Raw genomic sequence first — 142,216 nt, forward strand, 5'->3', positions numbered from 1 at the left:
AAGAAAAGTTTCTACTGCTTCTGCATATTAAGGCCCAGCTATTTTCTGGGAGTGTGGCATGTCTTTATTCAATATCTGGGGCTCCACAGAGACGCACACAGCTTTAGGCTGGCAGAAGCGCAGTGAGAGTGTGAGTTGCTATCTGACTGACTGATCGTTTTTAATAATGCTCAAACCCATCCATCCCCCCCTCCCATATTTAACCAGGGAGATGTTAAACTAGACCCGTGTTGATCTGTTTTTCTATTAACCTGAAATAAAGACGATGGTCATTATTTGTAGCAACAAGCAGGAGGCTTTCTTCTTTTACTACCTAAATAAACTCAGATACCAGATACCAAGCCTGGGTCATTCATGCTCCCCTGTGCAGGAGGGAGAACCAAACAGAGGATGCACTATTTCCTCTACCAAATACTTACTGTCTCACCATCTATAATATTCATAAACACACACTTTTTGACGTGTATCTAGAATAAGTGGCACTACAAACAATCTGCCTCATGTCAATCTGCATTGTGTACTCCCGTATGCTTTACTACCGCTGACGTTGCTAGGTGCTGGGTTTAAAACTAGGACAGGTAATGTTACCTCTACTTGACTCACCATTGGGATTCGGGTTCCTTGCCTTACAAGCAAGCCTCCCGTGGTGTCAAAAGGTGATCAATCAGCAATCCATGAGTTAACGCACCACCTCCCCACCTCTGGCAACCCATCTGCGCAGGGTAAACCCAGAGGCATGTGTGGTCAAACAATTTGTTATTTAGGGCTGCTGAACTTCATCTAAGGGTAAAGGCATTCATACTGTGTATGGACCACCACACCAGAGTGAAGACTCCATGGTTAGGTTTGTCTCCCTCCCCGGAGATCTCACTTGGCTTTACTGGTTTTAAAGCATGTGAAGTATTTGCACAGATTTTAGGTCCATCTGCCTCCTCAAAAGAATGAGAAAAGCTCGCCTTATTCTTTATGGAAAAAAAAATGACCTTTATCCATTTCTGTGAGCCGTGCATTAACATGCCCTACTCTCGTCCAGATTCAGCCACCTGTCTCCTGCTTCTTTTTGACATGGTTAAACATATGAAAATCTCCTCTAGCCCTGTGGATGTTTGGCCCTCGTTTTTTTTAAAACCAGCAGTGGCTCAAATCCTCCATCTTATTATTGATAGCTCTCTATCCTCTGGTTCAGTGTATAAGCATTTTAAGCACGCATGTTTTCATCTATTTTTAAAGACACCAAAACCTCAACCAACAGCTTCACAACAATTTTAGACCCAACTCCTTACTTGTCTTTTTTTAGGTACAAGAAAAAGATGTTTCAAAGCAGCTTCTGGAAGTCCTATGTTAAAACAAAAATTCAATCAGGCACTGTGCATTTAAAACTATATCGTAAAGGCTACATTTGACATTGTTGACCACTAACTATGGACTCCAGCAGTAGATCAGTGTCAGCGCTTCAACCCTTTGATACATAATTTTGTTCACAACATATCCTCATTCCAGAACAACACATCAAGTCGATTTCTACTGACACCCAAAACGACATGTGAGCGGTTAGGCGCCCTCTATAGGACCAACATGACCTCACACCTGGACAACAGAGCAGGTAATTTGTCCAGAAGAGTCTATGTATCTACAGTCTTACAGACTACACAACACATTCTCTTTACTTATAGGTTTATAGCTGCCGGAGCGCACAGAGTGAACAAAAATGAAATGTTCCTAGTTCTCTTGATGCGGTTGTAATTCATTAAAAAAAAAAAAAAAGTAAGTGTTTAAAGCGTATGTCATGCAAGAGAAACAATAAAATAAATTGAAGGGTCAAAGTTGTTGCATATTGATATTTAAGGTGTATCGAATGCTTTGCAAAACTTAAAGCCTCGTTTTGATCCACTCCCGTTTGCCCTTTTAAAGTTACTGTATTGCTCATTAATACCACAGACTGCATATAAAAATGGACGTACCAGGTCTGAAAAATGAGACCAATGCAGTAATTACCATATTTGGATGAGCTGGGGAGGATCTGACTCGATCTGACTAAGAACCCAAGGACACTTGATTTTGATATAGTCTGTGGTTTTAATCCAAATGATCACGGCCAATTTAATGAATTTTTGCATGACAGCGTTGGGTTGATGACCCAAAACCTTAAAGAGATGGATGTGAACAGAAAAGACATTATTATTACAAGTCCCATAGTTGACAGATGATGTCCTTTTTAAATAATAAGGCATATAAGTTTTGATCCAGATTTAGTTATTAAAGTTGTGGTTTTGCATCACTTTTCATCCAGTAAATCCTGCCGAGCTTAAAAAAAAAAAAAAAAACATCTTAAAATTGACCCAGTCATTATTCATTAATCTCACGAAATTTGTTTAAATTAGATGTACTGAGACAGGTCATGACACTTCTGACTTCATTGGTGCCTTCGCGAGAACCTGGTGAGATTATTGTGATAAACTCTTCATTTAAATTCAGTGTGTCAGTTTTCAATAAATCACCTCCAGCTTGTTCAAAACTCTGCTGCCAGACTTCTTGCGAAGACCAAACACTCTGCTTGCTTCGGTAGAGATTCAGCCTCATTACACAGCGTCTGGGTTCTTGTTTGAATTTGTTTTTATATTTCAAATACCTTGAAGGTATATGATGCATTCATGGAGAAAAAACATTAAACTTTTAAAAGTATACTTTTCACTGTGTATTTAACCATCTCACTAACATCTTCCTACTGTCCGCCCAAATACGTTCTTCTCAATTTTTTTCATTCTCTTAATTTTTCATACCAATCTGGGATTTTTTGCTTATTTTTTAAGCAGTATGTAAACTCTCATTTTGGAAAATGCCATACAAATATTGGTTTATTATAATAGAGCGCAAGTCCACTACTGTGTAGGAGTTTATCTAAGGTTAGGTGGATGCTAAACAACACATTTTAACAACATCCTTTCTGTTGGAAATGTAAGAATCTTGCATAATATGTTAGAGGACAAGGGGAATTGAACACAGAAATGCTCACATGTTAGTTGTGTAAAGCTCCTTTGTACATAAAGGGCACCTGTCCCACAGCGGGTCAAGGTTGAGGTTAACTCAACATACTGATGAAAAACAAGGACAAAGTATCATTTAGTGTTTTTGAAAGCTGTCATAGGGCTGAGCACGAATGCTGCAACTTAAATATTATTTTAAATATAGGTAGATAAATGATCATTTTCTGTACCAGTTTCTCAGTCCTTACATACATGGAGGTCAGGTGAAACTAAACCAGAGTGCAGATGAAACAAAACTTAAACTGCAATCGCAGGTCCACTGATGTAGTTCACTGACTTGAGTGTATGCCATGACACAAACTTGAGGACAACTCCTGAGGCAAAGGAGGCTGATGTTGAACACAACATAATACAAGGTTTTAGTGATGGCCATTATCGTTCTTCTTTTTTTTATTTCATTCTAACAAATGCTGATTTACCGCTTATCTCATGTACAAATGCTGTTTGGGTGCTGAAAAGAGCCACAGCATTAGCTGTATCACTATGCAGCCTTTCCGGGAAAGAGATACATTTATCCAAGAAGCAGATTCAGGGCTAAACAGTACATCCACAAGTCGGAGGCGTGCTTCATTCACTGGAATGTTTGTTCTAGATAGTCTTATATTGCTGTTTAGAAGATTAGCAGCTGATGTTCCTTTAAAGTGAATCTGTACACAGGCAACAAATGAGTCTGCTTTGACTAAACACTTCCGATATTAGACAAGGTCGGGACAGTCATCATCCCCAGGCGGCATCACACGAAAAGGACATTCCAGTAATTTGGACGTGAGTTTAGAAAAGTGAGCGAGGACAATGAGGGGGAGGAAGGAGTAAGGAGTGCAAGAGGAATGAGGGAGGAGAGGAGAGGAGAGGTGTAACAGGTTTCCAGGAAGGAACAGGCAGGATGTCAGGAGAGCAAGAGTGATGGGACCGAGTGGAACCAAGAAGAATCTGAAGGGAGTGAAGGATGATATGAGGACAATGAGGAAGAGAGGAAGGAGTTCAGCACAATGAGAAGCTCAGTGAGCTCGGGACTGGCAGGGTTGAGGTGAGAGCTTGCCAACAAAAGTAAACTTCACCATTAAAAAGTATGGTTTCAACTGCTTACCACAACTGAAGGGCCCTTGAGCAAGGCCTTGATCCCTACGCTGCTGAGCGGCCAGCAACAGATCAGACTGTGGTTGCACTTGACCGCATCCAGGTGTGAAAGTGTGAGAGTGATCTGCTGCAAAAGAAACAACTGGTCTTAGTGAAACTTCCTCAGAAATAGCCGTTAAAACCTGCGTTAGTTGATCTTTGGTCACTCCCTAAAGGACATTTACGTAAGTGTTTCAAGAGCAATCTATTAGACCAACATGTTCTCACACCTAAACAACAAAATACTGTTAAAGAGTTCCAGACCTTCGTCATCATATAACATTAAACATGTGGTTACCGTAGTGAAATGGTTGCAGTTAGATTTGGTTAAGGCACCAAAACCTTCGCCGTTTCGGAAAAGGTCATGTTTTGAGTTGAAATAACTACGTTTATTACCTAACGTCCTTCACATATGTCACATAAGTTAGGAGATGTCAATGTTAACTTTTGGCCACGAAGGGAACCCGAACAGCAGCGTCCTGAGTGAAAGTCCTGTGTTGGATCCGTCCCACCATCCCCGTTTCTTTCAATGTTCCGGTCATAGTTATTACAAACAAAGGTCGCCGTAATCGTAGATGTTATTTTAACGCTCTTCAACAATCAACTAGCGTTGTCGTTTTTGGCATGAGGACGAGCTGCAACACTCACATTATAAAGCTGATATGGAGGGCAAACATTTCTCTTTTATTGGGAGTCATGTTCCTGACTTCTGACAAATGTAAGCCCAATATCCATGATCCGATTATCTGGTTGATTAGGAAGACAGCGGACTCATTACCCAGATAAATGGAGAAGCTGCTCTGTGTTCACTAGCTAGTTCCTTATCTTGTCAACTATTTGATGCTTGGCAAATAGCTTCGGATAAAAAAAGAAGCATAGTGAGAGCAATCAATACAGTAAAGTTGAGGGTTGTAAAAGAGCTACAGGTTATTAAACCAGGAAGGGGATTCCTTCTTCCATGTGAAACTTACTATCACCTCTGTAGAGATCTCTTCTTCTGTTTACCTTTCAAAACTGTGTATTAGAGAAGGACCTGTCTGGAAATAGTGTTTACCTGCTGTTTGAATCAGCCGCCCACACTGAAGGAACACAAACGTCCCGTAGAGGGAGGAGTGATAAGATAACAATGAAGCCTCAATGGGAATGTGGCAACATTTAATTGTGGATTGTAGAAGAGTGGACGTTGCTTTTTATGTGTCTTTGTGTGTATTATTTCCTTGTGTTGTTGTGGACTCACTGACCCTTGCTGCTTCCTAAACCTACTCATTTGCTCTGTTTTGAAACCTGACATTTCCACTGCCTGTCCCAGCAGCCACCTCTCCCTCTGTGTCCATCTGTTTCCCTGTCTGTCTGCAAGTCGCCCAGAATACAGAGGGAGACAGTCACAGAGGCCTTCAAAGACATCCGAGTAATTTCACCTCCAGAAAACCCACCAGTGTTGTGATCCTCTCTCCTCCGACTGTATTTTCTCTCTCATTCTTTCTCTCTCTGTGGCGCTCTCCTATGTCTCCATCTGTCTCTTCATCTCCTCTGACTTTGTATTTCTGCTGTCTTTCATGGCGTCTCTCTTTCCCTCTATATTTTTGTCTCACTCCCTTTGCTCCCCTTTCCTCGCTCGCCCTCTCTCTTCTGTACCTCAGGTACACCTGGCTGGCTGCTGAGGGCTGACACTTTAAAGACATTGGCTTCAGCTTCTGCTGCGTGTGGAATATCAATATCGGCTGCACGCACACACATTCGCAACCCTCCCTCCCACACGTATGTAGCGACATATAGCCCACATGAAGACACACACAAATCCACAAAGAGCCCTCCACCCACTTAAACACACCATGCAGCCGACTCTGTCAGAGCAGACATGGAGAGAGCTTGTGTTTGTCATGTTGCACGGTGGCAACGACTGAGTGACCGCCACACCAACAAGAGAGGAACCTTGGGAGAGCCACGGTGGAGGGCACAATGAGTAAACACGAAGCGTTTGCCCCTCCACCTTCCATCTTTTGTTGTTGTTGTTGTTGTTGTTGTTGTTGTTGTTGTTGTTGTTGTTGTTGCTACAATGCACTTTCTTCCCAAATAACATGTCCTGCATGTGTTGGTTACATCAGAAGAATTTTAAGCAGCTAACTGCTGCTCCAGCATGTGTGTATGTACAAAGACACTCACTTTTACCCCCCTCCTCCCCCCGCCCCCCCCCCCCCCCCCCCTCCTCTCTCTCTTTGTCTCTGTAGGCTCAAAACCTCCCTCTCGTTCTCCGTTGATTTATGTGTGGACGTCTCTCCATCAAAGCTAGATTACTGCTGTCAGTGTTGCTCGGCGTGGATCTCCTTGCACAGGGAGTTATACCCCACGGCAGATTGACTCAAGAGGTTATCGCGTGATTCTCACTGTCGGCTTCAATTGTTTTGGCAATCTGTGTCGGAGTGAATGGGCATTTTAAATTTCACGCTGTAAATGCATGCTAGCGACTGTAAAAACCTGTTACAAGATATCTCAGAGGATTAATAGCCTCATTTCTTTCTTTGTATTTATAGAAAATTGTCTGTCCCGCTGGTCTATAAACAGCAAAAATAACAATACAAATGATTATATGGAAATCACTTGTAGCGTGCACTGTATGCAGCTGTTATGTTGACTTACTGACTGTTATTTTACCCTCTTAGAAGTCACAGGGGGCAAAGTCAGCTTTTTACCACTGAAATTAGCATAATGTTGGCCTGACACCTAGTGGATGCAATCATGGTGTAATAAGTCTGAACGAGGTATCAGCCATCAGTCCACTGAAGCTCTTGAAACAACGATCCTATTCAGCTACAACATGAATATCAGAGTTTACATTTCACAGTGGCTGTCGTCCACTCTGCGCCTACAAACAAGTCATTAGCTGAATTTAAGTGTGCAAACTGGAAATAAATTATAATTTTCCCTGAGATGGTGGGAGATTTGGGAACACGTTGTCAGTGGGAGGTTTGAGGGTTCGACTTCATGAACATTTTTTAAATAAAAATATTTAATTATCACCTTATTTCTGACCATTATAGTCTGACCATAATATTATTATTATTATAAATGTAATAAGTTACATTGGAAAACTAATCAAAATACTTACGTTACTTTTTATAGTTTTAAGACATGACCAGTAGTTACCCTACTATCTGTAACCTATTACATTTCAAAAGTAACCTTTCCAACACTGATTATTCATGCATCTACGAGACGAAGTTTGTAAGATGAGAGACAAAAATAGACTGTATCTGAACCCGTAGCCTAACCGGACAATGGTAACCTCGTTACGAAGGCTTCGTATTAGGTAGTGTATCATTTGGGTGTATGAGCAGAGCATTCACAGGGTCAGCATAGCACTCTGTGACTTAGTGACGCGTTCGGTAGGTAAAGGGAAGGTAGTAATATTGAGTCAGTCACTATTATGGTGTTATTATTATGGCACTTTGTGTGTATTATGTCACCCATAAGAGCCAACACATTTGCACGTTGCACAATGTTTCTTTTGTTTAACATGTGTATACTCTATTGTTGCAAACTTTCCCAACATGCATCACCTGCCAAAATATCTGCTGGCTGTGTTTGGTTATTTTACAAAAAAAAAAAACAACAACTAAACTTTCAAACACACAATAAAGTGTCAGGCTACTTACTTTTGTGTACAACACGTGCACAGTGCGGTCTTTGGAGCCACACCTGCCGCCAATTAGCAGTTTGAAAGAAGGCTGTTGGCCCCGCCCATCCCCTACGTCACCAAGATGGCGACCGTCGAGGCTGAAAGGTGTCCTTTAACCAGGTGTGAACAATCTTATGCTCTCTGTATAGCAAGTACAAATGTTCGCAAACTGTTGCACGTCTTCTTCTGTCAATGTCTGACAGAGTAGCTGTTTAAAACATGGATCACAGTCCCAGTTATTATTACATTGAAGTGAACATTTGTATGATTATGAAGTTCTTAACATGGCCACCAGGTGTCGCCTCATCAGGCAGAACTGAAAATGTTAGGACAGCAATATCAAGTGGCGTATAAAACAAGACCCAAATGGCAATTTATGGTTCATAATTAAGTGTTATTGAAGCTTTCAGCATTGTACATCTCTCACACTCCGGGCAATATAACAGCCATGAATCACGTCACTTAAAAGAGAGTGGCACAAATCACAGCTCGCCGACTGAGCTAGTTTTCTTTGACTCTGCAGCGTGAGCAGAGCTTGTTTGGACCGTACGTGTCAGCGTGCTCAGTGCAGAATCGGTGTCCCAGCACCAGGGCGAGCTACCTAAACAGACATGACAGTGTGACAATCCCGCGTACTTCAGACCAAACCTGAAATTCATAACAGAGCAATAACAGTGATTTTGGGTCAGGCTAAACAGACAGCTGCTTTTGTGTGGTTTTTGTGCTTGAAAGTGCTGGTGAGCACTGTAATCTCAAAAGAACATGATTTTTCTACAGGATACCTTCTGTTTTTTGGTTTTTTTTTTACTGCAAAGACTAGCACTCCTGCAAAGGACCTCATTCACATTGATTTAATAAAAAAGGCGTTAACTGAGCAAACAGACGTGAAAGAGAATCATTTTGTGGGCTTGTATAAGGATGAGTGCTCCCCTTTTCCCTCATTTATAGCCAATGGTCTGTGTTTTCTTTAGCTCATGAAGCACAGGAACCTTTTACATAATTTCAATGCTCCTCACATTTTAGGGTCAAGAATGATAAAGTAAAATAAATAGGGGATTTCTTATGCAAAGCAAAATATTACATTCCTGCACTGAATAGAGTACTGTCAAATGAAGTCAAGTGGAGAACAGAAAACAGGCTGAACTCACCGTCCATGTTCAAATAGGCTTTTATTTCACCAAGGAGAGCTGTCTGCCCTTCACTCTCTCTCTCACACACACACACACACACACACACACACACACACACACACACACACACACACTCACACACACACACACACACACACACACACACACACACACACACACACACACACACACACACACACACACACGGCCGCACACACTCACACCACCTCAAACACAATCAGTGAGATCTAAATCCCCTGGGTATGGGCTCTATTAGACCATGTGTTTATGAGAAGATAATCATTTGGTGATATGAAGACACAGCGGCAGGCGGTGGGTGGCGACAATTACGCTGCTGCATGGAAATGCTCTGCTGCAAAGTGTGTGCAGGAGAGCCTTAACTTTTAATATAACTTGTTGCCTACAGGCAGACATTAATGAATCCTTTTTGTCAAGGTGAAGGAACAGAGATAGTAGACAATGTGCTTAACTTTAAAGGATGCAATCACCGTGCTGAATATGAGAGTGTGTGTGTGTGTGTGTGTGTGTGTGTGTGTGTGTGTGTGTGTGTGTGTGTGTGTGTGTGTGTGTGTGGAGGTGGGAGAGAGGAGGGGGGTAATAAAATGACACTGCAGACTTCTGGGCAAACAAGTTAAGCCTCTGCCCTTGATTATACAGATCGATGAGACAATTTTAATGTCAGCGCCACGCAAAAATGGGCAGATATTCATGGCTGACATTTTGTTGTATGACTTTGTCCTGCAGGTATGAATTTACATCACAATATAGCTGATATCTTTAATTGTGTACTTTGGAATAAAGCCCTGGCCACACACAAAAAGACAGATAGAGGAGGATGTAATTAGAAGGTAGAACTATTTTCCATATAATTCGATTTTCCATATAATAACTTTTATTGGCCTAACCACTAGATGGTGCTATTTAATTGTGACTGCTTGCAATGTGAAAGGTTGTGGTGTCACACGTGGAATTATTGTGTACTTAGTTTTTAATATCACACTTGTGATTTCAGTCTACCTTCAGGTTCTTTTTTTGCACCTGATGCATGTTATTCATTGATGTCAGAGCTGTCTCTCCTTGTGTTCGATTGCAGTGCAGCGCACAAACAACAAAAATGACAAACTGTTCACATAGATGACCAGTAAGCACAACTGCTTTACAGTCTAAGATGGTGACTTTTGTTGTGCTTACTTACTTACACTTAAGATAGATTTGTGCCTCTTTTCTTTATTTCTTTTTGCCTGAGCACAAGAAAAACCTACCAGATCTGTATCCGTGGCGACTGAAAACGCATTTTTATTTTAGTTGTTTTATATGTGCCCACATTTAAGAAACAACCCAGCAAGCTTTGGTTCTTCTCCAGCTTTAACAATCCTATTGCCACCTTGTGGGCAGCTCTCCACCAAAGCTGGTACCGCAGGGAATATATGCTTTTTCTGTGTCGGGGAGCATGAAACAAAGGAGATGGAAATGAGCTTAATCTATACAAAGATAGGCAGTGCAAGCATCTGTTGTTGATGTACAGTTAAATTAGGCTCTTCCTTTATGCTTAAAGGATGAATACCATCTGTAAAAGTGAACCAAACAGTGCAACCAGCAGCGCGTCACATGGCCTCTCTCATTTTTCTTCATTAAGACTCTTGCTGATGTGAAACCTAAATCTAAATCTGAAATATTATCACTGAACTTGTTGTGACTTGCTTGTAATGTTAATATTATTTGTGGCCCGGACCATTTTACATGTGGCTGTTCCTATTCCTTGACTGCCGACCTCCTCATATCTCTGTTTGTGTGGCTTCTGAAGAAACATAATCCTGTTTTTATATCTGTGTTCCACCAGCCAGCCGGCAGTGTGAGCAGCCAACAAAATGAGTGGTATCAAGTATCAGTGCTGTTTTTACGGCTACAATCGTGTGCTAGACAGCGATAGAGATGATGGAGAGCACAGGAATGCAAGAAAAGAGAAGTCTTGTGTGGGTTGTAAGAAAGGGAGGAAGAATATGATATCAGAGGAAAAGGGAAAGAAAGAAAAACACAGCAGGAGAGATAGAGATTAAGTGATGGAGTCAGACCAATACTGAGAAAGCTTTCCTACACGTCACATGTGAGTGTGCAGCAGTGTTGCCAAAGAGAGGCTCTATTTTTAGGGGTGGAATGTACACATGGGCCTCGTGGGGCGAGACCATAACAACAAACAGCGCTAAGCTCCCCTACAAAGAGAGAGGTACAGTCACACGACACCAACACCAGAGCAAAGAGGAAGAAAGAACACGAAAATGTCAAGACGTCACAATTTCTGCTGAAAACTTGCTTTTGGATACAGCAGGAGCCCCAGACTTTCAGCAAATAAATAGTAAAGGAACAGGTAAGAGCTGCATTTCCATGAAGCCTCCTGCTGCAAGGAGCATTGAATTTATCTGATGTTAGCAATTTCTAAATTAATTTAATGCGAATATTAATCCATAATGAGCTGTGCCTTGTTTTATACTTAGCTTGCATAATGTGTACAATCATCTGTTAAGTAGGCGTTTTTTATTACGTTGCTTTAAATGTACAGTCATACATTTTTTGCACTCAAATCTAATGCATTAAATGGAGGGAGAAAAGGATGCAGCCACGTCCATTGAATTTAAAAGCCAATAATATATACATTGAAGCTGCACATAAATTACATTTTGGAGCAGCTCATAAAACATTGATTCACAACAAAATAACAAAACCATCACTGGTCCCCCAACGATGGCACACCAGCAATACAAATATTTACAGAAATCTGTAAATCTGCAGACTGTTAGTCTTCAAAATGATCAGACAGGCTTACTGGAGGCCCCATTCATGAAATATCAGCGTGCTGCTATGCTGAATGTGGCCCATTTGTTAAAGGCAATGACCTAAATCTATATAAAAACAAAGTTAATGTTACAGTTATGAGTTGAACAGTTTGTAAATCTATTAATTAGACATTTGCACTGTGATTGTAGGAGAGGTTTACCGTTAATATTTAGAGGATAAATTTCAGACACGCCACAGGACTGTGTTGAGTGTATGGTGATATGTTTGAATTTCAACTTGCGTAGCTTATGCCCCTTGATAGTTTACTGTATTGGTAATTATTCATTCTAAAATGACAATGGCCTTGTATTAACATCAAAGTCAATTTGCTAAAAAAGAGTTTCTCTTTCTTTACTATTTTTATTCACTCGTGTAAGAACGTCTAAAATCAAATCCAGTTTTGGTAAACTGGATTCCTCATTAAAATAGAGCTACTATTTTCTCGGCTGATAGGTGATTTCACAGCAAGCCCAGAAATCATATCATTAAATGGTTTTAAATAAAAAATTGTGTAAAATATGCAACCATTTATATAAATTGAGAATACATTAAAACAAAGCCTGAAAATCTAATGATTTGACTGTAACCACTTGGTCTCCTCTCAGCATGGATCGACCAGCAGTTGAGGTCGTCCACTACAAAGACAAAGAGCAGTCGTCCCACCTGCTCCTGCAGCTCAACAGACTGAGACACGAGAATGTCCTGACCGATGTGATGCTGTGTTCAGGTAACACAGAGATCCCCTGCCACCGCAACGTCCTGGTCTCCAGCAGCCCATACTTCAGAGCCATGTTCTGCAACAACTTCATGGAGAAACAGCAGACTAAGATCAGCTTAAAGGGCGTCACGTCAGCCATCCTGAGCAGTATCATTGACTATGTTTACACCGGACTCATTAGTATGAGCATGGATGTTGTGCTCCCTCTCATGCAGGCGGCATCCATGTTCCAATTTGACCGCCTTTTTGATGCCTGCTCGAGTTTCCTTCAGGGGCAGCTGAGGCCAGATAACTGTTTGAGCATGATACGACTTTCTGACATCATGAACTGTAACAGTTTAAGAGACAAATCTAAAGAGATGGCCATGAGGAGCTTCTCCGATGTGTCAGCGTCTGAGGATCTGTGTGAGCTCTCTTTACCGGAGCTCATGGGATACCTGGAGGATGATAGTCTTTGTGCAGAGGAGGAGCAGGTTTTTGAGACACTTGTTGCTTGGATTCATCATGATCCTTTATCCAGGCGTGGTGCCATCAGTGACCTTTTCAAGAAAGTTCGCCTTCGACATATCCACCCCACCTACCTCTTCCAGTTCATAGCCAACGACCCCCTGATCCAGTCCTCCAACCTCTGCACCGAGCTCATTGAATCTGTCAGACGCCTCATGTTTTCTGCCAGCTCTAAATGCATCACAGATACTGTCGTAGACTTCAAACCTCTCTGGGTTGCACCAAGGCGCTACACCTGTCGTGACATGCTGGTGGTAGTAGGAGGGAGGAAGGACAATGAGCAGACCTCGAGGGAGGCCCTAGTCTTTGATGAGAAGAACCAGAAATGGCAGTTGCTAGCCAAGCTGCCCGTTAGACTTTACAAAGCCTCCTATGTCGCCCTTCACAGCATCCTCTATGTTATCGGAGGCCTGACCACAACAACAAAGTACGACGACGTCAGTGCGACCGTCTACACTCTCTCCCTCAAGACCAACCAGTGGAGGACGACAGAGCCCATGCTGGAGCCGCGCTTCGCCCATCAGAGTGTCTCCTACCTCCACTTCATCTTCGTCCTGGGAGGCCTCGGACCTGATAGACGACTGACAGACAGTGTGGAGAGGTGAGAAGGTCCACCCTGAATCCAGAAATGCTCTTGGTAATGACAGCGTGCCACAGACAAAATTAAACACATCTCTCAATGTTGTTATCAGGTACAACAGTATGTTCAACCAGTGGGAGTCGATGGCGCCCATGCCTGAGGCTGTGCTGCACCCTGCAGTGGCTGCTACTAACCAGAGGATCTATATGATTGGAGGAGAGGACACCATGCAGAACGCTGTCAGAATAATACAGGTAAAACACAGTGTTATCCCTGTATTACACAGATCATGTATATTTATCTGTTTATTCTAACCCATTCATCCATTGACTCCGTTCATTTCCCTTCACTTATGCACCTCTGCTGTAGGTGTATCACATTGCCAGGAACATGTGGTCTAAGATGGAGAACAGAACAGTGAAGAATGTGTCTGCCCCTGCTGTCGTTATGGATGAAAAAATCTACGTCATTGGAGGTAGGCGGCAGCACTTTTAAGGGCGAACAATGCAATGTACAAGCAACATTAATAACTGCATTATTGTACTGGGGATTAAGTGATTTAAAGGTAGCACATATTTTTTTAGACTATGATAAATTATTTTTTTAAGTCAATTTAGAAAAGAAAAGGAGATATTAATATAGAGCAAAGATTCCCAAATTGTGGCACGTGTACCACTGGTGGTACAAAAGAGCCTTGCTGTAGGGCCTTGCAATTGAACCTCAACTGGCACAGATCCAATGAAAATTTAATTTATTTTATTTTATTACAGACAATTGTTGTTACATGACAGTGATGTTAATATTAGTTGTTAATCATTTATATATAAATATGACATATAATAAATACTTTAGAAATAAAGTTTGCCTATTCTGAGCAATGTCAGATGACGTTATGTCACATAACGCTAGCCTGACGCAGTCGGATATGAACTTTTGAAATGGCTACAAGGTCCTAAAAAACATTAAGCGACTGTGTTGGACCTCACAGGTCAGAAGAACATTTGAAAGCTCAAGAGGAGTCGGAGTCTGCAGTTAAACCACCAAGTGGTGTCTTTTTTAACAAGAGATGCAAATGTAGTATTTGAATTTTTAAACAATAGCCTTATTTTATTGTTTTTTTTTGTTGCCATTTTGGTGCTATTGCATGGTTAAATCAGTGAAGTTTATTTGCTGGTATCTGGGAGGTGGTCCTCGTGAAATTTGGTTTTAATACATAGAGGCAAGTAGTCTTAAAAGCTCGGCATTATTTTTGCCTAAATTCATCAGTATCGATTTATTTCAGGATGAATCACATTATAGCTCTACATCACCACATTGTGCTGGAGCCCCACATGCTGCCTCTCTCATATTAATGTTCTCTGTGTCACAGGATACACCCGGAGGATGATTGCATACGACATTAAAGCCAACCGGTTCATCAAGTGTGCCAACCTGAAGGAAAGGAGGATGCACCATTCGGCCACCGTCCTCAACGGCAAACTCTATGTCACCGGCGGACGTTACATCAGTGGCCATGACGTCATCGAGGACTTGGACACTTTTGAGTGCTTTGACCCAAAGACAGATGCATGGACATCTAAAGGGAGTCTGCCATATAAACTGTTTGACCACGGTTCCCTGACTATGACATGTGTCTCACAGACGTGGGCAAAATCCTGAGGCAGAGAGAGCAGGATTTAATGCTGTGATTTATTTTTAATTCAGTCTTTTATCAATTAAAGGTCTGATTCAAATTTTTATGATATTAATTTGAGATTAGTTTATTTCAGTGGACTGTCAATAGTAAATAGCCCAAAGTTTGATTTGGTTTTCTACTTTCTTAAGTGATTTAAAAAGTACTTGATTCATAAAGTCAACATACCATGTGTGTACATACCCGAAAGTGTATTTTTTTGCGTATTCCATGGCTTTCACATGTTTTTATTCAACACCCAAACCTATGAAACCAACCTGCACTGTTTCTTAGCCTGTTCTTAACCCGTCTGACTTCACAAAGGGTGAAAGTGCTATTTTCAGCCTGCTCTAAATCACAAGATTTCACTTGTCATGTTTAAATCCCGGGGGCTGTGTACTATTTGGTCAAAGTCGAAGATGTGTTCAGCTCTCAGGTCTGAGCCTACTGAAGTGTCTAGTTAACTTCAGGATCAATGTCTGTCGCTTCAATGGAAAATGATTATGAAATTATTGTGATAAGATATGAGGTTTACGTCAAAATAAAAGCACGATAATTCAATATTTGGATTTAGGTTAAAATTAGATAATCATTGGCAATGGTTCTATTTTTGCCTGTTTTCCCACTGTTTTGGACCTTCTGTATTACCCAATTGTGATATAATGCTCAGCATATTTCCGCATCATATTCAAGAATAACTTCCAAATAATTGTTTACGAATGTTTTTGTACTGCTGTTTCTGGTTTTAACAACTGTCTTTTTTTTTTTAACATCGATATTAAAATGAAATCCATACATGTGGCCTGTCTCCATGTCTCTGACTTTTGGTACAGTCATGTCGTCGCACTGCTTTGTCAGTAACAGCGAATGTAATCTGAGCAGCACGTGTCCTGCATGTCTCACTCCTGTCCACGCAGGACCCCAACATGTCCAGACAGGTTCCTGTACTCTGCACACAGAAGGACACAGAAGATATTAGAGAAATGGTATCATTTAACAAAGAACAGCATAAAATATTATCCAGTAGGAACATGTTCAAAATAATTTGCTCCAGCTGTGACAGGTGAAATTAAAAGCTCCCAAGAAGTCTCTGCTGGTTTTTAGTTGCAGAAATCACACAGGGATGGACAGGAAAATGTGAGACACCAAGAACATCAAATCCAATATTCAGATATTTTATTTTTCAAAAATAACATTTGATGTAAATATGAAAAGCTGCATGTTCAGATTTCTGTGAATAATTATACCAACTCCTTCAAAACAATCCCACAGAGTCAGAATCAGCACCAGCTGTAATTATTGTATAATTTCATTCATCAATGACTTCTACAGACAAATGTCAGGCTTTCATATGAGGTAAACATAATGTGACCATGGTGTTGCATGGGAAGACATTTCTTTGAAACCAGAAGTCACTGGGTCAGATGTTTCAGTCGTGTGATGCCAGCGAATAGAGTCCAGGGGACAGAGGGTGGAGCGGGAGAAAAAGATGGTGGGGGGTGGGCTGGAAAAACTACAGGTGATCTGATGTTATTTTGAGAAACAAACAAGAGGGCAAATGCTACACCACGTGAGGTATGTGGCTGTCGGTTGCCGTGAGAGGAGACCAGAGAGAGAGAGAGAGAGAGAGAGAGAGAGAGAGCGAGAGGGGGAAACTGATGAGTGGGATTTCACAACAGAAAATCTGAGCGAGTGATGAAACACATCCAGGAGGAGCAGCAACTGGTGTGTATTTCTGTAACTGTGTGTGTGTGTGTGTGTGTGTGTGTGTGTGTGTGTGTGTGTGTGTGTGTGTGTGTGTGTGTGTGTGTGTGTGTGTGTGTGTGTGAGTGTTTGTGATTGAGGTTTCTGGAGGGTAGAGCAGGACTGACCAGCTGTCACGTCTGGTTGCAACATCACAACAAAAACAGGGAGGATGGACAGAAGAGAGAGAGGAAGAGAGATCATTCACTGATAACCTTTCAAAACTTTTTATGATTTCAAGTCTCGTGTCCACGAGTCTCAAAAATATTGACATACATATGGGAGGGAAGTAAGTGAGTAAGAGTGCATTTCTGATGGACAAAAGGTTAAACATACAAACATATTACATACTGAACAATCTAAACAAGACTCGGAACCTTGAGCCATGCAAGGTTGTGCCAAAATCATTAATACATGTACTGTATATGCAAGATTTTTATATTTTAAAAGATAAGGAAAACATTGAGCTGCTGGTGGTGCAGAGTATAAAGTCACGGAATCACCAGAGTCGGCAGGACCATGAAGGTCTGTGCACAATTTTTGGGCAATCCATCCAGTAGTTGTGGAGATATTTCAGGTTGATGGTGGTGGTATCAACACAGCCATCCACAGCCACCAGGAAGTCTAAAAGTTATGATTTCTTATCCCTTCTTGTCAGCGTAGCAGCAGTGTCAACTACCTTACCTTACTAATGATTGGTTTAACAGTAAACAGAGCAGATCTCTGATTCAACATTGTTAATCATTTGCTGAATAAACTAAACCCAAACTCTCTGGAGTCATAGGTCAGAGCTGCCTTCTCGGTCAGTCAGTCATCAACTGATCGGGCACTTGTTGGGACTTTCCGTGTCATCCTGCAGTTTAGTCTACTCTAGAAATAGACTTAATTAGACTGCAGGGACTCAAAAGATCACAAACACAACTGCATACCCCTGCAGTTCACACAGTAATAATTTTTTTAAAGTATGGAAGTTCCACTTTTTACACACAAAGCTTGCATACACTGCATGGTTACCCATATGGGGAACTGTTGACTAGTATTATTAGGACACTTCTGTGGTAACTGAAACTATATGTCCTGATCATTTCACCCAACCGGACACTATCTGCCCAATGTGCTTTTAAATATTCTCATGTGATGTTGCATTGACAGATTTTCACAGGTAACAGAGCTCTTTGACCTTTTGCATATATTTTACACTGAAGCCTCATGAAGCCGCAGATACACCTGTTTCAAAAGCTTCTGCAATGAAGCTGTAACAAGCAGTGCAGTAATGTGTGAGTGGATTCAATAATACAGATGAATCTGAGACTGAAATGAGGTTCTTGCTGAATGAGAGCTACTTTTCCTACTTGTTCATTCATCATTAGTGTTACAAAAAAGCAACTAAATGCACAGAGGAAGAGTATTAACGCAACTTTCTAGCACTGCAGGGTAGTTTGTGACCATCATTGATGAGTCTGCTGCACAAAAGCCATATCTGCATGACTGGTCCTGCTTCACAGGACTGGATATGTCCCAACCCAAACACTTCGATGAGCTGAAAAGTTGTCTTGTTGCTTTCTTGGAAGACGGGCACACTTGTTGTGCACCATGTGCCGCTGCTGACCTGTTTTGCATTGTATAGTGTGTCATGAATTATGACTACAGAGAAATTCCCCCCTCGCTCTTTCTCGCTGCCTCAGTGCCGACAGACGTCTAAACACTCATCCACATGGATACAGATACACATGCTGCCTTTTACTGAGATTGAACACAGAGAAAAAGTGTTTGTTGTGTGGGAGGATTTTTAGGAAGTAGCCCTTTACATGCATGACATCAATGATCAGTGTCCACTGCTTTAGGTGAGATACTAAAAGCACTTCCTTGATGATCACTTTTATTATTTTCACTGAATGATGATGACAAATCTTTCAGTCTGCCAGTAAAATAGAGATTCACTTTTTCAGTGAGCTTCCTGGTCCTTGCCTATGAAAGCAACAGGCTAAATGGCATGAGAAAGGCTATTAAAGCAATGAACAAACATATACAATCTTTAAATTTGCTTCCCAGAAGCCTCCCTGCTGAGTGTGTAAATATGTCATGTGTTGAATTAAGCTGATAGGATCTGATCCACTGGCCTGGACAGGATTTGTTACACTTTATCTCCAATGGCTCAGTCCAAAATCAACAAACACCCTCATCCATTCTTCATGGATCAATTGGTGCTGTTTTGGGAAAGCTGAAATATGGTGGTAAACCCCCCTCCACACAGACACACAGTCACCCTGCAGACACACACATACACACACTCCTACACAATCCACAGTGCAACCTGATACTCTGGAGGAATCTAAAGGACAACTCAATCTATTTATAATAGCAGGAGTGACTAAGAATCAGGGGACTTTATAGACATATTGCCAGGAGGCCTGAATGTTTTTCCCCCCTGTGTATTTACAATTCCATAAAGTCAGTACTGATAATCCTGGTCAAAACACTTCCAGAACAGTCATTGTTTTTCCTCAACTTCAATGCATTAGGCATTCATAATTGTAGTGACTGCAGGCTATTGTTATAGAGATCCTGAATTGCATAAGGCAAAGTCAGAAGTAAAATGCAGGATTTCACCATTACCTCACAAGGGATCTTAATCTATAATAATGCACCAAATTTTTCAAAGTTTGTCGAATGTTTTCGACCATTTGTTTGTGGGAAGTCGATGAAACAACCAGAAAGATACACAAAAGGAGTGAGAGATGCCAAAGTACTCGAGTAAATGTACTTTCCACTCCTGGTGACAGTTATGTAATCGTCTTCTAAGCCGTTTCAAGTTTTTAGAAATGCCTGTATATCCTGTTAAAATAGTTCAATATGAGTTTCCTTTGTGTCCTCTGTCTATCTTTCCATGTCATGTATAGTTGTGGTTCCTCTGCTGGTCTTCCAAGAGATTTTGCAACGCTCAAGTTGATAAACAAAGCCACGTGTTGCAGGAAAGTTTCCAAAGGGGGCGGGGCTAAAGTGTTTCCGGGTTCTGACTTGGAGGGTATAAGAAGAGCTGCGCAATGACAACAGTAGACCAGAAACACATTGAGGAAACAGAAGAAGGGACACATACTTAACTCAAGCAGGGACTATTTCCTGACATTATTATTATTATTTTTTTTAAGTTTTATAAAAGTCATCGAGTGAGGATGCCTTTTCTCGGACAGGACTGGAGGTCACCGGGTCAGAGTTGGGTTAAAACCGAAGAAGGATGGAAAAGGACAACAGCAGACGAGAAAAACAACAATATCTCCGTGGAGAGGTTGGTCCTCAAACGACTCCCGAGAGGTTTAGCCGTCTCACAACACTTTGGCAAATGCGCAACCCTTAATTGTTGCTTTTAAAATGAGAGGAAAATAGAAGGACAGATGGGGAAATTTGGTTTTGAAGAAAGCACAAACAGCATAATGAACAAAGGCAAGGGTGACGACGAGCTGGCCCACACCTTTGTGTTGTTTCCTTCTCGTGAACCTGCGTGTCTTTGTTTTTTTTGTTGTTTTCTAGCTGCCATGTTTCTTTTCCAGGCTAATCACTGAGCTATTAATAACCTCAAAACAAGTGAGGGGATTAACAAACTGTCTGTCGACTCTGATTACACTCACTCTTAACAGGAAATGCTTGCATTAAAACATGAGGGTAGAGAAAGGCAGTCAGAAATATACTTCATTCCAAACAGTCCACTCAGCTGAAAAAGCATCAACAACTTTGCATATAAGCATAAACAAGTGGCGAAACGCCTGTAAATAAATGTGTCCTTTTTTTTTTTTCTTTCTCCAGCTTCTGCAAATTGGAGGAGGAAGAGGAGTGTTTCAACAAGGAGAACCTGCTGCTCTCTCTCAGCTATGACATGGCTGCCAAGAAGAGGAAAAAAGACCTCATGAATAACAACACCAAGGCTCCCTGTGAGTCACAAGGAAAAGAGGCACACACTCTTGACTTATTACACAGACATGCAAAGGCTAACATTTAGCTATTTTCTGTGTGGGTTTAGAAATCGAGTAATAATATACCAAAGTTAAGTACGACATCAAGAGCAGGAGGAACTTGCAAGGATGTTATGTAACATTCAGGAGAAAAAAACCCCTCCCAGTAATATTCCCCACCTTTTCATAAACTCCATTTCAATAACAATACAGACTGTGAAAGTGTATCTTATTTGTGATTGTGCACTCTGTGATTCTAAGCTGCTTAATGAGGTTAGGCCACTAACATGAACACTGTGCTTTCTTGCAGATTTCCACAGGGAAAAGTGGATTTATGTTCATAAAGGAAGCACCAAGGAGGTAACGAAGCAACTCATTTAACATCAACTTTTCATATCATCATTGCTAATGTAAACATGCAGAGAAAACCCTATACTCCTGCCGAGGATTGCAATCTAATACCCTGATAATTAAATTCCCCCAGCGACACGGATATTGTACACTGGGAGAGGCCTTCAACCGCTTAGATTTCTGCAGCGCCATCAAGGACACAAGGAGATTTAATTACGTTGTCAGAGTGAGTTTCATCTCTTTCTTTCCTCCTAGTTTCTACTGTCCCTTTTTGTTTGTCTTCCTCTTTGTGTTTTTAATAATGTTCTTTTAGTGGAAGATAAGGGGTTAAAGTTAGGAGGGTGTGTAAGGCCTCCACTTTACTCTTATCAATGTTCTGCAGGCAAGGGTCTATCAATGGCGATGACACTGACCCAGGGAGGGTGTGTGTTTGTGGTATTATGATTGTTAAACCACTCTTAGTATCCCTAAATTCAATTTATTCCTTTATTATTTGATATCTATTGCAATTATAATGTCTGACTTTGAAGTATAAAACCAGTGCATTATGTAGTGACCATGAAATTCCCTCAATGCTCATAGAACATGCATTAGGGATACCAAATGACCGGGCGATTTACTGCCCTCATTGATTGCATCATTATCAGTATTGTAATTGCGTTATGTGATGTCAATTGAAAATCATCGAGCTGAATTTCGAGTGCTCCCCCTCCACATGAAAGTGTCACTGCAGTGGAGTGAACACCAGCTCTCCCACATGTGCTCCCATGTGAGCAGCTGCAGGATGTTGTGTTCTCCTGTGCTGGTCAGGCAGGGGAGTTTTTGAGGAGGGGGGAGGAGGGGGTGACAGCTGTTCGGTGAGGTGCGACCACGCGACAGGGGTTTATGAAACCAGACCCGGTGGTTGTCAGGTGATTCAGACCCCCAAACACGCATACACACTTGCCTCTGCCAGATTAAACCTCCTCCTTTTGTGCCGTCTCCTCCTCTCTCTCGTTTCTGTCTCTCTTTATTCTTCCAGTGGCAAAAAAAAAAATTGTTGAATGTATCTTTCTTTGCTAAAGTAGCATCCTAATGAGTTTTCAGCTTCGTTAGGAGGATGCAAACCAATTTTCCATTTTGGCAGGACAGTGAGATTTGTTTTATATATGCTGTCATCATCTAATAAACGCACTATAGACTATCAGAATATAGAAGAATCTGGTAACACAGGAGATCTGAGTTATCTGACTTTTTACAGAGATCTAGTTACAGATATTTGTTCCCATCTCCGTTGGACTTTGGGATTGGCCTTTTATTGCAGGCTCCAGCTAACGAGTGCAGTGTAGTGTGGTAAGCCCAAAAAACAAAATGGCTTTGTAATACTAGCGTCTGGTCTGCACACGGTGTCCTAGGTCACTGCTCTTCACCGGTTGTGTCTGATGGCATTTGCGGGTTCATTTAACTCTGTCTCAGTTACAGTTACACAGATCGGATTCTCCCACAGAGAGACAACAAGTGCTCCTCTCTTGTCTCAGAGCAGATGAATGGAGGTTATTTCAAGGAGAAGCCACGAGTAACCTTAAAATGAACTTTTGATTATTTTTTTTAAAGCAGGGTTATCATATAATAACAAGAAGAAGTAGTGCTTTTAATTCTGTTGGTGCATTTGTGGAAAAGCATGAGCCTCCCGCCAAGCTATGAAGTGCAGGTTTAGTGAATAGTGGGGGCTAAAAGTAGATACGGAAACGCGCATTGTTCTGCCCGGTTGCTCTACAAAGAGGGGCACACTTGATGAGCTACTAAAAGAAGAAGGGCTTGGGATTAGGTTTTAGGAATGGAGCTGGAGAGAATGGAAAAAAAAGCAGCCAGGAGGGAGTGAAGAAGATTAAAATTGGCAAAGCTGACAGAGAGGTTGAGGATGAAGGAGTTCAAGACTGGGTATTATTAAGACCCCAAACTCGTCACCTTTTTATGGTGGATTTGTGTGGATTCATACCTACATTGGCGGCCTTTCACAGTAAATTTAAGCCTAAAACATGAAACAGTTTTATTATGTTAATAATATAGAATAAGGAAAGTTTACTTCAAATTTTTAAGCTGCTTATAATGAGTGCATCCGCCCCACAATGTGATGATATGATGACAAGGGTCACATGAGTCCATGTCGGGGTCAGAATTGAGCAAGGGGCAACCTGAGTTTCTTCATGATGTTACAGCATCATTTACATGCCACACATGCCACCCTGGAGCCCACTGTTTGTCCGCCAGCCAACAATGACAACAACAACAACACACACACACTCTCCGTCAAATGATTCAGCTAATTTACATGACGGGAACATCAGAAGTCACATGATTAAAAGCTTGTTTGTTGAGGCTGTTGACAAGCCGGGCCGTCGTCCAGCACCTTTCCAGTAGCTTCTTCCCCCAAAAGAGACTCCGATCAGGAGCAATCAGAGCCAAGAATGCTGTTACACACTCGCTGGATCCGGCTTGAGCCGAGAGTAAATGACCAGGTGGGGCGTCTCCAAATTTGTTCTAGACAGCATTTAATGTCAGTAGTGCCTTTTTTGTAAGAATGCAGGATAACAAGCATTAAGTAATGAGGCAGTGGAACAGAGAGTCTCTGCAGCTGACAGGATGAAATTTATGTTGTTTCTTTCTTTCCTTCTTTCTCTGCTGCAGCTCCTGGAGCTTATCGCCAAGTCCCAGCTCCCCTCGCTCAGCGGCGTGGCGCAGAAAAACTACATGAATATTCTGGAGCGAGTGGTACAGAAAGGTGAGCCCTGTCGCTCTTGTCTTGTTCTTTTTTTTTACACTCACTCAGCTGCTCTGCCTCTCGGTTTCTGTCCTTTGTGTTTTAAGGTTTTTGGTTTTCTAAGTACACAGTGTAGTTGAGACTTCTAATCTTTCTAAAAGGTATAAACACAAATAATGTGAGCGTAGCAAAGGTGAAGCCTCCCTGCTCTGTTGTTTGGACCAGTGGGTGAGGAAATGAGCCTCGATGACATCTGAAGAAGGCCTTCAGTGCTTTAAAGGCTCAGTGAAAACCACTGACAGTCACCAGACCTCTCTGCTAGCCACAGTGTAAACTAAATGTTCCTGCTGATAAACAGATTCAGGTTGTTTAGGTGGCGTTACGAAGCCTTTTTGCCAAATAGTATGAACATAACCGGGAGGAAAGAACAGCCACTCCACAACATTTAATGTGATAGTGTGCTTTTTGATGATTCATAATAAATCTTTTACTGGCTTCTTGGCCGTTTGCCTGGTAGCTGCTCATCTCTCCGGATTTAAAACTTGTCTTTGGATTATCTCTGTATTGATTAATGGAAGTTACTGACTTGACTTTCCACAGTTCTGGACGACCAGCAGAACGTGCGTCCCATCAAAGAGCTGCTGCAGACTCTATACGTCTCGCTGTGTGGTCTCGTTCAGGACATGGGCAAGTCGGTCTTGGTGGGAAACATCAACATATGGGTGCACCGCATGGAGAACATCCTGCAGTGGCAGCAGCAGCTGGATAACATCCAAATCAACAGGGTAAACATCTGCTCCTGCAACACACAATTCAAGAGGGGCTCAGAAGTTCACATTTCTGTTATAGTCCTGACTATTTTTTTTCCCTTCAGCCCACATCTATAGGCATGACGCTGATCGACCTGCCCACCAGCCTGCAGCTAAACATCATGCAGTGTGTGTCCGACGGCAGGGACCTGGTCAGCCTGGGCCAAGTGTGTCCTGAACTGGGGGCCCTCGCCGAAGACCGGCTGCTGTGGAAGAAACTCTGCCAGTACCACTTCACAGACAGACAGGCATGTAGACATTTCTGCATCAATGAATGGAAGATAATAACGCAACAGAAAGCTATCATTAAAGTGGATGTTTCCCTCTCCTTGGGTTATATCTTTTAAAGTCTGTTTTTTCCTCTTCTTCAGATCCGTAAGCGCCTGATGGTGTCAGATAAAGGTCAGCTGGAGTGGAAAAAAATGTACTTTAAGCTGAGCCGCTGCTATCCTCGCCGAGAGGAGTACAGTGACACGCTGCACTTCTGCTCACACTGCCACATCCTTTTCTGGAAGGTATGGTGCTATATATTTTTTTTTCACTTCATCAAAGAGGATGTGAAACTAAAATGTGGGTGCTGGTAAAGCAGCGCTTAAATGTTGAGACGGTAACATTTTAAAACGGATTATTGTGCGTCTTCCTTTCAGGACACGAATCATCCCTGCACAGCCAACAACCCAGACGGCTGCACCATGGCCCTCTCCCCTCAGGACTTTATCAGCCTTTTTAACTTCTGATCCCTGCCTCCCCCACATACAAGACTGTACATACTGTTACTGTACATAGAAATGTATGAAAGAGTTTTTGTTTAATATCACAATCAATTCCTGGATGTATAATGAATGGAAGATAATAATGCAAGAAACTGGAGGGGGGCTCAGGCAGCGGGACAATTATGCAATCGAGTTTTCTTTTGAGCGAACGCTGAGGCTCCGAGGAGGTTTCGCTGTCGAGAGCGCACGAATGTGACGGAGAGCCAAAGTGACGTAGAAGCAGTCATCCCGTAGATGGAGGAGGGGAGCGGAGTTTAGTCTTAGTTTAATGTGTGTTTTGAAAATGCACCTCCAAAGTAAACACACCTCTTGACCTTCAATTTGTGCACTCATTTGGAGGAATTTGGTTTGATTTAAATTTTGCTTTTTAACACAAGAAGTGGGATAATTAATTTTGCTCGCATGGGGAGATGCAATGTGTTCAAAGTTCAGATGGCGTCTGCAATAATGTTCTACAGTATTTGGTACTGGGAGGGAAAAAAGCACTTCCGAGGAAATTAATGTGAGTAAGAGTTGTTAGTTAATCGTTGGACTGAGTGATGTTTGTGACATGTTGACACACCACAGTATCTTTTGTATTTTCCTTTTGTTCTTTTTCACTTTTATATGAACTTGATATTTTTTTTTTATTGTGTGTTTGTTTTTCCTGCTGTGGCTCTTATCGTAGCACCTGAGTGCAGTATTACCAAAGATTGTAATCAAAGTCAGTAAAACAATGACGTGTGCCTTATCATGAAACTTGAAACGGGACAGGTACAACTTATGCATTGTTTGCAATGCTTTCAGATCCTAATGTTGTTGTTGTTTTTATTGTCATAAAGATAATAGAAGAGTTCAGATCTGAGGCTCTGATACCAAAGTTGACTGTTCAAAACATCTTATTTTTCTAGAGCCTCCTGCATGACTTTTTTTTTTTTTTAAACACCCAGCTGATTGTGTTTACTTATTTATTATTGAGACTCGGGCAGGTGGTTCAGCTCGCACACTAAATACCAGTGTAGAGGTGCACTCTGACCCAGGCTTGCCCTACCACTGCTCAGAAAGTGAGGGACGATGTACATGCTATGCAATGGCTTCTGTTAAGGTTCTGTTGAATGAATAAAGGAAGATAACTATACCTCCGCTGTCACTTATATGTTCTCACTATGCCATGATTTTGCACATATGACTGTGTTAACCCCATTTCAAGCACAAACTGACAAACATTATATTGCACATTTCCTTCAGAGTTGAAGTGCACGTGGGCTTTTTGCCTGAGGTGAACAGTAAGCTGCATCAGAGGTTTGTGTTGCAGAAGTGTGCCCTCTATTGGACAAATGACCAACTGCAATGTAGCAGTTTAAAAAGAACAATCTTGGTGGGTACTGCAGGTGCTTGGCACTGAGTGCACCTGCACCGTTGACAACTTTGCTTTGCCCCAGAGTTTTCGCTGCAGTTTCCACTCGACTGTTTCTCACTGACATAAACTTCAAGCAGTAAACTAAAAGTACAAATAAATCATTTAAGTATCTTTAAAACAAATGAACTCGGGGCGAAGTAGGCAGGATAGTGTATAAAAACTCCGACTGAGACAATGAGCTCTGACAACAAACACTGGGTTCACTTCACTTTCTGAATGTCATTTTTTTTTTTTTTTTTAATTGTTGCAGTGAAACAAATTTGTTAAAACAACATTTTAAAAAAGCAAATTAAAAATCTTTTTACACAACACACAACATGAGCAATGTACTTCTTTTAAGACAATGTTTTAAAATAAATATTTATACAAATGTTATGTAATTTTCCTCAGAAATATGATATAGCACATACAGTAAGTCGCAGTGTGTGTCTCCCATCGCAGCATTGCACGTACAGTACAGACCTGCTCTTCAATGGAGCAGCTCAACATCTGGGAGCATGATGTGTGTGACTGGCAAAGGCTGCGGTCAAAGCAGCAATACACAAGCATCATTTCAAGGCCACAGACTATAAAAGAGTAATTTTTCCTATCTTGAAAGCCAGTGTTTGTTTTTCCTATCAGTCATCCTCATCTTCCTCATTCACCCATTCACAAACCTGCTGGTTTAAGGAAAAACTGCCCATCAGTGTTGCATTAAAAAGGTGCTGGAGTATTGATGCCTTGTGAATGGAAAAAGAAGGCAATGTTAATGTTATATACATCTTTTTTGAGATGCAATATAATATCTTTTAATTTATATCTACATATTATTTTTTCTTTACTAGTCCTCCTCCTCCCTTTTTTTTTTTTTTACTGCTACCATGCAAACATATCATCTACAGTGTGTGCCTGTTGTAACACATAATAAGCACCAGTAACATGTTTCAGATTTTACTCCCTCCTACTATAAGAGTCTGCAGTGTTTGACATTACAGAAGAATTAAATTAGTTAAAAAAAAAAAAAAAAAAGTTATGCGGTTTGTTGCATATTAATAACATTGTAGTTTCAAAAAAGTCCGTGCATCCTTACTCTTGTATCTGCATCAAGTATTTTTCGAAACGGAAGCTTTGAATGACATCAAAGTAAATGTGGGGTAGTAACGTAACATTCAAAGCGGTGAGGTCTGGTGCAACTCTCTGTTTTGCACAGACTCGCACCGTATTTAAGGAGTTAATATGGGTTAATGAGAACCGAATGAGCTGAGTCACGTCTACCAGACTTGGCCTCACACCCTTTAAAACCTACTTTGACAACCATTCAGCTTTGGCAGAATTTTAGTGTCTGTCTGTTCTTCTCACTCCGGAGGTGAGAGTGAGGTGAAAATCCACAAAAATCTCCCAGACGGTGCGTCTGCAGAGGATGCGGAGATGCTGAGGATCCTCAGCCAAGGAAAGCAGTCCCCACTGTGGACCTGGAAGTCCTGTGTATGCAAACACATAAGCACTGAGCATTGTGTGAGCCGTGCACACTGATGAAACACAGGGAGAAAGTGGCATTCTTATGGTCGGTTGGTACGACTGAAGGATGAAGTTGTACAGGAAAGCAAAGAGAAGAGTTACCAGCGTTAGTAAATGTCACAGTGGTACGTTCTCTCTTTCAGAGTTCTGAATAATCCACTCAATAGCATCCCAACCCTACAGATTCACACAGAGAAAGAGAAGATTAAAGCGAGGACACCCAGAGACCGACAGGTGAACATCACTGGAAATATGAACTTTTAGCACAGACATGCAAAGAAATCATCAGCAATGTTTTCATCGTTTGAATCCGAGCTCGTCATCAGACCTACACGTCTTTACTTTGCGTTACCTTCCTGGCGTTAGCTGACATCCTCATGGCCATCATCCCCTCCAGGTAACTGCTTAGACTGACTCCCTTCACTGTAATGATGGCTTCCTGGGTCAGGACAGTACTGAGGAGGAGGAGGAGGAGGAGGAAGAGGAGGGAGAGGTGGTGTGATTACTCTAACATACCTGCAAGAACACATTCTGGTCCCTATCTCTCTGTGCACGATGTGAAACAGACTATGAATATACTCCCAAATGAAGTGCGAAGTGGAATAAAATGTACTTACACTTCAGGGTTGTCGGGGTGAGGCCTGTACAGAAGCCTCTCATCCACTGATATGAGGTTGGTGAGAGTAATCTGCAGGATGAAATACATTTGGATTTCCTTATCAAGTTACATGAAGTCCCTGATTCAGATTTAATAACACAAAACGGTACATTTTTGAAGCACTGTGATGCGTTCGTTGTCGCAGTTTGTCCCGGAGCAGATGTGGATTTTCATGCTGCAATAACTCGTGCTGATGAACGTGAAAGGCTCAGTGTAATCTTACGTTTGTTGAACACAGCTCCATCTTCTTCTCGTCCGGGTCGACTATAGAGTGCTCCTTCACGTAGGTCTGCGTATGGTTGGTTCCCAGGATCTACACACAGAAAATATACACAGTATGGATGGTGAACCATACTTGAACATCAATTGCTTGGACTCACGCTGCTGAAACCTCTGCAGGACCTCGGGGGCCACTTAAAAACCTCAGTCCTCTCCATGTGTACATGTTTCTGAGTGTCTGTACGTCTCCGTGTCTGTTGATGACTGACCGCTCGTACGATACCGGGTAGACCCCACTCTGTGCTGAGGAGTCTGTGGCTGTGAAGGCGTCCCTCTGGGTCCAGACTGCGGTCCAGCACGTCCACTCCGACCACGTTGGGGTTCATGGGATTGGGGGTACTTCCTCATGGCAGCCTTGATCACCGTCTCCCAGGGGTAACTGGGCACAAAGCAGAAGAAAATAACATGTATTTAACATGATTACAACAACTTTACAGCCATCAAAACCTTCCACTCTGTGCTTCTGGACAGCTGTGTCACTAATAGTCATCTTTGATCTGAAACAATAGGAAACATCTGCAGTGTTGTTAATGCTCATCTGGACTCACAACGGGCTTTTAATAGAGAGCAGGTGGAATTTAATAACCAGAAACGTGGAGTCAGGAGCTTCAGAGTTTAATGCGCCGGTTTAAACTTATTTAATCAAGCTGAAGGTATCATCATCATCATCATTAATCTGTCCCTGCAATCACAGGCCAGTTCAATCTACTTTATTCTGAACAAATAAACCTCGGACGGACCAACCTGAAAACATGCTCCGTGCTCCAAATCTTCATTTTCCCCCCAATGACAGTCTTGACCTTATCGCTGAAATAACAACCTCGCGCGATCCCAAACTACATCTCACCGGACCATCATCACATGAGGAACTAGCTCGAGTCCCGTGAGCAGAGAAGGGGGCCTTTGATGGACGCTCACCACCATCAGCGAGGTGACTCCAGGGGACACATCTCCGCTTTCCTTCGCATTTCAGCCTCGTGACAAGACTGCGCAAACTGCTCTGGTGATCTCTGAATCCCAGTAACAACAGAGGGTATATGTCACGGGCAGATTAGGACCGACAGCGAGGACAAGAGACAAGCCGGTGTATGAACGGAGCCACCAGGTGTCAAGCAGCACAGAGCGAGATACAGGATGCCGGTCAGGATTTTCAAAATAAAACCCTGCCATGGTTGAGATCATCCTCAGTCTTACAACACGTCTGTTTGAACAGCTGGAGGTCAAACTTATCTTAATACTACACATTCTTCCAGTAAACAACAACCTACATTTGGGCATTTAATCAATTTCCTTAATTGTGATCATTAACCATAATCATGGTTATAATGAGAACTTTAAAGCACTACGAAGCAATAGACTATGTCCTCTATCTATAGTACAGCGATACCGACTCGGTTTCACTGTGCTAAGCGCACTGGCAGCTGTCCACAGGGCAGCTTTTACGCTTCCTGTCTCACTCGGTTGTGTCTCGCTAACTTGACGGAGCTGCTGGAGCTGCTGCTGCTGCTGCATCCGCCTCCGTTTGTGCGCATGCGCATAGCATCTTCCCATCATTTCCCCGACAAGTGGCAGTAAAAGGAGCCGAGCTGCGTCAAGCTGAGCAGACTCACCGTGAACCGGAGCGGACATGAAGTGGTCAGGCTTTCAAATAAAAGACTGAAGCGTGCGAATAAAAATAAAAATACAGTCAAAAGAATATAAGGCTACAGCAAAATCTTTTTTTTATTTTTTTTTTTACTATTACTCTTGTATACAGTCACTCAAAAACATGTTTTTTCTAAATGCTTTTTTTTTTTTTTTAATGGATGTTTGGCTCTCACTGTACAGATTGACGTAGTTTATATGAAGTCTGAGTTTTGACAAAAAGAGGGAGATCCTTCATTTAAGTATTAATTTTCTTCATTTAAGTATTAATTTTCTCGGGGCTCACCTGATTTCTGAGTCGAAAGTGCGTCTCTATGAGCAAGATATGAGACAGCACAACTAGTTTCAAATTGGAGGGCTCTCTTGGTCCAATAAGCAACTTACACAAGTGTGATGTGGAAACTTGAAGCCTGTATTTCATACACACAATCAAGTGTTCAAAAATATTTACATATTCATATTTATTTATAAGTGAGGAGGCAAAGATATACATTTCTAACCAGTTGTCTTTTTAAATACTTTTTTTAAAGGAAAAAAAAATGCATCACACACAAGTTATTATTTTTTAATACAAGTTTTTTTTTTTTAATATACATGTTTAATTACACTTGGGGGTGATCCTTGGCCTGATCTGGCCTGAAAAGGTGTAAGAGGGAGCCTTTTGCATAGGGATTATAATGAAATGATTGACTACTGGTTATTATTTCAGTTGTCTCATTTAATTATTCAATATGTCTAATATCATTTCCATAGTTGATTTTCGTTAATTCATCCACTATAAACTACCTATAAGGTTGTAAAAGTAAACATTATGTAGTTTTTACGTTTTTTTCAAATTCTCCCGTGAAACAAGGAACTGATGCGTCTTAATTTGAAAGTCTGGCCGGAAGTGTAAGATATATTGCGTTTGCCTTGACGCCTGTGTTGTCGGGATCCGAGGAGCAATTCATTGAAGCAGACTCGCAGTGGAGGCTAGTATGGTCCCCTAACGAGAAATTCGTGCCATCACCGTTCATCCAGCGGCCCGCTTGTTTCCCTCTGGATACCGAACATCGATCGGTTCATATAAAACCAGATCAGTCGATTAGAAGTCGGAATATCGCACATTGCATGACCTTGCGTTGAATGTCATAATTTACGGATTTTTTTTTTTTTTTTTAAAGCACCGACACGGTAAGGTAATAAGCATCCTCACGGAGTAGAAGGCGAGACGAGTGTACAGACTGCTGTATCACGCATGCAGTGTTGAGTTTGAGAGCACCGGTTATCTGTGTTATATCTAAAGTGTTTTTTTTTTTTTTTTAATAATGGCTGTAAATCGGAAACAGCTGAGGATTTATGAAAAATCTGATTGATAACGTGACCGCTCGTGCAGCCTATGGGCCTATAGGCTGCACGCTGCAGAACCCGAATTCGCCATCCCAATTAGGCTATTCAAAGCACATATTTTATCCTCAGCATTTTAGAGGTATGAACTGTGCCATTAAATGATATTTCAAACAGTGATTAATGCTTTATTCTCTGAACAGTTTATGCGGAGCGCGCGTGTAGGACCGTACGACAGATGCTGCAGCATCAGCGCTTGATCCGCTCCGGGCTGGAGTGGGAGAGGAGGAGGAGGAGGAGGAGGAGGAGGGAGGGGGTATCTTTTTAGGCTCATTAAATCACACCGTGCGACTGAACGTGCGCTCCGCTACTTATCAGTCTATGCGTCAGTCTGGCTCTCTATAGATGACCCATTTCAGGGTGAAAGTGGGGCACGAGGCAATCCCTGCTCTGGGTAGAAGGGCCACCAGGTTGGCTGTTGGTCGTGCTTCAAGCCAAAAAAATAAAAAAATCTGCTGACACATGCGCTCTGCCGACCGGTGCTCCCTGCCTTTGTGCGCAATGGAGCCTATAGCCCATCTATCAAGGCCTCATGGGGCCACAGACTCCTATAGGCTCATAGCTGGCCTCCTGTTGGCCTCAATCTATTAATGGCTTCATACTTTTTATACACTGATTATTGTAGAAAAATCTTTAAAAATGGAATCATACTATTCTGAGGTTTAAAGAAATAAACACAGACAAGGTGAAGATAACATCACTCTGACTCAGTAGATTTATTTCGCTCTCTTTACTAAATGCTGCTAAACACTGAGACTATAAAAGACCTCCACATTCACACCTGTCTGTTTAATTTCAGGTCATCGGCCACAACCATGGAGATTGTCACACATTTAATTAACGACACCATAGAGTTCTACAAATGGACCCTAACTATTGCAGGTAATACTCTTGAATACTTGGTGTAAGAGTAAGATCTATTTCAAGGAAATTGAAAACAGAGCACTTATTTTACAAGTGAGTAAATACACAATTTACCATGCATGCAGTTAAAGTGGCACAACAATGCTGAAAAATGGACGTATCGCAGTATATTTACTTTAATGTGTCCTGGTTTGTTTAAAGGCATTAATGTACCTCCTGTACTGGAGTCAAGCCAATAAAATATCAAAGCTTTAATTTAGATCCATCTGTTGCTGTGAGTCACATTAATGAAAATCTTTGTCATTTCAATCATCCGAAAGACAAGTTTGAATTACTATCACATCCATCACTGACCTCCAGACAGCTCACCTCATGACGATATCCACTACCTGCCCTCCCACTCAGCACCTGTTTTACCTGTGCTTCCCCTTAAAATAAACCGACACTGAACCGCGCACTGCGTCAGTGTAATGCAAACATGATGAATATTTATGTAACACTCTGAGAACATCTGTCCCGCAGACAAGCGAGTGGAGAAATGGCCCCTGATGGACAACCCGCTGCCCACGCTGGCCATCAGCACCTCCTACCTGCTCTTCCTCTGGCTGGGGCCCAAATACATGAAGAACAGAGAGCCCTTGCAGCTCCGCAAAACCCTCATTGTCTACAACTTCAGCATGGTCTTCCTCAACTTCTTCATCTTCAAAGAGGTAGATCGCTCCACTGTTTAGATGTTCAGCTGTTTACCTGCAAGAGTCCAAAACCTGAAGTGAGTGAGTTAAATCTGTGGAAGTCTTCTCATCCCAGCCACAAATATGAGCAGAGGTTTCATCCTGTGGGTTTAAACCAACCTAATTACTCCGCCTTTTTCCTGCACTCCGTCTATGTTCCTCTCTCTGTCAATATTTGTCCTTTTATGTCAGTGATTCAATAAAGATACTCTTTTGTTTTTTTAGCTGTTCATGGCAGCGCGAGCGGCCCGATACAGTTACATCTGTCAACCTGTGGACTATTCAGATGACCCCAATGAAGTCAGGGTGAGTGTTTGGAGCTGAGACAGCATGCAGACGTTACACTGGCGCGCGTGCACGCGGGCACGCACATTTTCCCTTACATAAAACATTTACTGCAAAACACTGACCTCACCTGCCCTATTATGTAACGTACTTTCATACAGTTCATGTGGATGCAGTAGTTAGTTTCCACAAAGAAACAAAACGCCTTATTTTAACAGATAGATTCAGATCTTTGTGCCATAGTGCTCCACTGTAACCAAATGATAAAGAAAGTCCATGTCAGCCTGCCAGGAAGCTTCAGTCTCTAGTGTTTAGAAACATGATCAGCTTCAATTCATTTGGATCGTCCTGTTATCCGAAAAACTGTGAGCTGGAGGGGGGGATGCGAATGGTGTTCAGTTTCACCTTCCTTCCTGTTGCTCCATGACGTAGCCGTTGACACAGAAACCAGGAGGAGTAAGTCAGTTTTAGAGGTTAAAATGTCAAAGATTAAAGTAGAAGGGAAACACATGACTGTAGCTGCTGATTATATTTAAGGTGAGAAATCTGAATCCAATGTCTGCTTTCTTTTCTCATTCTCCATTTCTGTTTATGCTGCTTCACCCGCACCTCTTCCCACATCTCCCATGTCCTGTCGGAGACAGGTGGCAGGAGCTCTGTGGTGGTATTTCATCTCGAAGGGAATTGAGTATCTGGACACGGTGTTTTTCATCCTGAGGAAAAAGTTCAACCAGGTTACCTTCCTGCACGTCTACCACCACTGCACCATGTTCACGCTCTGGTGGATTGGCATCAAATGGGTGGCAGGAGGACAGTGTGAGTAGCTCGTGCTACAGCAGATGTTAACATGGTTTATGCCTTTTCCTAAAGAGATATATTGAACCATTCGCTCTTAAATTTAAAATTGTTGTGCTCTTTACCCCATTTCCTAGCCAATTAACTATTAACCCTTCTATGTATATTATATATAGCTTAGAAATTCTTCATACTGAATGCAGTATGTAATGTAAGTAAGTAAGTGATGCTGCTTGCATGGCTGCAAGCAGCTCTGTAAGGCTTTACTCTTACACCGCAGTGCTTTGAGCTGCATGCTAACGCTAGCAGAGCAGCATGCTCATTATGACAATAATAATTTACTGAGGTATAATCTCTACCATGCTCTCCATATTAGCATAGCAAAATTGAGACTTGACGAGGATTCCAGATCAAAAGTTGGGGCAGCCAGAGGCAGAGATGATTGTCTGCACCAGATATCATGACAATCCATCAAACAGTAATTTAGACATCATGGTGAAAACCACAAATGCATATACACAGTATGTATGTACAGTATGCTCAGGGCACCATGAGTGTCATTACAAAATGTCATTGTAATCCATCCAACAGTTTTTGAGACACTGACCGACTGACACCTTCTTCCCTGGAGCGACACCTGCTTGCATGTCAAATAAGAAACCAACATTATTTTCTATTTACTTTGTCCAAAGAAAACTGGACTTTCTTAAGACATTTTATCTCTAATCTGAAAGTCTTTGTCAGTTCAGAATCTTCACAGACTCTATTCTTGTTTTGTTTTTTTAAATACGATGAGGAAATCAAGTACTGATCTGAAACGTGTGACTTGTGTAAGCTTCAAAACAGTATTCTTGCTCTACAAATAGCATGACGAAATAAATATCACTGCTTTCTTCTACTTGCAGCATTCTTCGGTGCACACATGAACGCAATGATCCATGTCTTGATGTATCTGTATTATGGCCTGGCCTCCTGTGGACCTAAGATTCAAAAGTACCTGTGGTGGAAGAAGTACTTGACCATCATCCAGATGGTAATATATCACTGCCCTCTGTAGCTGATTTCTTATGATTTATGTTCATTTAAAACAGTTCAGATGGTTAATCTTTCTGAATATCAAACTGAAACCGTGAACCTCACACTGAAAGGCATTAAAAAGCTGTGAAGCCATTATGCGTGAAATAACATGGCTTTGTTTCTCCCGTGTCTCAGATTCAGTTCCACGTCACCATCGGCCACACGGCCTTGTCGCTCTATGTCAACTGCGACTTCCCCCACTGGATGCACTACTCCCTCATCTGCTACGCCATCACCTTCATCATCCTGTTCGGAAACTTCTACTACCAGACCTACCGCCGGCAGCAGCCCGCGCGACGCGAGGCCTCCTCCTCCTCCTCCTCCAAAGCCAGCAAGGCTCTCTCTAACGGCACCCTCAACGGGTTAAGCAAAGCCGCCAACGGAGCAGTGCTGGTGGGGAGCAAAGAGGAGAAGCCCCAGGAGAACTCCGGGAGGAGAAAGAGGAAAGGACGAGCCAAAAGAGATTAAAGGAAGCCGGAGGGGTTCAGGTGAGGTGGGGCCTTGCTTTGGCTTCTAGGTTGATAGTGCTAAAACATGAAAGACTTAATTTGAGGAATATTTTAGAGGGATGGATGTGTTCTGGTGTGATGTGTTTATTTAAGCCATGATCTGAGTTGTTGTAGATAAAATATGAGAGGCTTTTGTTGAGAGAGGATCGTTCTGTTAGTAAAAGGTGTCAAAGGTCCCACCTAAGATGACCATTATAACAACTAACCCAAAATACAATAATGTCTAGTTTGGGATTTGTATTCCTTCTCTTTATTGTGGTGCCAAGTACAGTAGATCTGCTTCAAAAAGTGACTTACAGCCACTAAAAACTGGACCTGAAAAGGTTCATTTGGCATGCTGGGAAAGCTACATCAAATACACCTGAGCTGCTTTAAAAAGATGATGTACCGTTGATATCAGCAAACACTGCTGTATTGAGACAGGAATACACATTATAACACGCACACAAACATCTCAATTTATATATTTGTTTTTGTTGTTCAGCTGTACAGATATAAAACTGGCGATAATGAACTCTATCATGTCATTTTGTTGCTGTTACATGAGCGACTTTACGTTTACAATTCCTGTCTACTGATACCAACACCTCTGTAGTTATCAACCCATTTGTGCAGATGAAATTCTCTGCTTTATTCCTGTTTATTTTGAGACGTGGACTCTCACTTTAAAGCTGTGATCCATTAGTGCAGTTATTATCTAAAGAAGGAAAACAGATCCATATCCAGAGGTAAAGTGTACATAGAAATAGAGAAATAAATTTCCAGCCCTTTGAGACGTGGATGGTGTCGCTCCATCGCTGTTTTAAGATGGAATAATCATCAACTTTAGCTCACAGGGGTGAAATTTAGATTGTTTTTTTATTTCTGTACACAGCCACAACCCATTTTGTATATTATACTTGTATGTAACGTGATGAAATGTGACAGTATAATCCAGAGAAATGATGGAAATGATCATTAGCTCAGTGTTTCCCTCTGACAGCGAGGCTCGTGGAAATTTGTCTTTGCAGATGTTTACCTGTCTTTTTATATTATATCCTCTCTGACGTTGTCGTTTGTCTTAGACGCTGGTGAAAACGTTGTGTGCCGAACAAAGACGCGGTTTTGTTCTGGGCTCCCTTTTTATATTCATGGGAAATTACAGCTTACAGCCACTTTATATTATCATGTTAAGTAAACCTTCTTTTAGCACTGTTTTCTTTAAGTGAAATATCTACATATTCAATCAAATAGCTTTTTGCATCCAAGCTTTCAGGCCTAATTTATGTCCTGAGCCAGCTTGAATGTAAATTTATCAGGGGACAGATTTGGATTAGAAAAGACAAAGGTTATGATTTCTATACAAGAAGAGCTGGTGAACCTATAGTGACTGTGTATGTTATACCACTATGAAGAATACCTTCGCTCTGCCTGTAGTATATGGAGTATAAATCAATGATCGGCTCTATATCAGCAAATCCTGTTTCATATCATCCATCTTCCAATGCATTTTGATGTTATTTATTGGTTTTATTTATTGTTATGTAAATACAGGTTTCCATCTAGCTGAAAGTGCTTGTTTGTGTATTTGTCTTCTTTTTGTGTTGTACATATTACATTGTGATATTTTGTACACTGCGCATTTGGAAATGTTCCCAGCTTGTTAGCTTGGACATTTATATGTCCACATTGCTTCTGTGTTTTCTTTTCTTTTGTTTTCTTTTTCAGTATCATAACTTTGAACTCTCTTCAACTCAAATTAAACTGAATGCCTGTACAAATGCTGACTCCCTATTAACTGTCTACTTTGTGATGTTGTAAATGTCATTGTGTGTTTTTAACAAGGATATCCATACTTTTTTACAACACTCTCAACTACAAGACTCTGCTAATGACTTGGCTCCTCAGCAATAGTGCATTTCAAGTTTTCCAACGGTAGGGGGCACCATGGTCACATCAGAGTATATGAGCATCAGGTATTAAACAGTACTATCACTATGTTCCCCACGTTTCAGACCAACTTCTGTAATTATGGAAGTAACTTCTCCAGATAAAAGACCTCTGTCAAGTTTTATGATAAGAGGAGAACAATATTATCACTCTTAACTTTTTAATAGACATTGGTGAATATTAAACTTCAATTCCCAGTTATCACTTTGTATGGGTGCATTATAAAACCCCATTTTGCAATACAATGTTTCTTAGCTCTATTATCTGTAAAATGGGCTAAAACCCAGTGCTGGAAAGTAACTAAGTATATTTACTCAACTAAGAAACTTAAGTACTTGCATTGTACTAGAGTATCTCCTGTCTGCCACTGTATATTTCTACTCCCAACACAAGATAGAAATGTACTTTTTACTCTTTTACATACAAATGCATGATCAACATATTGCATGATGTGATGATAAAATTTAACTCCCCACCACACACAGTATTATGTTGTTCAAGCGAGTTACACCGTAATCATAAACATTAAAACACTGCTTGCATGTTAAATGCTCCAGCAATAATAATCAAACAGTTCATCTGTATAAAGAGGTTGTTGCAGTACTGGGTGGGGTCACATCTGGCTTTTTTTTTTATATCATGTATTGCTTATCTGATTTAAAATATCTGTAACTGATACAATCATATTGGTTGACAAAAAAAGGGAAGAAAAAAAACTATAAAACCTAAAAAATTAGAATTTTTATGACTGCTCAATTCATGTTAAATTCTCCTCCCATTTTGACAATTTTAGACAAAGGTTTCCATGGTGACTGTATACAGCAGCTGTCTGATGCACCCCCCTACCCACTCATCCTACCAAACCCCTCCCAACCCCAACCACTCCTCCAGCTTCTTCTTGGTGAATCAGCCAGCGTCCATGTGGGAAAGAGCACCAGTGCAATAAACTATTAAACAGGGTTTTAGTGCTTGTGTGTGCATGTGTGAGTTTGTGGATTCGTGAGTGGATATTTTGTGTTTATGTGTAAGTTTCTATGCGAGTGCACGCCCCCCGCACCCCTGCAGAGTTTATGAGTGGGAGGCCTCCACCAGCAGAGGGGTATTAAATGGATGATGTTTGTGTTATTCCTCAAATCCAGAGCAATAATTTCACAACTCAGCAACAGAAACCCATAACCACATCAGCAGGCTTGTTCTTGGATGGTGGCTCCATGTCCTGACAATGTCTTTCAACCTTTTCCTAACAGTGTGTTGTGCTGGACAAACACATCTCTGTGGCATTAAGAGTGTGAAGAAGAGGTTTCTAAGAACAAATGCTTTATAGCTACTTGAATGAATTACAGGCTGTGAAATATCTTTCAAATACCTGCAGATTAATACAGTTTATTTTGTCTGATATTATCTGAATATCTATTATACTAAGGATTATTTTAGCAGATTCTTAAATGCCTTGCATGGGTTCCTAAATAGCAAGCCAAAACACATCTTTTTAAATGGATGCAATTGCACATTTAGCCTGCTCAGCAATCTTGGCCCTCTATGTCTGTTAATGTGTCATGTGATGGTTTTAACTGGCATTAGCATAACCTTATTAATGTGTGACTTTTCAATTTCATGTCAATCTAATGCTTTCATTCAAATGTTGGTCTGGAAGGAAAACAAAATGACCCTACTCCTTCCTCTGTCTCCACACAGAACATGGAAACATAATAATAAATACAAAGCCACAGCTAGATACTGTGTGCAGAACATCAGTGTGTAAAACACACAATACACTACTCACAGCATATGAGTGCATCAGCATGTATAATGTATGTGTCAGTGTGACTGTATCCGTGCAGGCTTGCCACTCCATTCAGTGAGGTCCCCTGTGGATTTCATAGCAAAGTAACACTTTCCCTCCCTGTCAGAAGCTCAGTTGATATCTGGAACACACCAACTGAGACCGGAGACAGGCATGCTTTTTATGCCTTGCTGGAGAAATGGATTGCACCCATGACGTATGAGGCCCAAACTTCCAAAACCTCTCAGCTGCTTACCTGTCAGAAAAAAAGGGTTTAAAAAAGCATTATATTTTAAAAGAATGATAATTAAGAAATTAATGAAGCAATGCAAAATGTATATTTATATGACTTTTCTTATGTACAAATTGTCTTTTTTCGCAAAAAATGTTTTTGTTTACACTGTATTTTAAGGCCAAATATAATCCAATTAATGGCATGGAAAATTTTGTGTGGATCCCATTTCTCTTATTCACAGTCAAAATTAATTATGGTCATTATGATAATGTTTCAAATGTGGGCAGGATTAACTGAAACTACAACATGAGACTGCAGATTACTGCTGATAATGTCAAACAGTGATGAGTGCACCGCCTGGGATGTCTGTCTACACACAGTGTTTCTGTGATGATCTGGGGTAAGGGTGGCTGTGAATAATAGAGGAAGTCAGGATCAGAGCGAGACTTGGATATGTGAGATGAATGAAGGTGTTATTTTTAGATGGATGTTCATCAGGGCCTCTCTCTCCCTCACTCTCCCTCTCAGTCCTCTCATAGCCTGTCCTGATAGCAACTCTTGTGCTCCCACAAGAGCTAGTAGCGAAAGACTTAAGAATATGGACACATAAAAAAAGAGCAAACCAGTGACAGTATTGGTTGTAATTTAAATGTCCTGTTATCACTACAGAAAAGGTCAATTTTAATTAGTCATCCAATCATGTATAAAGTGTTTAACAAGTTAATATTTCTGCTGGTAGCAGGACTTGTTTATGACACAAATTGATTCACAATAAATATGTTTTCATCTAAAGATTCAATGTAAAATATGGAAGCTATCCGAGTGTGGAAGGATTCAACATTTTATGGGGATTAAATAAACTGAAATCTTCTCAGATCATGATATGATTCCTTCTTAACCAACTATCACCTTCTTTTGTTTTACTTTAGACAAGGCAGAGTCCAGTCATCCTGACTCAGACTATGAGCCTCCATGATGCAGACATCTGTCACTTTAATGCAAGCAAATGATTGAATAGTCCTGGGGCACAATAAGGGCGGTCGAGGTGGGGGAAGTGGTGAATGCGTGTATATGTCATGTGAAAGGGAGTGTAAGACCCCAAACATCTGTTATCCTATTCAGAGGAAATAGATCTTTGTTCTTGCCCAAAGCTGGCTGATTGGCTGCAGCAGCATTTTGTCTGATAATCAAACTGTGATTACAATAGAGAGCCGTCTTGCTTTTGAGCAGATTGAGGTATAGTGCTGTAAAAGCCAGCAGTGACAGAAGCAAATGGATTGCACAGAGGTAAAGGAGGCCAAGAGCTGTGGTTACTGAAGCCTTGACTGAAGCTAAAACTCATTCCATAAAACTTTCAGAGCAGAGCAAAGCCAAGCTTTCAATCCAAGTCAATCCCTGGCACTTCCTGTGCTTGTTATTTTATGCACATAGAGGTGATGCAAACAACACCAGTCCTGCTCCTTTGCTGTGTATCTGTAAACAATCTTATACTACTTCTGATGTGTGTGCTTTTTATCATTACATGTAAGGGAGCTGTTGGCACAAGGCCAAGAATTAAAATCTTCAAATGACTGGTCGGATGAGTCAGGCCCTGCATGGTCCAATACAGTACACTATAACTCGATCATATTGGAGATGCCTTGAGTTCACGAGGAGCCCGAGGGAGTCTGTCCTGTTTCCAAGCAGAATAAATGGTCCTAAGTAACCATTTCCACTGGAAAAAAAAAACTCACACTAACCTGTTTTCAAATCAAATCTTTCTAATTTCCTGTTTTCATATAATGACATCACAGATTCAGAGAAATGCGGAGAGAAATGAATGGCATACACAAATCCAAATTAAATTTCTTATTTATCCCCTGACAATATTAAGTAAGGCCTACAGTCTCCCCTCTGTAAAGACTAAATGTTTTTCCTACTCGGTATGGAAACATTTTTGTGATTTTGAAAAAAAGAAATAAACATGAGAGGATAACACAGCAACAGCCATGAATCCCAAGGAGCTACCAAAGTTTTTAATGTTTGTAAATACAACCTCAGCGTCCATGACTGAATGACATGGATGTCGGACTTGTGATCACCGACCCAAAGTCTAATAATTTAAGTCTAAATATAAGCAAACAACAGAATATGTTTCAATCTTTTCATGTACGCTTGGTACAACTTTTTCAAACTATACTATCTAACTATATGTTATGACAAGGACAAGCAGGACATACACAGAAAGATCATGCATTATGGTCAAATTTAAATGCTGACAGAAAACCTTCAATTCTATATAAACATGCTGTACTTGCTCTTGCTCAATGCCAGCTGTCACATATTGTCCATTGAGTTTTCAGTTATAATTTCTGGCATAAAGTGAATTGCTGTAGGTGTACCTCTTGCTTGAAGTGGAAAAGTTAAGTGCATGTACATCCCTAATTCTTACGTGTGCATAGGACCATATCAGAAAACTATTAAGTAGCCCACTACATTTAAATGTTTCCAGTGAATAGAAGATAGTAGGAGATAATTGCTGATGTTCACAACAACAATTTCAGTTAAAGAGTAACAAGACAAAGTGAAATCTGATTTGGCTGAATTGTGCACAAACTGCCAAAGGGTTATTAATTTGAAATGAAAACAGGAAGCCGGTTGACAAATGGGAAGTATCATCTGATTGAATATCTGATGGTAGTTTAAATTCAGCAGCACTAGACATTCACGGGAAAACAAATAGCATATTCATAACAAATACGATGTTAACATACCTACAGAAATGACACCAATATGTTCTGCTGTTAGACTGAATTGAAGCCACAGATGTTTTCGCTCTGTTACTAGTGGTAGTGACCCAACTCTTAGCTCGATGCTCCATGTCTTTATTTAATGCTGGTTGGGTAGGAATTCACTTCCAACACTCTACTGTGTCATTGTGTGACTCCAGGGGCCACCTACCTATTTTCAAACTGCGAAAATTGGCGGTTAAGGAAATTACCATCAACATAGGGAATGTGCAAATGTCAGCTGTACAGGTCCACACAAAAGTGTTACTTCTTCACCAAGCACCCCTTCACTGTTGCATGGATGGAAGCCATAAGTGTGGTCATTGTGTTCGTGAAAGAGGGGGCACAAAAACGCGTTCATTTTTCGGAAAGTGAGCAGACAAAGGCTTGCAGATATGTTGGCTGGTGATGCATTAAAGTATTGCAGTCGTGTGTTCCGGTAAGCGCAGAGCGGCCCGTGCGATTTGAGACAACACTACCCTGTTGAAATTCACACACTACAAGCAATTTACCATAGTACACATAGTTATGGAGCTTACTAATGGAAGTACGTATAATGCAGGGCCATGCATACTACTGAGCATTTTGGAAAGGGGGGGAGGGGGTGTATTATAAAGTTTCAGGGTTTAATTGAAGTCCATATCCAAGGGCAATTCAAACGACTGAACACAAGGTGTGTTTAACGTTGCGAGTGCCTGCGTCCAATCATTGTTCAGAGAGACGCGTACAGAAAGAGAGGGCAGTCCGGTCTGTGCAACCTGTTTTCTTCCAATGAGAGCAGCCTGCTGCGTGCAGCGCTCATTTCCGTGCAGCCCCGGCCCTCCCAGCGATGATGTAATGTCATGAATATTGAAACAGGTTGCTTGGTGGTCGGGAGGCGCTCGAGTCAGCATCTATTCTGCCTCCCCATCACCACTACCCTTTCAGCATCCGACAAAAACACAGAAAACGGTAAGAAATGCATTTGGGGGTTATTTATTTCCACGTGGTAATGACTTCTCTTGGAGCACACAGGCGTGTTTTAGATGAATGTGACAGCAGTAACCTGTATGAAGGGCAAATGTCTGATTATGATCCACATTATGTTCTCTAGCCATCTGTCAGGCCTCTAAGGTGGGCTGATTTACTTTCGCTGCTCCCACATGTTAATTTGTACAAGATAATAAATTCGTCTACATTGAATTGCGCTTTTTTCTTTGTTAATGTTGTTCAGTTAGTTAAGCTCAATGACCGACAGTTAATTCTTGGTGCTTTTAAAACCAAAGCAACAAAATAAAAATGCAGAAACTGCCAACACGTGGGCAGCTGGATAAAAAGACGTTTTGTTTGTTGCTTTAGACACTTTTGTTTCATCCATTTGAGTCATCGGGCATGTTGGATGTAAGATGATGGCTGACAGGAAACGGCTGTAAGTCTGGATGCCTCTCTTTTAGTATCAAGTGTCTGGTTCATCCTTTGTTTCTGTTGGATGGGTCCGGTCGGGGTTCATATCAGGAGCCACAGAACCGGTGTTTTCAGCTGTTAACAGGCAGCACTGTTTAATTGGCTGGCTGCTGCTTGTAGTTTGATAGCCAATGACATTACCTTGTCTTTTGCTTGCTCTCTTTCTCGCCCACTGCCCACCCTTTGGGCGCATATGACGCGAATGTGGATTGTCTAATTACCCGAGCTGCTGCTGATCTCACACACATCTCATTATACAAGGGCCGACGGCCGACTGCACAATCTCTGGTGGATATCTCTGCACTGACATTGTACCTAATTAGGCTTTGTAAAATTGCTTGTTTTCCCATTTCTTTTTACTTTAAGCTTTAATCAGTGACAGAAACTTGGATTATATTTGATCGACCTGTAGAGCAGTGTCACCCTTTCCACGTTTTGCAGCGTTTATACCTGAAAAGCTAATTGTTTTCCAGCTGCAGGGATATTGGTGAAGGGGATGGATGTTGTCGAAGATGAGCTGAGCCTCTGACACCATGATGAACCCATCATCTGCCGACTCGCCGCGGCAGCCAGACAATAGCAGCCGGAAGCAGCAGCAGCAGCAGCGATCGTCGTCTCCGGCCGGGCTGAAAGACACTGGATCTAAAAGTACTCAGAAGGGCAGCAACTCGTCAAAGCCCATCACGTCAAAGCAAGCAGGAGGGGGAGGGAGAAGTAGCCGAGGTCATTCCCCCGTTTCCACAGGCAGGGAGCGGCAGGCCGGAGGCGCTCCTGCCGTCAGAGGCGCGGCTGCTGTCCAGGCTGCTGGTGCTGAAAGCCCGACGCTGAGCAGGCCCGCGGCGGCGGCGGCAGCGGCGGCGGCAGACAGAGGCGCCGAGGACTCCCCCCGCCTCGTCGCTGATGCTCCTTCGCCCTCGAGAGCAGATCCGAACCGGGTTGTCTCCGACCAGCCCTGCGCATCCAAATCCCCCAAACTGCGGAGCAAAAACCCAAGAGGAAGAGAGGCCGCCGCGGCTACAAGTAGCAGCAAGAAGAGCTCCAAAAGCACGGTCGGCTGCGGACCCGGTTTCTGGAAGGAGGGATGCTTGCAGTCCGAGCTAATACAGTTTCACTTGAATAAGAGCTTGGGAAAGAAAGGGACAAAGATGCAGACGAAATCAGCATCTCCACCGGCGTCAGAGCCGGAGCTGTCCCCCGAACCTCAACAACCGGCTCTGCAGCCAGACCAGAGACTGCAAGATGAGATCGAGAGGCTGGAGGATGAAAACGATGACCTAAAGGTAAACTGATTCGGATATGATTCAAGCTTGACAGTTCATTTAAAAGGTAATTTCAGCGTAGTTGTACCTGTTGTATTTGCCTGCAGGGTGTATGGTAGCCTAGTTATAGTGCTAGTGAAGAATATATTTTTGAGAGGGCCTGATAATTTTGTGGACAGATGCAGGGTTTAATAATTTTGGGATGCATTTTATTTTGCTAGAATGAAATCGAGGAGATGCGGGCAGAGATGGATGAGATGCGGGACACCTTCTACGAAGAAGATGCCTGCCAGCTGCATGACATGCGCAGAGAGCTGGAGAGAGCCAACAAGAACTGTCGGATCCTCCAGTATCGGCTAAAGAAGGCTGAGAGAAAGAGGCTTAGGTTCACAGAAACCGGCCAAGTGGATGGAGAGCTGCTTAGAAGTCTGGAGCAAGACCTTAAGGTGCGCCTGTGGAGAGTCGACCATCATCCCCCTGTATATTCAGGATCAATAACCATCAGTGTAACTCCCTTCTTTCCTTCTTTCTCTGTTTATTTTGTTTTGGCTCCTGTTCCAGGTAGCGAAGGATGTGTCTGTGCGCTTGCACCATGAGCTGGAAAATGTGGAGGAGAAGAGGACAAAGACGGAGGAGGAGAATGAGAAGCTGAGGCAGCAGCTGATAGAGGTGGAGATCACCAAACAGGCCCTGCAAAATGAACTCGAGAAAGCCAAAGAGGTGAGAGGCACCTTCTGTGACACTTATCCAATGCAAATTGTTGTCTGAAGCCTAGAAGTTAGGTTGATAATATGAAATGCCATTTGAGATCTACTATTACTGAAAGGTGGGTGAACAGTGCAGTGTTTGTAAGACAGTAATGGTGGTCAGTCTCTGACAAATACAACTGTCAATGTATGTCATGTTTACAATATACTACATAATTCTATATCAGACTTTCTAAACTGTGTTTCTGCAAATAGCTGTAAAAAAGTTATTGTTTTAAAAAACAACAACATACAGGCTGAAAAGGAATATACTTAACAGCCGATATTTGCGGTGATGGTTTGACTATGGACTCAAATTGGAAATAATTTCCATAATAGAGATGGAAAAAGTAAATGTAAAACAAACCTCAAGTTGTAGATAAGTCTGGTTAAGCACAACATCAGAAAACCAGTGTCCTGTTCACTGCCAATGGAACAGCCCCCACTGCCCTGCAGTAACATAACAGATTTGTGTCTTAACGTCCTTTTACATTTTGTGAGATACACAAATGTGATTCTTTTCTGGGGTTGTATTTCACTTAAAGGCTCTAAAATAACACTTTCACTGAGAGCACCTCTGATTTGCATTTGAATATTTTACCAGAAGTGTTCTTGAGGGTGAGTTTAAGCAGTCCTGTTTTTCCATTAGTGAGCCTTCGGTGTTCCATAAATCTGGATGATATCACTGCCTTTAGTAAGAAAACAGCAAGCGAGTGATGATGATGATGATGATGATGATGTAACCACTGTTTCCTGCAGCTCTCACTAAAAAGAAAAGGAAGCAAGGATGGGCAGAAAGCTGAAAGAAAGACTCCACAGACCCCAATCGAGGTGAGTCAGCATTTACATTATTAAATTATGAAGGTATAGGCTTAATAATGAGGTTATTTTCCAATGCAATTTCCAAATGAAAACAAAATGTAATGTGCAGAACTGGGCATCAGAGAGTCATAATTTAAAGCAGGCGAAAGTAAGATGGAAAAACATGAGCATCACCACATTACTCCACTACAATGTATGCTGAGGCAATTAATTATTTCCAGGAATGTGAGCTTTTTAAACAAGTTACCAATTGATTACACAAGAAAAGTTTTTCTGAAAATACAGTTTGCACTCAAAACACTGAAACCACTGTACAAAAAAAAAAAAAAATGTTCACTCTTCACAGGAGGACAATGAGGATCTAAAATGCCAGTTAGCCTTCATCAAGGAGGAAGCCATCTTGATGAGGAAAAAGATGGCAAAGATTGACAAAGAGAAGGATCGACTCGAGCAGGAGCTGCAGAAGTACCGATCCTTCTACGGGGACGTGGACAGCCCTCTGTCTAAAGGTGAGGCCGGAGGGCCTCCCACCACCCGAGAGTCTGAGCTGAAGCTCCGCTTACGCCTGGTGGAGGAGGAGGCTAACATCTTGGGGAGGAAGATTGTAGAGTTGGAGGTGGAGAACAGGGGGCTGAAGGCGGAGCTGGACGACATGAGGGAGGAAAGGTACTTTGCACTTATTCATTCAAATCTTGAGGAATAAACTAGTACCAAGCTGGCAGAAATGTGATAGCTTTTATGGAGTGAAAAACATCATATTCCCACACTGTGGAGAATGAAATCTGCAATTTGTGACACAGAAAGTAACTGAAACCTTTGTTTTTTGAAGAACTAGAAAAGATTTGGGTCAGCAAACCAAATGTCATAGTTATCAGTGCTTCTTTTCTCTGTTTTCCTAGTCTGGCGGCATCAGGACTGGATGGCTCGAGCAGTGGAGGTCAACAGAGCCGAGAGCAGGGCGAGGCGCTGTCGGAGCTGAGGCAGCAGCTTCAGCTGGTGGAGGATGAGGCTGAACTTCTCCGCAGGAATTTAGCAGATGTAGAGGAAGAGAACAAAAAGGTGGGTGGTGTAGACTTTCTATAAAAAAAAAAATCACCTAAGAGTTCTTTCTTTTGAGTCAAGAAGAAACTAGTTTTGACTACGCAAAGTCACTGCTTTAAAAGTACAAGTTATAAAACGTATAAAATGCCCCATACAGTTTTTCTGTCTGAAAAACTTTAAATAATTTCCATCGCAAGTGCAGCAGACTGATAGTTTATGCGCCCAGTTTTATCTCTGCTACACAACACTACTTTAATTTTAGCAATGTGAGATGTTACGTGTCTCCTCTTTCCTATTTGTTGCTATTTCTGGTATCATCAGTGACTTTGAAGCATTGAAGCTGTCTGCTATCTGAATTCATACTAAACAAACATGGGAATAAGACTCAGTTTCATCTTCAGGTGACAAATGAGCTCAATAAACTTAAATACAAGGCTGGATCCCATGAACCTGGATCAAGACATGGAGGAGGTTTGTTTGTTTTTAATCTCTCAATAAGTCGTTGTTGCACGCAATAGAACAGCACTGCAGAGAAAGGGAAGGATATCTCTCCTCTTACAGCTTAAAAATGTGTTTCATAAAACCTCCAGGATATGCGCATTAAAGTCTAATTTGTGGAGGTGTTCCACTTTTCCTTGTTGCCTCATTTCAACCCAAGGAGGAGCTGACCCTGCTAAACTGGAGGCCCTCCAGGAGGAGCTGAAAGCAGCACGTCTGCAGATCAATGAACTGAGCGGCAAAGTCATGCAGCTCCAGTACGAGAACCGCGTGTTGCTCTCCAACATGCAGCGCTATGACCTGGCCTCCCACTTGGGCATCCGCAGCAGCCCCCGGGACAGTGACGCGGAGAGCGACGGAGGGCGGGACGACGACACGCCCTCGGCCTCTGCTTCCTCCCCTCGCCTCCTCCCGCCCCACCGCAAGCGCGAGGGCCCCATTGGAGGGGAGAGTGACTCGGACGAGGTGAGGAACATCCGCTGCCTCACCCCGACGCGCTCCCTTTACTCACCAGTAGATAGCCGTTTTTTATCCAGAAGCCTGAAGGACCGACAACAGATGATAGACATCCGCATCGAGGCGGAGAGGCTGGGTCGGACCATCGATAGGCTCATCACTGACACCAGCACTATCATCGCTGAGGCCCGAGTATACGTCAACACTGGGGAGCTGTTTGCAAGACTGGATGAGGATGAGGAGGGTGGCAGGTAATTAATGCACAAAGAAGTATTATAAATGATCTCTCCGCTGTTATTGTATTGTGCAAACCTTGCATTCTAATTTGCATGATTTTTCAAATAGGATCAGAGAGCATGAGCTGCTGTATCGTATCAACGCCCAGATGAAGGCCTTCAGGAAGGAGTTGCAGAGCTTCATAGACCGGCTGGAGGTCCCCAAACAGGACGACAAACAAACAGAGGAGCCACTGTCTGTAAGCTGTGACGCAATCGCACAAGTGACGGTCCATTTCATGTTGTCTTAACATGCACTTTTCTTCTTCTGACCGCTTGTTATTCTGCTCTTCCCTTCCACCACCCCCCTTTTCATTTAACTGTCATCCATCCAGATGTTTCAGCCCATTATTTTGCTGATCCTCATTCTTGTTCTGTTCTCTTCACTCTCTTACGCCACCATTTTTAAATTGGTATTTCTTTTCACCCTGTTCTTTGTTCTGTGAAGCACATGTTCAGTATCATATTATATATATTTTTCATTGTTTCCTTTTTTTTTCTACTTATTCATTCATTTCAATTTTGTTATGTTGAACACGTCACATTAAGGTCACTCAAGGTACAGGACATTATCATATTCCAAGTATGACTCAAGCCACTCATCTACTCAGATGCTTTCAACCTTTATTGGAGACTACACACCTTGGAGCGAGTTAGGTGAGTATGTCATTAAATTCTCTGTGTTTTCAGTTGCTCTGCCGAAGGTAAACTTCTTCTCAGGACTGTGTGGGCAGGTATAGGCTGTGTTTGATTGACATGTCTCACTTTCCTGTTAATTAGGGTAGGACAATTAATTTAGCTTTAAAAATGCTGTGGAAACGCTTTAGCCGATGTTGGTAAGTGTAAAGAACCGATAATGTCGAGGTGCTAAAAAAAAAAAAAAACTTTTCTGTTGCTTTTGCACCAATTTATTATTGCCTACAGTTTGAAATGTCTGTAAATTCAAAAGTTTATGATTTTCTTGACCAATCCAACTTTTACTTTGTATGTGTACATTTTTCATGTGACCACAGCAATAATCAAATCCATGAGGAGTACTTTGTAAATACTGAAGTTTGTGTACACACAGACCACACACACACACACACACACACACTCCCACAATAACATTGACACTCAAACTGTCTGACAAACAAACATGATGTTTATGGATCTTGGGTAACTGTACTGAATCATGACAAAATGTCAACTGTAACAAATCATCCAGACAGCCGTGGGCGACATGATGTGGGCATTGTACCCACATTTAGATTGTGCTTATGTGACTTTCAGGGTTGTGTAAAAAAAAAAAGGTCCTGAGGTGGGTCAGAAAAATCAAGCCAAAGGTTTTTCCTATGAAGGATCTGTTTAACCAGCGGACATGACCACCGTGCAGGACAGGGGGGAGGGGGTGGGGGGGACCGGCCCGTCCACTTCTTTCATCCCACCGGTGGGATGTTTTACGTCACATATTAGGGCCAGCTGTGGAGGGAGAGAGAGAGAGAGAGAGAGAGAGAGAGAGAGAGAGGGGAGGGGGAGGAGGGGGGAGAAAGAGAGAGAAAGGGACATTTTATTCCAGTTAATGAAAGCATCGTTTCAGCTGCAGGCTCTCGCTCTCCAGTTGTTTTTGACTAACCTCTGCAGTCCTCTTCAGACAGTATTTCAGCTGAAATGCATCCTCCCGAAGCTGCTGATGAATGAGGACATTCATTACAATATTATAAGAGCAGGTAAGGGTCCGGTGTTCAGTCAAATGACACGTGCTGCGTAGTTGTTGTTGTTGTTGTTGTTTTTTTGTGCGCTTGAGCGGAACATTTGACAGACAGACGTTTAAAAAGAGGTAAACGTTACCTCTAACTCGCGTTACTTCTACTTACCCTGCTCGTTACTCCGCTGCAGTAACGACGGGACGAGTTACTTTCTCAGGCCCTGCGTTACAAACAGTGGACCTGTAGTTGCTAGCCACCTTTGTGCTATCTCTCGGTCCAGATAAACACACTCCGACCCGCCGTCGCTCCCCTTCGTGGTAGTCGTCCCCCTTCGTGCTCGATGAGACACGGAGGGAGGAAGGTCTCCCACAAAAGAGGACAGGAAGACAAACTTGGCTCTGTTTACGGGCGAGGTAAGACACCCCGGGTTTATTTGCGACAGCAGCTGATATTGAGTTGACCGGTTTCTTCTTCCTGGGTCGTGAGAAGTCGTTTGTTGTCGGTGACGGTTTGCTCTCAGCTGTGTTTCAGTCTCCCGCGTCGCGACGCGTGACTTGGTCCGTTGCCATGGGTACAGCGCAAGGTGGCGACGTAATTAGAGCCGTCCGGTGTTGATGAACGGACGTTCCCGCGCGGCCTCATCCAGGCGCCGCTCAGCTATCTGGCTACAGGAAAATAAACTCGTGGTTACAGGGGGGGTAAAAATACTCCGCTGCTCTTGCATCAGAGCACTCACTGATATTTTTGGGATCTTCTCCCGTTCGCCGCGGAGTGGTTACCGGGTGGTTACCGGGTGGTTACCGGGTGTCTGTCACCGCCTGTGAGCGGGGCCAAGAGGCACGACACGGAGAGCGGCCCGAGATCACCACAAAACGTGTGAAAAGCAAACAGCGCCGTTGTGGAGCAGCGAGGAGACCTTTGGAAGATATTTAGAGAAAACCACGCGGGAACTGGCGACGGAATGACGGCTGGACTTTTGTCCCGGTGAAGATATGGAGGGGACCGACGCGTCCGGTCCCGTCGCAGCGACTGCTGCCCTGAGTGCTGCTGTGTGGCCGACGGGGGATCTGGCCGGGTTTGGATAATTGAAAAACTTGATGGGAAAGTATGCTGAACTGAACCAATCTACACTTTACAGAGCAGAAATGGATATTTACAGAATAGCTTGGTGATCGGCTACTGATAATTTACTCGATTAAGTTGTTTATTTTTTATTTTTTTATTTTAATGCACTGGAGACATGTGGACTGCGTTTATGAACGGCTCGGGGCTACACGGTGGGGGCGGTGCTGGCGGGGGGTACGTCCCGTCTCAGGGATGGGAGTTTGTCCCATGCGCCAGGATGGAGAGGGCAGACAGAGGAAGGGGCAAAAGCCGCAGCCCGCTGAGGAGGATCTCTTCTCCACCCACCGCCTTCAGTCAGATCTACGAGCCCCAGTTTGGCGCTTCACCAGGCGGAGGAGAGGGTGGAGCAGGAACCCAGTTTGAGATCCTCAGGGGACAAATGTGGCCGGGTCCCGAGCCCCCGCAGCAGCAGCAGCAGCAGCAGCAAACACAACACACACGGCTAAAAATGAAATTTGAGGATTTGAAAAAGCGACACGTACAGGACAAAGAAGAATGGATGCGGGAGAAGGAGACGTTGTTGAGAGAAGTGGCTGACATACAAGTAATTGGGAATTTCTGACCACCCCTGTGAAAGCTAAATATAGTTGTGTGTGCATTTGGCATCAGCAGTCTCCTGAAATGATGCATTTTTTTCTGTGCCAGTCTATAAGTTAAAAGTTTAGTTTTCCCACAGCGTTCCTTCCAATTCAAAACTTCCTTATTTGATATATCAGTGTAAACGCTGTAATTTACAAATAAATGATTTCATTCTTGGTTCCTCCGTGATCGTGATTTGAACAGCAGTGCTGTCACTGCAGACAGCTCATCTGGCATGTTTGATTGACAGGTTTGCTGCCAACTGTGTCTCCATGCAGGGAGGGGAGAACAGGAGGATTCTGCTGGACCTGAAGACGGTTTTAGAGGAAGTGCAGGCGGAGGTGAAGAGAGAGGAGGAGAAGAGGAGTGAGCTCCAGCTGCAGTATACCAGAGACAGATGTGCTTGGGAGCTGGAGAAAGCTGAACTCAAATGCAGGATTGCGCAGGTAGGTGAGGGATGATGCTGTTGGACGGGTGGGATTTTGAGTCTTGGGCTGTAAAAAGCAAACAAATAACTTTGGTGCATTAGATAGTGGTGTGTGTGTGTGTGTGTGTGTGTGTGTGTGTGTGTGTGTGTGTGTGTGTGCGCGCGTGCGCGTGCCTGTGTGCAGGTGCGTGCACAAGTTGGGAGGGCAGTTATCCAAAAGCAGTCACATTTATCATGTTTTGCAGCAGTCCTTAAGTGCAACACTGCCCATGCAGGGCAGACGGCTTTGTTTCAGTAATTTAGATTCTTGTGTATATTATCTTTACCACTTTCCCATGTCTGTGCATGTCTGGCATTCAGTGTGGTGCAACTTGGACTCACCACCCATATGGCAGGGTGATAAGTCACCATGGCATGCATCCAACTCGAGCCTCAGTTGAGACAAAAGATTTGCACAGAGGAGACGAAATTAGTTATCCCCGCTCAGCCAGACAATGACACCCAACTTGGCTTTTAACAGCCAGCTCTCAGTAGATGAAATATTGGCCTACTTTGGCAATGAAATGGGCAGAAAATAGTTAAGTTTGCATACCAGTGCCATGCTGTGTCAGGCAGTGTACGGATCACTTGAACAACCATGCATAGCTTTTCTTCAAAGCAATGTGGCTTTAAGGATTTAGCTTCTTTCTTTTTTTTTTTTTTTCTGGTTCTATGAGAATTTCTTTGGCTGCCCTAAAGTAGACGTCTAAACCGGATGAGACTTGTTCAGTCTTTGTAGATCAAAAAATTGAAAACTTTTGTTTCCGTGAAATCTGCTCAGATTTAGGTTTCAGCTCTGTGTGCTGACTGTCTTTGCACGTCTCTGTGCTTGTTTTATCTCTAGTTTCTTTGTGATGTTATTACGACGCCGTCTTTATCTGCCAGTTGAAGCCCATATGATTCCTATCACAGACTTAACAGTGAACGTTTATGCATTCACCCCTCTCTCACAGCTCTCTTTTTGTTGTCTCATTGCAGTGACGAAGCTCAGAAATTCAATGATATGGTGCTGGACATTAGCAAGGTGGTGCAATGGTGCTGCAGAGCAAAAGGGAGAAATCACTGATAACACAGGAATTAAACAGTAACTTGGCTTTACCAGATCACAGATCTCTCACACACAGAGATGGTTTAACTACCACAATGTTATTTCCTTTATGTGAAAAGTCACTTCAGCTGTTATCTTTGTCTCACCGGCCTTCTCTCAGTGTGGTTGCCAAAGAGACATTTAAAAACAGACAGTTACTGTTTTGCGTTGTGTTTGTAAATCATTTAGTTAGTTTACCTGTCGCTTCGGAGAGCTTTATTTAGGGCAGGACGCATCAGTGTCTCACGGTCCTTTTTATTTATTTGCAAAGTGCTCTTGATTGTGTGTGTGAATATTTCAAATGTACAGTAATTTAACATGAAAACACACATGCAGACACTCACATACAGTTTCTTATGCTCAAGAGAAATGTGACTTGAAGTGAAGCCAAGCAGAGCAGGCTTAGCTCCATTGTAAAAGTTGTTTTGTCTTGATGCCACATCCTGCCACAGTTTATACTTTTGGGTACATATTTACCAAGTGCTACTGCACATAAGGTTCAAAACACAAGCCAGGTTTTCTGAAATCATTTTCAGCTGAGTAATCAAACCACTAATTTACACACTTGTTACCAACTTGTCTCTCACATGGGGCAAGTTCGAAAATTGTCCATAAACAAATGTTTGTCTTCTTCTAGTACAGCAAAGTAAGATTATATGCAATTTGGCTGTTGATTTTCTACTTGATTGTTGAAATCATTCTCCTTATAATCCATTGTTAAATGCAACATTTTGACAGAATAGAAAAGATAGTGTTGGGTTGGACCGAATTGCCGTTTAGTTTTAATTCTTTGATTAATATACAAACTGCCCAACAAATCAAATGTGGCTTGTGATTTTAGACTGTATGCAAATCAATGCAAGGAGGTCAGTCTAGTAAAATGGGTGTTCCTTCATTTCACTTCGAAGTGAACTGTGAACAGTTTCAACATAGGTGAGAAAGTCCTCGTTCATTTTCCACACGTTTGTTTCACTGTACCAGGAGACACGACGGCCCATTTTTAGCTCAGACAGAGTGAAAGCAGAGGGAGTTAATGAGCTAGAAGGTAATCGTTAGGGCAGTTTAAATGTTAGTACCGATTACCCTGATGGCCATCTAGATTAGTACTGAGTTGAAAATGAATTATAGAACAGGAGCCCTTAAATGCAATCAACCGAGTCATACAGTCAAATTTGGTTCAGCTCTCTCAACAGTTTTTTTTTAATTTTTTATAATAAACTTTTTTTGTATTTAACTGCTATCTGCACAGCTAGCTCATTTATTACTGCACTTTGAAGAAAGTAAAGAGTAGTAACACCCCACCGCAGCGAGGAAGTTTATGAATTAAAGAGGTAGTGGGTAGTTAAGAACCCAGGTCCACTCAGTTTGATTTTTGAGGTAGTTTTTAGGGAACCTGTAAGTGAAATGGCATCTGGACATTGTCATGGTGAAGAAATCCTTATCGGTGCCGAAGCAGGAAAGATTGACTGAACTGCGATATAAACAAATCTTACATATTTTTGATTTATTATGTTTGTCATTTGAGTGGACAAGAAACTGAAGGAAGCTTCAAACAGCCATATCAGTGTATTGGTTTGAATTTGGATTAGCTGATACTGTATGTCATAAAATAGCATTGCCCGATATTATGGGCTCTAATCCCATGCAAGTCAGTTAAGCATAAACAGTGTGGCAGCTTATCAACCAGTTGTATGTTCTGTTGAGATTTATTTCACACCTTTCTGCCCTGTGGGCTATGGCTGTATGTCACTACTGTACATTGTTTCCACATCCTTTTTGGGCACCTCTACCACTAAATACCAAGAAAGCGTCCAAGGTCTTAGGCTGGATATTTCCAGGCATATTTTTCCGCATGCCACTGATTTATGAATGCTGCTGGCAGCTAGGAGACATCTCACTCTGACTTAGCAGCCAACTCCCCCTCCTCCATCTACCTCGCTCCCCGCCTCCCTGCGGAATGTGACATTGTACAAGGCTGTGTGTCCACTATTTATAGTGGGTCACCCTGGTGACACAGTTACCTTTATATACCCTGTGCCATACAGTGACCGTCAGGGTGGCCAAGAGCAGCTGGAGGTGGCTCTTCAAGACTGAATTTAATGTGTATTTTTGTGTGCGCGAGTGTGTTTCCCTGAGCTAGGTGTGATGCTGGTGATCTGAGTCCTTTGTTTACAAGTGCAGTTCCTGCAGAATATAAGGACAATTTGCCGTTCCTGTCTCAATCAATCAGTGTGGAGTTTGGCTCTTTATTATAAATCCAAGCATCTTTTTTTTTTTTTGCATTTTCACTATTTGTTTACATTTGTATGTTTAAATAGATTGTGGACAGCACCCATCATCATCATCCATCTCTAATTGTGGAGAACTTTAAGAGCCACAGGCAGACAGAATGGTTTGACTTGTTTTTCTACTCCATAATTTCTTGACCCCAGGCCACAGGCAGAAATAGCACCATGACTGAGGCTTGTAAGAAGGATTTGGTTGATGTCTGTGGCGGAACACTGAAATAACACATTCAGGCTTGCTCATATGCACAAACTACATACACACTCGCAAAAACAGAGGCACGTGAATATATGCACATGCACAGGCGTTGTCTTGGGCTCCTTCCAGTAACAAAGCCAACATTTCTTTCTGCTTTTTTACTAGCAACAAAAAGGCACATTTACCACAGAATGTACCGATATATGCACTAAAACACACCCTTATTCCCAGTTCTTGAAAAGAGCATTTACTAGATCAGAGAATTTTCTGTCAACATGACATTTCAGATGGACTTTTTCCCAACATGATTACCATATAATGAGAGGTCACACATACTTTATCAAATTCACTTTGTTTAAAAAAAAAAAAAAGTCTTTTAAGTGAATTCAGGAGTCTGACTTTGGAGCAGTCTGATTCAGTTCAGTTTTGCAAGGTTTCTTTTCATTCTTAGTGAAGTGATAACATTGTTTCATCTGAAGGTTTTGGTCCTAACACAGGGGAAATCCCGTGGGAAATGCCCATGGTATTTTACTTGAAAAGGGCATTGAAAAGGGACCCAATAAGATTGGCATTTTTTCTAAAGTTAGAGTTAAAATGAATCAAAAGTTTGTTCTTATTTGTGTTGAGAGATTATCTGTATATGAAACTGTGTTTCTCTTAAAAACCGGATCACCAGAGTATCGTCTGACAAAGGCCACATCTGCAGACATATTTTGCCAGGCCAGAATCTGCCATATCCTGCACTGTATCCTGTGTTAGTGAAGTACCATAGAAAAGAAAAATGAACCCTGAACCCAGGAACCCAGTGTGTTAGTTCTTGCAGGATATTTTCACTGTTCAATCTGTTGTCTTTTCTCCCTCTTCCCTCCTATGAACCCACTCACACTCATCCCCACGGTGCATTATTCCCCCACTTCCTCCACCTTCTCTTCCTGCCACTCCTTCATTCTCTTAATTCCACTTTTAACATTTTCTCCCACCCCCGACTTGGGTGTCTTGTCATCTGTCTCTCGTCCTCTGGTTGTCCAACTGCAATTTTTCCCTTTTCCTCCACTTCTCTCCCACTCTTTCTTTTCCATCTCGCCGTTCACTTTTCTCTCCTCCTCTGTGCCCTCTGCACTCCCTGTCTGCTTCTCTCAGCTGGAGGACAGAGAAACTACTGGGTTGAGCGGAGGGGTCCAGTCAGCAGGAGGTCCTGGCTGTGTGCCGTCACGGAGTCCTCGAGAACAACAAGGCGAGACCTCAATGCTCCGCAGGGAGAGGGAAGAGCAGCGGAGGATCCTGGTAAACACACAGTCGACGGCCATGGACCTGCGCTGTCGCCTGGAGCACAATGAGAGGGATTGGCTGAGGGAGAAGGCTGAGCTGCTGGAAAGGTTCGACTTGGAGAGAAGAGAGTGGGACAGCCAGCTGAAGGACATGCAGAGGAAAATAGAACAGGTAAGATGCTCTGAGTGTGTCTAAATGAGAATATAGCCACATTTTTTCAAGGTTTAAAAGATTTTGGGTTGTGGTTGATGCTGGATTTAGATCAAAGTAAGGCAAGACTGTAGATATCAGAACACTCTCAAAAACATGAAATACAGTTTCCAAACATTTGTTTTTGTATTCATGCGTTTTTTAATTGCCCATTATTCTGAGAATGTTTGACCTAAATTGTGTGGTATATGGCTTGTTATGTGCTGAGCTGCCCGCAGTGTGTAACACTCCCCTCCTACACATCCTGTTCACCATCAACACCGTCAAAACAACATCCCTGATCAGTGCAAACGTCAAGTTTAAGGAAAGGAAGGAGGCGAAGGAGGAGGGTGAGAGTTCTGCTCGTTCTCTGGTCTCTGTGTACTGAGACAAAGGTAGTGAATGAATCAGTCTTTGACTTAGAGTGGAGTCGACAGGGAAGCTGACATACAATAGAATCACTTCTTAAAAGAGATAAAAAAAAATATACTCCTCCATAGGTGGACAATATTGGTGTTAGTCTGAAGATCCAAACAGAAATGCTTACTCATAGACAGTCATTGGTTTCATTTTGCCTCATTTTTGGCCAGTAGAGAGTGCATTGACAAGATGCCCCTCGTTCCACCCTTGTTTAAAATTCACGCATTTCTGAAGAGAAAGCTGAATGAGTCAGCACAACTTCAGGATCTGTTCATGCTTAGAAATGTGCCCGATTGTGTCAGTGAGAGCTGGATGACTCAAAGGAATTGGCAATAATTGAGATAATTAATTTATTATTATTTTTCAAACTAAAACGCAATAAGTTAGCTGGTTCCAGTTTTTCAAAAGTGATAATTTGCTGCAACATAACAGTAGACCTTTTGATCTTATGTGACAGTAAAAATCTTTGGGTTTTAGCAATCTGAAGAAGTCACATTCACCACGAGGAACTTGTTTCTGATAAAAAAATGTTTTATCCATTCATCAGCAAAGTTTAGCAGATGTATTTATTCTGAAAACGAATAAGAAAGTGTAACTTCTTTAACAAGTTGTGAGGGAGAAAAACAGAGGGATTGGATTAAAATGAATAGACAGGAAAATATAACAAGATAGGACAGGGCAGATAGGGAAGAAGTTCAAAATGGATTAATGGGCCTAGAAATGAGCGACAAAGCCAACGAAAGAGACAGTTTATCATGGGAGATGACAAATCCCAAGTCTACCGGCGGATTAAAATCTGACATGCCTAGAAGAGCAGATTAGTGTGTTTTTCTTTTGTTTTTTTAAGCCATACCCAAGTAGTTGGACAGAGAGCGAAAGCACTGGAACAATTTGCTATGAAAAGAACATGTGGCTCTCATTTGCCCCTGTGAGACCAGAAAATGAGAGAGGAAAACAACAGAGGACTAAAGCAGGCTAAGAGGCAGTAGTCCCATCTAGACATTGCGTGATGGGAAGGGAGCCCAGTCAACATGAAATAGTTACTATTTTGAGATTGCCATGGTAGGAGGCCAGAGGTTATCCAATTTTATTTGAAGGAATTCTTTGAATGTTTTTTTTTTAATCTTCTGTGATCTAAAAATGTCTTGCCTGACTTTCCATCATCCAGCATTAGTTAGCATGATGAGAAGTCAGGCGTAAGCAGTGAATGAATACAGAATAGTACTGAATAATCATATTGTTCCATTTAGATTCTTTACACTGTCGGAGCCTTTCATGATTGACCCATTTCCTGTCTTTTATCTCATCCCAACCATCCCGTGAATAGTTGCAGAAAGTACTACTGTAATGTAGGCTGCAACACATTAGTCTGATAATAGTTGTATAGTGGTTTACTTGATAATGTCTTTAGATAAAATGTGACCACAAAAATGTATTTATACTTTGAGTTTTCATATTTAGATAGTTTCTTCAATTATTGGCAATGTTTCTTTTCCTTCATTACTTAAAAGCCTGTTGTTGTCAAAGTGTGTTAATATAGGTGAATCAATCTTAATTCCTATTTCTTCTTACCATTTCTAGCTGTACTGTGAGGTGAGAGCCAAGCGAGGGGGGGCCGCACTGCACACCGGGAGGCAGGATGTGGATGAGGTCGTGAATAGGCTCAGCATATGTTCGACCAGCACAGGCTCCAGTCTGCTCACTGACAACTCCCGCTCCGAGCCGCTCAGCAGCAGCAGCAGCAGCAGTCAGTCAGAACCAAACAGACATCCAGCTTTACCTGGCTTTGGTCACAGCAGAATCAGCAGTGGTGATGGTGGTTGTGGTGGCAGAAACAGTCACCACAGCACCTGTTTCCAGGCAGACGGCCTCTGTGGGTTTAATGTTGGCGCTCAGTTCACTCAGCATGAACGTTCACAACCTCAGCTTGTGGATGAATTGAGACCCGGAGGCACTTGGCAGCAAGACTCAGCCACTGATTGTAAGGAAGCTGTGGATACAACAGAGCTGGATGCTATTTTTCATGGAGCTCCTGGATGTGGAGTACCACAGGAATATGATCCTAAAGGGAATGAAAATAGTATCCATGTTGGTCCACAACAAAGTCATCTTTGGTCCCCAATGAGTTACGACAGCGAGAAAAAGAAGAACACCACTGCTCTCAATGCTGTGAGTGTCTCAAACTGTTGACTAATAAAACTATATTTATAGACAGTATATTTCCTATCTCTGGCCTTGTCTTTGCGATACAGTCATAAACTTGTTTAATTACCAGTGTAAGCAGTGTTTCTGTACTCTCTCTCCTGTACCCCCGTTTCAAACAGTCTTTGGTTGATTTGTGTAATCAATCTTCTTTATCTGCCTCACCACCAATTTAAAGCGCTACGTTTTATTTGTACAAGCCACAATATTCAACTTCTCTTTGTCTTTCTCTCTCTGTCTCAGGCTCTGAAGGAGATAGCCCGTGTAAGTGAGGAGCTTTGCAGTTACCAGGATGAAATCAGAAAGAAGAGCGGAGATAAGAGGTACAATATCTGCCGAGGTTTATCACGCACATACTGTCAATGTTGTGTTTGTTTTAGTGCTGCGAGGGAATACTAAAGTGTATTTTAACATGTCTCTCTTGAAAACTAGTGAAAAATGAAGCTATATCTGAGATGTAAATTACATGGACTCGTTATGTGATTCGGGTAAATTTACTCTAACTCCTTTCAGGAATCGATCTGAATCCCTTTGTCCACCCGAGGAAAGTGAGATGCTCTTTGGCCATGATAAAACCCGCCTGGAGGTCGATGAATATCCTTGTGACCTCAACCAGATCTACGATGATCTTCGGGCCCTGGAGAGGGAAAATTGGATCACCTTGTCACCGGATAACACCTGGAAGGCCGATGACGTGCTGAGCGAATCCCGGACAACAAACACCGCTGACCCAGACAGCTACAGAGGCTCACAGACGAGCCCTGGAGTACACCCTGAAATAGATACAGCAGCCCCACCCATCCCTCCCCGCTCCTCCTCCTGGAATCTGAGCGCTCCCACCCATCCAGACACAGAACTCCACATCCCAGAATCCCCCGTAACGACAGTGGGGAAGTGCCATAGCCCCTGTGTTTTAGGGGACAGAAAATGTAGCAGCCCATCCATTGTCAGGAAGTTTGAGGCTATGCTGCAAGAAAATGAAGGAAAAGTTTTTATGGATGGTGTGATGGCATCATGCTCTGTACCTACTAACCCCAACTGTAACATGGGCTGCTGCCACAACCGCTGGTCCTGTGATGCAGGCAAGTGTACGAGCAGCAAGTTGTCTGCATATGGAACAGTCCAGAAAAGCTTCTCTGAAGTCAACATACTGAGCGCTGCAAAAGACTTGCGCTCAGATTACCACGCTGGTGTTGGGAGCTTAACAAGCCGTGAGCTACAAATGCCTCCAGTTGTCAGAGAGTTACCTGTAGATTTACTCCTGTCCTCTCTGGAAATACCACCTGTCAGCACCAACCTCCAGGGCTCCAGAAGAAACATAATGCTGGAACAAAAAACAGCTGAGTTCAACAGGACTTTGTTTCAGGCTGAGATGGGCCGCGGGGTAGAGGAACCAGACAGTTGTACTGTAACAGATGCCGACTCTGTGGGTTGCCAACCAGTCATTACTGCATTAGATGAGATTCTACTTCCTAAAGAACCTGAAATTCAGCTACATTGCACTGATGTCACCACTAGTGTCATGGGTGCGCATCCTGATGGGACGTTATCCCTCTCCATCTCAGAGTCCACAATACAGAACTCAGAGGTCCAACCAAGGCGAATGAGATGTGCTACTGAAGCCCATGAGGTCAGAATAAAGGAAGAAACTCCTTCCGCCCTTTCACATGAACAAACACAGGCCGGACTCAGGGAAGCCACAATAACCTCTCAGAGTTCTGTTCATCAGTGTGAAGTCAAGCACAAAGTTCAAACAGCAAGCAGTCCTTCCAGGAAAACGCAACCCAGAGCGGCCACAGGGGCTCTTTTTCCTGAGCCTGTCCTGCCTGCAAATACCCAGCCAAGTCAGCCTGTGGAGGATTCCAGCTTGAAGAAGGAGAATCCCCATGGAGCGAAGCCTCAGCCAGCCAGAGCTGGTGTCTCACTCCAGCAGTCGTCTGCCGAGAACAAACAAAGACAGATGACACAGCCAAGACATGGTTCTGTTTCTCCTTACCAGTCCGACTCCTCCAGACCTGGACCTCGCATGATGAATGACCATCCCTGGAAGCCCCTCACTCTTGCTGCGTATCCACGGCCTGAGGGGTCCAGGTCCAACTACGGAGCACTGGAAAGGATTCTGAAAAATTATGAGAGTGCAGCTCGGGCGCAACAGAACCAGAGCCAACAGAACGAGATGCCTTCAAGCCCTAACTTCAGTGTTAGGCAGGAGGAGGACGTCCTCCAATTGGACATGCTGGACATGGACCCTCTCCCTCTACCTCCTGCTCTGAGATACACACAGACTTCACACACCTCTCAGACACACACCACACGTGCACAGTTCAGCAGCCACTGTACCATGGGTGTGAAAGAGATGCAGCTTATAGTGCAGGTGGGTAGACTCTGACAGAAGTATCCACTACACTACATATATGCAGATATGTTGCCTTTCAGCAGGTGTGCTGTTCACTGCAGGTGTTAACATTCAGAGGATTTCTTTTGGAATAAAACATGCAAGGCTGCACTATGTTTGGTCTGAAATATAATTAAACTATTTTTTCAAGGTCAGTCGTGCCAGTGGACCTGGATGAACTCGTACATTTCATTTTGTTCCATTACATTGTGAAACATGAAGCAATTGCCCTTGACTGAGGACAGCTCCGGTGGGAACGTTGTTTATTTCTGGTATGTGCTAAGAGACAGAAGCAGGCCAAAGCCTCCATTATAATCTGGGCATCTGGGCCATTCCTTTGCTTAAAGGCTCTCAACAGAAGGAATTGGCAGCGTGGTACATCAAGTTTAAACCAGGCAGGAGGTCTATCGGCCGCACCAGCTTGTCTTTCATCTTTCAGTCCTTCCATGGGGCCTCGTAGTGGAAGTGTTTTTCTGGCCTTTGTGTTGTAATTACAGAACTATCTGCAAGAAGCCAGCTGACTAAATGCCCTTGGCAGACCACAGGCATGAGAAAGCTGAAGTGATTACGCTGCTTTAAAGTCATGCAAATGTCAAAGAAGTCATGGCAGCAATTATCAAGCTGATTTTATTTGACCTCATGAAAAGAATGTAATCAGAGGCACCGGTTTAGTTAAAGTCAAACTAAGGAGCACTGTCCAAGATAAAGAGATGATTCTGAAGAGCGGGTAGGTGGTGGGACTTTATGGACTTCCCTCCGGACCAAAAGCAAAGGCATCGTCTTGTGACCTTTTCACATGAGCGTGCTGCTTTTTGAAGTGTTCCCATTTGAAATATGCCTGTTGTTTTTCCTAGGGTCAAGAAGACAACAGATGGAACACGTGACAAAATGTAAAGTATCTGAGTGTGTGAATTTGATTGTAGACAGGACGGTGTGAAAATCCTAAAATGTTAATCTATTTGTTTCTCCACAGGAAAATGAAGAGCCTTCTGTCTCCTCGTCCTCCGTCCACAAGAACTTTTCGAGGCCTGCCCGTCCAGCCAACCGCCGCCTTCCCTCCCGATGGGCGAGCCGCTCCTCCACCTCGTCATCCTCCACATCCTCCTCTCCCTGTACCACCCCCGTTGTGCCTCCAGCCTTTCCCCTTCAGAAACACAGTTCCTCCTTAACCTACTCACACGCCTTTCACATAGAGACAGTCATCATTTGATCTCCATCTCACCGTGCGTTTGAGCCAACCAGATGCCTTCAGTGAAAACCTCCGAACTCTCAAACTTCCTTTTTCTTTTCCCTCTTTTTACTGTTGTATATACCAAATCCAGACTGCTTCTCCACCACTAGAGACTCTGAAGTGCTTTAGTTGTGAGTTCATCGACTCACTATTAGAATGTATGTGGCATCCAGTGGAGCTTCACTGACCAAGAAAGGCAAGTAAAGGATCTGAAGCTTCACTTATTCAGCAGTTCACTGATGACCTGGCCAGGCATCATGCATAGCATCCGAGGACAGTGAAAGCATCACTCTCCGAGGAATGAGCACAACCAACGTGTCATTCGTTCATGCCAACCGCCTGAAAACATATCCTACGCTCAGGTCTGGATTCTAGCTTTGACTAGTGTAGCCTTGCAGATCTACCAACAACAGACCCCTCACTGCTCCCTCTGATCTATTCACTGCATTTCAGACTTTCAGAACAAGTGATATGCAGAATGATGATGTACTTTATTTGGTATTATTTTGTGCAACATGTTTAAATGCTTCTTGCACAAAGTATGATGTTCCATGCACAATATGCAGCATCATGTCGAATACAGAGACAAAGACAGCGAAGCAAAGAGTCCTGCAGCATCACTCTGTGTGCTGAATGACGCAGCGTCGCTTTCCTGCCTTCTTGAATATGACCTACACGCCTGGACTGTACCTTGCCTGTGACAAACATTTTGTTTTAAACTCATGTTTGGCTTTACGTTTTTTCATCAAGCAGAAACAACATTTACTTGATATCAACAGATTAAAATGCGAGTTCCTTTTTTTTCTTTTTTAAATAACTTTGTACCAAAGGCTTATGCGGTTTCCTGATTTGAAATATACATTCATTTGTTTGTAATGACATTAATTTTCTCTGTCCACCCACTGTGGATGTTTTCCAAACAAAATGTACATTTAACCTCATCTATGAGAGCCTTCTTTTTGCATAACATACTCAATGATGCTTATGAAAGATATAGAAAAGCCCTTTTTGTACTTTTACTAAATCTGATTAGACACATATCAGGACATTACTTTTATGTTTTTTTTTTTTTTTTTTTGGGTCAAAGTGGTGAATCATAATGAAGGTGATGCCTTTGCTGTTAATTTTGTGTAATAAATATAAGGACTTAATGCTTTCTCTTCTCTTTTCACATCACGTGCCAGAGTACCTATATTTGGATTACACTAAAACTGATTCTGGGAAGCTTAAACCAATTTGTGAAAGCAGCAATAGACATTATTAAGATAGTGTTGTTATAAAGTAGAATATCAGAAGTTGAGTGGGGCTTTGTGATTATACTTGTCAGTAATTTAGCCCCCAGACTACAAGCTAAGCCGACCTTTCCACTGTTCAGTTGCCAAGCCTTGTTGCCGGACATCCTCGATCCTTAGCCTTACAGTAAAGCAATAATATCATAAGTTGTGAACATCAATGAAACTTTGCACATAAATATTTATGTGACCGTTGAACTCCGAGATGAAGCACCCGAACTAAATGACTGTCTGGCTCGTCTCGGTTCAATCTTGCTGGCTGTCATCTTCGGTGACACCGTGATCTCTTCTTCTGAGTGATGGCTGCAGAGCTGCGTGACGGCAGCAGAGGAATCGTCTGTCTCTGGGATAGTATGTGTGTGTCTGTGCTTTTGTAGGTTTTTGTAACGTATGTTTGAATTCTGCTGTAAATGTTTTATACTTTTCTTTTCCTGAATATGATTTTGTTTACATCAGATGAGGTAATGAGCATCATTTTATTTATTTTTTTACTTGATCTTAAACATAAAAAAACACTTGTATCATTTCTGAATTTTACTGCACTGTCTGGCAAATGAATCAGATTTGTAGCTTCACACTCACTCATATACGCTCATTCACTTACATGAGCATGTGAAGGGACACACCGCCAAGCACACACGCGGCCCTGAGAAGGACGGACACCTAACCCCTCACCCTGAAACCTGGCACCCATAGGCTGACTGAAATAACAGGTGCAACAATGTTGTGGTGCCAGAAATCCTACCCCTGCCATGATATAAATATAAATATTGTCATTCTCTCCTGATGATGCCCAGCCTGCTGGAGCGCTGTGTTGGCTGTGTCACCCTGTTTTCCTGTTTCAAGGCTGGGCAGGAGCGTAGATTCCCAGGACTGGCCTCTGCTCAAGTCTGGAGGCCTCCAGATGCTGAAACCATTATATTTGCAGTGCTGACCGTCTTCATCTGCAATGCTGCTTAAAATCACAACACTGGAAAGAATTTAGGGAATAATCTGTATTCTGTCATGCAAACAGCACAGGGTGACTGCAGATACATAAAATGATTGTCACCAAGTGTAGACAGTGGCTACAGTCTATTAATTAGTGTACCAATTGTTACTGGGAAAAGACTTGGGCTATTATTGTGTTTATTTGTGATGTCAACTGTGTCGGAACAATTTAATATCACCTCCGACTTGTTGCAGAAAATGTTTTCTGTATTATGACTTAAGATTTTAAGTTATGTAGTATGAGCTTTCCTGGAAAACTGAACTCTTTTTGAAAACTATGTGTATGCAGAGGGTTTGAGTCTCGCTAGAGACAAGGAACTAATCAGATTGCTGCACAAGCATCGGTACAGTTCACTCACTGTGCTGCATAGGAATCCTAATAATTCTGGTTCAATAAGAGTTTTTCACATGCAAATAAATACAGGTAATTTATGTACACTGAAATCAAATATGTTCCCAGAATTATGTACACTGAAATCAAATATGTTCCCAGAATTTCTCAATGACATACCGTTTTCTTTTTTGTTCCAGAATACTCACCTGGACCTGAAAAAGTGGTACCAATGAAACTAGTTCTCTATGGTGGCAGCCTATAAATTGGACTCTAAAGAGGGATGTCCCTGAGGCCAAATACAAGCCAAAATTATTCATTTGTACATTTAAGAGGTAAGTTTGTACATACACAGAGAAGAAATTACTATAAGGGTACACTTACTTCAGTTTGTAGGTCAAAAACAAGTTACAATTTAGTTGTCAGCAGTGTACAAGATACATTTTGGCAAGCAGGTCTCTGTGTGTCCACAGCTGTAACTTTTGAAAGAGAGAAGCACGGCAGTATGCATGGTAAAGCCGGATTGACCCGCAATGAGGTTCTTGGTCATCATGCCTCAAGTCCATTGCAATACATGGAACATTGTCTCTGCAAAAATATTTCCCTCTTTTACCATTAGAGATTAGGGTTACAAGATATATGAGTTATTAAGAAAGTAGTTTGAATACATACTGCTTTCGGTATGTATTCACAGTTGAGAGCTGGTTTCAAATGTACGATCCATATTACAGTAAATGGCTGCATTATGTCTGCCCGTGGTTTCAGTAGCATTTTAAGTTGCCACATCCCCATTTGTGCCTCCATTGAAAAGTGTCGACTGGCTCTGCAGTGTCTCCTGGCTCTCTGCCCTGCAGCCCCACTGAACTCCTCACAGGAAACCTCCGGGCCCCCTGAGAGCCTCTGGCACCTGCCAACCTGCCATTATTCTAGCTTTGAAATGGACCCTTCCTGGCACTGATCTGATCTGATCTGATCTGATCTGATCTGTGTGTGTGTGTGTGTGTGTGTGTGTGTGTGTGTGTGTGTGTGTGTGTGTGTGTGTTAGCGCAGTCATCGGTGTGTGTTTTCTTATCTCGGTGCGTTTGTTATAAAGCCATACTGACTCCAGTGCATTCCCTGACATCCTGTGGTGCCCCGGACAGCTGCATATCGATCAGCACTGATGCATCAGTTTAGAGGCCACATACAGCACACGCACACACTCACATACTGAAACACACACACAGGCATACGTGCAACAGCACTTGTGCATGCCTATAGACAATGTGTGAAATGTGTATCTATCTCTCTCTGACTCCCATTAGCCAGGCTGTAATTTCAGACAGGCCTCCATTATCAGTCTGCGGCTGCGTCATTGATATCTGGATAGATAATAAAGCAGGCTGAAAGGTGCTGCGCAGATGATGTATGGAAGTGGACAGACAGTCAGAAAAATGGTTTCAAAATTTCAGTGCATGAAGGAGGAGTCCATCTCACACCTAACAACTGCTTATACTAACTTATATGAGACTACTGTACATGCAGATTCCACAAAGCCACAGTGTCCTCCAGGTGCTGCACTTCACAGAATGATATTTATGGACAGGCTGTAGCTGCCCGAGCTCAGTGTACTGTACAGAGCAAGACAGAGAGTCAGCGTGTCTGGAATGCCGGCCTGGGAAGAGTTCCTCCCCGTCAACCTTTCTGAATTCCTTCCCCACTTTTAAATAGACCGTAGAGGTGTGCACTTTTAAACAGAGTTGACTGGGTTGCAGTCTTGGACACAGTGCAGTGTATCCTTGTTGATGACCTTTTATGTTTGTTTGCACTGCAGTCATGAAGGACATCATTGTTCAATTATATGACTGCAATTTGTTGTAAGCCTTTGATTCAGTCTCAGTAATCCAGGAGAAATAGAAAGACAATTTTGGCTCCTCTTCTGTTTTTTTTCTCACAGAGATGCTTGGGCCTGTGAATAGCGGTGGAGAATGTGTGGATAGAAGTGAAGGATTTATGCTCCCAGTAGCCATAGATCAGACCACGGGACAGGAAGTGTCTCAACCTCACTCTGTTCCTGACACATTTTCCCTTCTTTTCCTGAGCCATCTCTTGGTATTTATATCATCCTCTCATTCTTGCTTGTTTACGTCTGTTTGTTTCACGGTGTAAAGGCCCTCGTTTCTAACTCCCCTGTCTGAACTCTTTGTCTCTTTTATATCCAGCTACCGCTGTACAAAGCGTTACAAACCCCACTTTTTATAGGCTTGAGTTTTACCCAGCTCAAGTTAGTGTGCTGAATTGTCTTAAAGACGTGCCTGTAGGTCAACTGCAGTTTACATCTGTGTTTGCATAGTACTGTGATCCCAGAGCATTTCACACTTTTTACACCCCTCAGAAAGGTGTCACCTCTTTGTATGATATTTCATGTTTCTGTGAGGAGCTGGAGTGGACGGATCCTCAAAGGTGCAAAACAAGAACACACCCACTACCCAATAACACAAGTTACTTTATTTTGCCTTAGTCTTGTACTGGTGGCTCTGTACCACATTGTATTCAAGCTAAGGAGACAGGAAGCCTAATCTTAACCTCAACCCTGTTATTATTCCAAACTCCATATTTAGTATGTTTTTATATTATGTTTATCACTGTCATTTGAAAGTGTTTATGGTTTTGCTTCAATGTCTTGGCCATATATAAAACCAAACCTCAGATGAGTAGTTTGACAAGATGTTGACACATTAACATTAAATTCAGGCAGCTCATAAGTGTCAAGCAAAGGTAGTTTTTTTTTTAGGGGCTCGAATCTAACACAACATGTTATTATGGTGTTTTACTACCAAAAAAAACACTCCAGTTTTGATAACTTCAGCTGACAATAGGTCATGGTAAGATAACTGCCAACTGGCTGTGGCTACACTGTAATGTAACTCGTAGGTGATATTTAAAGCCCTCTGTCAATACTACTGAATAAGGACATGTCTGCAGAGCCAGTTCCTCAGTATGCTGTGTTTACAGACTGACAAAGAGCAGATCTCTGTGCAGTGCACAACATAGGCCTATAATGAATGATATTACAGTTCATGTTGATCAATAAATTACTCCTTGTAGGTTGCACAACAGGAATCTCGCCCCATATCAGCCCTGTATCGCACAGCGTATGGATATTTTTTTTTTTAATCTTTTTGATACCTCGGTGATAGTTTACAAGTGAATGCCAAATTATATTTGCTTGGCGTAGCAGTGTTATACCGCCCCCCTGTGGGGGGGTTGAAGAACTACATTTGTGCAGCTGCCAAAAGACATTTTACTAACTATTTCCGCCGAGCTCTGGTTTCCAGGGGGGCACATTTCACAGTAACACCACCCGACTGTCTTTAAGCAAGGTTGGTGCCTTCATTTATTATTATTAAATGGTTGGCGATTATTACGGTGGAATATTAAAATGTTTCACGAAATATATGACTTCCCTCCACCGCTGGTGGGATGCGTACGTGTTAAAGCTGGAAAGGGACGCTTAGACTTTGTATTCATCACATTCAGCTTCCACATTTTTAGTTGTTTACTTGAAAATAAAAGGTTGTAAAATCATTGCGGCATTTTTAATTCAGAAATGTTAACGGTTTATGATTGTGTGTGTGTGTGTGTGTGTGTGTGTGTGTGTGTGTGTGTGTATATATATATATATATTGCAATGGTTTCAACTAGGAAGGATACAGATATAAATGATGACTGTTTTACATTAAAGTGAATTTATAGCAGCACGGTAGACTGGCTAAATTGGAAAGAAGTATCTGATATAATTTGTCAGGCCTTTAACAGTCTTTTGCGGTGCTGTTATTCTTGTTAATTAAATGGCAGCATCCAAAATAACATCCTTTTATGTTTAGAGCTAATACAACTAAACTCTGCGGTTTAATGTCCCTGTGGTAGTAATGAAATAATATGTTGAGGTGCTGCTCTCCTATTTTCACAGAGCTTCCTTTAAAGCCCCTTTAAAAGCCCTTCTTCACCAGAGGCTGTTGAGAAGTACAGCCACACAACTGTTTTTAATTACTCAAAGTAGACAAGTTGAAGTCAGAAAGGTGAAACACATTTAATGAATGATGGTTCAGTTCCATCAATGATACTAATACCTGGGATGAGCTCAGCTAATTGGAGCGCACCTGTTTTGAATGTTATCAATTACGCCTGTGACCTGTCGCATAACTGACTAAACACTTCAGGACCTTTTGCTGCGTGAATGAAAATGAAATGAACTTGCTCAACATGCTAAAGAAACAATAGCTTCTGTTCTTTTCAGCAGAGCGTCTGGGCAAATGTTAACATCCCTCCGTGATGTTTCTGTGGTAATTGTATTAAGTCGCGGTAAAACTCAATATTTCCTCCCTCCATCTCCATCTCCTTCTCCATCTCCTTCTCCATCTCCATCTCCCCGCAGCAGCAGGATGGTCCTCTGTGCACTGAGGCGACAGCTCGTGAGGAGCAGCAGCCGCTGTGGAACCTGGGCCAGGTAATGGAGTCCAGCCAGTTATTTATCACCCTGCTGGAGACAGTAAATAAAGGAACTTCCAGTCTAAGAAGTTAAACGCACGTTATTTGTTCACAAATCACAAACGAATGCATTTAGTCGGGGTGCCGCAGACACTTGGGAAAATGATCGGCCTTTAAAATAATAACTCCTGATTCTGTATCATGACAACAGTGAGTCAAGGTTGGTGATGGTAGATTTTTATGTTGCCCGTTTGTTTGTTTGTTTGGCTCCGTATGAGACATCCCTCAGGCTGATTTACAGAGAGGTGAAAGTGTGTATTAAAAGCATTCATCCTCCTGTTTGTGACGGCAAGCATTAGTTTCCAGACACAGGTTTGCACAACAGACGGTTATGTATACCATTTCTTCGTACTGCAATTACACATAGAATTGTTATCAATGTTATTCAGCCCACTTAACCTGAAAGACTTTGTAGTGATGGGAATGAAATGTAATGAAATTGTATCAACTTAACGATGGTAAACTCGCATTAAAGTTTATAATAAAAGACATTTAAATGATTTTTGAAAGCATGATGTTAAGTGACTTATTGTACTAAACATAAGCAAAATTAACAAATCTGAATTATTCAACCCTCAACACCTTTATGACCTCCAGTAAATTATTCTGTTTTTTTACAGGAGCTTCAGCCTTTTCTTCATGTTCTGAAAGTCCAGCTCAGGGATATTTTTGGGTTTCTGTGCTGCCACTGATTTCTGTAAATCTATTTAAATAGAAAGATTCTCTATGGAATTCAAATTCAGACAGAGATTACTATTCCCCTCAGGGACCCTCTAAAGGATAAGCGGGTATTAGTAATGGATAGATGAATGGCTGATGCTGCCAACTGTGTCTTTTGGAACTGGAAGTGTCTTGTAAATATGAAATTAAATAATTCCTTCTGTCTGGTTGGTAAATTTTGGTAGCCTTACATATGAGTAAGAGATTAACAATCAGCAATGTTGGACAAAGGTTTAATAATTATGACTTAAAATGGAATGACACTTGCATACTCATCAGGTATTAATAATATTGAGTGCACGTTCAGCCTAATTTAAGTGTCATTTAGCTTTAAAGCACATGTTTGATCAGTAAACGCCAACAGAGTTTAAAGACAAAAGACATCCACATGTTGTGTAAATGTTGTTCCTCCTAGGCTGCTGCAGAGACAGAGCAGCGGCTGTGTTTACTCCAGCATCCATGGCTTCAACCAGGAGGAGATCAGAGAGAAGCTGCAGGCCTTTCCTGGAGGCTCTGTTGATCTCCTGAAACAGGACTCTGGTGTAGCTGTGCTGACAATCAACAACCCCTCTCGCATGAATGCTTTCTCTGGTAAAGTGACTGTAGGTTTAGCACTGAGTATTTCAAGGCTGACTACTTCAGATTTTGCACAGCATAAATTATATTGCAACTCAGCAACATTTTTTGGGGTTTGTCCTTCCTGCCAGGGAGTATGATGGTGGATCTGGAGGAGAGAGTGTCTCAGCTGGAGGACTGGACAGATGGCAAAGGCCTCATTGTTCAGGGTGCTGCTGAAACGTTCTGCTCTGGATCAGACCTGAACGCTGTGCGGGCAATATCGAACCCACAGGTAGGAAAGTAGAGAAATTCTTTACGGTTTATCTTTTACTGTGTGTATCGACAGTACATGCAGTGCATCCGGAAAGTATTCACAGCGCTTCACTTTTTCCACATTTTGTTATGTTACAACCTTATTCCAAAATGAATTAAATTCATTTTTTCCCCTCAAAATTCTACACACAATACCCAATAATGATAATGTGAAAAAAGCTTTTTTGAATTTTTTGCAAATCTATTAAAAATAAAAAACAAAAAAGATCACGTACATAAGTATTCACAGCCTTTGCCATGACACTCAAAATTGAGCTCAGGTGCATCCTGTTTCCACTGATCATCCTTGAGATGTTTCTACAACTTGATTGGAGTCCACCTGTGGTAAATTCAGTTGATTGGACATGATTTGGAAAGACACACACCGTCTATATAGGGGTCCACGGTTGACGGTGCATGTCAGAGCACAAACTAAGCCATGAAGTCCAAAGAATTGTCTGTAGACCTCCGAGACAGGATTGTATCGAGGCACAGATCTGGGGAAGGGTACAGGAAACTTTCTGCAGCATTGAAGGTCCCAATGAGCACAGTGGCCTCCATCATCCGTAAATGGAAGAAGTTTGGAACCACCAGGACTCTTCCTAGAGTCGGCCGCCCGGCCAAACTGAGCGATCGGGGGAGAAGGGCCTTAGTCAGGGAGGTGACCAAGAACCTGATGGTCACTCTGACAGAGCTCCAACGTTGCTCTGTGAAGAGAGGAGAACCTTCCAGAAGGACAACCATCTCTGCAGCACTCCACCAAGCAGGCCTGTATGGTAGAGTGACCAGACGGAAGACACTCCTCAGTAAAAGGCACATGACAGCCCACCTGGAGTTTACCAAAAGGCACCTGAAGGACTCTCAGACGATGAGAAACTAAATTCTCTGGTCTGATGAAACAAAGATTGAACTCGTTGGCCTTAATGCCAAGCGTCATGTTTGGAGGAAATCAGGCACCGCTCATCACCTGGCCAATACCATCTCTACGGTGAAGCATGGTGGTGGCAGCATCATGCTGTGGGGATGTTTTTCAGTAGCAGGAACTGGGAGACTAGTCAGGATGGAGGGAAAGATGAATGCAGCAATGTACAGAGACATCCTTGATGAAAATCTGCTCCAGAGTGCTCTGGACCTCAGACTGGGGAGAAGGTTCATCTTCCAACAGGACAACGACCCAAAGCACACAGACAAGATAACAAAGGAGTGGCTTCGGGACAACTCTGTGAATGTCTTTGAGAGGCCCAGGCAGAGCCCAGACTTGAACCCGATTGAACATCTCTGGAGAGATCTGAAAATGGCTGTGCACCGACGCTCCCCATCCAACCTGATGGAGCTTGAGAGGTCCTGCAAAGAAGAATGGGAGAAACTGCCCAAGAATAGGTGTGCTAAGCTTGCAGCATCATACTCAAAAAGACTTGAGGCTGTAATTGCTGCCAAAGGTGCTTCAACAAAGTATTGAGCAAAGGCTGTGAATACTTATGTATGTGTTATATTTTCATTCTTTATTTTTAATAGATTTGCAAAAATGTCAAACAAACTTTTTTTACGTTATCATTATGGAGTATTGTGTGTAGAATGTTGAGGAAAAAAAATGAATTTAATCCATTTTGGAATAAAGCTGTAACATAACAAAATGTGTAAAAAGTGAAGCGCTGTCAATACTTTCCGGATGAACTGTATGTATGAGTCTGCTTGCACCCCTCAACCTTTCTTTATTCTCAGTGTGGGTTTACCAAAGACATCTAAATGACGCCTCTCTTGTCTTGTAGGATGGGATGAAAATGTGTATGTTCATGCAGAACGCTCTGACCAGGCTGCTCAGGTAAGTGAGGGCTCTCGGTTTCCTCTACACTTGGTATTTTTGCAAACTACAGATGCAGCAGTAGCGATAATGATCTTGAAGGAGTTAAGGCGTTATGTAATGTACACCACAGTATGCTGACAGAGCAGTTTCCTCAATGCAGGCTGCCTCTCATCTCTGTTGCTCTGGTGGAGGGGAGAGCATTGGGAGGAGGCGCAGAGCTCACCACCGCCTGTGATTTCAGGTGATGTTTTTACATTAGTGAATAAAAGACGGAAAACTCCAGAGGATCTCTTTTATATCACTGCATTTGATCTAAAAGTAATTGAGCATGTGTCCGTCATCCTCCCATAGGCTGATGGCCTCAGGCAGTGAGATCCAGTTTGTCCATAAACACATGGGTCTGGTCCCTGGATGGGGCGGCGCCGCACGACTTGTCCGCGTTGTTGGAAGCCAGAATGCACTGAAGCTGCTCGGCGGTGCTGTGAAGGTGGACCCCGAAGTCGGCCTTCACATTGGACTGGCAGATGGAGTCCTGGAGGCCAACCAGGAAGCAGAAGGTGCGGACGCTTTCCTACAGCAGGCTGAAAACTGGCTGAACCGCTACACAAAAGGACCTTCCCCGGTGATCCAGGCTGTGAAGAAGGTCGTGCTGTCAGGAAGAGAACTCCCTCTGTCGGAGGCTCTGAGGACTGAGAAGGATGTGTTTGGCACGGTGTGGGGCGGACCGGCTAACCTGCAGGCCCTGGCCAGTAACTCCAAACATAAATAACCTAGGAAGGCCGGGAACACGCGTTCGTTATCTCGGACGCATGCGTCAGCTGCGGCTTGGTTTGTTTTGTTTTGTGCGGCTGCAGGTCCGCCCATTGAATCAGTGAGTTTCTCTTTGATAATGACCATTAATATAGAAGTTTTGAGGTCCAGCAAGTGACGAGTTGTAACCAAACAGCAGGCAGGTGGTTTATATCTACCCTCGCTCTGAGGTGAGACACAGACGCACACACAAGTACTCACACCGACACAGAGAAGGAGGAGAGAGTGCAGCAAAGAAATCCCCGAAATAGGCGTCGGGTCTATTTTATAAATGAGGGGAGGCATCCACACTGCCCGTTGAGACGCACTACTCTGCTGCGTCTGACGCCTTGCGTGTGCGTCGCCTCATTTATAAAATAAACCCGACGCCTATTTTTGACACGATACGTATGTATACGGGGAAATGATCTGTGATCACATTTGTACTGTGTAATCATAGCAGAAACACAATGTAGAAACTCCACCAGGTGAAGGGGGCGGGGCTTTCTTCGCTGCCCTCTCCCTCTCTCTGTAGCTCTTCTCTTTTCGATTTACCTCCTTAATACAATTATAACAGTGAAAATAATGTAGGAGCTCAGTATTCTGGTTTTATATTCTTCTAAATCCCTTCTGTCCCCATCAAACAAATGAACACAGTCTTTCTTCCGGTTCCCTTGACAATGTGATTTATATTAATGAGGAGATCATTGCAGGCTGAGCCGAGCTGAGGAAGACAGAAACTGATGATATATAACGAGCATGATGAGGCATCAGCATCTGTCTGCTAGACTGACAGAAACGCTACTTTCCTCCGTTACCTGCCTCCGTAGGTTAGTTCAGCTCATCAGTGCTCATGATGTCATCATGGCCTTTATCAGCCCTCTCTTCGTTTCTATTGTACTGGGAGATTCTCGGTTGTAAGCGTGAGCATTATCTAACTGATTTGAACTACTTGGCTCAATAGTGCTAATCTCTGCATCAGTAAGCTTGAAAGGTGCCGAGGCACTGGTTAAATTACAGTTAATAACAGTTGAAATAAACATCCTGAATATTGCGTTGCATATTAATCCAAACGGCAAATGAAGCATTACTGAAGCACAAATGTGCACAGACTGAGCTGGCGAGAACGGGACGGATCCCTGGAGGACGCCAGACCTTTATCTCCGGTTCCCCTTCCAGAGGTCATGTTTCCTGGCTCGACACCCAGCTGGAGTGTTAATACCTGCTGTCGTCGGAATACCAAACACCTACAAGGTGAATGAAGGAAAGTCGTAAACGCTTGGTGGAGAAAGGAGGTAAAAGCTTTCTTAAAATGGGGCCCATTGATTGTGCTGCATAATGTGACACTCAAGATAGAAAACCAAGCTGACATGCGTCGTACCAGTAAAACAAGAAGCCAAAAATCACCAAACTATTGAAAGAAAAGCACAAAAATATCCCTGTAGGATGATGAAATGACAGTTTATTCTTAAATTACAAACCATATGACAAACAAAGTTGCCAAGCAAAAGCTGTTACACAAACTTTATTCTTCAGAATGGAAAATCTAAAACTGGGCTCATGATGTCGGCATGTAAGAAATACAAAAATAACACAAGTTGAAATTTCTGCAGGATGGCCAATATCAATGGCATGTTCTTGTTCTCTTACTCCCTCAGACATCACATAAGAGGATTTACAACCGTAAGAAACACACAAACAAACACAAAATAAAAACATTTACTTAAACTTAACCCAAAAAACATCAATTCTCTGCTTCCTGCCAGCTAGTAGTGTTTAAATAACTCTCTCTTCAAACATGCACAAACCACTAAACTTTAGAAACACACCAATTGAGAATAGTTTAGTCAGGCTACAGGGGCCTCAACACCTTTAAAGGGAAAACACTGATATTTCACATTAAAATGCCAATGCTTAAAGGCTGGGAAAAGTTAAAATATATCTGATATGTATTTCTATTACGCACATTCAAACAGGATTTTTTTTTTTAATCTCGACAGAATTCGGAGTTTCAGAAAACTGCAGGTTAATCGAAATCAAGTCAAAGACAAACCTAAGTAGGTAGCCAGATATCCCGTGGGCTCCTGAATTAAGTTACTATGTAGTTAATTATTAAGTGTGAAATGTAAACACCCAAACATCTCAAGATCGTCGTCGGTTTCCTTTCTTCATCTGGATAAACAACTTGACGATTTTCTTCAAACCACAATCGGCTCTGAAATGAAAGACTTCCTGACTCTACAGTTTGAGAAATTTGAAGGAAAGGCTTCATAATCAGTTCAATCTGAAGGTAATCATTTAAGTAGGGAGGAGGTCGGGAACAAGTTCTCAAGGATTAAGTTCTCTGTGAGAGTAGTCACACGACTGGAGCTCTAATAAGTCGATTTCTGCGCGCTATGTTAGCTGAGAGAGTTAAAGTGAAGACGATTAGAATGCAGCCGTTCACAGTAATGACTCCGATCCATTTCCAGGAGCAACATCCCCATTTATGCCTCCTTTCACTGCGAGTCGCAAATCTGACCGGGACTCCCAGAAGCCCTCTGGGTACTAGATAATACATGTAAACACAAGATTAGCTTGGTTAATCGGAAGCAGGTTAATAAGTTGCTTTTTCCCACTTAATTGGAATTTAAAAAGAACAGACTCGATACGCCCGCAACTGAAAGTGAGCAGACTGATGACGGCCGAACACAATAAATCTGCTACGCCTCCCTCACATGATGTTCCGAATAAAAGGCGGTGAGATTTTGTGGCTCACAACAACATTGATTATCCATCTGACTGTTTGCCGAGCCGTGCCTCCTCTCTCAGTACGAGAACGCTCAGTTACAGAACATCAAAACAAACTTCTGCCGACCGAGTACATGTAGGATGAGACGGACAAACAAATCTAACGGATACATCCAGATCATTGTGAACCAAAAAAGAGGCACCGAACATGGAGGAAAATATGTTTGTTGAATGTGTAGTGCCTCGTTTCTCCCTCATCAAGCAATCCACCCACATCTGATCTGTAATCGAGTGAACAACAGCATAAAGTGAGGAATGAATTAATGAAATGGAACCGAGCCATTTGGTGATGATGGTATTCGTGATCAAGTCACACCTCAGTCACTGTACACTGGCCATCGGGCATTCTGGACCTCCCACTGCTACTGGACGAGGGAGAGGCGGACTCTGCACGAGGAGGGACTCTGTCCTCTGGGTTCAGTCTTTGCCTCCGTGGCCTGTCCTCCCAGGGCTCCACGCGCTCTCCATCTCCCCCTTCCTCTTCTTCATCCTCCTCGTCATCGCTCCAGTCTCCGGAGCCAGACTCGTCCACGGAGGTGTGAGGGTCAGAGGACCTGGAAGGTGAGGCCTCCTCCTCCTCCTCCTCCTCGTCTTCTTCCTCTCCTTCGCCAGCCTCGGACCGCTCGTGGGAAGGTGTGGGCCTGGGGCTGATTTGCAGCTGGGAGAGCGCGTCCTCCACAGAGGGGCTAGTACTGGGGCGGGGCTGACCCCCGAGGGAGGTGGGCGGCCTGGCGGTAGCCAAGGGGGCTGTAACAGTGGAAGAGATACCGGTTACCGGTTGCTGCTGTGCACCTGCTACTGTGGTATCAGCCCCGTCAGCAGAGTTTTCTCTGCTTGCTGCCCCAACGGCCCCCGTCACACCCTCAGCGTCCAAACGCAGTCCCGCCACTCCCTTCTTGGGAATATCCAAAACGTCCCTCTTCATCTTGCGTCTGCGCCCGTGCTCATTGCGCCTGTACTGCACCATGTTCTCCAAGTCGGCTACATACAAAAACCCGGCAATCAGCATTTCCGCCGTCTTCTTGCCTTTGGAAAAAGCGTCCTCCAGCTCGCGGCTCGTTCGCTCGTCGTACTGCCACCAACCGTTACGGCCCTCATAATACCAAGCGTGGTCGCTCGCTGCCCCGCCCCGACCTCCCGCCGACGCTTTCAGCTCCTCCGGTGACAGAAGTGTGGGCCTCTCCAGGAAGTCATCCGGTACTTCCTGTCTGCAGAGAGCACATCTCTTGCTCTGCCAGGATGCTCCCTTCACACACAGGAAACAGAAGACGTGGTGGCAGGGCAGTTGGACCGGGTGGACGCAGGTCTGCAGACAGATGGCGCACTCTGGTACAGACAGGCCCGGGGACGAGTTGCTGGAGCCGGAGCATGATGATTCTGCACTGTTCCCGCTTCCACCACCAGCGTTGCTGCCTTTCTTACTGGATGGAAGCGAGTTCACAGAGTGGTCTACCTCTCCGCAACTAGCCATCCTTAAAAGCATTGAAGAAAAGGGACAACAGTAAAGAGAACATTTTACATTTACATTGATGTGTCCAGTTTGTAGCTGTTACTTCTCGGTAAATGAACACAACTTTCAACCAGACACAAACTTAATAAATTAAGCCTCCTGTTATGTTGTGGTAAAATGTTCAAAGTTTAAAAATACAGGAAATATTTGTAATAATGTTTGGCGCGTGACGTGTTTTCTGCTGGGATTAATTAGAGTAATGAACACGCAAAAGGTAAACGACTAAGTGTTTAATATGTTCAACAACCCTACGTTTATATTACAGACATACTGTTCAGGTCACTTTGACCCAGCTGGAGGCTACAGACTCTTTAATGGAAACCAAATGAATTTTCACCAGTAAATGGATCTGAGAACGGTGAAAACTCAATTACACGACACAAATAAAATGATATCAAGTGGGCAAAAACTAATGTTTTTTGTACAGTTAAACATGCACTGGATCCATTTTGAACATTATTATTGTTCCTTACAGCTGAAAATAACAAACAAAAATTCACAGCTGGAGTGATGACACTTCACACTCAATACAAGTTGTTTTTTTGTCACATTAGATGAAATAAAACTGTCCCCTCACACAAAGTACCACCTGATACTTACTCGAAGTAGCCTTAAAGCTGATGTATCATGAGGAGAGCTGTCGGACCTTCAAACTTGCCACTGCCGAAAGAAACAAACAACAACAACAACAACAACAGAGAGAGAGCAGTTGGTGAAAATGTGTTTCGTCTCAGACGATCCTGACAGGAAGCGCAATTGTGACGTAAGACGTCCAACGAGGTGTGACGTCATTACGGATCAGATGTGTTAGTTCTGGGTGAAATGTAAGAGGTGACTTGTGTTGAACAAAGAGCTGCACTGTTAGTCCGACTACGGTCAGTCTGCTCGTTCAACCGAGCCGTCTTCACGGTGGGATTGATTCGTGAACACATCTGACGTTTTAACAAAAAGTAAAACGTGACGTTAACACTGAAACGGTTTGACAGGCGGACTCGTTCAGCTTTAACGGTGAATACGCAGCAGCCGGCGGGCAGGAAGAAAAGTCAAAACCGTAACGCAGAGCGATTTCATAACCTTCACAACAATGAAACCTGTTGTGGTGAGCTGAGCTGAGAGCAGCAGTCCGACTCCAGCAAGTAGACGGAGTTCATTTGACGGCGCTAGCTCGTTTTAGCAGGGCGACACAAACAGTTACGGAGAGGCATTTTATCTCGATTAAAAAACAACAACAACGCGACGCCCGCGTCACGTGCCGTACCGTTAGAGCTGGCGGTGCGGATCCGGTTTACTGTTACAGATCCGGTGACAGGAGTCCGTTCCCGATGCTAATTTCCCGACTTCCACCGTTAACTGGCTTTGTTTTCCTCCGAGAAAAAAAAGAGAAGCCGAGATAAAAAAAAAAAAAAAAGAAAAAAAAAAAGACGACGACGTAACGTGCGTGCTGACGTCATCCGACGTCAGATCGCACGACCTTTTTTTTTTTTTTTTTTTTTTTTGCGCATGACAGTTGCGCAGTCTTCCTGTTCGCTCGTGGCTAAAGGACGTTGGTGTCACGGAGGAAGACGGGCTCGTAGGATTCTTCTGTTTTCACTAAATATAGAAAAGAAGGAACAGAAAGGAAACATGTTGACCCGCGCAGTGAGACCTACCGTCAGCCTCGCCCGGAGACTGTCCACCTCGTCGCAGAGCAACTCCAAGGTGGCGGTGCTCGGAGCTTCGGGCGGCATAGGCCAGCCGCTGTCCCTGCTCCTGAAGAACAGCCCCCTGGTGAGCCACCTCTCCCTGTATGATATCAACCACACACCCGGGGTGGCTGCGGACCTCAGCCACATCGAGACGAGGGCCCAAGTGACCGGCCACATGGGCCCCGACCAGCTCGACGCCTGTCTGCAGGGCTGCGACGTCGTGGTTATCCCCGCCGGTGTGCCCAGAAAACCCGGCATGACCCGCGATGACCTTTTCAACACCAACGCTACCATCGTAGCCATCTTGGCCGACGCCTGCGCCCGCAACTGCCCCGAGGCGATGATCTGCATCATCGCTAACCCCGTCAACTCCACCATCCCTATTACGTCAGAGGTCATGAAGAAGCACGGCGTGTACAACCCCAACAGAGTGTTTGGCGTCACCACCTTGGACATTGTCAGAGCAAACACCTTCGTGGCGGAGCTCAAAGGTCTCGACCCAGCTCGTGTCAACGTGCCAGTCATCGGAGGTCACGCTGGGAAGACCATCATCCCCCTCATCTCCCAGTGCACACCTAAAGTTGAGTTCCCCGCTGACCAGCTGGCCGCCCTGACCGGTCGGATCCAGGAGGCTGGCACAGAGGTGGTGAAGGCCAAGGCTGGAGCCGGATCTGCGACCCTCTCCATGGCCTACGCCGGAGCCCGCTTCGCCTTCTCCGTCCTGGACGCCATGAATGGGAAGGAAGGCGTGGTGGAGTGCGCCTACGTCAGGTCCGAGGAGACGGAGTGCAAGTACTTCTCCACACCTCTGCTCCTGGGGAAGACCGGCATCGAGAAGAACCTGGGGCTGGGCAAGCTGTCCGCCTTCGAGGAGAAGCTGGTCGCTGGTGCTATGGATGAGCTGAAGTCTTCTATCAAGAATGGTGAAGATTTTGTGGCCAAGATGAAGTGAACAGAAAGCTTTAAGTTAGTCCAAAACAAACAGCAGCTGTGATTGATAATTTGTTCTCGTCTTAACTTAACTAAAAGGCATCCGGGTGTATCTTGAGATCTGTCACGGTGTTTCCTCTTTCATTTCTGTTTTAGCAGTCGGGTCATCTTGACTGAGAAATCCTGATTTAGACCTGGACAAATTTCCTTTATTCTTTACAGACATGGCTTTTTATCTTGCACTTATGATTTGTGTACATATTGTACTGTGACTTATCTATATTCAGCAAATGTTAAATTTATTCAGAATTTCATATTTTCATGTACAGTCTGTATATGTGGGGATTTCTCTGCTGAATGATCAAAGAGGAAATACTGTCGTCATGCCTGTTGATGCTGAAACTCAATGTTACTGATAAGTAAAATCTTCACTCCAACAATAAACAATTTAGCTTTAAAATGTTTCTTTATTTCTTGTTTTTGTGGTACAAAAAAAAAAGGGCTTAGAGGCGTACTGAAAGGTTGACCACCTGTTTAGACGATTCTCATGAAATTATACTGGTGTATCCAGATGAATTTGATCATCCTTCATTCCTCATGCCGAATATGGATCGTAGGCCTGTCACAATTATTACGTAATCACCTTATTTGAGCATAATTGTTAAAAGTTCTCGCAGTCATTCGTGTCTATAAAAACAGCTGGAAGAAACTAACAGAAATGTCATATTTCCGTCACTATTTTCACATCAGTTTCTACAATTTGAGATTTGACCGGTGCTCTTTTGATGAGGTCATCTTAATGTGCCACCTTCTTCTGATAAGGTTTAATAGCAAATGAGTGGAGAATTTGTGCCAACAGCTCTTTATCTTGTGGAGCATAACTTCTAAAATTCAACCGACCACATTTTAATCAGCACCTGGTGATAGGAACATTAAAGATAACGTTTCAAAGCCAAACACCTCTGGCAATACATGGCTCTTTACAAGGCTTATGTATTAAACTATGATTAGGCTTATCCTATAATCGTGGCATTACATGACCAGGAAAAGACAAATAATTGCAGTGCGTGACAGTCGTTAACTAAAATGTTCATGGTCTTGACAGTCCTAACGGTTGTTTCTAAGCAGCAAAATAGTTCATGGTTTGTTCAAAAATGTGCTCAACCTAATATTTGACAATTAGATACTCGAATAGATTCAACATGAAAATATCTCACTTTGAAGTTTGAGCTACATGCTAGTAGCTGTGAAAGGTGCTTTTTAACGTTAAAGGGAACTTCTCTGCAAAAACGAATCCACTTGACTTGAATAATAATGACTGCAGGTAGTTAGATTTATATAATCCACATGTTTAATGATTCACGATGTGCACAGGAACAAGCTGCAGATGGAGAGTAGTTATAGAAAAAGTAATAGACAAACGTTCCTGCTATTGACAACACACAAGTATATGCTCAGCTATTGTCAAAGTAACTTGAGTGATACTGAGAGGTGGACTGTCAGTATCTAAAACAAGTGTTCAGGTGGATGTAACTTTCTATTACCATTATTCAACCTTGTGAAAGCACGGCGACCTTTGAAGCTGCAGTCGATAGCTGCACAATGTACTTAGTTCACCTTTGATTGCACAAGATCGAAGTCAGATAACAAGTCATCAGACGCAGGTACAAACCCATTATAGTTTTATTTGACATACAGGTGGTTTTGGTTCCTTGTCAAGGCGCTTTATTGAGAGCACAGAATCCATTTACACAATATAAAGCCAGTGGTAGATTAGATCGATCACTTTTCTGGATAAAATTAGCTTTTGTCTGAGACGTACAGAACATGTTTTCAGTTTTCCACCATACTGCTTTAATTCACAGCCTACAGGTCCCCCCCCCCCCCACATCTGTCAACTGATTCTCAAGATGTCACAAGATGGTAAAAGCAAAAACTATTATTTTTTCTCGACAAATTCTGCAGCAAACAAAGAGATCTAAAAGAACAGGAACAACAATAAGAAACAATTGTTCTACATAATGCTGCAAAATCTACATTCAAAAACCAAGATGCGCAATGTTTGTACCAGAGCCCCATTAAATAACCATATCAACAAGCACATAATGCCTCTCTGTCCGTCCGTCTGACAGTCCTCCACACAGTCACAGACAGTTCTCACTGTTCCTCAGTCCCATCAGCAGTCTCAGCAGTGTCTCCTGCACTTTTCAGAGGAGACACTCTCTCAGCGGTGGAAGTGAAGGAGACTACAGGGTAGAAAAGAAGACTTTTTAAAGTCAATAGTGGCCCAAGCCTTGTGGCTGAATGTGCCCCATCCTGCTTGTGCATAAACAGTATATTCAAATCATACAGGTAGCAGCAACACCCCTGCACAGAGGGGTTGTGGGGGAGGAGAACAGTGGGTGAGGGTTTTGGAGGAGGAAGGATGGGAAGATAAGAGGAGGAAGGTGGGGAGCTGTTGGACTTTGTTTGTCCCGAGTACTACTGTACAAGGCTGTCCTCAGGGGAGACGGGCTCCGTGTCGTGGCCTCGGCGGTGCCTGTGCTCGGTTTTGTTCCTGTTATCAGAGTCCTCTCGTTCTCCTGTGTCTCTCTCCCTCTCTCGCACTCTGTCCCTCTTCCTCTCCCGTCGGCCCTCCTGGTTCTCCTTGTCTTTGCGGTTGTTGCGATTCCTCCGCTCTATGCGCTCACTCTTCCTCCGTCCTCCTGGAAATCAAGAAAATTAAAACCAATTTATTAATATCATTATTGCATGAATGTTACAACTTGTTTTCACTATTTACACTGCAAATCAGTATTTTCAATAAAGAAAGCTGAAGGTTGAATAAAATAACAATTTTGGTCAAAATTCAATTAATGTAGCCACAAAAAAGTGCCCAAAAGGTCAGTCTGCATGTCAAAAACGACCAATGGCTTTGTGTTGTGTGCCACTGAAAATGTCAGTCTAATAACATGATATACAGTATGGTGGTCAGTCTTAAAGTTTGTTGAATTAAATTTCAGAAACTAAAGTAGCCCACAGGGTGCAATTTTCGCCCGCAATACGCAACGTTCACCACTAGGTGTCAGTCTTTGATCACAGACAGCAGCTGTCAGCCTATCAGCTGTTGCAATCCTCTCCCTGTGACGAGGAGACCTTTGTCCAAAATAGAAAGCCTTTAAATAAACCCCCAATTTATCTGTTCTTGCAACACCATCTCATAAACAAAACCGAGAGTTTCGGAATGCTGAAGGCTTATCTCTGTTCGAGCCGCAGTTATTAATGATAATAACAAGATCCACCCTCAGGGAGGTTGGAGACAGGACCTGCAAGTGAGAGCAGAGGAGGCCCTTTCCTGTTGTTGCACTGCCGCTGCTCATGTGTGAGTGGAACGGAGCAGCACGGCCTGCTTGGCTGTTGGCTGGCCGGCTGGGGATTGTGAAACTGCTGAAGTAGGCAGTAGGCACAGACACAGGGAGAGAGAGAGATCTCTGTCTCTGTCCTGTCCGCTTCATGTTAGCCCCCCTACGCTCTTCGTCTCCCCCTCTGGTCATCAATCAAGGCAGGTCCCAGTTTGGACCAGGGACCAAGTCTGACCCACACATTTTAGCCGAGTGATATGCAGCTCTCCCTGCCTGCTGTGTTTAATCTGCTAGAAAGAATAGAAGGACAAGACATGCACAATGTGGACATCGCAGTGTTTACATGGTTTACTTATAATGAAAAAAAAGATAATGAAAAGCAAGTTAAAAAAAGAATCGAGTCAATGATAGTGGAGAGATGTGGTTTCATGGATGGATGGCTGGCTGGAATAATCTGGTGCACTGACTCATTCGGGGTATGCCCCCCGTCCTCTATAAACACAGGAAGTCCCCTTCGCTCTCATTGTTTTCTCTGTCCTGACACCATAACTATTTACAAGTTCAGTGGATTAGTCATACTGTAGCTCCGGTGCTTTTGTCAAGCCACAGGAGAAACCTAATCCATGCCAGTGTTGAGATGATTAGCAGAGTGTTTATCAAACCAACCTGACTTTTGTTAGATGGAACAGTTTCTGATGGGCTTTTTGTAAACTATGTGTTGACATGTGCGTAATGTTCCTCGAACGAGACATCTTTCGAGGTTTTGGAACATTTTCAGCAGACATTTAGCACATTCCCAAAAGTCAGGTTTTCATGACGAATATCATCAAGACTTACAGAGAGCGAGCGGTTGCCTTCAGGTACAACACATGAAAATCATCCTGTGATGTCATAAAGAGGAACCTGAGTCCATGGGGGGAATAGCTTTCTTCACTTAGATGAAAAGATGGTACCATGTCTGTCTGATCAGTAGAGCTATAAGCTTAACATCAAGACTGGAAGCAAAAATACAGCTAGTCTGGCTATTACCATAGTTTGGATGCTGTAACTGTTTCTGTTTCTATTTCTGATTGCTGCAGCAATCGGCTGCTGGATGAAGTGATTTACTGGGGTCTCTACTGTATGTAGAACTATAATTGTCGTTAGTGTTTGTTTTAAGTAAATTTAGTGAGGTTTAATAACCCGGTGGGAACCAGACCATATTTCACTGCGTGAATATGAGTCTGCTCACCCTCCACAGGGAATTGTTTGCAGTTTTTCCATCCTACTGGGCACAGCATACGCCGAAACCTCCCGACACTGAGCACAGCATATTTATTAAATTGTTTTAATGAACACAAGCAGCTTGACGAGGTGGTGAGCGTTTATTCTGCACTGAGCGCTGAACGTTCAGCGTTTTTTTTCTGGTCATCGAAGGTTGAAAAATATTAAGGTTGCGCTCGTCACTGTCACCAGCCGTCCAATCATAGTGAAAGAGGGGCGGGACAAATGCAGTTAACCCCTGACATGGGTCGCTGATTGGCCCGCGCTTCAGAGTGGCTGTGCAAACACTAATCAGAGCCGAGTTCCTAGACTGTATTCACAGCAAAGAAAACTGAAGCTGTGAGTGACAGTCAGCTCGGCCAGGCTTCCTGATTCCAACCATTTCCAGTTTTTATGCTAAGCTAAGCTAACTAATTAACAGATGTGACTTCACTTTTTTCATCTAATTCTCAGCAAAGTAGCACCGAACATCCCTATTTCTTTTTCAGTTGATGTAACTGCCACAGCTGTGCAGCAACAGAAACATTTATTTATGAGCACTCTGTATTTCTCATGAAAGTGAGAACAAAAATAAAAGAGAAAGGTATACTGTAAGAGAGCAACTGTAAATCTCTGAGGTCACTCTTCATCCTGTCAGTCCTGTTATATGATGTGCATCTGTTCTTCGCAGTTGCAGACTATAGCCAACACTTCACGTTCCACTCCAGATCTCAGCATTTGCTCCGAGGCTGAATGTGCTGTAAAAGATTTATTATGACCAACACAACTAAAAAAAATAGACATTTGTGTCAAATTATAGTAAATCTTGATTCACTACAAGCCTCGTCTGTAACTGCTCTCGAATTGTACAATTATTGACACATTCGGTACACAGATGACAAATGTTTGTCGTCTGTACAAATTTCTTATAATCTCTGTTTAGTGAGCAGGGATGTGTGCAGAAATGTGTTATCCCTCTCATCCCATGTTATTCCCCTGAAATCCCTGCATGTGCAGTGTGTAAACTCAGCCACCAGTGTCGAGCTGCTGAATTGAATTGTCCGTAGCTGTAATGTAACTTCTAGAAATCTGTTACAGCACATTCACAAAGGACCGTACCGAGAGCACAGAGAGGGGCTTTACTGAATGGGACACCACACTCACTGTTTGTGTGTGTGTGTGTGTGTGTGTGTGTGTGTGTGTGTGTGTGTGTGTGTGTGTGTGTGTGTGTGTGTGTGTGTGTGTGTGCTGGCACAATGAGCGAGCAAGCATAGTGAAAGAGACATGGAAAGAGAAAGAGGATGAAAAACAATCCAGAGAGAGTATGAAATGAACTGAAGAACAAGGTGAGAATAGCAGACAGACAGCGACAAAATGAGAGAGCAGGAGGGCAGTGAGGGTGTGTGTTTTATGGTGGCACATCCTCTGTGGCAGGCGTTCTGTCGTCCGGGGAGCTTTTGGCGGGAGCCAGGCCGGGATTAAAGGCTATGGGCTGTCCCAAAAGTGGAATGCCTGCTGCATGGCTGCCAGGATGTCATGAGGGGGGCTGTGGGTGTGTGTGTAACAATCCACCCTCAGTGACTGGTTGCTGCTAGTTTCTTAACTGCATGTTTCTCTGTGTGTGTGTGTGTGTGTGTGTGTGTGGGTGGGAATTAAAGGCGGCTAAGACTTGCAGAGGGCACATGGTATATCCGGCTTCAGAGATAGAGAGGTGAACGGCAGGTCGATCGAAGGACAAATTAGCCGGCATTAACTTGAGAGAGAAGGCAGTGAATGTGGATGTGTATGTAAACATTCACAATCTAGCTGTGGATAACAGAAGAACAGAGCAGATGCTAAGACAAAATATGTCTGTTTCCTTTAGTTTTACAACTTTTCAGATGTGATATGTTTAATTAAAAACATTGTTCAGACGTTAGTCAGGACCAACTGGAATTGGTGATGTTGAAATGGTTCTGTAGAACTGGACACTGCCATTAAAAGATGTGTTGACAGTTTGGGATTGTCTTTCTTGATGATGAGATGATCAGTACCAATCTATTGCTTGCACATTAAATATGTAGCTTATGAAAGGCAATTATTAGCTACCAGCAACAAAAAGTGTCTTGTATCACGTAGCTTCCCAGAACTACAACTTGAAATGTTCATGTTTTTGTACAGAACATCGGACTAATAAAAGGTTAATTTCAGATCCTTAAATGTTCTGACAGACAGAAGACATACTTTTCTCTCAGCTTCCAGTGTTTAAGGTAATTTACCTCCTGGATGACGCTTTATATTTAATTAACAGGCATGTTAGTAAAAATGTATTTCCTAAAATGTACTCCTCCTTTAAAAATAAATAGTTATGAATGCATTAGGACAGGCATATCTGCAGTCACATACATACATATTTAGCTTGCAAAGTACAAAAGTATAAAACTGAACCAAAACACAGGCAGGTGAAAAAGAATGGAGTCAGAAACTCATTGTGCTTATGCGGAAGAGTAAAGCAGTGTACTAAACAGAGGAACAGGAAGAGGAGAGGCAGGACGGATGGGGAGTACAAGGCAAAAGGAGAAAGTGCAAAAGAGGAGGTGAGGAAGAGGACAAGGAGAAGGATGTATCAGTGTCGGAGGGCTGTTGGAGGATTACCGGGGGCTCTCTGAGGTCGGACCACTGACCCCCCTAGCGTGTGCAGAACGTAAACAGTGAGGAGAGGATGCGCCGAGGCAGATAATTAGCTCCCATTCACCGGGGATTCTCTTGGAGCTGGGGCAACTGGGTAATCACACAAAGGGGTAAAGTCGATAAGAAGAGTCTGTACTGTGTCTACACACATCTTTTCTTTCTTTCTTTCTTTCTTTCTTTCTTTCTTTCTTTCTTTCTTTCTTTCTTTCCTTCTTTCTTTCTTTCTTTCCTTCTTTCTTTCTTTCTTTCTTTCTTTCTTTCTTTCTTTCTTTCTTTCTTTCTTTCTTTCTTTCTTTCTTTCTTTCTTTCTTTCTTTCTTTCTTTCTTTCTTTCTTTCTTTCTTTCTTTCACTTCTCTTCTCTCTGTACCCTTTCAGCAGGCTCTGGCTAGGTCAACAGAGCTGTCGACTCTACACTAAAGTCTCAGCCCCGACCCGACTGACGGGGAGCGCCACAGGGAGCTTATATGGGGGTCTATGTTTTCTTTAGTGTGTGTGTGTGTGTGTGTGTGTGTGTGTGTGTGTGTAGGCGATGAGGATGGGAGAATGGATCAGTAGAGAGATACAGATAGAAAGTGGGCGAGAGAGAGAGATAGCCAGGGTGACAGAGGGCACATTTCACAGTCTGCCTTACAGATCACGTCAACCCAGTTGACTCTCTTCACAAATTACCACCACGAGCAGCGGCTGTGTAGTTATTTTAGTGAGTCAAAGTTGGTATGTGTGTGTAGATCTACATGCATACATGTCTGTTTGGTGTGCAAGTGTGAATTTGTGCATTCGTGACTTGTTTGAAAGGGAGAGGGTGTATCTGTATCTGGAATTGTGTGTGCATGTGTTGATTTGTGTGTGTGTGTGTGTGTGTGTGTGTGTGTGTGTGTGTGTGTGTGTGTGTGTGTGTGTGTGAGAGAGAGTTTTTGTGTGTGTATTGGCAGCTGTGGGGATAAACCAATACTGATCCCCTGGTCGCCGCGTGCCTCCCAGGGGGAGGATGTTGATGTTGAGCTGGCTGTTTCTGCTCCAGAGTCAACTGCTTTTTTGCTGCATCACACACACACACACACACACACACACACACACACACACACACACACACACACACACACACACACACACACACACACACACACACACACACAGTGTTTGTTCTGTAAGTGTGAGGCCCCAAGGGGCTGGATCTCAGCCTTCTACCCTGTCTGCGATCTGTCATTTAACACTACAGAGCCTAGGCAAAAAAACAACCAGCTGTAGCCGCCATCCACCTCAGTAACCACACATATGCAGTACACACATAACACAAGACAATTGTAAATGCACCACAGCAAGCCCGTCTGAAAGCAGTTTTCACTCTATTCATTAGAAATGATCACATTATTCCCTGTTTACTAGGAAGAGAAAGCAGTTTTACTGTTTAAAATCCAAAGAGGTCTCGTGGGAAAACACAACATACCCATTGCAACATCATACATGTGTGCTCCCCCCTCTGTCTTCACTCTAGCCACAATGACAGTCCTCTGAGTAAACAGCCGTAGTCATGAACGGAAGAATGACTAAATCTGGTTGTACAAACTGGAGCAGCACGGGCTGGAATTAATAGAGAGCTGAAATCCTGCCATGTGTCACAATTACAATGTTGGTAGTGAGCATGATGGGCCTGTAGCGATTACAACTACAACGTATAGTATTCACTCATTTTGATAGTTCTGCTTTTTACATTTTACGCTCATATACTAAATCAAAGGAATCTTAAGTCTGGATCTGACACATGCTTGGGACACAGAAAAACTGACACTCTTTGGATTTCTTTACCTGGACATTTTCTCCTTTTGACAAGGCACTCTTTGATCTCGGAGATCTCAGGGCAGGGTTTGCCAAAGGGCGATGGGTACTGCAGGACTAGTCTTGTGCGGGTCTCCTGGCCCCGCTTGAAACCACAGGTTCTCCCGGACCTAGAGCAGGGACTCCACTCGCTCCACTCCCCCACCTCGCAGTGCACTGACAGGGGAAATATGGAGAGGCAGAAGTGAGGATTCTCATTGCCTCAGACAATGGACTTGCATCTTTACCTGTCCTGGTAGATCTTAGTGCTGCATTTGATGTGACAGATCACAACATTTCACTACAAGGACTGGAACATGTCAGTGGGGTTAAAGAAACTGCATTAGGATGGTTTGGATCATGTTCATCAGATTCCAATTTCTTCATGTCATTGATGACTCTTCCACACACACACACACACACACACACACACACACACACACACACACACACACACACATACACACACACACACACACACACACACACACACACACACACACACACACACACACACACACACACACACACACACACACACACACACAAATAGGGCATGCAGTTCCACAGGGTTATGTACTAGGACCAATCCTTTTCAGGTTGTACATGCCTCTCTTTGGCAGTATTATTTGGAAGCACTGCATGAATGTCCATTGCTATGCAAATGACACCCAGCTATATTTATCTATAAAGCAAGATGAAACAGGAGAGGTCAATTTAAGCATGTCTTAAAGACATTCATGAAGCCAGTCTCTTGGACTGCCCTCTTTCACTTGCGCAAAGTTGTCAAAACTAGGAACACCCTGTCTTAGACTGATGCTCATAAACTAGTCCATGCATTTGTTAGTTCAAATTTGTAGTTCCCTGTTTTCAAGATCTCACAATAACTCCCTGAAAAGCCTCTACCTGATCCAAAACGCGGCATTGAAAGGACTGTGTATTGTGTCTTCTCTCTTTCTATTCTATCTCTTCCTGTACCTTTCTGCAGGTATCTCTGGCTCCACAGCTAAATATTTCTGATCTACAGTTACTGGCCCCACCAACACGTCCAGTGTCTATTGTTTTTTTGTTTTGCTATTCTGTTTTTTTCTCTCTCCGCTCCCCCCTCACTACTAATCAAGGTAAATGTCCGCCCACTTCTGAGACCTGTCGGCTAGAGGTTTCTTTGTGTTAAAAGTGAGTTTTTCCTCCTCAATGGTGCAAAATGCTGCTCATGTGGGAATTGCTGAATTGTTGGGTTTCTCGCTATAATATTGTAAGATCTTAGCCTTACTATTTTCAGTGCCCTTAAAGGTCTATGGTTTTGGCACTACATAAATAAAATTGAATTGAAATATTTTCTAAAGTTTGAAATGGGATTACTCTTGACTTCAAGCTGGTTTGCCAGTTGCAGCCATTCTGTATCCAGGGCCAAAACCACCCCCCTACCAACAGGACATGCATCTTTAGCAGTTATCTTTTATGACACATGGACTGACCTTGTGGTGTGCACTCCATGAGTTTGTCATTGGGCTCATAGTCCTCTGGACAGACATGGTGGCACCCCCCACTGAGCTGGTAAAGGCCTGGCCGGCACCGTGTACATGTTTCACTGTTCACACATGACTCACACTCTGCAGGGCAATCTGCAGACACAAAAACACAGTTTTGCATATGAGTTTATCAAATTTTTTATACCAATAATGCAAGGTTGATAGAGTTAAATAAAGGGCGAACACCATTTTTTCTCCCTGTCTGTGATTAGTGTGAACTGAGAGCACTCACTGGGAACACACTCCCTCTGTGCATCGCTGCGGACCAGGCCCTCGGGGCAGTTCTCCTGGCACTTGCCCAGGTGAAGGTAGAATCCTGTTCGGCAGCGCGTGCAGAAGTTCTTGTTGAAGCAGGAGTCGCACTCCGACCTGCACTCTGACAGAGAATTACAGACCCACCGCCAGCGTTTATTTAAACTGTACAAGTTATCGTGTGTTTCCCGCGCATTAAATATACAGCGTGTCAGTGTGTGTGTGTGTGTGTGTTCATGTGTGCATGTCTGACTGGGAATACAATATAGACAACTGCAGGCACATTGATGTTTTCCAGGGTGACTTGTGATAAATTAATTTAAGTAAAGCAACATTTGATGTAATTTAATGCCAGCGAAAGGAAATGTACAGGGTAACAACTAGTAGTACGTTTTTCAATTATTTGAGTGTTTCAGTGTCTCCTTTGACACATGTACTGCCAAAATTCATAGGCTGGTTTTGAAACTGCTGCTTGTAAAGGTGATGGAGGGTGGACCTATTTGGACAGTGTCTTGAGCCAGCTAGACTCTGTGTGCTTATGCTTGTCACGTGTGAGTAAAACACAGTGTTAACACAGTGTTTGCAATCAGACAGCATCGCACTGAATCTTTTGCCCATCCTTTCAATTAACTACATAGAGGTCTGGTTGCTTATGTCACTCCTACTGACTTTTATTGCTTTAAATTGTGATGTGTTGTTTTCATTGGAAACATGCAATGGATAAAATATTTTCATGAATATTCTGTTATCATTCTTCAATTCAAATCCAGTTTGTAACTCATTATGACTCACTTGTACAGGTGTTTCGTTCTGGGGAGCGGGTGCCATAGAAGCCTGGAGGACAGGAAGTCATGCACACCCCGATCTGCTTCATCCCAATCCTCTCCAGATGCATGAAGAAGCGCGGCTTGCAGGACAGACAGCCATTGTAGTCCGAGCAGGTCAGACAGCCACCCTGCTGGCACCCTGAGCTCACACCAGAGTTCTCTGTTGACAGGAGCAGTGGGAAGTGTTTCACATGAGGTATGATATGAAAATATTATATTATATAGGTTGTGTTTATCTCAATGCATAATTTGTCCAGGTATTTTGAAGAGATCCCGGCATTTGATCAGTTCAGGGTTGGACACCTTGGAAAGAATCCAAACATTCTTTAAATCATTTGCTTCTCTCACTTTAAAAAAAAAAAAAAAAAAAGTCTCTTCCTATCCATAGCAACATGTCTATCGTTTATTCATTGAAGGTTCCACTTTATTTTGCTGCCTAAAGATGATCCAATATATCATGCTAAAACTTCTAATGTTTTCATTACACAACTCCCAGCAACAACAGGGACAGCCATGCAAACAAATGAGTGTCACTGACTGAGCAAGAGATCAGAATTACACCACTGATTGGCTGGATGATGCGTGACTTCCAGTAACTGTTTCAATTTAAAAGCACTCGTTTCAAATTAAAAGCCTGTCATACACAGTCTCAGCCTTTCTAGGTTATGACCATTTCTGATTAGTCTTGTATTGGTCAAACTCACAACCAGCATTCAAAACCTGACGTCAAAATTTTGAAACCTGTTTTTAGAATTTGTCCAATAGCATGAATCTTTTTTGTGCATTGTGCAGAGTGCATTGGTATATTCTATCTAATTTCATCAGATATGATTTTTGTTGATTTGAATGAGGATCACAAAACAGGACCAGGCTGATAGCTATCGTCCACATTAAACACAGAATATAGAGGCCATCAGGGTTTAGACATTTCAGACAGTGGAACTTGAGAGCATCTGTCAGGGTAGTGGATGTATACTATTTCATCTTTGTTCTCTGGTACTATTGTGTCTTCTGTCTACAGCACCAACATCAGAACTTTAGCATTATATCCCACTTTTGATGTACTGCAGGATGTATATATTAGTTTAACACAAAACCATACGGGGTATATAAAGTAGTACGATACAGAAATAATGCAAAAAATGTGCACGAGTGCAAATGTACAGTATAAGGATTATAATGTGTAAGTGTAATAATACAAAGAACACTAATAATTGTGTTATTGCAAGGTGCTGTGTGAGATGTGATGGGTTGACATGAATAGGATTATAGATTTATAGATTATAGATTGACGTGTACTGTCAATGAGGGTAAACAAGTAAATGCCCCGGACCTTGTTTATGAGGCTTACTGTAGCTGGAGAGAATGTTATAAGTATAGAAATAGTTAACAAAGTAAAGTTCAGAACAGCATGTTAAAGCATGAGGTCCAAGTCTGTATTATGAATTAATTACATGCATAAGTGCCACATTAGAAAATCATGTAAGGTAAGCCACTTACAGTCAAAGTGTTTTAACTGATAGCTCCGTGCCAACGACAGCAATTTCTTCCACGTTTATAACCCTGTTCATGTGCATAGGTACTGCAGTGCTTAATTAATGCTGATATATTTACCAGTACGGATTTCATCACCGACTCTACACCAATTTGTAGGCTTGATTCACCAGACTTTGTCTTCCAAGGATGAAAGCCCAGGTTGTAGGTTATAATCATTTTAATTGTTCAGTTGTTGAGAGCTTTGTCACAGACAATTTTAATGTCCCCCAAGTTACAGAGAGTTTGCATGAACATGATAGCATGTTTAACTTAATGACACGATAGATACATACACAGATAGATAAACAGAGTGCTATTAACATCTTGTAGAAATATGGCTTCTTGGAAAAGTTTGCATATCATATACCTTTTTGGTATCTGATTGCTGTTTGTGCACAAAGAGGAGTAACAAATAGGGATAGGGACGAGTTTTGTGGTGTTGAGTGGTTCAGAGAGGGTGTTCTTAATTTATCGTCTTAATGCATTGCTACAGAATTACGGTCTTTATGAAGAAATTGGTTGAACACACTTGTGTTGAAAATTTCGATGCTTTAGTTTAAACTTGAAAGTGGTATGAGGCTGTGATGTTGAAGAAAATAACCTTAGGGATAGGCATGTGACAGCCACATATTCATCCATAGAAGAAGTGACACCCATGACATAGTTGGTATAAAGTTAATAACCATGTGAGGCATCCCATATTGATTATATTTTCCCATTCTGCATTGGTGCAATGTTCCAAAAGGTGTTGTTTTGAAAATGTTGCAGTATAGTCCCACGGAAGGTAAATTAAAAGTAAGCCCCGTAAGCATCCAAAGAATCCTCTCCAGCTTTGGCATTTCATGCCAGTGGTTTACGTTGGCCACCTTTATCAGCTCAGCGTTTAGCTGCCAGTTTACATAGATCATGGATACTTTGTTTGAAATCTTCACAACTGTTGTCCATTTGCCCACATGTGTTCCTGCCAAGCTGCCCTGATTCACAGAAACCTTAAGACGCAGGAATTTGGCACAAACAAAACCTCAGTTGAACAGTGGTATCTTGCATAACATACCAACAAAGTCACATGTGAAATAAACACAATTACACACACACAAATCAAGGAGGGTTCATGGAAAACAGGACAAAGTATTAGTAAAATGGAAATAAAAAATACCTAAAGTGTCGAACACAGTCCTCTTTAAGGTTCCATCATCTGACTTCCCTGCCATTACAATGCACATGCCCTATTAGATCAAAGGCTAAATCCACCCATCGTCATCTTTCATAAAGCTGAAATGTGTTCATACATATACAATGGTATATAATATGTATATGTAATTGCCACTGTTAACACCAGGCCTTCATATTTGGATGCATCATCAGACAGGAAGCCCGGAGCTTGGCTTCTGTCTCTGCACGGTAATTTTGGCCTTTTAACCGAATGGTCATTGACTCCCCTCTCACTCTTTCCCCCTTGTTTCCCTCTCAAGTCTGTACTCTTTCACCCCCTCACCAACTAATCCCTCCATCCTCCCTGATATCTCAGGAAGTGTTAGATATCTGCTTCCTTGGCGGAAGTTTGGATTCTTAGAAGAACCCATCAATTAATGGTTAGGCTACTCCTCACCGTACACAGACATGAAATAATGCTTTACTGCTGCCATCCCATCTGTGCAACTGAAGCACATCAAGTTTCAGCATGTGGATATAGTTTAGAGGCTTTTTCAGTCTCAAATACACATTTTAGAATATCATCCTGCACAAGAGCAAACTAATACTGACTTTAAAACGTATATCTAAATTCACAAAAAGCAGCATCTATATGCCATTTTCAGTCTTGGGGCAAAATTTAAGTAACCAAGTACAAGAACATTCTCAGTAGACCTTCCTGCTTTCACCTCTCTGACTGTGTTGAGGGGCTCCTTAATAATGTTTATGGGGAAATAAACATTGAAAGAGAGAATCTGTGCATCTCGATGAAAATATTACACAACTACAAACATATTCAAGTAAAAAGAATCAACTCATTGGATGCAGGAGGTAAATTTGACAGCAAAACTGTCCAGAGAACATCTGAGCTCTGCAATTAAACATAAAAAGGACGTGAGAAGCTTCACTCCCAGGTGGCAGGGATAAAAACATCATTCTGAAGGTCTATTATTGTAGATCACAGACATTTTTCGGCCACGCTGGCAAGTAATTGATAGAATATTCCAGTTATCACTGGTCTTCTCTGACAGAGTTAGTTACAGAGCACATCTGGAGACCCTCAGTGATAAAGTGTGGGTAGGAAGAGCAGAAAAATATACTTTATTGATACTTATTTCATTGTGTCATGGAAAAAGGTTGCTCATAGCCCAGGAGATGAGACATAATGTTGGAGCTCAGGGAGATATATAGGAGATGAAATACCAGCACACTCAGAATGGAAGGTCTCTGGAGTTTGATGGAGCCAGCTGTCAATTCTGCATTTACTTAGATTTTAAACAGTTATATGCTAAACATGATTTGCAATTATAAATCTGAGTTCAATTTGTGACTGGCACATCATAACCCACCTTTATATGCGATGCGGGCCAACATCTCCAGAACCGTTCCCCCATAAATTACAAAATGTTGCAATATAAGGAAATAAATTCAACAGGCCCGTTACACCACCAAATATGGACACTGAAGCGTGAATATTCATTTGAATACTGATCAGCGCTGGTAGCTGCGCAGCGCACTATGAGCCTGAAGTCTGCTGCGCTGACGCTAGAGAGCGACGGGAACCAGGAGACTCAGCGCGCAGAACTGCGGCTGCAGGCTTCAGGTGTGACTACAATTAGTTCATCCAATTAAGGTTCAAAGAAAACGCATCAAAAGTGCAATATTAACGTTGAAATGGGTGCATATTTGAGTGGGCCATACAGTCAAAGCAAACGTTGGAATCTGCAAAAATAAATCAAAGAACAAATCCCCCCTTTGTCACATTAATTAAGCAAATGAAATAACTAAAATTCATAATCCCCAAAAGCAAAAAAGTAGATTTGTGCTTGTGGAAGTTGTTAATAATAATCTATATCTTAATTTGGCCTATTTTCTTTTCAATCTGTCACTACAGTGACTTTATAACCTCATTCGTGTAGTGTTGCTCTCGTTTTAAATCATAAATCAGAAAAAGACACATCAAACATAACCTGCAATTTATTTGGTCATATCCAAACAGATTTACATCAGTGGAACATTGATGCCCGCATGTTTAAGATTGTTTGGTGACCTACAAGTCAACCAGTTTACTACACAGCCCAAATAGTGTGCCGGTCACCACTCATTAATTTAGACAATGTAAAAAAGAATAATGAATATTAGAAAGTTATTGGCTGAAGTCCTTTGTGAGTAAAACAGGTCAATAGATGTTAAATAAAATAAATTAAATTGAACGAAGATAAAATTAGATAAAAGCTCTGCTAAGAGCGTAATTACTCACGTTTATGTTGCCGGTGCCTGGAGCTGCCGTGCTGCTGACAACCAGTGTAATCCATGCAGTGCAAGATGATCAAAACAAAGGAGATCAGTTGTAATTGCATAGTAGCCCAGAGATGAGACTCGTAAAGCCAATGTCAATGTTCACCAAAACACTTCTTGGATAAGATTCCGTTTTCTTCCTCCAGACGGAGGCAGAGGCTGGAGTGGATTATTCCTAGACACAACGGGACCCCCAGCTATGTGGTGATATGTGGTGATGGTTGTGCACAGTGGCCCAATGATGCCTGGGCCGCTTACACTTTAACATCCTGGATAGGGTCCACATATGTGCCAAGAAAACCGGACTGAGTCAGGGATCCGTTATCCTTGCTGTGGTAATGAACATTCCCTCCAAAACACAAACAAACACACCAAAAAGCTCGACTCTCATCCGTTGCGCGCAGGAGGAAAGCAGAATCAAACATTAGTGTGGCTCAAAAAGATGAATAGAATAATTGATTGAGGATGAACGTGCCTCTCAACAACTTTGGGATATTAAATCCATGTTGTAGAACTCCAAAAAGACCTTCCCCTCCCTCTCACCGTCTCTGAGTGGAGATGCGCCGTGCGTCCCGGTGTGTGTGGATACGCTAATGTGCCAGGCGCGCTGAAGGTCTCGGCTTCATCTCAGCATCAGCTGAAGCAAAAAAAGTAAAAGTCACCACAGGATCAACGCCAGTAATCACAAATCAGTTTCTAAGTTGAGTGCTTCGTAGGTCGTGTTGTCAAACGCACACCTCCTCCTGCTTGCTGGAACTGAGCTGCAACTAAACCAAAGTAAATCTCCGCAGTTTCAGCGCTTTTCTGCTTTGCGTGCAGGACCCATTCACTCCCCTCCTGCCGGCCCGCTGATGACTTCAGCTCTCTCTCTCTCTCTCTCTCTCTCTCTCTCTCTCTCTCTCTCTCTCTCTCTCTCTTTTCCTCTCTGTCTATGAGCTCCAAAGTTTATTTAGAGGGCATGCCCCCCGCGTCAGAGAGAAAGACATACTGAAGTTGTTTCAACAAGGGTTTAAAAATGTCTACTGTAGCTTCTCTATCATTCCTGTTTGGACTGCACGAATGGCGCTTTGAATGCTCGTCATGTATGTAAGAGGTCGAAATTAATGGACTATTTCCACCCAACATTTCTTTTCAAACTAAGACCATTTATTTTTCCATTTAAAATTGAAGTAGAATTATTATTACTTGTAAATAAATCTCTGAAGCTGACAGAAGTGTCCCCTCTCCACATTAGTTATTAAAGATGATTTTGGATATAGGCTATCTGGACACAATTCAAATTAGCCAAATTGCATCAGTGCTGAAAGGGAAAAAAAAGAGCTTCACTATGACAGCAGGTCGTCTTCAAGATGTCATTTTTTACCTTCACATATCCTTTGACTATTTTCCTCCACACAGATGTGACTTTCTAAAGCCAGTCCAGTCCAACAAGTCTGCAGTGTGTTATATTTGTTTTAAACTAGGAATTTGAGTCTGATCTGCAAAAATGCACCTACAGATGCACGACTGTACCAGAAAGTAAGATTTCATGCACCAGGTAGCCCATCTTATATCAGATGAGGGGATTGCTACACAGTGGTCTAATCAATTCCTGTGTGATCATTGTTTTCATTAATTGTCTGGCAAAGGTGGTTTGTGGTGTGTGCCAGGGGAGAAAAATGCCCAGAAGGAGCAGCAGCACTTCCTCATGTTACCTCTAGAGGGAGTTAGTTCCATAAAAGCTTGAGGCACATATTTTCATGAGGACAAGCTTGGGTATCAGTAAGTTATGGGAACTGGAGCATTTGACCTTTTCTCTCATGAGTCCAAATGTGATATATTTTTAATGTAGATGATCATTCAAGACAAAAAATAGCCAGTAAAAATGTGAAAACAGATATCTTAAAAATCACATGGAAACATTCAGGACCTATTTTGCACTGAAAGTATTTCACATCAAGAAAATATAAATTCAGTCATTGCTACATCTGTCAGTGGATCCTTACAATACAGATGCAGTTAAAACAGGTTTAGACATTCTGGTGATAAAATTCTTGTAAATGTCCCTCCAGGTTTTGTGAACTGTAGCCTGTGCAGAGCAGACCAGAGCAGAGCATAGGAAGGAGGGGGGGGGGGGGGGGGGGGGGGGGCTCATTTGTCTAACTAGTATGTTGATGTTTAGGGGGAACAGTATGCACAAGTCCAATGCTTTTCCTCCTTGTGGCTTCTGGTCTTCCATCAGTCACTGTGCCGAGGAGAGCAATGCAAACAAAGTGTGGGCTCTTTCTTTATTGGAATACTTCCCTGTTTGCCCTGTACTAACTCAGCAGCAAGACAGTGAGACATAACAGAGATTGATGCATTGTTTTAAACCCTTTCACCTCCGCTGGGGCAGACTCCTGAATACAAACTTTGCCACGAATATTTATGCATTTTGATGCACTACAGTGACTCTAAAACACAAACATAAAATTTATAATAGATTTGTAGCTGAAAAATCTGCCCTGGAATACCTCTGTAAAGTGTGTCAGATTATGAAATGTAATATCACATGTAACCCCGTGTGTATCTGTAAAAATTGGAAAGAAAAATGGAAAATATTGTGATAAAATGTTGTAAAAAATGATGAAATCTCTCTTCTCCCTCTCCTCACTCCTGGTGGCTTGGTGTAAGGGATATAGAGGAATAATGCTTGTCTTTGTGTCCCAGTCTGAACCGGACCCGCCGTCCCCTGGGGGTAGGAGCATGTGCGTGTTTGGGTGTGTGTGTGGGAGTGTATGTGGCACTGGGGTGCGGAAGGTTAAGGTCACTTGGTCAGTCCCTGTGACCGTCCAGTGAGAGAATCAGTCGACACCTGTAAATGAAGTCGGGCAGGTGCATAAACCCTTCTGACCAAGGATGGATGCGCACTACAAGTTTTTTTTTTTTTTTTTTAATGCCACATCAAGTCCTATTTTAGCTTATCTAATTTAGGCCGTGTTCTCAGGGAGAATGAGAGCCATCATACTTTCTGACACAAATGAATGTTAACATGCTGTCAGTCTGTTAAAAGAGTTTTTGAATACTCAACTACTATTTTTTGAAAGTTGTTTCATAATATGGACACAAGCCTGAACACAATATACTGACACTGGGTGGAACTGCTGCCTCAGTCAAAAGGGGTTGAGTACAGTCTTATACAATAATTATTTTTTTTTGACCTGACATTCTTATTTGATTTCAGTATGTTAAATGTACAAATTTCACATGCCATGAAATGGGTGGGTCAATTGTTAAAAATGCAAATTAAAAGGTGTCCCAGTGGTCCATGCTGAGTCAGTCTGGGGATCTTTGTTGCCCGTCTTCCCTTTTGTCTCTCATCCCATTTCCTGTCAGCGCCAAATAAAGTAAAAAATTTCAGGAAAAAAAAAAAACACACAAAATTGCATGCTGTATGGCCAAGTTAAGCTTCATTTAAAGTTTTGAAAAGACATAAAAGGTTCTTTTGTTACTGTTTTTTGGAGACGTTGGAGTAAGAGTAGAGTTATTTATTTACACATCCATTAAACAACAAGACTAACTACCATCCATTTCGATTAGCTTGCCCACAAGGCAAATATATGTCCATAAACCACTTGTGTTTTAGCTTTGTCATGGTTCCTCCTCCTCAGGGAAATATCTGTTTCCTTGGATCCTTGTGAACTTTGTTTCGTTTGTTGAAGTGAAGCCATCATACAGTTGGTTTACCAATAAATTTAATCTAAGTTTTGTTGTTGTTTCACCCATTTTAGTGTACAAATTTTGATTACACACCTGTCAGGGGATTGCCAGGCCCTCAGAAGCTTGACTTTAAAGTGAATCAGAAGCTAATTGCACCGATCATTCTCAAATTTTAGCTACAAATAGACCTATCCGTCAGTTAACCAGATATCTGCTTTGTTATACCCAGATGACATTGCACAAATCTCTTTACCTCCACCTCATCAAGACAATCATGCTCCTAATCCTCAGCCGCATCAGAGCAGTGACACCGCAAAGCTCATGCCTATGATCTCCAAACTGTTCATTCCCCCGGCCTATGACTCATAAAATTCCCAGATGACAGTGACAATGTTGATCCACTGTCCTGTCATCAGCTTATGAATTAGGCTGGGCTCAGTGTGGACAGCAATTGATAGCACGCGGCTCACCCGGGTCAGTGAAAACATAGTGGCTCAGACTGTGGTGTTATAAGAAGGTTTTTCTGACGTTGCATCTATTAAAGCTGCAAATATCCCAGCGGCTATGCCGTGCATTCTCTCAGCATGAAGCAAGCAGAGAGAGACAGTGACACAGGGTGGACAATGTTATGAAAATAGACATGCATGATCACACACACACACACACACACACACACACACACACACACACACACACACACACACACACACACACACACACACACACATACATACAGGATCTAGAAGTTCGAATAAAATAAGTATAGATTCTTGAAATTCTATTATACACACAGACAAGGAGGATTAGATGAATATAAACAACGATAAGACAGGTGCGTGTGTTGGTGGGCGGAAGGTGGAGGAACCATATCGTAAATGTGTGTGTGGCTGCATTAGTGTGTGTGTGTGTGCGTGTGTGACGGGCTGATTGAGGGGATCATTTCATAGTAAGAGGGATTGAGAAGATAGTCAAGGACAGATAATCACTGTGAGCAAGGGCTGTCAGCTGTACACACAGAGGGAAAGCAGGTCAGAGTTTTGTATAGAGAAGGTTAAAAGAGAAGGGGACTGTGTGTGTGTGTGTGTGTGTGTGTGTGTGTGTGTGTGTGTGTGTGTGTGTGTGTGAGATGTGAAAAGAGACAAATTAGCATTGATTCCTCATCCTGAACCGTATTTCCCTCAGATAAGGAAAAAAAACAAAACACCCTTCAAACAACACAATCTCTTGTGTTCTGCTTTGTTAGAGTTAGATGAGAAGTTTGACACCATTCACATATTGGTACAATTTGAAGCGGGAGCCAGGAGATGATTAGTTTAACTTTGAATAATGACTAAAAGCTACCATGGCTCGGTCCAAAGGTAATAAAATACACCTACGACATTGTGTTTGGGGTCATAAATCTGTACGAAAATTGAGGTACAAAAACAAAGAGTTAAAGGAAGATTATGTGCCTGACTATTTCTTGGCTCTGAAAAGTTACTTCCTAGGGTGTTGTCATCATTGTGAGGTTGCCAGGCAGTGCTGTTTTTAAATGTGTATTGTTACCTTTCTGACAGAGCCAGGCTCATTATTTTCCTGTTTCCAGGCTTTAATTTAAACTGTGCTAATGCTGACTGTAGCTTAATTTTTTATTGTACATGAGGGTCTTTTAAGTATCAGCAAAAAAGTGAATAGTCAAAGGTTGACCTATTCCTTTAAAGTGTGTTTCCCGAAGCAGTCTTTGTGGATGCCGACTGCGCTAACCATGCTGTTCATCGTGGTGTTCTATTAGTACAGCATTCCCAGGACGTGTGTGTGTCCTCTCTTTTCTCTTTATGAATGTGTATTTGTGTAAATGCCCTCTTCATGTGGTGTGCTGATTTTGTACGTGTGTGTTGTGCTTTACCATGCTACTGACCCCAGGAGGATTCCCCCACAACAGGCCTGACTAATTTGACCGTGAGCGTGGCATTAACTACACATTCCTTCCGAGATGGTGTCTCCGCTTCCCTCTCCACTTTGACAGCTTACACTTTAAATAAACTGAGCATGGGGCTTTTAAAAAAGGCCACAGCTTTCTGTGTTTGAGTGTCGGTACCTCAATTGATGAATTTCCGCTTCTCTTTAGCTTCCCTTTGAAAATCGTGACTACCCAGTGAATTGTCAAAGTGACTTGCATGACAGGAGGGTTGGTGGGAGTAAAAACAAGTCCTGAGTTCACTTGAGTGAAACAAAAATTAGAGGAAAAGTCAGTGAGCAAAGCCAGCAACCTCTTGACAAGAGTGAGAAAGTTTATATATTGTCTTCCCTCTCTCGTTACCCCAGTGTTGGGTTTCTTATGAAGCTGTGGAGAGACAATGACAGCGTAGTGGGGATCAAACAGTTACCCTGGAAATTTTAATCATTGGAGCAACACCAGCTTATTTTCCCATCAGTTGTTGCCCGGCAACAGGTGGGGCAAACCTCAGGTATTTTGTGTGTATGTGCTATTGTGGTATTTCTGGTGAGGGAGTTGGATGGTGTGCAGATCATGGTGTGCATAGAAGAACCTTGGGGTTATTTTATTAATCTGCATGGGGAGTCTTTTCTTTTTCTCCCTGATAAAATCCTTTCTGCTCATTCTTTCTCGCAGGCTGCCCTCGACTTTTGTCCTGTGATCTTTCAGCTCTGCAGGGACCCGTGTCAGGCATCCCCCTCAAAGAGAGCCTGTGTGGGAGGAAAGGTGTGGGTGTGTGTGAGAGATGCAGAACACTGTAATCATTATGGAAAGCTTGCAATGCAGCATCTCTCTGGAAAATCGACTTTATCATGTAAATACTGGAAATCACTTTAGTTGACTTTTTACAGAACACATGGTCCAGGAACGGCCCTCAAGAAACTTCAAGATTACTCGATGCAGAAAGTTGAAAGAAGGCAGATGGCCAGAGCTTTATTTTTCTAGTGAACAATTTCCTCTCAATCTAAGAGGTCCTAATGGAAAGAGCCTGAATTAAAACATGTGTGAAAGTACAATTTACCCCTTCGTTTCTCACCCAGGCAGAACCAACCCGGCGAACCACACTGCAAAGGGAATTTGCCTTTTTACAAAACAAATTAATTCCGACATTTTTCCATCCAGTGAAAAAAATTAGGATTCTTTCCCTCCTCCAGCGAAGCTCAGTGTTGGACACATCTGTTGGGCCCGAGTTACCAGTGGCTAATGTTGCGTTGTTGATTTCAGGAACTGTTGAGACAGTGTGGTTTTAACAGTCAACAAATAGCTTCTCAGATGTTCCAAACATTAAATCATTGGAGTGATGCCTTTCGTGTCCCAAATGCACTTGGTGCACTTTTGAAACATAAGCAGTGCTGCCCATTTCCAGTGTGCGTTGAGTTGATTCAGTTTCAAATGAAGTGTAATTTACAGCATGACAAAATGGTATGTTTAACTGGATACACAAACTAACTGTTCTATACTGAGCCAAGAGCAGTTATCCAGACAACTTCCATCGAATATAAACAAAATGTTTTAAACTTCTGAGCACGCCCCCTGTGAGGTTTTACTTATAGGCACCGTAACCTAGTGTGAAACACTGACATCTGCATGCTTACAGACTGATAGCATGTTAAGCATGTACTGTATAATGCTTACCAGGCTAAATCAGAGTGTTTACGTGCTAATATATAACACAGTTAACGCTCAAAGACATGCCTTTAGTTTTGCAGGTATTTGGTCCCTGAGTATTGGAATGAATTAAGATTTAGATGAGAGACCTGAGAAGTTCACCATGTGGGGATCATGAACATAGGGTGACCAGATCCCACCAAAGCAAATGTGGGGCAAAGAGTATGTTTGCGTGGGACAATGTGGGACATATGTGCTAAGAGGTAGTGTAAAATTTGGACATTTAGTTTAGAGCTTGATAACACACAACATACAGGTTAGACCTTTAGCATGTGAAGGACAAAATATATATAATTTATTTAAATGCACCTTTTGAAACCCACCCTGAGAACAGTAAGCATAAAGGAATCTAAATTCACAGTAATGTCAGAGAGAATGTTATAGGCCGAGGCTGCTGGGGGACCTCGTTACATGCTGAGCTTCTTTTCTTTCCTCCTACTCTTTAACTCTCTATAGACGCACACCTCACCATCTTTTTCTCTCCCATAGTTTCTTTTTATTATCTGTTGTCCCTCCATTCAGTTCCCTCGCTCGCATAGTTTCTGTTCTTTCTTTTGCAGATGTCCCGTCATGGAGCTGCATGTCTCTGCCCTGCGCTTGTCGTCTCCACCAACAGTTCTTCTCTTGTATCTCTATGCTGTCCTTTTCTCTCTCTGCTCTCCTCTGTATGCATGTTTCCTGGTAATCCATCCAATACTTGTCAATCTAAAAACTATAAATGTGACCCTCATGGTGGAGCTATTGGAAAAGACATCAAAATCAGTAGAATTCATCCTCTGGTGACCATGAAAATCTGTCCTTGATATCCCTTTAGCCATAGTGTGACATAAAAGGGTGTACAGGGTTTTTCCAGATGTTTTGAGTGAGTGTCTGTTTTTCATCTTGATCCAGAAGTGGCCCGTTTTGAGATTATAGAAGACATTTGTAAAAGTCAGACACTAAAAATAAGCAGTCAGTGATGTTTACAAAAACATTTAACATCAGTTATCTGTCATTGCTCTGTTCTGGTTGATGTTGATCACACATTGTTATAGTGACCAACAAAAGAAAAAGAATCTCTTCTACCAGGGGCCAGAGGCTCTAAAAATGAACAAGTGTTGATTATTCGCACACAAGCAATCCATTTCATGTTTGAAAACCAGTCGTATAAAAATACCTAGGACCCATAAAACAGCTGGATTCAAGGGCTGGTGTTTTTATAATTAAAGCCAAAACTTATTTCTGCTAATGACCAGAGTGGGAGTGTTGAGCGGGGATAGTACATGTGTGCTGCACACTGGGTAAAACCCCAAAGATCTACAGCAGCTGTAGAGACTAAAACAAAGACAAAATAAGAAAAACAATAACAACATGGAGGATCAACTGTGAGCATAAGGGAGGGCTCTGTGTCTCTGAGTGGCCCTGTTGGTGAGCTGAGTTTGTAAGTGCAGTGCTAATCTAATTGTAATTGGCCTTCCTGTATGGTTTGATTTCATGGACCAACTCAAGCAGAGTTTATTAGAACTGAAGCATTAAACAAGGTGTTCAGGAAAATGTATAAAGGAAAGAGAAGTACAAAACAATAAATAATTCAAATCCAATCAGAAAGTATAGCTATCAACTATATAATAAATGCTAGATATATATTATAAATCCACATATATATATCTATATATATATATAGATATATATATCTATATATATATATAGATATATATATACATATATACACATATATATAAATGTATATATATATATATATATATATATATATATATATATGGTTTTATAATGTATTTTTTAAGAAACAAAAAATAACCACCTTTTTTACATATTGAAAATCATTATCATTGTCATCGATAATAATTATTATGAATCAATTCTGAATAAAACCTCAAATTATATGACAAATTGGAAAATTTGAAAGGCAAGCCTGTCATGTTTCAACATCATAAATGAGTATGAAATAGATGGAATAAAACTGTGATGTTTCCCAGAGTTTATTGTCATTTCAAATCATTATTAATCATTAAGGTGACAGATGATAGTTTCATCCTGAATGTGATCCCTGAGCAGATGTGAAGTCTACCTGCAGTGTTTGCTCTGAGTAAACTCCAGTGGAGCTGGACAGCACACGTGTTTGACGTATGTGAAGCACATGAGGCCAGTAAAACACGACTGATCCTGAGTCTGACCAAAAGAGAGGGGCGATTGAATTCACTGGCTGTTTATAGCCAGTGATAATGGCCTCCGTATAAAAGCAACAGTAGGCTAATTATGCTGGTGAGCTTGTGACATAGGGCGGTTATTTGGTCAGACAAGGCTCATGATGCAAAGTGCAGACAAGCGCACTATTTTTTATCTGATATTAAATATATGTAGCTGACACAAATGTTCACTACTACTGCCTTTAAATATAAATTCAATGTGAGTCTACTGTATTGCAGGTTTTTCAGACTCAAATATCCACTAATGGCAACTTAAACGTGTACATTTTGGTTACATCTAAAGAACTACAACCACGTTTTCCATCCCCAACATCTATATGAGATGGCTTTTGGAGAATTTTTCTCATAAAAGTGAATGTTAACCAGACTGATTTTTACAGTCACCAGTGAGTCTGACAGCAGGGTCAGGTTGTTTGGAACGTGTGGACAACAGTGTCTTAAACTCTGGGTTGAAGCCTAAAATTGTTTCTGCACAAATCTCCAAATGACCTGAGTCTTAATGCATGAGCCTGAGAGCCGGGATGATCATTGCTTTGATTGAACCCTGAGTTGAGTGTTCATGATTCCTTGGCATACAGTACATAATTTTTTCAATCAGTGGACCTTTATGTCCTCAGAAGAATTCTCATTTAGGTGAAAAGGGCAATCTTCTGTGGACAGACGTGCTGTGTCAGACTGGTTGTTGGGAAGGACTAATGCAGCACAGATTTGGGGGCGAAGAGGGACTTTGGTTGGATGCAAGCGATATGGGCAGGTTTTTTGTACTTGGATGATTTGTTTGGCAGAAGATATTCCCATCCTTGATCGTGACTGAAATGATCTGGCTCTGATGGTTCACACCATGGAATGATGGTTACCTTACATTACTATAAGGACAATAATATGTGATTTATACTCAGGCATGCTGGACCTTACTTTGGGAAAGGGAATTGGGCAGCCAGGGGATTTGGTCACAAGAGGACACACACACACACACACACACACACACACACACACACACACACACACACACACACACACACACACACACACACACACACACACACATTCACAGGATATGGTGGGTATCACCCATCTCTGTAAGAGATGACTCATTTCAATGTGTAATTTACTGGAATATTAAAATGATCAACAGGTGGCAGACACACAGGAAAATGTGTGTCTGTGTGTGCGTGGTGTGTGACCTCCTGAACCAGTTATGGATGTGGTTTAGGAAACAGAGACAGAAACACGTGGCGAGGCTTTGAAAAGCTGTAGCATAGATTTGACAATGCACAGATATATGATATTACAACTGCAGTAGCCGAGGTTAACAGCAGCTTCTTCGCTCTCACAGGGATTATAGTCACAGAGTTCGAACCAAACACAACTTCCTGTATGATCTGTCAAATGAGTCATCATCTTCCTTTTCTGCAGCTTTACTTCTAAGTCCTCCGTTTAACTTTTCTTAAGACAAACTTGTGTTTTGCTGTGTAACAATCTGTCAATGAACAAAAACAAACTGCTGAGCAAATAGTTGCCAGCGGCTGTGGCTTAGCAGATTTGTGTGTTTGTTATAGGATATTAAATCAAAGTTATTAGGCTATAATCATTTGTTACAAGATGAGACTCAATTCTCAGCTGACGTCGTGTTGTATATATTTGGTTTTGGGGGATAAAAACATTTTGTCCATTTGTGCTCAGTGCCAAGAGGAATTTATGCTCTCCATGGTCTTTTTCCTTCCCTGTGGCTTCAAAACAGCTTTACAGCAATGGTTGTGGAATTATTTATATCATGAAGCACCAACATTTGACATTAGTAATGGTCAATCATATTCTGTGCTTCCTCTGAGAAAAGGTAGAATATGCTGGATGTAGGGTGTTATTTAGTAGTGACATACCTGCACATTAGACTGCTGGAAGTTTTAAGCACAGCAGCATGTGGAACGTTTATATGTTATAAAGGTAGCTCCACTGCCTTAATAGGAATGCTCTCCACTGTACTCCACTATTTGTGAATAATTTTGAATTCAGTCACCTTAATGAAAAAGGAGAGAGAGAGACAAAGAGAGGAAGGCAGAGCAGAGAGCTGAGGAAGAGGGGAAGAATTTGAGAAGAGGCAAAGAGGGTGGAGGAAAGATCAAACAGCATGTGTCTGCAAATAAATCAAACACCCTTGTGTGCCAAAGTGAGAGATGACAACATAACGTAAGTCCCACAGCAACTGGATTAAGTTTGGTTCCTATGAAGCAGAGATTTTTGATAGATAATTTTCAGAAACTGCAGATCAAATCCCACAAAGTGTGACTCCACTCACTTAAAATCTTGTCATAAAGATGCTGTCTTAGCCTGCAGTATAAGTAACAATCCAATCAGTGATATTTCAGTGCTGTTGGTTAGTTAGTAAAGATTTCTGAGTGTGGCGAGAGGTGTTTGATGAAAACGGAAAAACAAAGCCTAGCTGAACTCATCATAAAGCAGAGCAGTGTGGATAAGACTGACAGCTTTGGGTCAGGCTTTACTTTTGTCTATCAAACTGCTCCTTCAAAACCGTATCTGTGTTTGCATGTATTTATCATTGATAAATGATGAGAGGACTCTCATTTACAGCTGCATCATCATGACTCTGAACAGGAATATTAGCCCGTATATTTGATCCTAGAGAGCTTACAGCTATGGAGACAAGTCTATGTGAGAATACACACAGAGAACGTACACACTGTTGGAAGAATACGTGCTGTAGTAAACATGTCTGGAGTCGTAACTCAGCAACACATCCCAGTTGTGTTTTCGTCAGCAACCGAGTAAACAAATACACTGAACCAAGTGAAGTTTGTGGAAAACAAGTGCCAGGGCTCCTTGGCAAGAAAACACAAAGCATTTTTCAGATAGTAGGCACACAATTGTGTCTATTTGCACATACAGACAACAATTGTTTTATGAATCAACTAGAATTTTTTGAGTGAGAGGGATTTGTAGAGTTTTAAAAATGTAATACGTCTATGCATTGTGTTGTACACATTTCTACTGAAGCAAGCTAACCAGCGTGCTGCAGCTTGTTCCATATGGTTATACCAAGTTTTACCTCAAGAGGCGATAGAGAGTCACGGTAGCGTCCAGTCTGCCCTCAGTACAGCATGAGAGGACGTAACATATTCTAACCTCTTGTTATGATGATCGGAACAGTAAATGGAACAATGGCTGAAACTCTTGGTAAAATAAAAGCAAGACAAGAATTAACTTTGGCTTTGTTTTCCACCACTGGAGACTGTTCGTGGTATCAGTTTCATGCAACATTTCTTCTGGATTGGTCTGAAAACAGCTGAAAAGAGCAGGCTATAATGTAAGTTACAGGCTTAACTTATCACCATTTTTTATTCAAACCACTACTGACTCCACACAATCTGACTTTCCAGTCATCAGTTATAAAAAAGAAAAACTAACATTAGGGATTTGACCAAACTGCTGAATCTATAAAAGCCAGACTGAGGGCCGACTAGCTGGATCTAACAGTGACTCACCATCGCCTCCTAGCGTACAAAGTGGTATAACAAAATGTGACCTAAATCTTACATATTGCACCTTTAAAAATGTGAAATTCATAGTTTTAATAACAGATATGAAAACAACATTTTATATGATCCAAAAACAAACTAAATTCACAACACTGCAATTTTTATGTGGAAAGATGCAAAAAAAATTAATGTTGCCATAAAATGAACAAAAAAAGGAAAAAGTGTTCTCACACAGACACCCAAAGATTCATCATAATGGTTGTAATAATTGTACGGTAAATCACATAAATACTATATTTTGAAAAGACGCTAGCATTAGTAGTCATTAGGTTTCATAGTATGGCAGTTCCTCAAGCTCCTCCTGGTCTAATCTTACAGCCTAGTTGGCACAACTCAAACAATTAAAGCAGGACTCAGGAGATGATCCACACGTTGTGGTCTTTCTCCTGGAATGTGAAACATAACCTCTGGAGGGAGGATGGGGGCACAGACTGGATAGAATTGGTTCCACATTAAATGTGATATTTTCAATAGCACCACACCAGACAGGTGAGGTGATGGCATCACCTCCATTTGACCGGGATAATCGTTGAGCAAACTTCTTAATAGCAAGTTGGCAGGCAATGTGAAAACAGTGACACATTAGTCAGAGGTTATAATGTTGAGTCAGCACAATGACTGGCAAAGCCCTCCAACAGCCCTCCAACAAATTTGCATCATCTTTTTTTTTAAGCATTATAATAGCAATTATTAGCATAAGTAAGTGGTACATTATTTAACCATTACAGTTTTCTAAATATTCACCTTTTTTTTTCTTTCTTTTTTTTTTATCACACAACTCCCTCTCATAATAATGTATTGTATCAAAGACCTAAACTGTCTGAAATTAGCTTCAGTACAGTTATCAAACATGACTGTTTAAATGTATATGATCAAGGCCTTTTTGAGTCAGCGTTCCTGTGAGCTCTTGTGTGTGTTCCTATGTGTGTGTGTGATGATGATGATGATGTGTGTGTGTGTGTGTGTGTGTGTGTGTGTGTGTGTGTGTGTGTGTGTGTGTGTGTGTCTGTTTGTGGGTAAAAGTTTAATTGGTTTGGAATGAGATTGCCCTCAGGTTGCAAAAGGAATCTCCACTCTCAGGACTTATAAACACCTCAGCACGGGGCTGTGTGTGCGTGTGTGTGTCTGCACACGGTGCTCTGTTTACACACTGACACGGACACACTCCCTTTGCCCTGCACATGCCCTGACAGAAACATGCACTTCACACTCGCACACGTAACACACAGGCACACTCATTTTTATGAGCTATCTAGAAAAACAAATAAACAAACTCCACAACCCTGCCGAGCAATGGTACAAACACACACACACACACACACACACACACACACACACACACACACACACACACACACACACACACACACACGCACACACACACACACACACACTCCAACACAGGGGTGCACTTTCTCACTGCTCATTTATCTGTCTGTGCATCTCTCTTTCTTTTTCTACCACACAGTAGACATGTAAAAAATATTTTTTGCTGGATTGTCAAATAAAACAAATGTAATCAACACTCTATTGTATTGCATAATCTGGAATAAACGTACAAGGCACATAAACCTTAAGACTTAAACTTTTTCACCTCCCCCTGCCTTGTCAGTGAAGATGCTGTGGCCCTCTCTGTTAATCTCCTTCCCTTCATCTCTTCTCACCCTCCTCTCCTCTCTCATCCCACTCTGCCCTTTTTCTCTCAGAGTCACGGCTCATTGGAAGACAAACATCCTGACCCTCTGCACCCCCCCCCACTCCCCCAGGCCCATCTATAAACTATCACTCCCTCTATCCTTACCTCTTATCCCTTTCTCAAACCCACCCAGCTTAGCTTGTAACCATATCCTACCTGCAGCGTATCCTTTACATGCATTCATCAACGTCAGCCATTTAGGCGAGCTCTTGGATAGCGAGGAAAAACACAACACAACATGAAATGAGTTCGATAGACAGAGTGAGAGAAGAGAAGGGGAGAGAGAAGGAGCTGCTGATGTGAAAAGGAGGTGTCCTAGAGAGAAGGCATGCACAGAATCAGTAGTATGACACTCTTGCTGAGCTTGGAAGTCACTGATTCAGGACATCTCAATGTGAGCTAGGACTGTGTTTCTCAATGACTGCTGCAGGATCCAAAAGTTGAACAGTCAGCGAATTAAAAGAGCTCCTAAATTAGTTTTGGTTGATATTGTAGGTCATCCATGGCCTGTACAATACCAGAGGACATCATACAAGGAAACAGCACAACACTGATATGGATAAGATGTATAGCTTGTGTAATCAATTCGGCATTTTAATAAAAACTGAATTTATCTATATGATGCGAAAGGTTGAGACATGCAGAACTAGATGGGTGCTTCAACTCAGTGGAGAGATGTGTTGGTATTTTCTTTCCAAACTTTGACTCAAACATTGATCTGAGGACCAGATGTCTGCTGCACCAGTTGAACCCTGTAGAGTTAGTTTGTAGAGTCAACACTATCTGCTAGTTTCAAACTAGTTTCAGTTGAATCATCTCATCTTACAGCAAACCTTAACTTAGAAAACTATAAGTGGTGCTCTACATTCAGATAAAATGGGAGACAGATCACAATGAAGGTTGAAATAGCTCAGTTGGGAGGGCATTAGACTGAAGATACTCTAAAATGTACCCAACTTCTGCATTTACTGGCAAAATATCATTTAGTTACTGGGTGCATACTTATTGCTGACTTCATCAGTAAGTCATGGAGTTAAAAGTTCCTGCATTTTAGATGAAGTATACATTAAGAATGGATTAATAACTAGTCTGTGAATCCATTTCAGACGGCATACCTCTTTTCAATATCCAGCATTAGTTTGGGTTTAAGAACGCTGAGGTTGATTTAGGTTACTGTTGGCAGACATACAGTAAGACCTATGGGCTGTGAAGCCGCCACTAGCCAACCACCATGTTTCTCTGCTTCCTGAATCAGTTCCACATTTAGGAAGCAGACCATATCACCAAGGCCTTATCCTCCATGCTGGCTGATGGGCTGATTCTCGCCTTGTAGAGAAATGACAATCAAACTGAGAAAGATAACTGCAGAGGAAATGCTCTCCGTGTTTGGGTGCAACCTAAAGTAGCTCCTTAGTTCGTTTTCCAGTGATGTGGGTTTGCTTTGGTCCTGAGGTTGGCTGTTGAAATTGAAGCTGGACAATGGAAAATATGAGTACAGATAAGTGGAGCGGCGAGGGAGTGGTAGGAATCAGAGGGATACTTTAGTGAAGTCTACATGCTTTTGTCTGGAGGGAGGTTCGTCTAAGAAAAAGCAATCCTGTCTGAATTTGTTTTCTCCTCTGATTAAAAGCAGAAATTTCCTTACCAGTAGGATAATTGCTCAGGAATGATATCAAAAAACATCTCACTCATTTATGCTGGATTTTGACTAAAGCCCGCTTAATGCTATTGTGGCACACCCAAAAATGCGAACGCATTTACTGTATGTTAATTTGTGATTTCATTTGTCGTTGTTTAGTTTTAGTGACTTAATATGTAGAACAGGAGTTTAGGAATTTAAGTAATAATTACAGAATGTAATTTAAACACATGGACTGTACAGAGGGAAAGTAAAGAATTGCAGCACCTCAGGAGGAACTATTGACACCAGAGCAGGTTGTTTTAGGGTGTGACTCCCGTTCACTCCTCAGATGCAATCTAGAAGAAGAACTGATTGCTTCGTGTCTTCATTGCTGCTGAACTTTACTTGTGTCCTACATTGATATTCATTTTTGTTGCTGTGGTAACATCCCTGGGACCCGTAACACTATTTCCCCTGTGGAAAAGAGGTAAGACCTAGAACATAGACATACAATTTTACTACTTACTTTCGTTGAGTAACAACCATTTCTATTTTAATAAAAAATGACTCAAAAGTGATAAGAACGTATTTTGTATGACTGCAAACTTTTGTTACTTCAGTGTTTAGACAAAATAGATATAAAAGAAACTTCTTTCAAGCTGGACAGACTCTGACAGGCTCAAGAGTCCCTCAGTGCTGCTTTTGTTTTCCTGTGTGTCTTCTCTGGCTGGACTGAGGCTGTTTGAAGTCAAAGCCCTTCATTGATGAGCAGAGTGCGTTGCAGAGCTAAGAGAAGCTCTCTGGAGTGATGTGTCACGCTTTCATCTTCTGCCTTCTTTCTATCATACATACGTACGTTCCTCATGACAGGAGGGCTTGAGACCGCCTGAGTCACTGAATGAAGTCAGTGTGGACGTGAGGGGAGTGTCTTGGGTTGAGGTTGTGGAGGAACAATGAGAGGTTGACAGGAGGAATAACAACTGCCGGGAGAAGAGGGTATGATTTAAGTTCTTACCTTAAAACTGAACTCCTGCATTAAGGCTTGATCACACCAGTAATTAAAAGATTTAACATTTTGAGGTGAAATAATTACATTACACAGGAATCACCAAATTCAGTGCATTTACTTTTACTTTAATTTGGGTGAACTTTGACGTGTAAATTTGTGATGGTTGACTAAAACCCATGGTTGTAATAAAAACATTTGTTTAATTAATAACAGGAGTGTGACTTTGGATAGATAGACTTGGATAGAGTGCAGGCACTGCTTTGCAGCCAATTTGTCCCAGTGATCACTTGCAGTTTTGCAACAAAGTCTGACTCACCAGATGTAGACTGTGAGTATAAGCTTGCCATTGGCTGACTATTTCAGATGGCACTCTGCTCTCCTTCCAGCAGGCCTATCTGTTACTGTTTTCAAAATCCCGAAATTTTGCTACAGGAATTGACAAAGACCTCCGAGCTAGTTTCCTTTGACAAATATTTGGATCATGCAATAAGACAGGCCTGCTTGGTCTTGAATTTAAGCCTCTTTATCAGCCAAAGAAGATGTTTGTCCCTTGTCATCTGCACTGTAATTTGTAAAAGTAGTCTAAGCCATCTTATGTTCGTAGTGGAACTTGATCTCAGAAATATGTGCGATGGCCACAACCTCTTAACACTGCTTTACAAGGTGGTGGCATGTAATGTGGTAAAGTCCGTGCCATTACTACAGAAACAATTCCACTGGAAAGTCAATTAGGATCCTTTGCAGTGGTAGTCACACAAATGTGAGTCAGCAATGTTTAAATGATGTATTTGTAATGTTACTTTTCCTTGATGATCTTTCCATGCCTCTGCCCAGGTGGCTTTTGTGCCTAAACCTAGTTAGATCTTAAGCACAGCGTTGTCACATCATAAAACATAATTATTATTTTAAAGTGATTGTAACAGTTTTGGATAGCATGGACAAATGATCTCAGAGAAATACATAAACAAACACAGGGCCTTCTGGCATCTTATTACGTGATGGTGGCTGGAAGTTTAACATCAGGTTGCAGTTGTGTGTTTGGAAATAACAGTCCTTATTTTTTTTTAGTGAAGGTGAGTATATGAAGGTTTATGTGTATCATGAGAGGCCACTGCAAATAAATATGATTTTAACACCTCTAACTGTGATGCACTGTCTTTCTCCTCTCCTCTAAGCAGTTTATCATAATATTCAGTATGTTAAACTGAATAGAAAAAAAAAGTTATTTGGGTTTAATCCATTTTATTTGACCACCCACAGTGTCTTCGCTGTTGACTTTCTCTGATAGTGCCGTTGCAGCTGTGAGCGCGGGGAATTAACAAGCAAATAAAATGCCATTCCAATTAGAAATTACTTTCAGTGCATTTGTCTCAGTAATGAACTGAATATAACAGTGTAGTTCCCACATTATACCCAGCAACAAAAAACATGTGAACAATAGCAACAAAAACAAAACGCACTCCCCTGCCATGTGCAATCGATCAAACATGGCACAGTTTGTGGGTGGGACAACATTTTGGGATTATGACCTTGCACTAACTGTGGATTATTACACTGGTCGGTTGGAGCACCTGCAATAAAAGAAGGGGAGGAGTTACTGAGAAAAACATCGTCACAGATGTGAAGCTTTTTTGCTGGAAGTTGAAGAAGTTTGTATCTTTGTGTTTTCGGGGAGACATGACTGTCTAAACCCTCCTAATGCCAACTGAGGAGTCAACAGTGACCAAGAAGGAAACTGATTGCTCCAAATTGGTTATAAAAAGCAGAAAAAATGAAACACACACAAACATCAGCCAATCAGACCACAAACTTAGCCTAACCTGAACATTTTTCAACAGTAGACACGCAGATTCTGTAATCAAATCGAAAACATTTTTTCCATCTTGATGAGTAAGTTCGGTGAGTAAGTTCGGGACAATGTGTTGTTGGTTGTATTCTGTGTCAGCTACTGTCGGCAGACAAACTTTCTGGAAAACAATGATACTATCTGTGTCTCTGTGCTCTAATCATGTCCCAGGAAAATCCCAGAACTATTTTTAGTTAATAGTCACGAGTACAACAGGGACCTAAATAGCAATTATATAACTATGCACAAGCTATATCTTCTGCAATATTGAACATCAGATGTGTGCACATTGGATCTCGAATCCCCTGCAGCTCAGAGCTTGGACAGAGGGAGACAACATTTCCTTTCTTTAATTTAATTGTAAAATGCCAGATTTTTGGTCTTAACTCTGATCTGCAATCATTGTTCACATTAAGGCCCAGTACACATTTAATGTTTTTAATTTGTATGTTTTTTTTTTTGCATAAACAGTGTTAAAATATATATATATATTAAAGAAAAAGTCACCGATTTTTCCAAAAATCCATGCGAGCATCATGGTCTAAAAACCTTTCTTTGATCCGAACATAGCTAATTCCAGAAGTCTTGCACATCCAGGTAACTTTAGAAGATAGAAGCAAAGTCCCAAGCACCCTCCAAAGTAGCAGCTAACATCCTTCCACCAATCTGGTGCATGCTTGACTGATGATTTGGAGGACTCCCCTATGACTGATGGAAAGAGAGCACGTAGGACAGGAGGAACGAGTGGAGAGGCGAGGAGACGGAGGAGGGAGGGGATGGGGGGGTGAAAGGTATGCCTTGGCTCTCCGGCTTGTTTGTTTCCGTTCAGTGTTGAAAGACTATCCTCTCATCTCTGCCCATGTACTGGTGTCTGTCGTCACACAAAGGAAAGCTAGCTGTTTTATCTGGTGGAGATTTACAGAGAATTATGAGAAGACCCACTGTTCCCGGGCCCAAGTGTTTTAAGTGCTCAGACTGATAACACCCTCAGAGATCTCGGTCTGTGGTGAAATGTGTGGAGACCCATGTACAGTGACTCATGTCGGAGGTGAGACTGTAGCAAAAACTCCACATTTTAGATTTCAGATAATACTGTGCTTTGCAGTGATTTATACAAGCTTACAGATGAACACAAGACTCTCTGCTTAAACATACACTACCCTTCTAATTCCAATAAATTTATTTGTATTTTTTTTCAAGTTTTTGTGCTTATTTCCCTCAGTACATCGACACCTATGACAGCCCCTTGCTGCCTTAATTTAAAATGAACTCGGTGCATTAGAGAGAGCAGCAGGTGAAGGCTGCAATACAAGAATGGAAGAAGAATCTGGTCTTCAACATACTGCTATTATGAACATTGCAAAGTTGCCTGTCATCATTGTGTCAGCAAGACAGACTTAAGACTGGTCAAACAACAACTCCTAAAATGAATTGTGGTTAATTCCAATAGATCCACAAGGATGTTTCTTCATTACCTCTGTGATTTGTCCAAATTGTTTAATCAATGTACTCACATTGTATGCTAAAATACTTTGTTTTTAATCATATGTAATTATATATGCGCTGTCCAGGGTGCTGAACTGTAGTGCTGACAGGTCATACTGTACAATATAAACACTGAATGTTAATAAAAGACAGAGACCAATGTTTTTCATGACACTGAATGTTACTGACATAGTCTTGAATTGCAAGATGTTGTAATACCTTATGGTTTCTTGGGACAGCAGTAATATGTGTTTTTTAAATAACCTCCAAAACATTTGTCTGATGTTAGATTTACATCATAAACATGATCTTAACGGGAATAAAACACTGCTTCTAGTTAACTTCTTAAAGTGCAACATAGAACATTCCACTTATTTCAGTAGTTTTTTGGAACACTTATTCAGACACCTCCAGGTTCCTGCAACACAGGTTTTTATTAGAGGGACAAAAAAAAAAAAAAAACACAAATAAACCTACAGAGTTGTTTGTTTTCATAGTTTCTTGAGTCTGGAAGTGTGCATATCTGCATGGCTCCTCAGTAACCCCGCAGACCTTTACGCTCACAATTGATCCATTGTTCTGGAAGATTCTTCTTATCAGTCGAAGGTTAGGTTATTCTGTGGAGAGGCGGCAGGCAGCAGCCCTGCTGCAGGTCGTGGTCCAGCTCCAGAGAAATGTACACTAAATGCAGTCACCATGAAAGCTTTGCACATAGTTCACCACGTGGATGGTGGAGGATCTGCTTCCAGGTGGAGATGAGATCTCGGTGTGCTTGAGGGATTGTGTGTGTGCGTCTGAGTGTGTGTGTGTGCATTTGTGTATGGGTTTGTGTAACAGTGATTGGATGAAGAGCGGGTCTTTTGGGTCATAAGACCTGGTTAAATGCAAGATGTGGCATATGCGTCACTGTTTGCAAAGCCTATGTCAGTGAATTCAAACTCATTCATGTTTTTTTTGTGATGCGTATTATTGTAAGTGTTGTTGTGTTTTTTTGAAAATTGGATGTAAAATACAACTGAAGTTCAAATTCTTTTCACACACTATATACATTTTCTTTCTGTCTTTCATGGAGGCAGACTGCTTCCCATGAGCCAGCTGAGAAAATTGTATACATGCCATATTACTTTATGTGGAGGAGCAGAGACAAAGGGAGAGAAACAGATGGCTGTCCTTTGATATCCCTTTAGACAAGGCCCAAAAGTTAGAATACAGCCCGAGACAGAGAGACCGTTCAGACACATAAGTCTGCATCACTGTGGTTTGGGTCGCTTCAGATATTCAAATCTACAGCAGGCTCTGAGTGCTTGAATAAACAAATGCATGCACACATACAGGACAGTACATACACAGATGCATGTGTACATAAGCATCCAAGTATCCACATAAAAACTACAGAAACTCAACCACATGCAGATGAAAACATGTTTTTAGCTCAGAGGAAGACTGAAGCAAATGAAGATAGTATCAAAAATGAATGTTTTCAATTGAATGTGGGGATGTAATGACTGGCTTTTTACTTTCAGTGGTTAAACACCCAGTGTGACCACGATGTTGATAATCTATAAATCTAATCACTGTTTGGCGTGCAGAATTATTATCTCTTTAAGATCGGGCTGGTTGCAGAACATAAAACAAAGATATGTGCATCGTTACAGAAAGTGTGAACATGATTCACGATGACAATCTAGATTCCCAACGGTACAATTAAACAAAGTGTTTTATTGTGGGGACGCACAAAAAGAAGACAAGTCACTCCCATCTATTTAAAAACCCAATCAAAGCCTTTAACAGTGGAACAGTGGCGGAGACAGCTTGTCTTCTTATGATATTTTATGATACTGGGTTTTGCCTGGAATGCACTAATAGACAAGGTGAATTTTTCAAAAGTGCAAGAGTTGTAAAAGACATTAATCACATTTTTTGCTTAAGGGTAGTCCTAACCGCAAGGTTCTCTGGCCATGTTTCAAAAATGTCAGTGCTTGGGCCCGCTCTCCCGAGATGTTGAGGTTCATGTTGGCTTAATATCAGATTGATCTGAAAAACAATGCTGTGCTCCTATGCCAGCCAGCCATCCAAACTCAGATTAAAGATTTTTTCTTCTCTTTTTTTGTAAAATTGCAAGCAGGTGTTTTCCCCATTTTCCTCTCCTCCTGCTCATCCCCATAACCTCCCTCCTCACCCTCATACCTGTAAAAGTGTAACATTAGTTCATGATGTACCAAATCCTGCCTGGTTTAAACCAATTTTCAAAACCGAAGCTTTCATTAAGGTGTAGACCTGAGCATGAACAACCAGGAATTAGGACAAGAATCACACTGTCTCTCTGAATACCTCATCTCTTACTCTAAAACACTCCTATTCATATAATCACAGTTTTATTATTAGTATTGTTGCTTAACTGAGCAGAGCAGAGCAGAGGAAGGGAGCTCTGAGCAGAGTAATGTGGAATTTGATGCCAGCCAGGCTGGGATGCAGTTCATTTATACACCTACTTGAAAATGTGTTACATCAGCTACGGGCCATACCCGACTAAATAAGGTGTAAATATTAGCTGTTTTTTAAATCATGCTTGAATTCAACAAATTTGAAAGCTTGTGTGAAAAGCAGCTCAACTTTCATGAGGACATTTGAAAACACACAGCATGTTCTCTGCATTGAAAACCAAATACAAAGACAACTCCTTATTCTCAGATCAGACAGCAGATATGACTTTTGCTCCTTCTTCTCCCTGCCTGTCCCCAATTTTCCCTTTTCCCTGCAACTGCACCCCTGAACTCAAATAGCACAGCAAAAAATGGATGAAAAGTTTCTTTTCAGACCCGCTGCACTCCCTGCCCTGTAAACCCAGCAAACTCTCACCTTCTTAAATTCACATCTTTCCTTCTTCATCTCCACTCTCCACTCTCCATCTCTCCCCTCCCCTCCCTCTTGTTCTCGTTCTTCGTCCTTTGTGTCTTGGTGTCCTTTTCCACCAAAAAAAGAGAAGAAAAGACTCAAGTTGTCTTGATGTATCTTGGAAAAGCTTCCTAAAAGGTGCAGGCAAATCCCTCGGATATGGAGAAGGTTCTTGTCTTTTTTTTTTAACCCCTAGCAGGTTGAGATTGTAAGTGGTCTTATTCTCTCCAGCTATTAAACGCATCCATCAACCTTCTTCTCAATTATTAAGATGAGATAAACAGCGAGGGGGAGTCTAAGTGCTGGATTGCATTGTTACTGGTGCTGCTTCAAGTGATTAAATAGCATTTAAGAGGTTCGGGGTCTTCACTCATCTCCTCCCTTAAATGTAGTTCTGAGTGATACTACATTTCATAGGGGAAGCCATCAGAATGTTTGTGTGTCTTAGCATCAAGCCCAAACGTCATCCTTTGTTGAAAAACCGAAGTTGAGCTGAGCTGCACAGCTCAAACTTCTGATGAATTACTGAGCAGATTGAGCCGGCAAGAGGAATAATGTAGAGCTGTGTCCGGCTCATTTCCTTTGAGTTAAATCATCCTAGTGACGTTTTCCCCTGCTCCTTGGAGACTGTGAATTCTGTTTTAATGGATTGCTGAAGTTGTAGTTAAAGCCTTACATTGAAAATCAAGACATGAATCAGTTGTTTGAGTTTTAAAGTGGTACAGATACAGTATTGTAACCAGAATTCATTGCAATTATCCAGCATTTTATGGGAGTTTACTTCAATGTTTTACTCATGTTTTACTTATTTATTACAGATAGGGCCGAGTTTTATCTCATCCATCCATTCATCCATCCATTAATTCTCTTCCATATATCTGTGGTCGGGTCATTGTGGAAACAGGCTGAGTCACCTCAGACGTCTCTCTCATCAGCAACATATTTCTTCCTGGGGCATCTCAAGGCTTTCCCAGGCCAGATGAGATATGTAATCCCTCCAGCATTTTCGGGATCTCCTAACAGTTGGATATTCACGAAAACCTCCAATGTAAGGTGCCCATGAGGCATCCTATCAGATGCCTGAACCACCTCCACTGGCTAGCAGCACCTTCACTCTGGGTGCTATCCAGATGTTGGACTTCTTTACTATAAGGTCCAGCCTGGCCACCCTGTGAAGGAAAGTTTCATTTCAAATGTAAATTGACAGAGCTTTGCCTTCCGGCTCAGCTCCCTCTTCACCAAAACCATCTGGTACAATGCCTGCTTTACTGCTGACGCCACACAGATCTACCTGTCAATCTCCACTCCATCCTACCCTCGCCATACCTTGGGGTGGGGTGGAGTGGAAGCTCAGCGGTAGGTCGGGCCAGAGGCATAAGCATGCTGATCCATGGCGACATAGACTTCCTCAAGTTGTATCTGCATTTTGATATTCACTACAAATTGACAGACTGAAATCTTTGTAAAACAAGCACCAGCTGCACATTACTCTAACTGACACTGCTGATGAGACAAATTATTACTGGATCATTGCTTTCCATTATTTATCAAGTGTAAAAGTGATGACAATTAAATCCTGAATTTAAAAGTTTTCCCATTATAAATACAAAATAAACTTAACAAATTTGGTATAGATAAAAAATATTAGTATACAACATGTTACCATTGATAAAGGTGAGTTATGTCTTCTCATGTCTCCATTACAGGGTTTTCATCAACATCGTGTTGCTCTCACTTACAGGTTTCCTTTGGTTTGTTTACTTAGTTTTTTAAGCATGCATGCAAACACACACACACACACGCACGCACGCACGCACGCACGCACGCACGCACGCACGCACACACACACACACACACACACACACACACAGTCTTTACTGGGTGATTTTCATTTGTTTCCTGCAGCCTGCTCACCATACATCGCACCGCAACATTCCACCAGAACCATTTATGGTTTTATTAGATTTCCACGCATGTATGCTTTTAGAATTGCTGGAAAACTGTGGCAATGTCCAGGCTGAGATTTGTCGAACACACACACACATACGTGCACACATGTGTATATATATCAGTCCCATCTGCTCCTGAGAGCTATCAAGGCCAGCAGCAGCTCAGTCTAATTGGAGTCTAGTCCCCTAGGCTTTCTGCAGCGTAACCATATCTACAGCTTCCACTGTCTGACCAGGAAATTCAGAGGGACAGGTCCCTTCCAACCTCTGCCAGTAGGAATGTGTGCTTCAAAAATCTGAAACACACAAAGACACACACATATCTTTGAGTTTTTTGATTAGGACCGCCACATGTTTGTGAGGTTTTTTCTGCTGACTTAAAGTGTTCAGGTTGGTTGCTGGTTATTTTTCTTGCATAGCACGGTTTGAACTCTTTTATGTTGTCTGTTACCTTTAGCTTTATCTCTAGCTCTTTTGTCATGTCTTTTGAAAGAAATTTGAATACATTTAAGAGACAAACCAATTTATGTATATTTTCAAATGTTTCTCAAAAGACACCACAAAAGAGCTACAGACACAATGCTAAAGGTAGGAGCCACATAGAAGAGATAAAACTGTGCTGTGCCATAAATAAATAAATACATTTACATCAGCATTTATGATGTTCATGTCGACAGAACTCCACGCTCACTGCACACACTGACTTCTGCACAGACTGTAACAGAAACACCTGTTTCATAAAATTGTCTCCCATAAAGTCCTCACAATGACAGAGGGAGACAAGAGGGAATGTCTGCATGTGTTGCTTTTTAACCATGGGACATGGGTGAGTAATTCACTTCATCATCACAACAAAAGCAGGATGTAAATCTCCGTTCTAGTGAGTGGCATGAAAGTCAAAGGTTATCCCAGGTAACACATGTTGCATAGATAGCTGGATAGACAGATGTATGAGGAGGACAAATCACAGCCTGATTTTGGACTTTAAAGATGTCATGTGGGGAAGGACTGAAAGACATGGTGTTATCCTACACATAACTCACAATTTCTTATTTATGCTCAGAAACACTCGTATAGCATCACTTCCTCATTTCTGGCATGTTAAGAATCTCAGTGTCATACCAACTACGAGGCTGAGGCATGGCAGCTGAGGCATTGTTGAGTGCTTGTTCAGCGCCAACTGGGCTGTCACCCTGTTAAACCACAATCATTGACACATGTAGAGATTTAAAAGGCATTAACCTCATTGTGTAGGCCTGAAAACCACTTCCTCTGTCAGAGTTATGCCCCTCAGCTGTGGTTGTCCAGGGTAGGTATATTCAGAATTGTATATCTCAGAGGTTTTGCAACACTTATAATCTGGAACTTTTTTTTTTTTTTTTACAGTAAATGGTCTTAGTCATCCATCTGTTTCTCAGTCCAAACTCTGCTTCACCCGTGATAAATTGTAACTACTGCCAGGCAATGTCAGTTTGGTGATAATTCAGATACAGAAAGTGCGAGAGAAGTTGGGTTTCTAATAATTCAGTGGTGCAACGTTGAGATGGAAGGTTTTACTCGATGGACAGAGGCCGTGCACAGCCCTCACTATGCTGCACATATTGTTCTCAGACTGCAACACTTCCTCAAAGGATAAACTTCTTCTCTCAGACATTATATCAGTTTGCATTTGTTTGACATAGCAATCGTAGCTCACTGTGCTGCTAACCCCAAAGGTTTATATACAAGGGACTGGGGAAACGGACAGGGTGGGGTTTTTCTTTTTTAGAATAGGAAGCATTTTGCACACATCTTGCAGACATCAGCTGCCTCTGAGAACAGGCTCAGGTTGCTCCAGTCAAACTATGTGCCTCCTTCCTCTTCCAATTGGTTGTGAGACAGTCCCAGAGTTACTCTACCACAAAATAGATTAAAAAGAACAATGGATTCCAGCAAAGGACAAACCCAAGACAACACAACAAAACAACCAAGAAGCATGGGAAGAACCACAAATTAATAAACAAGCATGCTTTGTCAAATAAGAATTAACATCAGGTTGTTTTTACAGTACCACAGTGGGACATTTTTCCTTACTACAGTGTAAAAATCGCAGATTATCTGTTTTTGTTGTGTTTTTTTCTGTATGGTATTCATAGAGGACACAGGCTAATAAAGACAAACGTTGTATGTGAACTAAACATTAGCAGGTTTCCCCTCAAATACTGCACAGCCCAAAAAGTCAAACACTAGGCTTCATGACAGCAGTTCACAGACCGGTGGGAGATGTCACTGTTGGTTACCGCTTCATCACAGCCTCAAATGCTCCATAACCTCTCCCCTTAGGTCTGTTGTCATAGTAGCATTTCAGTATTGTAAGGCCTTGTCCATGAAGGTCTTAATCCAACAGCAAAGGTCTCATCTGTCCTGGTCCCCCAACATCTGACTCAGTTCTTGTTGAAAATAAAGGTAAATACATACTGCATAAAATCTTTATTTAACCAAGGGAGTTTTATTGAGAACAGGAACATCTTTGATGACTGCCTTCAAAATTCCTTCCAGCTACAAAAACTGAAAAGTGAATTTTCTCAGCCAATGCAGCTCAGAGCAATCACATTTTTAAAACTGTGGTTTTCATAACAATGTCCATACACTTTGAATTATTCTACACATTAAATACATCCTGTCAAACTAAATCAATCAATCAAAGAAAATTACAGAAGATCATCATTATTACTGTCTTGAAGTGAAAGTGGGATTTAGATCATCAGCAAAATGTTTAGACAGACATCGCTGATTGCATAGAACAAATAGCAGATACATATTTTTACAGTATATTTGAGACTCATTATGCTCTGGAACAAAGAAAAAAAAATGTGAGAAGTGATTAGTGAGACCATGTAATTGATGTTAAATGTTTAAATATATCACAGACATAGTTTTCATATAATGCACCAGAATTTCTTACGTACCCTTCTTTGTTTAAATTCATGGGGAAAAATTCCTGGGGCTTTCCCTGGCTTTTATAACTCAAGCAAAGCTGAGTGATTTTTTGATTTGTGTAATTTCTCCTAAAATTACCCCCCCCTCACCTGTCTTGTTACTGAATATTACCTATGTACACATGTATCCACTGCATAACATTTTGACGTGATTTGATCTTGTTTCACAAGTCCATAAAAATAGCTTTTTTTTTGCTGTAACATTATCAGTTACATTCACTTATGTTTAATTTTTAATGGAGATGACTGATAGACATATTTATATATGTCATCACTTTGAATCGCCCTGTTCTCTCAGTCAAGCCCCATATAATCATCAGCTTATTTTGACTTTCCAACTTGTACTTAAAAGTTCCTATTTTTGTCAGTCAGCTTGGCCACTTAAAGAAAATCAATGTAATAAAAGTAACTTTGAGTGATTTTAATGTGTTTTGTTCTTTGTTTGCTTTGACAGGTATATTAAATGGCTCTCAAAGATTGCTATCAGCATCACAGAGATAGGCAGTGAAAACAATATAACTTTATCTAATATGTTATTTCACCTTGCCTGAAAATTGTTTTTTCTAGCATTTTTTCTAAAATCTAATCTGGCTCCAATCAGGGCTAATTCAAGCAAACACAAATGGTTTCGTTTCCTAACATTTAAGATAAACAGCTCTTTGGTCTGTAAGGTCAGCCAAAATCTTCAAAAAAAAATCTCTGGCTTGGTGTGTTTTGCTCAGGTTGAGTTCTTCACTGTTACTGTGCGTTGCCAGTGACTTTCTTTTTGAGTTTGCTTTAATAAATTAACAGCACTTGCATTCCAATCAACATTTAGACAAAACAGAGCTGAGCAGCTAAACACGTTCCAATCTGACTTCTGATTTTCAAACACAGACATTTCATGTGAGACACATCATTTTGCGGCTCTAAATGTACAAATGTTCTTCACACACATGTTCTTTATGCTGTTTGAGCACCTAACTGGAAAAGAAACTTGCACAATAGCTGCAGTATATGAAATACATATGGAAACAATGTCAAATTTGAAAAAGAAAACAAACTCTGTTTTGTGATAGTACCATGCAAATCAGATGTAATCAACATAATGAAAATCAGTCATCTTCAGGTCGTAAAATGTTTTTAACACAATAACCACCCTAACTGGTTGGAAATATTTTAGTTTATAGATACATTTCTCAGTACCGTGTAATTTGTCTGTTTTCGGAAAAACGTTTATTTGTATTTTTGTCTCAAAGGTTTATGGGCTCAGTGTTATATTTTGAGTTGTGGAAACTAAATGTTTCAACTGCAAATGACACGTGCATGACAGCTCGACATTTGAATCACATTGAAACTAAAGATGTTTTTGTAACCTTCTGATCTGGACCCCCCCAAAAAAAGTTAGAGGGCCCAATTCTGTTAGCTGCCCACAAGCCAAGAGCTTGGACAGAATGAAAGGCAAGACGTTTTCATAACCTCTTGTCCCCATCTTTCCCTGGTCTGAGTTCTACAAGTTTACGACCCTTGGATGTGCTGCAGAGTATAGGTTGATGATGCCAGGCTGAGCTGTTGCTGTTATTTCTTCCACCAGACAGCACGGCTGTGCAAACACAGAGGCAAATGTTATTTCCTTGGAGACTAACGCAGTGGCCAGTAATTGGTGCCAGAGAAAATTGTCGAAATTATTACCCAGATATTTGAGGTTTCGACTGAAAGGTGGCAGGGCCTTAACCTCACATTAATACTGGTTACTATGAAGGAATATTTAACCCGACCAGCCTTTATGTGCTGTGGACTTGAACCAGGCTGATCCTGAGTGATGTCATCACATGAGTTGTATGCACATCCATGGCTCCAATTCAAGCTTATTTTTAAATATTGAAAATATTTGCTTCATTTCTATTTCATTTGGGATTTCCATGACAGAATATAACAACTGAAGACAGGATATTAGAATATGTTGTCCTCGAGACTGAAATTCAACTTGTTGACTCGTGATGCCACCATTTATTGTAGAACACCAGGATGTGGAGCAGAGTTCAGCAGATGAACATCATCATTCAGGATAAACACAGAGACAAGCTTAAATGCAATTAGTTGGACTTCTCCATCTCTCTGCTGATAAGAAAGATGGGAGTGAAGATGCTTACTGTCATCAGACACTCAGAAATCAACTCCCCGTCCAGCCAGACGAGTTAGGATGAGGATGAGGATGAGGATGCTGGTGATTTGATAACGAGCCATGCAATGTCTTTTGCAACTTCAGTCAGACTTACACTTGATGTGTCACAATGTGGCCAGTGACTCAGGATCTAATAAAAGTCCTGGACTTACTTTCATTTTTAGACACTTGCACTTGAAAGTAAAGATAATGTTATGAAGATAGAAACATGTTGTCATGTTTGTCAGCCAACTTTGATAGCAGTAGCTTACTGGCTAAAATGCTTTAGCTATTGTAACAAGCTTACAACTGCTTAGTGTTAGCCACAACTAGATAGCTACATTTTGAAAATAAAACCAGTTCGACAAAACTTAACGCGACACTCTGAGCTGAGAAATGCGCTTGGATATTTTGTATTCTGCTGTTTATTCAGAAGGAAACGTTGTCTGCTGCTTGTTTTAATACTTTAAATCTATTCCATCCTGCAGTTCAAGAAATCAGATGGCTTCACAAGTGAGCTGTTGTGTTGGCTGGCCAGCAGATATTTGTTTACTCTGGCTGCTAGACCAGTGAAGACAGAATTTCAGCTTCCACAGCCAAACAAGGAGGAGCAGCTAGGTTATCTCCTTTTCCATCAGGTTAGCCATCCATGCATCCAGATAAATCTCCTCTCTGTCCCACACCGGAGCAGGTCTGAGCCATGTCTGGGTTTGGGACTGTGCTAATTGGACCCACACTGGGCACGTCTTAAAAACAGATAAAGAATTGAGTGTTTTGTTCTCACTGAGAAAAAAAGGCTTGGCTGACAAGATCTTGTATTTCATAAAGCTCTGTCAAAGCTTCATTTTACACATATTTAAGCAGACAAACATTTTTGAGACTCACAATCAGTGTGTTGATTTGAAAGGTTTTTTTTTTTTAATAAAAAGTCCAAGCATATCATAAGCCCCGATTAATCATGATAAAAGAACCATTTTTTGTATTTTTTTGAGGCTGTTTCACAGGGAAAAGCTGGACTTTCCTTTGCTGGTGTGCCACCTTGTTATTTACCTTTAGATTAAGCAGTGAGCCTTTAAGGGCTGGGTCAACATTGTCCCACTTCTTCATCAATCATTCCAGGCCTCCATCCATGCACCCGTGGGCTCTGGAAAAACACTCACACTCCTCAGGTTCTGGGGTTGCAGTCATATGTGTAACAACAACATGATGCTGCAGGAACGGACACATTCCTTAAATTCCTCTGAATTTGTGTGTGTGTGTGTGTGTGTGTGTGTGTGTGTGTGTGTGTGTGTGTGTGTGTGTGTGTGTGTGTGTGTGTGTGTGTGTGTGTGTGAAAGTTCAGTGAACAGTTGTCAATGGAGAGAAGAATGAAAAGAGAGGAATGTGGAAAAGAGTGAGGACGAGATAAAGCTGCTTCAAGGAGGTGAGTTGAGTGCGGGTTAGAGGATATGAGGAAGGCAGAGAAGGGGTGAAGAAGGAAAAGGAGGGAGGAGGAAGTGGAGAAATGTGAGATAGGAGTTAAATCCTTCTAAACAAGGACAACTCTCACTCTAACACCTGTGGCACGGGGCTGCATGTGTTCTGCATCTCTTCACATTATGAGCATACAAAAATACATAGAGTTAATGTAAGCATGCTGTATTTTTGTATTAGTAATAAATTACTTTCTTCCTTACAAAACAAACAACTCCTTTGCTTAATATCTGTGTGTGTGTGTGTGTGTGTGTGTGTGTGTGTGTGCGCGCGCGTGTCCCATCACAGATCCCATCATACCCAAATGGACACCTGAAGCTACAAGGGATCCACTGTCTATACTGTATATACAGAATACTGTCGACACTTCCTCATCATTATCACATCCAACGTCAGGATTTAAATTTTTTGTCTTCCATTTGAATGTCAACAGTAAAAATGATATGTGTGGAAGTGTGTTTACATGTTTACAAGACTATATTTATGAAGACAAACACGGGTTGTCCTTACAACTTTAAGGTGAAATTTGAGGGCTGAAACTTGGTTTTAGGGTTCTGGTTAGAATTAGGTTAGGCTCACAACTTTAGGAAGGGTGTGTGTGGAAGTGTGTGTGTGTGTGTGCGCGCTCCCCCCTTTCCACCTTTTCTCCCTTCAAGGGGAAGTTCACTGATCGATTAACAAACCAGCTCAGTCAGTCAGTTAAAGAGCATTAAAACTATTGTCTCTTTATATATACATATTATAAACCAGTTAGAAAGTGTTTTGGCCTTTTAAGTGCTAAAGCTCAGATAGACCAACTACACGTATACCTTAATGTGAGATATTACTGTAAATAACTGTTGAAAGGTAGAAACCCAGATGAAGCTGTCTTGATAGAACCTCCTGTTGTTTTGTTGGTTAAATATGAAACATATGTTGCTCTTATTTAGCCAAAATGTGGTCATTAATAATTATAGTTTTGGTCCAAATCCAGTGACAGAAGGATCGCCATCAGTGAACCTTTACACAACTTTATTTTTTTATCTCAAATATTTTTGAGCATACTGAAACGATTAATTCATTTCCCTAATTCCTAGGTCTTTTTTTTAACAATTGGAAAAACACTTTTAACCAAACACAGACATATTTCATATACTACTCAAGACTTTTCCCAGTGTCAGAAAACATTTTAATATGAGGTCGCGTTACTTTTACCTTGCCAAGGTCAGGTCTTTCCTGGATATTATGTGTGGTCACGACATAAATCTTTGAGAAAGCCGAAGAGCTGTAATGCCACGTGAGGTCCAAAATATATCAGATATCTGATCAGTATGCAGATAGGCTGCGCAGACAGACAGATGAAAAGCAGCCAAACGTTTGCGCATAATTGTTTGAGTAGAGTTGTGAGAGAGAACTATAAATCCTTGAGTTATTACAACACAGGATGATGAAGCCACAGGGAAAACAGATTTTCCTCTTTTTGTGCACCTGTCAGTCTCACAGAAGATTTGACACGTGTTGAGAAAGTTTAGGTAAATGGTAATATTACAGTAACAGATAAAGCTTTGAAGGACCAGAAACAGCCAAGAAACTACTTCATAATATTTGAGAGGAATTAAATTAATTACATTTTAGAATTGAGTTTTACCTTAAATCACACGGTCATGAAGCCTAACAAGCATCAGCTGCTGAAAGATACATACATACAAGATACAGAGACATAATGGCTAAAAGCTCATTTTTTGAATTTAATGCACGATGCTCTTGTAAAATGTAAGGACACCGAAGAGAGGTCGTTACTCAGGTGGTGCAGGGTTAGTTACAAGAAAAGGATAGAAAGAGGACAGTAGTTCCCCTGAATGTCCTGAGCTGATGTTCTAACCTCAATGTTTTCCAGCCGTGCAAAGCGAGGCAGAGATATCTTGATGTTTCCACTCTCAGGAAAATCCTATCTGTCTGTATTTAAGTATGTGTGTGTGCACATAGCCTACATACTGGTCATTTTTTTCTCGTTTTCATGACCCTCTCCGTGTAAATCTGTTTTCATCCCAATTGCTCATCATCCTCTCTCCTCCTTTTGTCTCTTTCAAGGAGAATTCCTGTTTCTGCTTCAGGAGAATAAACCCAATGTCATAATTTTTTACCGAAGCCCCTATTTTCTCAGTTTTTTTCAATCCGCAAACAAAACACGAAGTAAAAACAGATGTAGTGGTTTGTTTTAGACATGCAAAGCAGCTGAAACCAACCCGAAGGAGTGGGTGTGATATCCCATGAATCTCCGGGGCCATGCACATTCTTTTGGCCGAGCCCAGATACCAACACTCACCTTCAATTAAGCTCTCTGACTAAGTGCAACTCCACTGTAAACACATTGTTTCTTTTTCCCCCAGATAAGACAAACATAAGGCAGGCTATTATGCGGTCTTTTGTGCCACTGAGGATTGTGTGAATCATTGTCCTTTTAGTTTACAGCATAAAGAGACAAGTAAATGCAATAACATAGACTAAAGAGTAAAATGATATGTGTAGAAGAAATGTAAAATAATTGGCAACAGCTGTCAGAGCTTTTAGTCGGTATCCAACCAACTGACCTGATCTGACTGTTGTCAGACTATTGAATAGGCGGTTCCCAATATATGGACTAATAGAGGGGCTACTAACCCTACTGGGCAAATTGTACCTACAGATCAGCTAGAAGGTTACATTAAATGCAACCTCTATGACTGCAGGGATTATTACAGGTGCAAAGGAGGAAGTCAGGTGATGTAGTGTAAAGTATGATAGAGTCTGCATAAGGAAGAGGTTGAGGGTGGTTGAATGGATCAAATGCAGAACTTCCACTCATCAGGCTGCTTTTTGTGTTCTGTGTGAAAACAAGGGTCAACCTTGTTACGTTTTTAAGTTAGCTGACGTTTTAAGTCACGTAACATGTAAATAATGTATTTTAATCCAAACCGATGTTTTTCTGAAGCAAGTGCTTTTGGTACATATAACCAAACTGTAACTATGTCACAACACAAGTTCATTATTCTTACTGTAAAGATGAAGGTCTGGTATGCCTCGCTGCTACCATCCAACAGTCATATATGTCACTGATAACAGCTGCAATAAGACTGTACAATAACTCACCTCTGGCAAAATCCATCACACAATAATAACACCGTTGTCTGTTATTTTCTTGTTTGTTTAAATATATATATAAAAAAATTGCACTATTGTTTAGTTAGTTTTAATTTAATTTAATTATTATATTTTATTTTATTCTATTTATTGTATATACTGTGCATTTTTATATTTAATATTTTTTACTGTTATTTTTATTGCTTTCCTGTATCTATAAATGCTGCTGTAGCGAGAAAAAAATTCCCCTTGGGGATTAATAAAGTAACTATCTATCTAGCCTCCTGAACCTACTTATCAATTATGCCGATACTAGTCCATATATTTAGGGACGAATGTGTGATGATAAGCGTGTGTCCAATAGTCTGAGAAAAGTCAAACCAGGTGACCAACCTGCCTTTTCAGCTCAACCACAAGCACCCCAGCAACCATTAGCATTTATGGCAAGACCATCGCTGCTAACTTTGGAGGAGGTGCTTGTATTAACCTGGCAGTTGATTCACGTGACTGAATCTGTGTTAACAAAACCTACTATGGGAAATTACAATCTTCAGTTCAAAACTTCTGCAGGAAATTTTCAAAGGTATTAGATTAGTTTTTCTATCACTAAATTTAAAAGCAAAAACATACAAGTGTTTAATGGTGAATGGTATGAAGTGACAGTTAACCCTTCAAAAACTTGACATGCTTGCTAAATTATTTAATCTTGTTTTAAATTAACTTGTTTTAATTGTTGTATCAGAGAACCTAAAAAACAATATTTTCTATGATGAGGAATGATGGAATAAACACCTCTTTAAAAAAAAGAAAGAAAAACCTGGTTGTCATTTTGGCCAAGTGACACTAAGCAGACTGTTATAGTAACACAACATAGGCGGAAGAGTTTAGGTAGCGATGACAGTTACGTTTGGTGTTGTTGTATCACACTGGCAGAAATCTCTGAGTCATCAACCGTAGAAAAATAATTATTTACAAAAGTCTGTTCCACTGCAGGTCCACTTTTACTTTGTATGCACCAGAGGGGGAAAACCTGTGTCAGAAACTGCTCCCTGCATACACCTAAAATAACCAGCAAAAAGCTTTTGGAAACAATAACGGATGTTTGCTCAATTTACCTGTTGCCTAAATGTTTTAATCAGCCCTTGCATGTTTGGCCTATTCAGAACAAATCCTGCATTATTACTGCAGACATGTCATGTATTACTGCCAATTTTTACAAAATAAATTTTTCGAATCATTATGGCCCTGAATTATCTTTTTTCAAAAACAGTGTCTTCTCAGAATATAACATACAAACACACAAATAACCACACATCGATAAACAGTTACATTAATGCAGTATGGAGTTACCATTAGGTCGTCCTTACACTGCATGACACAATGCCATGCTGTGTAAAACTGCTGGTAAAATGGGAAGTAAAAGCCCAAAGTGCAAAATTAAGATTGATGCTCTGCCAGGTAAAATCCAAACCTATCAATCACAGTTTAATTCTTGTTTAGTTTGAGACTTTCTCTTTCCCTCTCTATAAGATAAAGACTCCGGGATGACACGTCGAGTTTAGGCCACTAACAAGCCAGGAATGTTGGGAAGAAACTATTTGCTTCACTGAGTGCAATACAATAAACCAGATGGAAACTTAACTGGACTTTGGACAACAAAGTGAAAACATACACTTGTATTATCCTTTTGCAATACTGAGTGATGAGTTTCAAATAATAATGTTTACTTGATCAAAGATTGGTGTAAATCACCTATCCATAACTTTTTCTAATATTAGCGACAATCAATTTCATGTTGCAAATCTTACATTTGATACCATCAAATTCAAGTTATTCTTGCTTCTTCAAACACAACACGTCATATCTCTGTGATGTATCTGTGACTGCCCATGCTAACACTGGATATCATGTTTAAAGTTCAGACAAAGTGATTGAATGCTGAATAAACTTCAAAAACCCACATTTAGGCAGCAACATTTGTCTTGTAACCCCTTTCCTATCAAAACCCAAAGCAAGAAAGACAGAAATCAAGCAAAAAGCACGTGCGTGCAACTGAAATGTTTTGTAATCTGTCCAATTTCTACAGCTGTTTCCATAACCCTTTGACTGCGGAGCCGCTGAGATCTGCTAAACTTTATGAAAAAAATTAATAAATTGTCAATGCATCGTACAATAAAACATAAAATCCAAAAACCAAAATAATGACTGATAGGGGTTTTTCAGAAGCAGTGCTAAACGTGGGTCTTCTGGCTGATCGATACTACACTGAGCTAGACGAAGTGAGGAAGTTGTCATCTGGATCCAATGAGCTGCTGAGAGAAAGTCTGCTTGTTGAACTTGTTGAAGGGGCTCCCTGACAGAGTTACACAAACTAAATTCTGTCTTTCCCCTGTTCTTTGTTCTCCATCTCGCTTTCATTTACCTTCTCATGCTTTCAGGTTCTTTCAGTTCTGTTGTCCTCATGCTCCCACTCCCTCTCCTTCCTGTTTTCTGCTTCAATCGATCTTCCACTTAGCATGGAAAATGTGGTTCCAATCAGACACTTTACTGAGCCAATCTTTCTTGGCCAGACACCTCCGAAAACACCTAACACTTAGACTGAACTACTTTTCCAACCCTGCCTTTACATATCAAAGGTCCACGTTAATATCAAATTACAGGTATACTGTTATCTTTTTCAAAGGTGGTAGTTGTGTCCTTGAGACATGTTTGTTTCTCTTTTTCAGCCAGGATCGAAGGCAAGTGGCTCTCATTACTCCTCACTTCCAGGGGAATATTGACGGTAATAAATTGCAATTCAAATGTTTTATTCAACAAACTTTACCCCAAAATAGTATTGGGGGAACTTGTTTTGGTAAAACATTTGTACGTGAGTCCTTGCCTTTAACTGGTTAAATCCCTGCAAAAGACAATAAAGGACCAAGCAGGCCTGCCTCATTGCACGAACCAAATCTTAATCAAACCTTGCCGTTTCTGTAGATTGCTAGCTGTTGTTGTTTCCTCAGATTTCGAAAACAGTATCACATATAATTGAAGGGAAATAAAATTGGGAAAACAAAGTGTCACAGCATTACTTTAATCGCTAACCCCGGAAACCGATGTTTGTGTTTGTGAAAAAGTAAAAGTCACTGTGGATTTTCCGGTAACGTAAGTACGATACTTGTGTAACATAACATATTTAACCGCTAAGTAATTTATGTGATGTTACTTACTTAAAATGACTTATTTGAACACAAACAATGATCGATCCTAAACCGAGGCACATGATTTCTGGTGCCTAAACTTGAGGCACTTGGTAAACGGCAGTATTTGATGCCTTGGGATGAGAGAAGTTTGGTCAGACTGGAGCAAAGTTAGCGAAAAACTTGATAACATTTTTGAGCCATTATAAATAAAACTCTTTGTGGCCCATTTTCAGGGTGAACAAATGAGCTTGGAGCTGAAAGAAATGCTAAAAGACAACCAGAGTTGGTTTTAGTCTTTTCATGGGGTTTTAATAATATAAAAAATACACCGTCCCTTAGCTTGGAATATTGTACATTTTAAAAAGAAAGAACTAGTATAACTTTGTTGAAATAAAGTTCTTGGCATACCTAAACTGTCCTACTGAGTGAAAAAACTTGAGAGTCATACTTTGGGGGTTTTACATAACTGGGGTGGCGCACCACAACTAATTTCCAGTAATTCTCATTCTGACATTCCCTTTAAATGTCAGGCACTAATAAAGCCTTCATTTTACTCCCTGCTGTCACTTTCACAAAATGGAAAAACAAAACAAAAAATTTAAAACATTCACTATCACAGCCATAAAAAAGACAAAAAGGCCAAAAAAAAGCAACACTGACAAAAACCAAAGCCACACATGAGACCTATTAGGAAAGAAAAAAAAAAGTTTTACACTTGACATTACCGCTGCTGCTGTTGTGAGCACAACCCGTTGCTGGGGACAACATGATCCAATGTTTTTTCACTGTCTGTGAGATGATTCTCATGGTGTCGTCCTTACGAAGAGAGGCAGAGATCAGTGTGAGCTCTATGAAATGTTTTCTGCTAGAAATCACAGTATGTGTGTGTGTGTGTTTCAATAACACAGTGGGTTAGTGGTCGGGTTGTATCATGTAAGGCCCGCCTAACAATAAACTCACTGTTTTAATCTTGCTTTCCAACATCCTTATGAGAAGGGCAGTTTTTCTCCCCCATAGTGTGCTCTGTCATCACCTCATCCACGCTGGCTTAATTGGAAAAAAATTCCACTATAGGCAGCAATTTTCCCAAAGTCTTGGAGAGGAAAAACAAAACATTTTACTGAGCAAACAAGCCAAAACATAGAAAAAAAAACTCGATGTCCAGAATCTAGGACTAATAAATCATCCAGAAGGCCTCAATACCTTTTTCGCTGTCAGTGTGGTCAGGAGTCAATTTATTGGTTGGTCCTTACTTAAACCCTGAAAATACTAGGTTTATTCCCGTGGCCTGGCATTCAACCCTGCAAATCTGTTTTCTCTTTCCTCCCCTTTCCTTCCATATATTTCAGCAGATATTATTGGATTTATTCTGCTGTTGGTCGGCTAGTGTGGGAGATAGACAGTGTCCATGCATGTGTGTGTGTGTTAAATTTTGGCCTCGATACTCACATTAAGAGAGGTTTTCTTATCTGCTTCGGTTCATGGGTGAAAGTGTCTGCAAGGTGAAGGTGGTTGCATCAAGGAGGATAACTGTTGTGTGTGTGTGTGTGTGTGTGTGTGTGTGTGTAAGGGGGACCTTTAGGGAGAAGCATTGGAAACTCAATCATGCTGAAAGAGCAAATAATCTTCACCTTGGTTTGGCCAGATGAAGGCTTCATATGAACACACTGTAATTAATGACAGACATCTTGGGTATTCTCCTTCCCATTTGATCTCCATGTCTGTCTGGGGCAGCCATGTTGCTGTTTTTGCAAGCTCTTATGTCTATCTGTCTGTCTGTGCAAGCCTCAGCACCCTTGTTTAGACCTAATCTGTCTGTCTGTCAGTGCCTGGTAATTGGAGCTGTTTAGGGGGTCATCCAGCCCAGGTGGGCGGGCTGGGGGAGTGTGTGTGTGTGTGTGTGTGTGTTTTTGTCTAGGTATGTGTTCATGTGTGCACTCAGGGATAGGAATGTGTGTCGGAGCAGGAACCGCTGCTTCCCACGGCCGTGCCACCCGTGAGCTGTGCATGACAGGCATACTGAAGGGTACACGTCATATTGAAGAATCCTACAGGTGCACTTGAAACGTAACCCCATTGTTCAGGTATAGGCTAGATTCCTGCAGCAAATCACATTTCTCCTTCATAGTTGCTGACATAAATTTTCTCAGAGATTCTTTTGAATAACTTTTTTTTTTTTTTTACCTTTTTAGGGTAATGGAGAACAAATATCAAAATGCATCATGTGCAAATTGTTAAGTGAATCTGATGTTGTTCTATCAAGATGTAGGCAATTACAAATATTTTAGTTTGCTTGCAGTCCGATACATCTATTTGTCACTCCAGATTAAAACTTTCAAACAGGATCAAGGGGTGTTACACTCAATAGAGCATGTCAGATTTATCGTGACGGAAATTTGAGGGTTCAATATCAACACTGTTAGCCATCTTTCTTTGCTTGTTTTTGTCTAAAAAAAAACCTGTGCTGTGTTGAAACCATTGATGGAAATGCTTGATATTATTGTGCACACATGTAGTTGGTTGTAGGAAAGTATTGTATGCCTCAGTTGAATCTAATTATATTGATAGGGTGCATACATATTCCAGAGGAGTGTGCACCAAGGAAGTAACACACTCGTTTGAAACTAAGTCAAAGATTCTGGAAATCTGCAACAGACTGGAAGAAAAAGAAGAAAATTATTTCCATAGACTGAAACATGATCTATGGAACTCTGTGTTGTACTACTTCATGACTATATGTATCAAAACAATATTTTATATCAGCTGTAGGTGTGTTTTAATTACTGATAAACCCTGCAAATAAAAAATAGAAGAAAAGTGTTCATTATTACGATTTTCAATTTTACATGTACATTTTAAATGACTAATTTCCTCTGCTTTCTTAATATACATGTTGCACCAGGTCAACATGTCAACAGCAATGTTTTAACCCCTGTGTTGTCCTTGGGTCAAAATGACCCGCAGCTGTGTTCAACCAAGTTCTATTTTATTTTCAATTTTTTTGGGGGATCATTGGTGACAAGGAGGCTGTGAGGGTTTCTTTAAAGAATGATGACCAATGATCCCAAAAAAATATAAAAATATAGAAATAAAATAGAACTTGGTTGAACACAGCTGTGGGTCATTTTGACCTGAGGACAACACGAGGGTTAATAACCCTGTATGCAAGTCAAGGCAGTCGTCAGAAGTTCAAGTATGTTTACTTTGCTCCCCTGTTGAACACACGACAAAATCCCTCTGTTGTGTGACAGTTATCTTTGGTGTTAGGATGAGAAAGTTGGGAGTTTACAGAGCCAATTTGAGACAATGGCGGTTTGTTGTTCTGGTGTCTCTCTGTCCCTCTGTCTGTGTGAGCGAGGTCGAACTGCGGGGTCAGGCGAAGCCACCCATACTCTGCTGGAAAGAAATGATCATTTATCACCTGGTGATTCACAGGGATACGGTTACCAGAGCAAAGGGAGAGCAACTCAAAGGGATGGAGGGACAAAGATGGAAGGAGTATTTCAAGAATTCTAAAACCATATAAAATACCGGATGTCATTATGCTTTTGTTTCTCAGCGCTATTTACACACACCGATGTCAGTATGACAAACAAGTGATGAAGCTATATGAACAAATGAGGCACTGTATTGTGC

The 142,216-nt window shown here is 41.8% G+C and overlaps 10 protein-coding genes and 1 long non-coding RNA gene across 15 annotated transcripts; 7 read left to right on the forward strand and 4 right to left on the reverse strand.

The window, feature by feature from the left end:
* The first annotated feature begins 11,185 nt into the window (after window positions 1–11,185).
* LOC138194484 (kelch-like protein 38) lies at window positions 11,186–16,097 on the forward strand. Its single transcript, XM_069143255.1, has 5 exons — window positions 11,186–11,352; window positions 12,425–13,645; window positions 13,737–13,878; window positions 13,994–14,099; window positions 14,994–16,097. Exons 2-5 carry the CDS (start codon window positions 12,426–12,428, stop codon window positions 15,281–15,283), a joined length of 1,758 nt encoding a protein of 585 aa, XP_068999356.1. The 5' UTR covers window positions 11,186–11,352; window position 12,425; the 3' UTR covers window positions 15,284–16,097.
* Window positions 16,098–20,100: 4,003 nt separating this feature from the next.
* Window positions 20,101–26,776, forward strand: fbxo32 (F-box protein 32). Of its 2 annotated transcripts, XM_069143256.1 has the most exons (9): window positions 20,101–20,325; window positions 20,841–20,965; window positions 21,297–21,346; window positions 21,471–21,563; window positions 24,005–24,098; window positions 24,678–24,862; window positions 24,952–25,134; window positions 25,258–25,401; window positions 25,534–26,776. In XM_069143256.1, the coding sequence occupies exons 1-9, from the start codon at window positions 20,213–20,215 to the stop codon at window positions 25,621–25,623; spliced, it is 1,077 nt and encodes a 358-aa protein (XP_068999357.1). In that variant the 5' UTR covers window positions 20,101–20,212; the 3' UTR covers window positions 25,624–26,776. The 2 variants fall into 2 exon arrangements, with proteins under 2 accessions (XP_068999357.1, XP_068999358.1); XM_069143257.1 differs by lacking the exon at window positions 21,471–21,563.
* A 1,650-nt stretch (window positions 26,777–28,426) lies between these two features.
* On the reverse strand, window positions 28,427–30,602 carry prelid3a (PRELI domain containing 3A). Its single transcript, XM_069143260.1, is given in 8 exon segments — window positions 28,427–28,518; window positions 28,658–28,732; window positions 28,908–29,010; window positions 29,173–29,243; window positions 29,437–29,526; window positions 29,702–29,827; window positions 29,829–29,871; window positions 30,237–30,602. Coding segments are annotated over 7 exon segments (525 nt in total). The 5' UTR covers window positions 30,269–30,602; the 3' UTR covers window positions 28,427–28,518; window positions 28,658–28,672.
* A 1,457-nt stretch (window positions 30,603–32,059) lies between these two features.
* Window positions 32,060–38,549, forward strand: elovl4a (ELOVL fatty acid elongase 4a). Of its 2 annotated transcripts, none has more exons than XM_069143258.1 (7): window positions 32,060–32,309; window positions 33,322–33,404; window positions 33,909–34,096; window positions 34,343–34,423; window positions 35,047–35,218; window positions 36,103–36,230; window positions 36,410–38,549. In XM_069143258.1, exons 2-7 carry the CDS (start codon window positions 33,338–33,340, stop codon window positions 36,740–36,742), a joined length of 969 nt encoding a protein of 322 aa, XP_068999359.1. In that variant the 5' UTR covers window positions 32,060–32,309; window positions 33,322–33,337; the 3' UTR covers window positions 36,743–38,549. The 2 variants fall into 2 exon arrangements, with proteins under 2 accessions (XP_068999359.1, XP_068999360.1); XM_069143259.1 differs by having other exon boundaries at window positions 32,086–32,107.
* Window positions 38,550–44,343: 5,794 nt separating this feature from the next.
* LOC138194490 (microtubule cross-linking factor 3) lies at window positions 44,344–53,797 on the forward strand. Of its 2 annotated transcripts, XM_069143262.1 has the most exons (12): window positions 44,344–44,449; window positions 45,415–46,221; window positions 46,422–46,646; window positions 46,762–46,920; window positions 47,706–47,777; window positions 48,115–48,434; window positions 48,668–48,827; window positions 49,211–49,280; window positions 49,468–50,014; window positions 50,109–50,238; window positions 50,374–50,695; window positions 53,709–53,797. In XM_069143262.1, exons 2-11 carry the CDS (start codon window positions 45,475–45,477, stop codon window positions 50,482–50,484), a joined length of 2,541 nt encoding a protein of 846 aa, XP_068999363.1. In that variant the 5' UTR covers window positions 44,344–44,449; window positions 45,415–45,474; the 3' UTR covers window positions 50,485–50,695; window positions 53,709–53,797. The 2 variants fall into 2 exon arrangements, with proteins under 2 accessions (XP_068999363.1, XP_068999364.1); XM_069143263.1 differs by lacking the exon at window positions 44,344–44,449 and having other exon boundaries at window positions 45,206–46,221.
* On the reverse strand, window positions 51,410–52,726 carry LOC138194491 (uncharacterized). Its single transcript, XR_011177930.1, has 3 exons — window positions 51,895–52,726; window positions 51,654–51,707; window positions 51,410–51,499 (listed from the first exon to the last, which is right to left on the reverse strand). It is a non-coding gene; the product is annotated as an uncharacterized lncRNA (long non-coding RNA).
* Window positions 53,302–66,324, forward strand: mtcl3a (MTCL family member 3a). Its single transcript, XM_069143261.1, has 6 exons — window positions 53,302–53,876; window positions 58,608–58,907; window positions 60,927–61,514; window positions 61,791–61,870; window positions 62,061–63,921; window positions 64,916–66,324. The coding sequence occupies exons 1-6, from the start codon at window positions 53,703–53,705 to the stop codon at window positions 65,150–65,152; spliced, it is 3,240 nt and encodes a 1,079-aa protein (XP_068999362.1). The 5' UTR covers window positions 53,302–53,702; the 3' UTR covers window positions 65,153–66,324.
* A 4,787-nt stretch (window positions 66,325–71,111) lies between these two features.
* On the forward strand, window positions 71,112–77,942 carry echdc1 (enoyl CoA hydratase domain containing 1). 2 transcript variants are annotated; one of them, XM_069143266.1, is made up of 7 exons: window positions 71,112–71,148; window positions 72,204–72,275; window positions 73,452–73,627; window positions 73,744–73,886; window positions 75,676–75,728; window positions 75,871–75,951; window positions 76,062–77,942. In XM_069143266.1, the coding sequence occupies exons 2-7, from the start codon at window positions 72,211–72,213 to the stop codon at window positions 76,477–76,479; spliced, it is 936 nt and encodes a 311-aa protein (XP_068999367.1). In that variant the 5' UTR covers window positions 71,112–71,148; window positions 72,204–72,210; the 3' UTR covers window positions 76,480–77,942. The 2 variants fall into 2 exon arrangements, with proteins under 2 accessions (XP_068999367.1, XP_068999368.1); XM_069143267.1 differs by lacking the exons at window positions 71,112–71,148; window positions 72,204–72,275 and having other exon boundaries at window positions 73,553–73,638.
* On the reverse strand, window positions 77,942–82,179 carry LOC138194492 (E3 ubiquitin-protein ligase rnf146-like). Its single transcript, XM_069143264.1, has 3 exons — window positions 82,058–82,179; window positions 81,400–81,459; window positions 77,942–80,761 (listed from the first exon to the last, which is right to left on the reverse strand). The coding sequence occupies exon 3, from the start codon at window positions 80,758–80,760 to the stop codon at window positions 79,600–79,602; it is 1,161 nt and encodes a 386-aa protein (XP_068999365.1). The 5' UTR covers window position 80,761; window positions 81,400–81,459; window positions 82,058–82,179; the 3' UTR covers window positions 77,942–79,599.
* A 126-nt stretch (window positions 82,180–82,305) lies between these two features.
* Window positions 82,306–83,874, forward strand: mdh2 (malate dehydrogenase 2, NAD (mitochondrial)). Its single transcript, XM_069143265.1, has one exon. It carries the CDS (start codon window positions 82,423–82,425, stop codon window positions 83,434–83,436), a length of 1,014 nt encoding a protein of 337 aa, XP_068999366.1. The 5' UTR covers window positions 82,306–82,422; the 3' UTR covers window positions 83,437–83,874.
* Window positions 83,875–84,742: 868 nt separating this feature from the next.
* On the reverse strand, window positions 84,743–100,904 carry rspo3 (R-spondin 3). Its single transcript, XM_069143268.1, has 6 exons — window positions 100,082–100,904; window positions 95,060–95,254; window positions 94,248–94,391; window positions 93,962–94,108; window positions 92,475–92,660; window positions 84,743–86,119 (listed from the first exon to the last, which is right to left on the reverse strand). The coding sequence occupies exons 1-6, from the start codon at window positions 100,179–100,181 to the stop codon at window positions 85,896–85,898; spliced, it is 996 nt and encodes a 331-aa protein (XP_068999369.1). The 5' UTR covers window positions 100,182–100,904; the 3' UTR covers window positions 84,743–85,895.
* Window positions 100,905–142,216: the final 41,312 nt, after the last annotated feature.

This window comes from Embiotoca jacksoni, unplaced genomic scaffold, assembly GCF_022577435.1.
Source record: "Embiotoca jacksoni isolate LCO1_2020_lvr unplaced genomic scaffold, fEmbJac1.0.p SCAF_11, whole genome shotgun sequence".
Lineage (NCBI taxonomy): Eukaryota > Metazoa > Chordata > Actinopteri > Embiotocidae > Embiotoca > Embiotoca jacksoni.

What these genes read in the sequence shown, in the direction of transcription:
- echdc1 (XM_069143266.1), top strand. Translation starts at nt 72,211, where the DNA reads ATGGTCCTCTGTGCACTGAGGCGACAGCTCGTGAGGAGCAGCAGCCGC. An exon ending in GCTCTGACCAGGCTGCTCAG is followed by an intron (nt 75,729 to 75,870) that starts GTAAGTGAGGGC and finishes TCCTCAATGCAG; the next exon opens with GCTGCCTCTCATCTCTGTTG. An exon ending in ACCACCGCCTGTGATTTCAG is followed by an intron (nt 75,952 to 76,061) that starts GTGATGTTTTTA and finishes ATCCTCCCATAG; the next exon opens with GCTGATGGCCTCAGGCAGTG.
- LOC138194492 (XM_069143264.1), bottom strand. Translation starts at nt 80,760, where the DNA reads ATGGCTAGTTGCGGAGAGGTAGACCACTCTGTGAACTCGCTTCCATCC.
- fbxo32 (XM_069143256.1), top strand. Translation starts at nt 20,213, where the DNA reads ATGCCTTTTCTCGGACAGGACTGGAGGTCACCGGGTCAGAGTTGGGTT. An exon ending in ATAAAGGAAGCACCAAGGAG is followed by an intron (nt 21,347 to 21,470) that starts GTAACGAAGCAA and finishes AAATTCCCCCAG; the next exon opens with CGACACGGATATTGTACACT. An exon ending in ATAACATCCAAATCAACAGG is followed by an intron (nt 24,863 to 24,951) that starts GTAAACATCTGC and finishes TTTTCCCTTCAG; the next exon opens with CCCACATCTATAGGCATGAC.
- elovl4a (XM_069143258.1), top strand. Translation starts at nt 33,338, where the DNA reads ATGGAGATTGTCACACATTTAATTAACGACACCATAGAGTTCTACAAA. An exon ending in ATGGACCCTAACTATTGCAG is followed by an intron (nt 33,405 to 33,908) that starts GTAATACTCTTG and finishes TCTGTCCCGCAG; the next exon opens with ACAAGCGAGTGGAGAAATGG. An exon ending in ACTTCTTCATCTTCAAAGAG is followed by an intron (nt 34,097 to 34,342) that starts GTAGATCGCTCC and finishes TTGTTTTTTTAG; the next exon opens with CTGTTCATGGCAGCGCGAGC.
- LOC138194484 (XM_069143255.1), top strand. Translation starts at nt 12,426, where the DNA reads ATGGATCGACCAGCAGTTGAGGTCGTCCACTACAAAGACAAAGAGCAG. An exon ending in CTGACAGACAGTGTGGAGAG is followed by an intron (nt 13,646 to 13,736) that starts GTGAGAAGGTCC and finishes TGTTGTTATCAG; the next exon opens with GTACAACAGTATGTTCAACC. An exon ending in ACGCTGTCAGAATAATACAG is followed by an intron (nt 13,879 to 13,993) that starts GTAAAACACAGT and finishes CCTCTGCTGTAG; the next exon opens with GTGTATCACATTGCCAGGAA.
- mtcl3a (XM_069143261.1), top strand. Translation starts at nt 53,703, where the DNA reads ATGCAGGGAGGGGAGAACAGGAGGATTCTGCTGGACCTGAAGACGGTT. An exon ending in TCAAATGCAGGATTGCGCAG is followed by an intron (nt 53,877 to 58,607) that starts GTAGGTGAGGGA and finishes TGCTTCTCTCAG; the next exon opens with CTGGAGGACAGAGAAACTAC. An exon ending in AAGAAGAGCGGAGATAAGAG is followed by an intron (nt 61,871 to 62,060) that starts GTACAATATCTG and finishes AACTCCTTTCAG; the next exon opens with GAATCGATCTGAATCCCTTT.
- mdh2 (XM_069143265.1), top strand. Translation starts at nt 82,423, where the DNA reads ATGTTGACCCGCGCAGTGAGACCTACCGTCAGCCTCGCCCGGAGACTG.
- LOC138194490 (XM_069143262.1), top strand. Translation starts at nt 45,475, where the DNA reads ATGATGAACCCATCATCTGCCGACTCGCCGCGGCAGCCAGACAATAGC. An exon ending in CTCCACAGACCCCAATCGAG is followed by an intron (nt 47,778 to 48,114) that starts GTGAGTCAGCAT and finishes CACTCTTCACAG; the next exon opens with GAGGACAATGAGGATCTAAA. An exon ending in AAACAGAGGAGCCACTGTCT is followed by an intron (nt 50,239 to 50,373) that starts GTAAGCTGTGAC and finishes TCATCCATCCAG; the next exon opens with ATGTTTCAGCCCATTATTTT.
- rspo3 (XM_069143268.1), bottom strand. Translation starts at nt 100,181, where the DNA reads ATGCAATTACAACTGATCTCCTTTGTTTTGATCATCTTGCACTGCATG. An exon ending in CAGGCACCGGCAACATAAAC is followed by an intron (nt 95,255 to 100,081) that starts GTGAGTAATTAC and finishes TCCTGTCAACAG; the next exon opens with AGAACTCTGGTGTGAGCTCA. An exon ending in CAAAAGGAGAAAATGTCCAG is followed by an intron (nt 86,120 to 92,474) that starts GTAAAGAAATCC and finishes CTTGATTTCCAG; the next exon opens with GAGGACGGAGGAAGAGTGAG.